The 139,853-nt window shown below is 37.6% G+C and overlaps 17 protein-coding genes, 1 non-coding gene and 1 pseudogene across 25 annotated transcripts; 11 read left to right on the top strand and 8 right to left on the bottom strand.

Moving 5' to 3' along the window:
• Positions 1-9,095: 9,095 nt before the first annotated feature.
• Positions 9,096-11,603, top strand: LOC103962734. Its single transcript, XR_007256251.1, has 8 exons — positions 9,096-9,284; positions 9,529-9,673; positions 10,057-10,179; positions 10,283-10,326; positions 10,474-10,598; positions 10,845-10,929; positions 11,125-11,181; positions 11,276-11,603. It is a non-coding gene; the product is annotated as an uncharacterized protein YwbO (transcript).
• Positions 11,604-11,804: 201 nt separating this feature from the next.
• On the top strand, positions 11,805-12,984 carry LOC103962771 (annotated as a pseudogene).
• Positions 12,985-13,296: 312 nt separating this feature from the next.
• Positions 13,297-16,730, bottom strand: LOC103962733 (E3 ubiquitin-protein ligase At3g02290). Its single transcript, XM_009375494.3, has 5 exons — positions 16,457-16,730; positions 15,238-15,602; positions 14,433-14,859; positions 13,911-14,020; positions 13,297-13,506 (listed from the first exon to the last, which is right to left on the bottom strand). The coding sequence occupies exons 2-5, from the start codon at positions 15,355-15,357 to the stop codon at positions 13,480-13,482; spliced, it is 684 nt and encodes a 227-aa protein (XP_009373769.1). The 5' UTR covers positions 15,358-15,602; positions 16,457-16,730; the 3' UTR covers positions 13,297-13,479.
• Positions 16,731-18,883: 2,153 nt separating this feature from the next.
• Positions 18,884-25,632, top strand: LOC103962731 (AUGMIN subunit 5). Its single transcript, XM_009375492.3, has 10 exons — positions 18,884-19,732; positions 20,089-20,631; positions 21,218-21,353; positions 21,705-21,863; positions 22,054-22,263; positions 22,460-22,645; positions 23,010-23,169; positions 24,032-24,227; positions 24,608-24,740; positions 24,996-25,632. Exons 1-10 carry the CDS (start codon positions 19,206-19,208, stop codon positions 25,122-25,124), a joined length of 2,379 nt encoding a protein of 792 aa, XP_009373767.2. The 5' UTR covers positions 18,884-19,205; the 3' UTR covers positions 25,125-25,632.
• Positions 25,633-29,229: 3,597 nt separating this feature from the next.
• Positions 29,230-31,297, top strand: LOC103962730 (formin-2). Its single transcript, XM_009375491.3, has 2 exons — positions 29,230-29,539; positions 30,122-31,297. The coding sequence occupies exons 1-2, from the start codon at positions 29,359-29,361 to the stop codon at positions 31,051-31,053; spliced, it is 1,113 nt and encodes a 370-aa protein (XP_009373766.2). The 5' UTR covers positions 29,230-29,358; the 3' UTR covers positions 31,054-31,297.
• Positions 31,298-34,331: 3,034 nt separating this feature from the next.
• Positions 34,332-36,693, bottom strand: LOC103962770 (transcription factor HHO5-like). Its single transcript, XM_048578759.1, has 4 exons — positions 36,153-36,693; positions 35,757-36,030; positions 35,546-35,622; positions 34,332-34,678 (listed from the first exon to the last, which is right to left on the bottom strand). Exons 2-4 carry the CDS (start codon positions 36,025-36,027, stop codon positions 34,478-34,480), a joined length of 549 nt encoding a protein of 182 aa, XP_048434716.1. The 5' UTR covers positions 36,028-36,030; positions 36,153-36,693; the 3' UTR covers positions 34,332-34,477.
• Positions 36,694-41,282: 4,589 nt separating this feature from the next.
• Positions 41,283-60,698, top strand: LOC103962729 (auxin transport protein BIG). The gene is given in 22 exon segments (XM_009375490.3): positions 41,283-41,632; positions 41,885-41,991; positions 42,990-43,103; positions 43,105-43,156; positions 43,250-44,907; positions 44,909-45,679; positions 45,681-46,632; positions 46,635-49,004; positions 49,007-49,308; positions 49,431-50,045; positions 50,171-50,351; positions 50,949-51,183; positions 51,274-51,836; positions 51,839-54,846; positions 54,848-55,818; positions 55,926-56,148; positions 56,480-56,881; positions 57,419-57,562; positions 57,649-58,668; positions 59,049-59,555; positions 59,660-60,208; positions 60,210-60,698. Coding segments are annotated over 22 exon segments (15,279 nt in total). The 5' UTR covers positions 41,283-41,373; the 3' UTR covers positions 60,486-60,698.
• A 311-nt stretch (positions 60,699-61,009) lies between these two features.
• On the bottom strand, positions 61,010-63,052 carry LOC103962728 (U3 small nucleolar ribonucleoprotein protein IMP3-like). The gene is made up of 5 exons (XM_048579364.1): positions 63,048-63,052; positions 62,637-62,933; positions 62,405-62,512; positions 61,725-61,799; positions 61,010-61,472 (listed from the first exon to the last, which is right to left on the bottom strand). Exons 1-5 carry the CDS (start codon positions 63,050-63,052, stop codon positions 61,241-61,243), a joined length of 717 nt encoding a protein of 238 aa, XP_048435321.1. The 3' UTR covers positions 61,010-61,240.
• A 3,875-nt stretch (positions 63,053-66,927) lies between these two features.
• On the top strand, positions 66,928-70,504 carry LOC103962727 (rhamnogalacturonan I rhamnosyltransferase 1-like). The gene is made up of 8 exons (XM_009375488.3): positions 66,928-67,875; positions 68,169-68,236; positions 68,351-68,436; positions 68,551-68,704; positions 68,798-69,087; positions 69,188-69,392; positions 69,475-69,632; positions 69,827-70,504. The coding sequence occupies exons 1-8, from the start codon at positions 67,572-67,574 to the stop codon at positions 70,071-70,073; spliced, it is 1,512 nt and encodes a 503-aa protein (XP_009373763.1). The 5' UTR covers positions 66,928-67,571; the 3' UTR covers positions 70,074-70,504.
• Positions 70,505-72,504: 2,000 nt separating this feature from the next.
• Positions 72,505-75,860, bottom strand: LOC103962726 (transcription factor BIM2). Of its 2 annotated transcripts, none has more exons than XM_048579041.1 (8): positions 75,648-75,860; positions 75,500-75,556; positions 75,238-75,322; positions 74,575-74,644; positions 74,376-74,471; positions 73,574-74,019; positions 73,060-73,189; positions 72,505-72,947 (listed from the first exon to the last, which is right to left on the bottom strand). In XM_048579041.1, exons 4-8 carry the CDS (start codon positions 74,635-74,637, stop codon positions 72,897-72,899), a joined length of 786 nt encoding a protein of 261 aa, XP_048434998.1. In that variant the 5' UTR covers positions 74,638-74,644; positions 75,238-75,322; positions 75,500-75,556; positions 75,648-75,860; the 3' UTR covers positions 72,505-72,896. The 2 variants fall into 2 exon arrangements, with proteins under 2 accessions (XP_048434998.1, XP_048434997.1); XM_048579040.1 differs by having other exon boundaries at positions 73,574-73,983; positions 75,238-75,334; positions 75,487-75,556.
• A 2,904-nt stretch (positions 75,861-78,764) lies between these two features.
• On the bottom strand, positions 78,765-83,630 carry LOC103962725 (O-fucosyltransferase 27). Its single transcript, XM_009375484.3, has 10 exons — positions 83,264-83,630; positions 82,746-82,830; positions 82,288-82,358; positions 82,111-82,199; positions 81,771-82,014; positions 81,540-81,652; positions 81,329-81,419; positions 81,086-81,214; positions 79,999-80,549; positions 78,765-79,605 (listed from the first exon to the last, which is right to left on the bottom strand). Exons 1-10 carry the CDS (start codon positions 83,462-83,464, stop codon positions 79,113-79,115), a joined length of 2,067 nt encoding a protein of 688 aa, XP_009373759.2. The 5' UTR covers positions 83,465-83,630; the 3' UTR covers positions 78,765-79,112.
• Positions 83,631-85,436: 1,806 nt separating this feature from the next.
• On the bottom strand, positions 85,437-86,124 carry LOC125474789. Its single transcript, XM_048578769.1, has one exon. The coding sequence runs from the start codon at positions 85,940-85,942 to the stop codon at positions 85,484-85,486; it is 459 nt and encodes a 152-aa protein (XP_048434726.1). The 5' UTR covers positions 85,943-86,124; the 3' UTR covers positions 85,437-85,483.
• A 4,475-nt stretch (positions 86,125-90,599) lies between these two features.
• Positions 90,600-93,985, top strand: LOC103962724 (phosphatidylinositol 4-kinase gamma 7). The gene is made up of 2 exons (XM_048579042.1): positions 90,600-90,984; positions 91,582-93,985. Exon 2 carries the CDS (start codon positions 91,826-91,828, stop codon positions 93,740-93,742), a length of 1,917 nt encoding a protein of 638 aa, XP_048434999.1. The 5' UTR covers positions 90,600-90,984; positions 91,582-91,825; the 3' UTR covers positions 93,743-93,985.
• A 6,846-nt stretch (positions 93,986-100,831) lies between these two features.
• Positions 100,832-102,221, top strand: LOC103962768 (GDSL esterase/lipase 7-like). Its single transcript, XM_048579365.1, has 4 exons — positions 100,832-101,065; positions 101,152-101,316; positions 101,550-101,798; positions 102,216-102,221. The coding sequence occupies exons 1-4, from the start codon at positions 100,832-100,834 to the stop codon at positions 102,219-102,221; spliced, it is 654 nt and encodes a 217-aa protein (XP_048435322.1).
• An 8,106-nt stretch (positions 102,222-110,327) lies between these two features.
• LOC103962723 (F-box/kelch-repeat protein At5g15710) lies at positions 110,328-112,585 on the bottom strand. Its single transcript, XM_009375481.3, is given in 3 exon segments — positions 110,328-111,172; positions 111,174-112,180; positions 112,432-112,585. Coding segments are annotated over 2 exon segments (1,317 nt in total). The 5' UTR covers positions 112,092-112,180; positions 112,432-112,585; the 3' UTR covers positions 110,328-110,773.
• Positions 112,586-120,164: 7,579 nt separating this feature from the next.
• LOC103962721 (alpha/beta hydrolase domain-containing protein 17C) lies at positions 120,165-123,274 on the top strand. Its single transcript, XM_009375480.3, has 6 exons — positions 120,165-120,732; positions 120,883-120,919; positions 121,286-121,522; positions 121,622-121,669; positions 122,299-122,744; positions 122,875-123,274. Exons 1-6 carry the CDS (start codon positions 120,431-120,433, stop codon positions 122,945-122,947), a joined length of 1,143 nt encoding a protein of 380 aa, XP_009373755.2. The 5' UTR covers positions 120,165-120,430; the 3' UTR covers positions 122,948-123,274.
• A 2,052-nt stretch (positions 123,275-125,326) lies between these two features.
• On the top strand, positions 125,327-132,840 carry LOC103962720 (DNA-directed RNA polymerase 2B, chloroplastic/mitochondrial). Its single transcript, XM_009375479.3, is given in 20 exon segments — positions 125,327-126,359; positions 126,757-126,966; positions 127,060-127,193; positions 127,277-127,346; positions 127,657-127,715; positions 128,117-128,234; positions 128,347-128,460; positions 128,764-128,895; positions 128,975-129,391; positions 130,052-130,102; positions 130,256-130,326; positions 130,487-130,520; positions 130,522-130,572; positions 130,804-130,956; positions 131,095-131,169; positions 131,256-131,345; positions 131,460-131,507; positions 131,807-131,921; positions 132,023-132,126; positions 132,257-132,840. Coding segments are annotated over 20 exon segments (3,075 nt in total). The 5' UTR covers positions 125,327-125,441; the 3' UTR covers positions 132,368-132,840.
• A 1,567-nt stretch (positions 132,841-134,407) lies between these two features.
• LOC103962718 lies at positions 134,408-136,595 on the top strand. Of its 7 annotated transcripts, XM_048579043.1 has the most exons (5): positions 134,408-134,597; positions 134,861-134,938; positions 135,136-135,195; positions 135,420-135,588; positions 135,782-136,595. In XM_048579043.1, exon 5 carries the CDS (start codon positions 135,985-135,987, stop codon positions 136,474-136,476), a length of 492 nt encoding a protein of 163 aa, XP_048435000.1. In that variant the 5' UTR covers positions 134,408-134,597; positions 134,861-134,938; positions 135,136-135,195; positions 135,420-135,588; positions 135,782-135,984; the 3' UTR covers positions 136,477-136,595. The 7 variants fall into 7 exon arrangements, with proteins under 7 accessions (XP_048435000.1, XP_048435003.1, XP_048435004.1 ...); XM_048579046.1 differs by lacking the exon at positions 135,420-135,588; XM_048579047.1 differs by lacking the exon at positions 135,420-135,588 and having other exon boundaries at positions 135,836-136,595.
• Positions 136,596-136,870: 275 nt separating this feature from the next.
• On the bottom strand, positions 136,871-137,452 carry LOC103962719 (biogenesis of lysosome-related organelles complex 1 subunit 2-like). Its single transcript, XM_009375478.3, has one exon. The coding sequence runs from the start codon at positions 137,421-137,423 to the stop codon at positions 137,055-137,057; it is 369 nt and encodes a 122-aa protein (XP_009373753.1). The 5' UTR covers positions 137,424-137,452; the 3' UTR covers positions 136,871-137,054.
• Positions 137,453-139,853: the final 2,401 nt, after the last annotated feature.

The raw sequence follows: 139,853 nt of genomic DNA on the forward strand, positions 1-139,853 counted from the left end.
CTCCCTTCACGGACAATAGCAAGAAAAGTACCGATCGTAACATTTTTACCCCTCCTTTTTTTCTTTTTCTTTTTCCATTGAATTTTTTTTCCTAAAACTATTTTTTATTGATTTTTAAAGTTGAAAATATGAGAATATCTTTAAATTTAGGTTTTAAATCATTCATTTCAATTGTTTAAATATTAATTATAATAGATTTAGCATGGGAAAATATATTTTGAAGAATATGAATATGATAGTTTGTAGTTATGGTAAGAGAAATAAAAAAAATAAAAAAATTGAAAAGAGGGAGATCAGTACCAAAATTAGCGACTGTGTTTCAGGTAAATTGCTAGTTAGCTAGCGATCGTACTTCTATATGATCGCTAGCTTACTAGCAACGTCCTTCAAGGACAATAGGAAGAGAAGTACCGATCGTAACATTTTTACCCCTCCTTTTTTTCTTTTTCTTTTTCCATTGAATATTTTTTCCTAAAACTATTTTTTATTGATTTTTAAAGTTGAAAATATGAGAATATCTTTAAATTTAGGTTTTAAATCATTCATTTCAATTGTTTAAATATTAATTATAATAGATTTAGCATGGAAAAATATATTTTGAAGAACATGAATATGATAGTTTGTAGTTATAGTAAGAGAAATAAAAAAAATAAAAAAATTTGAAAAGAGGGAGATCGGTATGAAATTAGCGACTTTATTTCAGCACAATTGCTAGTTACATAGCGATTATAATGCCAAATGATTGCTAGTTACATAGTTATTTACCCATAACTGTTTAAACTTTTACCCACATAATCGTTTACCCGTTGGGTATTTACATAAACGGGTATACCCATACCCATAACCGCATACCCATTTACCCATAACCGCGTACCCGTTTAGTTTTTTCTTTTACCCGTGTACCTATTTTTTTAACAACTTGAAAATTAAAAAGAAATTTGTTATAATTTTCTTTTTTGTAACTATTAAATACCGTTATAAGTACATTTAACATGTATTTTTATATTAATGGCTATATTATTTATGAATATATGTAATGTCTCCTAATTATTTGACAGTCAATCTATTACAGGAATCATGTATAGTTGTAGGTTAATTAATATTCTTGTATACATACATATATATATATATATATATATGTAAGTACACATCAGTTTGCTAATAGGCTAATTTGATAAATATTTGGATTTTTATTTAGAAACATATGTTCATCGATCCAAGCCATTTAATCGATTTCTAATTTTGGGGTCAAATATTTATTAAAAACTCAAGGCCAATTAAATGTATATATATTGGTACACATCATCTAATAATAACATGTTTCTAAATGCTCAAGGTAATCATTATCTTGAATTGGTCAAAACTCCAAAAGACTCTAAAACAAAATTGTCGATGTGACATCCCACATCGCCCAGGGAAGTGATCCTTATATGTATATTCTCATCCTTACCTAGCACGAGGCCTTTTGGGAGCTCACTGGCTTCGGGTTCCATGGGAACTCCGAAGTTAAGCGAGTAATGTGCGAGAGCATTCCCAGGATGGGTGACCCATTGAGAAGTTCTCGTCTAGAGTTCTCAGAAACAAAACCGTGAGGGCGTGGTCGGGGCTCAAAGCAGACAATATCGTGCTACGGTGGTGGAGCGGCCAGGGAAGTGATCCCCCCTGAGCGGGGATGTGACAATTCCCACATCGCCTAGGGGAGTGATCCTTATATGTATATTCTCATCCCTACCTAGCACGAGGCTTTTTGGGAGCTCACTGGCTTCGGGTTCCATGGGAACTCCGAAGTTAAGCGAGTAGTGCGCGAGAGCATTCTTGAGATGGGTGACCCATCGGGAAGTTCTCGTGTGAGTTCCCAGAAACAAAACCGTGAAGACGTGGTCGGGGCAATTTTGTTTTCAAATTATGGACACTTTAATTGCTCTACTTATTAGACCCTACCTATAACTATGCAATACATCAGACCTATATCAAAACATACGGATTAGGATCCTCTCCTGAGCAAAGGGTGAGGATCCTCCTGACCAAGCCCATCGGACCGTTGAAATTTTATCCAACGACTACAAATAGAAGGCCCCTCTAAAAGTTATAATAGTTGTAGTCGTTGGATAAAATTTCAACGGCCCGATGAGCTTGGTCAGGAGGATCCTCACTAGGGATGGGCAAATACCCATTAGTTATGGGTAACCGCGATTATCCGCCCATTTAAATTTGACGGTTACGGTTATGGGTAACCTTTTAGATAAATAAATGGTTATGGGTATAACCGTTTACCCGTGAAATTTAAATGGACAGTTATGGGTATTACCTGCGGTTATAAACGAGTACCCATTTAACCGTTTATTTAAATATATGTAAAACTAAAAAAATAAAATAATTAGTTTCTAACTAAGTTTGGTATCTCGAGATATATTTGGTTGTAAAGGGCCATATAATATATATATATATATATATATGCCTCACTTGAGAGAAAAATATAGTTAATAGAACGAGCTAATGTTTAATATATGTGATTGAATGTGCTAAAGCATTAGTGTTCAACTGTCACATCTCGGCCCGGGGCGGATTACTTCCCGAGCCCGCTCCACCACCGTAGCACGATATTGTCCGCTTTGGGCCCCAACCACGCCCCTCACGGTTTTGTTTCTGGGAATTCACACAAGAACTTCCCGATGGGTCACCTATCCTGGGAATGCTTTCGCGCACTACTCGCTTAACTTCGGAGTTCCCATGAAACCCGAAGCTAGTGAGCTCCCAAAAGACCTCGTGCTAGGTAGGAATGAGAATATACATATAAGGATCACTCATCTGGGCGATGTGGGATGTCACAATCCACCCCCTTAGGGGCCCAACGTCCTCGTCAGCACACTTGTGACCAGGGTTATGCTCTGATACCAATTGTCACATCCCGGCCAGGGGCGGATCACTTCCCTGCCTTGCTCCACCACCTTGATTTTTAGACGACAATCTTCAATGGAAATGTCAAAATTATTACAGTTGGATTATAATGGATGGTTGATATGGTAATTTGGAATCTTATGTCAAATTTTGTGTTTCTCTAACCAAATTAACAAATATTATTTTCTTATTAATATATAACTTTAAATAGTTGTATTTATTAAAAAAAATTGTTGAAAGAAATTTTTTTGTTGCAATGTTAGTGTAATAAGGGACACACCATTAAGCTAATAAAAAATAAATTTGACGCTGTTGTCAAATTTGACATCTAATCACAAAGACTTCAAATTCAATTAGTAAATAATACTTCGGTTGGAAGGGTTTTTTATGTCAAATACGCATGTGGCATTTCCACCTAGGATTATCATGTAACGTCTTGTGCCAATAAAACAAAAACATTTGAATAAAAAACTTACGCATATTTTTATTTTATGGCCACAAAATACCATGTACTCGTTTCGTATAAGTTCTCCAATGGAAAAGACTAGAGATGAGCAAATACGCATTAGTTATGGGTAACCGCAGTTATCCGCTCATTTAAATTTGACGGTTACGGTTATAGGTAACCGTTTAGATAAATAAACGGTTATGGGTATAACCGAATTTAAATGGACGATTATGGGTATTACCCGCGGTTATAAACGGGTATCCATTTAACCGTTTATTTTAATATATGTAAAACTAAAAAAAAATATATATATATATATATATATTTTTTTTTTCTAACTAGGTTTAGTATCCCGAGATATATTTGGTTATAAAGGGCCATAATATATATATATATATATACACGCCTCACTTGAGAGAAAAATATAGTTGATAGAACGGGCTAATATTTAATATATGTGATTGAATGTGCTAAAGCATTAGAGTGTTTGACTGTTTTGTTTTGGAATCTTTTGGAGTTTTGACTAATTCAAGATAATGATTACTTTGAGCATTTAGAAACATGTTATTATCAGATGATGTGTACTTATATATATTATTACAGTTATTAGAGATTGAAGTGAAATGGGAGCCATGTATTATTTTGTTTATTTTCTTCATTAGTATCAGATAAGAGATATGAATGTAGAGAGGGACAAATGAGGAAAACATGATTATTACTTTCTGTTTTTCATCTTTTTGTACTACCCATACGATACAAGCATACGTCTCTTTCAATGCATGTAAAAGGCTTACACACCAAAACAATAAAAACCAAACTTCTACTATTTAAGCAATATAATTTTGACTTCTATTCTTCCACTTTCTACCTTTAGCCATATGGGGTTGTTTTCTTTATGTGGACATTCACACCAATTTCACAATAGATATCATTACTTGAGTATTTATAGTCTCAACAACTACTTATGTTGGTGAGAAACAATTCAAGAATTAATTACAAAAAACAAAAGGGTACAACTTTGTATTACTTGTAGGGCAAGTAACCCCATTATTTTTCTTAAAAAGGCACAAGGTACGGAGAAATATCATCACATTAATTCCCAATTAAGCCTATCTTTTTTCTTTATGCAGCTCCACCCCTCTGTCTTTCCTTCAGTTAAATTTAGGCCACAACGCATTGTTAAACATGCTTCTGACACCGAGTTAAGGAACTGAATGCTTGTTTACTACAAAGTCGTTCACAATATTCATCAAGCAATCCAAGTAATCTATAAAACATGGTTTCAATTTCGATATTTTTTCAGCAATGATAGCATGAAACATTCACCATGAAGCATGAACTCTAATTTTACGTTTTTTTTTTTTTTTTTTTCAAATTATAGATTCAGCTTAAATTTATTGTTCTTATAAGCCACGCTAACCGAGTCACTAAATCGTTTGTGCTCCAAAACTCTAAGGTCCAAAACAAAGCCGTTTTGCATCACCTTTCTTACGGACCTAGGCTACCTGTAGTCGACCTGCAACCCAATTGGGCATATGCACCAAACCGTCCCACTTGTTTTTTTTTGTCTTTTGGGCCTTGTTTTATTTTTGGCTGGCATGAAATAATAAGTCCATAGGTTAGGCCTTGTTTTTCACTTTTCCTTCTTAGCCCAATAATTGGGTGTATAATCTGTTAACTCATTTACTTCTCCTTTGTTGCCCAACAACCTAACAACCGCTCTTTTGGGCCTACAAGCCACAACAGTCCCATTTTGTGGGTCATCACTCATTCTTTTCACACATAGGCCCCGAAGCTATTCTCGTTCACTACATATGTATATTATGTTTGTTTGCAAGTATCATGAACCTAGAGTTCGTACTTAAACTCGAATTTGAAGTTTTGAAAATAAGTGTCATAGAAATTCGAAATTTCATAAAACAATACACTTGTAAAAATCCGAAGTTCTTGTAGGTGATTTGTTAGGATTACATGTAGATGATGCTTTTAAAAATAACTGTAAAATTTAGTTTGTGCAAATTACTTTATTGTCCATAATTTTATTTTGTGATAGAAAACAAAAATGTTTTTTCACCCTCTTATAGTTGACAAAAAAAGTTTCATTAATATGTGGTTTAAATTAACTTCTTCCTTACAAATCTATTATGTGTAAATAAACTAACTTGAAATAGGTCCAATTTTATGGAAAGAGATCCTCTCTGGATCCCTTACACCAAATCCACCCAATTAATCAATTCAGGCCCTTGAAATTTGATCCAACGACTACAAATAGGGGGCCCCTTTAAAATTTATAATAACTTTAGCCTTTGGACTAAATTTCAAGGGTCCGAATTAAGTAATTGGGTAGATTTGGTGGAAGAGATCCAGAAAGGATCCATTTCCCAATTTTATGGCCTAACAATTAGATTAGTCCAATATTTAGTTATTTTTTTTATTTAGGTCCATGAATAGGACTCCATGTGTCAGTACTTTTTGTTGTTAGGTTGATACTTTGCATTGTGATTAATATTTTATTCTACTATATCTATTCAATGGAAAAAGAAAAAAAAAGAAAAAAAAATAGAAAATGATACGATCGGTACTTTGCTAGCTACTCTCTTTGAGTATAGTCGCTGAAATGATAGCGACTAATTTGGTTAAAAGTTGCTACCTTCATACCGATCCCTCCCTTTTCAATTTTTTTTCATTTCACTTTTTATTTTTTATTTTTTATTTTGTTAATGTTTCTTTTATTTCTCTTACCATAACAACACACTATTATATTCGTGTTTTTCAAAATATATTTTTTTCGTGCAAAATATATTATAATTCATTTTTAAATACTTGTAATCAATGATTTAAAACTTAAATTTAAAGATATTTTTCTATTTTCTCACTTTAAGAATCAATAAAAAATAGTTTCAAAACCTAATAATTAGTAGGATCACATCGAAATGTTTTGCAATATTTTCCTTACTCCAGCGCAAAATATTTCTTAAAGATAAAAATTTCAATTTTTTTTTTCACAAAAAACTGTGTGCTATATAAGCCAAAGTTAGAGTCATTATATTCGCACCACATATTTCCTAAAATTAATTTAGGACATTTCCAAAATTTCGGACACCTATAAATCTCTTGGGGGGCCTCGCTATTAGTTACATTATGTTTCTATTTTTTTTTTTTTCAACTCAGGTACCCTATTAGTCAGTATAAACCTAGATTTCAGTTGATCTGTTACAATCTAAACTACCTATCATATAAGTACTTTTACAGTCTAAACTACATGTCATATAAGTACTTGTACAAGCTAAACTACCTATCATATTATAATATTAGTCGGCATAAACTTAGATTTCAACTGATCTTTTATAATCTAAACTACCTATTATATAAGTACTTTTACAGTCTGAACTACCTGCCATACAAGTACTTGTACAAGCTAAACTACCTATCGTATTGTAACTACCTATCATGGTGGAATAAGTAATTTTACAAGATTCTAACAATAAGATGTAGTCTTCCATCTTGGTAATGTTAAAAGCCCTCGAAGCTAACACAATCAATGTCAAAAGCTCTTGAGCAATTACTTACGTAAGACAATCAATGTATAATGCTCTCGAATCATGTAACAAATACCAACAAAAATGAAGCTTACTGTTGTAAACGATTCAACAAAAACATGTAAAACTACTTGTAGTTCTCATAGCTTCATGCGAATTCAAATTCAAATTTAGATACTAATTTGCAGGAATCGTGAGGAAAATTCAAAACATGAGTCGGATAGAGTTTTTGATGAAGACGAGATTTGATGAGTAGCTTTTTTTTTTTAGTTACAACGATATATTGTAAACTAAAAAAGATGAGAGTTTTTTATGAAATGATGAGATTTTATGTGTAACTTAAAGTTCCATGTTAATTCTGGAAGAGTTATGATAAAACATTCAATGACAGTCGATGCAATTTTGTTTTCAAATTATGAACACTTTAATTGGTCTACTTATTAGACCCCACCTATGACTGTGCAATACATTAGACCCATATCAAAACATACGGATCATGATCCTCTCCTAAGCAAAGGGTGAGGATCCTCTTGACGAAGCCCATCGGGTTGTTGAAATTTTATCCAACGGCTACAAACATGGGGCCCCTCTAAAAGTTATAATAATTGTAGCCGTTGGATAAAATTTCAACGACCCGATGGGTTTGGTCAGGAGGATCCTCACTAGGGATGGGAAAATACCCATTGGTTATGGGTAACCGCGGTTATCCGTCCATTTAAATTTGATGGTTACGGTTATGGGTATAACCGTTTACCCGTGAAATTTAAATGAACGGTTATGAGTATTACCCGCAGTTATAAACGGGTACCCATTTAACCGTTTATTTTAATATATGTAAAACTAAAAAAAAAAAAAAAAAAATTAGTTTCTAACTAGGTTTAGTATTCTGAGATATACTTGATTATAAAGGGCCATATAATATAATATATGCCTCACTTGAGAGAAAAATATAGTTGATAGAATGAGCTAATGTTTAATATATGTGATTGAATGTGTTAAAGCATTAGTGTTAGACATTTTTGTTTTGGAGTCTTTTGGAGTTTTGACTAATTCAAGATAATGATTACCTTGAGCATTTAGAAACATGTTATTATTAGATGATGCGTACCTATATATATATATATATATTTAATTGGCCTCGAGTTTTCAATAAATATTTGACCCCAAAATTAGAAATCGATTAAATGGCTTGAATCGATGAACATATGTTTCTAAATAAAAATCCAAATATTTATCAAATTAGCTTATTAGCACACTGATGCGTACTTACATACATATATATATATATATGTATGTATGTATACAAGAATATTAATTAACCTACAACCATGCATGATTCTTGTAATAGATTGACCGTCAAATAATTGGGAGACATCGCATATATTCACAAATAATATTGCCGTTAATATAAAAATACATGTTAAATGTACTTATAACGGTATTTAATAGTTAGAAAAAAGAAAATTATGACAAATTTCTTTTTAATTTTCAAGTTGTTAAAAAAAATAGGTAGATGGGTAAAAATAAACGGGTACGCGATTATGGGGAAATGGGTATGTGGTTATGGATATGGGTAATGCAAAACGACAAAGAGATAGAGGAGATGTCAAAAGACACACGAGGCTTGACAGAAAAAATCATAGAAGAGCAGTGCTCAATTCTTCATTACCATAAAATTATAATTCCAATTGTCTTCCTTTAACATATCAAACTCTCTCCCTAATATACTAGTGTGCCAAAACATCTTCATCAATGCAGATACAACTCCCTAAGCCACGAAATCATATTAAATGACAATTGTTCCACCTAGCCACTCAATTTAAAACACAACTTACAATGCATCAAAATTACTACAAATATTAAATCACAGCCTAAGATACATGAATATCAAATTAATAATTAACGGAATGACCAAACACCAAAATACCAAAATCCCCGTTGAATGAACTCCTTATGCACTGCATCAATGGGTATATCCGTTTATGTAAATATCCTTATGCACTCCATCAATAGATATACCCGTTTATGTAAATACTCAACGGGTAAACTGTTACGTGAGTAAAAACTTAAATGGTTATGAGTAAATAATTACGATTATCCATCCACCATAACCGTTGCCCATCCCTAGAAAAAGACTTTCGAGGGTCAAAAAGTATTCCTATTATGCATTTACCTTTCTAACTTTTTGGTCAAATGTGCCACTCAAGATTAGCTCTCCTTGACTTTTACGGTGCGTGGCGTGGGTGCGGTTGGTGAAGCCTGAAGAAATGAGGCGGTGGAAGACGTTGATGAAAACGTCGGCAGGGCATCCATAAAGCCACGACGTGCGAGTGCGATTGACTTCTCCTTCTCCAAAGACGCAAGCTTTTGATAAAATTACAGTCTTTACAGACAGACAGGTAACGTAACTACTTCGCAACTTCGAATGAAGGCATCAAATCTTTTTAATTTATTAGATTCATTTGTTTCGTCAATCGTTGTATTTTAATTTGTATGAATATGTTGGTTGATGTTAAAACTATTAAAAAAAATGATATGAAATCTGAGTTAATCGGGTGACTTTTGATGTCAAAATTGCCGGCGGGAATTGTTCTTATGGTTACTGCCGTTAATTTTGTGTTGTTTGTGTTAATTTCGTGGTAGAAATAGAAACATGGCTGGTGTGTCGGCTGGGAAGAAGCTCATCCAAATTGACATCGTGTCGGATACGGTGTGCCCGTGGTGCTTTGTGGGCAAGAGAAATCTTGAAAAAGCTTTTGAGGCATCTCGTGATCGATTCGACTTTGAGGTTCTCTGCTTTTCCTTGTGTTGTTTGCTTTTGTTGTGTTGATGCTGTTGTTTTTTTCTTTCACCATATTGATGTTGTTGTTGTTGTTGTTGCTTTTGTTTAAAAGCTGTTTTTGACAACCAGAAGTGCTTCTAAATACGTTTGGTAGGAAAACATAAAAGTATTTCTAGATTGTAGGAGCGCTTTCTAGCAGACGCACTGGATACTTTTGATAAAAATTTTAATGTGTTTCTAGTAAAACCACTTATAGTGAAAGCGTTTATGAGCATAAGTGCATCCTGCAAAAGAAGTACCAAACGGACCCTAAGTGTATATAAGTTGTTGGCTTTGTGCTGTGCTGTGTTTCCATCCTAAAATATTGTCACTGTGTATGAACTTTTCAGGTTAGATGGCATCCATTCCAACTTAATCCCAATGCGCCTAAAGAAGGCGTTGATAAGAGAAGTTATTATGAGGAAAAATTTGGGACTAATAGGTCGAAACAAATGGAGGCTCGGATGGCAGAGGTATCGCTGCAATTCTATTCTATGAATCACCTGTACAAACAGAACACTGAAATACATGTTTAGTCAATCCAGTCACTCACTATGTCCCCTTTGACAATTGCAGATTTTCCGAAGCCACAGCCTGGAATATAACCTTACCGGGCTCACGTAAGTGTAAAGGATACTTCTTTTTTCGTTTTCCATTGTTTCACTGATTCCAAATTCGTAATAGAGGGAAAGCCAGGAAAAGGTTTTGTTAGAACTTGGATTGCAGTTTAGGTATTACGTTATTAACATTGTGTCGAAATTGCACAGGGGAAGTACTCTAGATAGCCACAGGCTTATCTATTTTGCTGGGCTTCAAGCGCATGATAAGCAACATGCTCTTGTGGGTGAACTATTCTTGGATACTTCACACAGGCAAAATACATCGGGGACAGGTAATTAAGCAAAGTTTCGGGCCAGTTTTTCATGACTTCACATCTGTATGCCTTAAAGGTTGTATTTAGCGATTACTTCTCTTGTATACTTTGTGATACGCGTTAAATGTTGTGAACCCCTTCCATTCTAAGATGAACAAGATAAGCAGTTTTTATGGGAGAACAAACAACGTGGAAGTAAATGCTGTTACATCCTTAAATCTGAATTTAAGAGGCACAATTCAAATATTTGCAATTTGGATACAGGGAATTTCTTCTGGAAAGTGCTCAAAAGGTTGGAGTAGAAGGGGCAGCAGAGTTTCTTGAAGACCCCAACAATGGCCTCAATGAGGTTTGTTTACTGATTCCTTCACGTTGCTATTATTTGCCAAGTTAACAAATGAGAACAGAATGTAGATTCAAAGATCGACTGATTCAACTTATAAGATTCTGGTTTTTTGTACCTGGAAAGTAAATCTGGCTAGAATTAGAAACAACCTTCTGTATTTTCGATATATCTGATGTTGCTCGTTATGATAAAATGAAGGTCAATGAAGAACTGGAGAAGTACGCAAGAAACATCAATGGAGTCCCACATTTTTTGGTGAGCGATGAAAACTCACATATATGAATATTGAACTTTTGTTGGATTAGCTTAATAGATCTTCTACTTATGAATCATTTGGTTCTTTTGGCAGTTTAACAATGGAAAGCTTGCGTTAAGTGGCGGCCAACCGCCTGAGGTGTTCTTGAGAGCTTTCGAAGCAGCCACAAAGTGATGCAACCTTACATATACGAGCATCCGCTCTCCATCTCCAATAAGAATCCAACCTCGGAAATATATTTACATATACGAGCCTTCGCTCTCCATGTCCAATAAGAATCCAACCTTGGAAATATATTTTCAATACATATGAGTAATTTGTATCATGTTTGAGCGTGAATCATGAACCTTTTTCTTCACATGATGTAATAATGCGACACCGGGTTTATATATGTCTATCCATGTGATACCAGGTTTTCTCTTGTTCCTTTGTTTTGTTCTTGGTTATAGATGAGATCGCCGTGTTTTCACGAATCACGTTTTAGTAAGATTAAAATGCCTGAATTCCGACGTTCTTTTGTTGTTAGAAAAATGATGACAAGTGCAAGTTTGAAACGTCCACATCTACTGATATAGGCAAACTTTAGAAGTAAACATTATTTTGGGCTTTTTTCTTCATACAAATGATATCGGGCAAAGAAATCAAACACAAGTGCTCGGGTAGAAGATTATATGTTTTGAACCGCTTGAGCTGCAAGCCACAGTGTGTGTCCGTGGCTAGAAGGAAAAAGCCTGTTGAAATTGATATGGTTGCAGACAGTGTGTGTCCGTGGTGCTTTGTGGCTAAAAGAAATCTGGACAAAGCTCCGGTGGCAGGTAACGATCGATCGATAGGAGTTCGAGCTCCGGTGGCGTCGGTATCAACTCGATCCTGATGCCCCTTAAATAGGCACTCACAAGAAAGAGTACTATGCGAAAAAGCTCGGCAAAGATGTGTCCGAAGTGTTCAATTCACGTACGTCAAATGTAAGAAGTTATGCACCGGAAATCTCAATGTATAAATATATTTGAAGGACACCCTCAAAGGGCATCCTATAAATTGTATTTCAGTGATCTGAATCGTCTAAAGCAAGTGCAGAGGAAATACTTTAGAGAGTCACAAGCTTATATATTTTGCTGGGCAACAAGATCATTATCATGATCTTGTGGATGAGATTTGTCTTGGATACTTCACAGAGGGGGAACACATTGGGGACAGGTAGAAGCTTAGTTTTGAGACAATTTCTTTATTCTTTACGACTTAGGAGGTAAAAGGTATTTGCAATTTGATTGCAGGGATTTTCTTCTGCAATGTGCTGAAAAAAATGATGCAGAAAGGCAGCAGAGTTTCTTGATGACCCTAGCAATGGGCTCAACGAGGTCAATTCTTCGAGAGATTCTATCATACGACCGGAGATATATCATTTCCTTCCTATATCTCTCGTCACAAAACCATTGCGTCTTGAGAGAGAAATAGGCGACTGTGATTTTCTGCTGACCTTGCTTGTTATGATAAAATGAAGGTAGAGGAAGAGCTCAAGAAGTACTTGGAGTAAAAGGAATCCCGTACTTTGTCGTGGGTGATGAAAACTTCACATCCCGTAAAAATTTATGACTCATTTGATAACCATTTCGGTAATTTACTTGGGGCAGATTATTGGAAAGGAAGAGTTGAGTGGTGCTCAGCCAACTGAGGTCTTTCTGGCTGCTTTCGAATCAGCCAAAAAATTATAAAACTTCACATCTCAAGGCATTCACTATGTAGCTCTAACAAGAATACGCAACCTTGGAAACATGTTTTAAATTAAATGCTGATCAATTTTCTTTTGTTCAACAATTTTGCATGTTGTATTAATGGTGTTAATGACAATCGTTAATCGAGCGATCTTGATTTACAATCTAATAACATATCAGATATTTCTGCATATAACTATCCCAATATGTATCCTTATTTATCCGGCTTTTAATTTTATCTGATACGAAAACATTCATCTGCATTAAGTATTTTGGAGCGCTAGTAACAATTCCCGATATATAATTAGGCTAATGTTGTTCAGTCTTTCTAATCTGATGTGAGATTTAAGACACCATTAAGGGAGAAAGAAGTGAAAAGTAAATCATAATTTAACCGAGCAATGCAAGCAAGAAAGAACTTATATGGAATGAATATTTACTTACAAGTTCTCAGAAATCAAGTTTATATGTACCATCAATTGACACTTTCGACATGTGGTATTCACAATGAAAATCACTTCCTTAGTGTTCTCTCTCTTCCAAAGTTGTTGGATTCATCAACGACGCAAACCTTTTCGATCGCGATTAAGTCGTTTCATCGAATACCATCACCTACAAAGCGAAACATATAAATCCACAGTCAAAATACAGGTTGCAGGAGAAAAGCAACTTGCTTTATAACTATTTGTCATATCAGATGAAAAGCTTAGAGAAATAACTTTAGGATGGACTTCCTAATTTTTTTAATTGACGGTATGAATATGCAGCGTATAATCGACAGTACAAAACCAAATTACTTGATCGAGCAGCTCGAGTCCATGTGTGTTGGTGAGGGAAAAGGATATTCGAGTACTTCAGGACCAAAAATAAATAGTTAAAACATGCATAGCAATACATCGGCGATGGTGGAATTTTCCTATAACGTAAGTAACACAAATACTTGACTGGAGTTGAAAACTAAAAGCCGTCGCTACCTACAGATTATCATCAATCATCATTATGAAAGAAAATGTTACCTTGCCACAAACAGGGCAGCTTTCACTTCTCTCCATCCATTCATATATACAACCAAGGTGAAAATGATGAGAGCATTTTGTTATTATTTTTGGGTTTTCGTGTGTGTATTCTGCATAAATGGCAACAGAAAAAACATGAGAATTTATATATCAGAAGTTATATACCATAAGGGTACACTTTCCAGAATCATAAACCAATCAACATTGCAACAAATATTGCAGATCCACTCAAGCGTTTTTAAGTCTCTTTCCAAGCTTCGTGCCAAATTATTGAAGTAGTGCGATTTCTAGGGGAGCAGAGCAAAGGCAACATGAAAATGTACCCTTTACAGATGTAATTGAGTTGATTCAATTTGGTAAGCAAACACGTGCAATTAACAGAGTCCAAATAGGACTGTGTCATTCATGTTTGTGTACTTTTAAGTGGAAATGACCATCAGATCCACAAAAAAGTCAACATGAAGAAACTCGGCTACTACAGATTGAGGGAAGAAGGACAAACACCAGTCAAAGAAAAATTACCTTCAAGACATGTTGGACAAACATCCTCGTCCTCTGAGGATGAATAGAAGTTCCCAATTCCAGTTGTAGCTTTGGCCGATGAGAACTTCATTGAGGACTTGGAACGATGTTCTTTTGACCCATCTTCACAAGCAGAGCCATTCCATTTTTCTCCCGTACTCAAACTTTCAGAATCTGCATCAGTATCACTTCTTAGAGGTTCAGCCTCCTCATGAGAGTGACTTGAGCCCTTCTCCCGCCTAGAAATCAACCCATCCCGCTGCAAGCGATTGTATCTGGGGTCAGCATCATAAGGCAAGGGCCTTGGAGGCGAACGATACATGTCAGACAAGGAGTTGTCAAGTGATGCTGAGGAGTTCATTGATGCAGCCCCCTGAATGGATGAGGGGATCGAATGCACTTCCTCTCTTCTGAATAGTGATGTATACTGCAAAATAAGGGAAGATAACAGGTTATACTTCCATCTTGAAGAAAGTTTTTATCATCAATATAAATATCTTAATAATCATCAATTTAAGTTTTTATAAGCTTCAAAACTTCTAACAGTGAGCAACTGCCTAATTGATAATCAAAAGTAAATTAGAAAAACGGCTTTTCATTTGTTCCAGCAAAATATTCACAGGGTTGCCAATGCAATAGCAGATAAGTGAGGGCACAAAAGCAGCACTGTCTCCAGCATAATTACAGATAAACAAAAATATTAATGTTGAATGTATTATGCATTCTAAACATATGGAACTCGGAAAACACATAAGGACAAAAAAGAAGAAGAATTAGTTCAGTAATGAGGATGACAAAGGCATACCACATTTAGAAAGTTCTGAAGAAAGCAACTAAGACAGGCACAGTCCCTATATGCAGAACTGTTCGGGTTCACATAATCTTCAAAATTCTCAGAATTCAAACAACAACAAACAGAACCCATTGTGCCAGCTTCAAAATAAGTCTCGGCAACAATTCTACACTCTCATCAACCAAAACCAATCAAGCTCCACTTGTGCATTAATCAACAGAGCGCTAGGAGCAATAACTGTACTTTGATAAGTACAAGAGAGGACACAAAGCTCGCAGAAGTCCCACTGCCTCTGCGGACTGGTACCCTCCCTCTTCTATTTAACAATGTCGGATGCCTTTTCTGGTTTTGGTATAACTTACGGTTATATTCTTCACCTGCGAAATAGAATACAGTAATGTTCAAGTTTCGAACAACAATATCGACAAGAGAAAACGCTACAACTGAAGAGAGCTATCTAAACAAATTCACTAGCCAAATTAACTAAAGCGCAAAACATAAACAATCCATGTTGATCAGTTTAGTGGTACAGAGAGTTCATACATTTAAAGTAAATCAATTATTTCGACGTCATGTTTCCTGCGAAAGATCGTAGCACCTAACCAAATGCAGCTATATAATCCCATGACTTGAAAAATAAGGAAACACAGAAAATTTCAGAAGGTACTTAAGATTATAAAGTCACACCAAAGAGATATATTTAGATACAAATCCCCCACATCTATTAAGAAAGCAACCATCTTTTTTGTTCCTCACCCTTCCTCTAGTATGGTGAAGAAGAAAGGCATATCAACCAAGAGAAAAATTCACAGAAAAGTGAAGGTCAAGTCAGTTAATCCAAAACATTTTAAAAACTAAAACACCATAATTTGGGAAAGGAAAACACGAAGCTATCCTAATTTTTCAAAAATAAAAGGATTAATAGGAAGATCAACCTGGAAAACACATAAACCAATGTAAATAGACAGACCCTTTTGCAAAAATCAAATCTTGGAACATCCAAAAGGTTCAAAAAACAAAACCCAATTGCAAAATTCAAATTTGCAGCAATCAGAATGTTCATGGAATAAAACCCATCACCAGAAAAAAAAAAAAGCAAATAAATAAAAAATCAAACTCCTTTTGCAGATACAATTCAATCCTGAAGCAATCAGAAGATTCAAAACACTGCAGAAAGCAAATAAATTTAAAAAAAAAATTACAAATACATAGATTTTCAAATTAAAAGTACCTGAGAGAGGTGGGAAGGAAGTGGAAGGAGAGAGATGGAGATTGATCTTGGTGGGTGGACAGAGACAGGTGCACCAAGGAATCGGAAAATTCAGTAGAATTAGGAATTGGATGATTGGATAAATATGAAAATTCGAAAATCGGGTGCTAAATTTGGGTAAGTGGGTTAAGAAATTGGGTTTTCGAATTTGTCAAAATTGTGTTGGATTTGTACTTGGATTTTGGATTTTCGGGTTATGGGAGCTATGAATGCGCGGAATTTTAAAGTCACCTCCTTTAATCTGTCCCCTTTAACTTTAATGATGATGTCCCATTCCCAAACCAAATGCAAAATAAATAATTCTCCTCCCAAAAAAATATTAAATAAATGGTTTAGTGATTTTATATACGTATTGGTAGAACCTTAATTATCATCGTCACTATCCACATTTATTTTTATTTCTTCTATGTTCTTATTAATTTCCAGCTAATCGAACTAAAAGATTTAAAAAATATTAATAATAACAAATTAACATGAATGTATAAGAAATAAAATTGAATGTGAATACTGAATAGCACTATCCTTGCTTATTTATCTTTTTTTATTTTTTTTATTTACCAATGGCATGTTTAACTTATCATTTACAAAAAAAAAAATTGATAAGATAAGAACATAGAGTATGTTTGGGTAAGGACACCAAATTACAAGGTCTTTAGGTCAAATGAAGAAAAAATTGATCACAAAAGGTTAGATAAGAGAATTTGGAACAAAATTAATCACAGAAATAGGAAAAATTTTGATAAAAATTTGTAAATGATTCATTTCAAGTAATCATTTTGAGATCCGTATATCATGCATTTTGTAATATTTTGTGGTCATTTATAACCACTCCTATCAAACTTTTTGTGATTTATTTCTTCATCACCATATATAAATCCCTGAGAATTTGAAAGTTCTTCACCCAAACATACCTAAGGAACTTAGAAATGACGAAGTACAAAAGGAAAATTAGATTAACTACTCTCCTTAGTTGTTCCAATTCTTCTTTTTTGAAGGCATTTGATTTCAGAAATTAAGGTAAGACTTAACTTTTTTTTTTTTATATTTCTTATATGCACTAAAACGTGAGAAGTCAAGAGTTAGAATCATTCTTTTCTCTCTTATACTCATTCTTTATAAGTATAGGATTGAAATTATTCTGATTCCTAATTTCTCACACATGAGACATGAAATCACAAAGTACGTATTTCCCACACTACCAATTGCAACCCAATACCTGAAAAATTAGGAAATAGGTTTGACCATAAAAAATAGTTGATCTCATTCTCATTCACTATATTCGTTATTTTTTATTTTCTAATTCATAAATTGCCCATTGCAAATAAGAAACATGCACTTTGCACTCGAGGTATTGAGTTCGACCTTCTTTTTTCAATATCATATGAAAAATATATAATAAAGAGATTGACAATTTGTTCCTCATCAAAGTGTCGGCACTGTATGCCCATTCTTCCTACAATTAGTATATTAGTATTGTATGCAACAACCCTTTTCAAAGTGGCATTATTGCTGGACATATTTATCTTGACAAACATCCCTTTTCAAAATGGCATTATTGCTGGACATAAGATGAAAAATAAAAATAATTGTGAAAATCAAATTTAACCTAAAACATCGATAGCGCAGTTCAAAACAAAAAGTGTGTATTAAAATGGTGGGGTTATTTACACACATTTTTTTTTTGTAAACACTACTCTCAATTTTAGGGGATGTATTCAATTAAGAATTTGAGAGATTTTAATGAATTTATAAATCCATGGATTTTTATGGAATTTAACTGATTTGTAGAGATTTCATGTAAAATTTTGATTCAATTCCCTTTAAATCTCATGGAAAGAGGTGAAATTTGTAGATGCTTAAAATACACTACAAAATCTCTCTAATTCCCTCTAATTCCTCAACTTTTCCAAATTTTTTAAATTCAAATTCTAATTGAATACACATGTTATAAACTTCTTTAAAATTCTAATTGAATACATCCGTATTTCTAAGGATTTTAATAAATTATCTTAAAATCCTGATTGAATACACATTGAATTTCAGAGAATCACTTAAAATTCTAATTGAATACCATTAGATTCATTAAAAAAATTAAAATCCCTTAAAATTCCAATTGAATACATATTTTTAGATTATCGGATAAAATAAATTAAAAAAATCAAATAAGGATTTAAATAAATTAAAAAATAACAGAAGATAACAGAGAATGGGCGAGAAGTAAGAAATTGCGTGAAAAGTAAAAATCACACATCACCATATGTCGTGTGAAGCATTAAATTGAATAATTAAATTAAAAAGGTTAAAAAATTGGGATGGCCACCGTACGCCTTGTCGTAAATTTTAATTTGAATCAAACAAAATTTACGCTACTTGTTTCGGTTGTTTAAATACATCAAATTACCGTTGAGCCTATAGCTCTTCGCCGGCGACGTCTCAGATCCACTTCTCCCTCTCCAACATTTTCCCCCAAATTCCAAACCCTAATTCTCAAAAACCATCGTGGAGACCTCCATTGCCCTCAAGCCGCTCCGTTTCGCACTCTCCCGACGCTCATAGCGGTGTCAGTGTGAGGCGTTTGAAGTAATTTAGCTCCAATTTCAGTTCACCACTGCACGAATTAGGGTTTTGAATGTTCGCTGCAGATGGGGATTTAGTTCTCGAAACGTTTGTTCTTTGTGGAGACGTGAGAGTCTAGGTTTTGTACGGAAGAATGCAGGGATCGGCGCAGAGCTCTGCGGCCCAGCCGGAGGCGATATTGCAATGGCTTCAGAAGGAAATGGGGTACCGGCCTTTGGGTCCGTACAATGCTGCTTCTAGCAAATCGCAGTTGCCCTCAATCGACTCGCTGAGGAAGATTTGCCGTGGGAATATGATACCCATTTGGAATTTCTTGATTACCCGCGTGAAGTCTGAGAATACGGTGAAGAATATTCGAAGGAATATAACGGTACATGGTGGTGGCGGCGGTGGAGGGGACGGTGGCGCATTGGCAAAGGCGGGGAAGGAGGAGATCACGAGAAGTAAAGGGGGTAGGAGAAAGGAGAAACTTGGGGAGGCTGCGAGTGCGGCAGAGACCAGGGAGGCCGCGCTGCAAGAGAGGGACTTGGCGGTAAAGGAGGTGGAGAAATTGAGGAACATTGTGAAGAGACAGAGGAAGGATTTGAAGGCCAGAATGTTGGAGGTTTCGAGGGCTGAGGCTGAACGGAAGAGGATGCTTGATGAACGCTCTAAAAAAAGGTTTGAGCTTTTTTTAAACATTTGCATACTCCAGTACATGATTTGGTTGGGTTGAAAACTTGTTTTGTAATGTTAAATTTATCGTGGTATGTCATTATCATCATATTTAAGAATGAAATGAGCTATGTAGATTATTTAGAGAGGAAACACGATGCTATTCCTCTTTGCAAGGTTTATTTGAGAATAGTCTTGTTGTTTGAAAATTTGTGTTTAGTTCATTGATCCACACAACAAAAAATAACCCCTTTTTTGGAAGGCCGTGTAAATTCAAATGATATTCACAGCCACAGGATAGTATTTCAAGTTATTCAATGCAGATTGCGGGCTATGTTGATATATCCTTGATCTTGATGCAGGCATAAGCAAGTAATGTTGGAGGCTTACTATCAACAGTGTGACGAAGCGGAAAAGATATTTGCAGAGTATCATAAACGTCTTCGTTATTATGTTAATCAAGCAAGGGATGCTCAAAGGTCAGGTGTTGATTCATCTCTTGAATTGGTTAACAGCTTTGGTTCAAACAGTGAAAAGGAAGCTGTTTATTCAACTCTTAAGGGCAGTAAAGCAGCAGATGATGTGCTTCTTATCGAAACCACTCGGGAAAGAAACATCCGAAAGGCCTGTGAATCTCTTGCAGCACATATGATTGAAAAAATTCGCAGTTCTTTTCCTGCATATGAAGGAAGTGGTATTCATTTGAATCCTCAGTTAGAAGCAGCCAAGTTAGGTTTTGATTTTGATGGGGAATTACCTGATGAGGTCAGAGCTGCAATAGTGAATGGGTTGAAGAATCCTCCTCAATTGCTTCAGGCAATTACTTCATACACGTCACGGTTGAAATCTCTAATTTCCAGAGAGATAGAGACAATTGATGTTAGAGCTGATGCAGAAACTTTAAGGTAAACACTTCCTTGTCAGTCCTGTTGGATATGAGGAGTTTATTCACTTTTCTCCTTGCCTTATCTTCTACAGACAAGGCTGTTCAACTACAAGATACCTTCTTTGTATTTTTTTAATAGTCACTGAGCCAAAGATTGGTGTTAATATGGTCTCCCTGCCCTCCCCCCTCTTTTTGTTAATACTTGCAGTGATAGGTCCATTATTTGTCATGTTTTTATAACATTTATCCTTAGTCTTTGCAAGGATATTCAATTAAAAGAAGTTTTCTTTAATCTGTTCTTTCAAATCAATCAACTTTCGTTCTTAAATTAAGTGTGGCGTAATTAACTGGTAAATTGGTTTTAAAGTAATCCTTGTGGATACAGTCTCATGCTTGCATATCTATACTATTATTGATTTGCAGGCTTGTGAGTAACTTAATTTGGGTCTTTTGAATCTCTATTTTTAGGTGTTTAAAAGTCTACAACATCCAGCTGCTTGATTTAAAAAATAATGTGTACCTTTTTCAAATTTGATCATTTCTGTGTCTGAATTCTCATTTCTTCTCCGTATTCTTGGCTAATGTCTCATGAATTCCTTAATCAGGTACAAGTATGAGAACAACCGAGTTATTGATGTTTCTTCTCCTGATGTGAGTTCACCATTACACTATCAACTTTATGGTAATGGAAAGATAGGAGTTGATGCACCTTCTAGAGGAACTCAACTTCTTGAAAGACAGGTTATATTCTTTTACTAGATGGTAGCCTTTACATTAATATTTAATTATATTTTCTTCTTTTCACTTGTATCATCCATCTTAACATTCTTATTTCCACAACATGGAGACATTGCTCCTACTCTTGCTTTAAATGCTTTCCCCAACCCACCTCACCGCCACCCCCCCCCCCCCCCAAACAACCCCCCCACAAAGAATAGTTGGCCTAATCCCTAATTTCATAAACAAGCATATTGTTTAAATGAAAGAATTGTTTGGTTCTATTTTACCCTTACATTTCTGCTTTTGTTTTGTTTTCTGAATTGTGCATTGTTTCAAGAGTTTAACTTGTTATTTGGAATATATTGTTCACAGAAAGCACATGTTCAACAATTTTTGGCTACTGAAGATGCACTGAACAAAGCTGCAGAAGCTAGGGGTCTGTGTCAAAAACTTATAAAACGCTTGCATGGCGATAGTGACGTAGCTTCTTCAGGAGCATCACAAAATGTGGGCAGTCTTAGGCAACTTGAGGTAAATCTTCCTTGCATATTAAATGTATTAATTTCCGATAGTTTGGGTGGAAATAGCACCATGGGTGACAGGTTTGAATAGTTTCAGTCTTTTGATCCTTTTGATAGTTCTATACTCTATACCAGCTTACTTTTAGTCTGCACTTTGTTATCATCTGTTGTTTTTACAGTCTTCCCTTTTCTTTGTGTAGCTGGAGGTTTGGGCCAAAGAAAGAGAAGTTGCTGGCTTGAGGGCTAGCTTGAATACGCTGATGTCTGAAATACAACGCTTAAATAAATTATGCGCAGAAAGGAAAGAAGCTGAAGATTCTTTGAAAAAGAAGTGGAAGAAGATTGAAGAATTTGACTCCCGCAGATCAGAACTTGAAATCATATATACTTCATTACTAAAAGTTAACATGGTAAGTATCTCAGCTTCGTTAGTGCCAATTTGCTAACCACTTCATATATCACCAATTGCATAGTTTTCATATGTTATTCGTATCATATGGTAGAATATTTCAATAGAGGCAGCTAGGATAATGCTTCTCTTATCTCTTTTTGTTCTCCGTCAGGAATATATTCTAATATTATTTTTGTCAACTTGGTACTTGGTAGGATGCTGCTGCGTTCTGGAATCAGCAGCCATTATCCGCGCGGGAGTATGCATCAAGCACTATTATTCCAGCATGCACAATAGTTATGGATCTTTCAAATAGTGCAAAAGATCTTATTGAAAGAGAAGTTTCTGCTTTTGACCAAAGTCCTGATAATAGCCTCTACATGCTTCCAGCAACTCCACAGGTTTGTTGAGTAAATTTGTGGCTTATCATTATTAAAGAATTGTTTTTCTTCTAAGTATAACTCTTTATTTTTAAATTGGCGAATGATTGTTTTATAGCTGAATCTGTCTGTTACTTATAGAAATGGTAAAAATCAATAAATCTGTTTCTTATGACCATTATCAGAATTATTAGGGACTAATCATAATCGGTCTGTAATCTCTGTATGATTTCAAATTTTATGACTTCTATAGTTTGTGTAATATTAGGAATATCTTGAACTTTTTCTATTGTTGTTTGGCTAGTAAATACAAATCTATCTTTTGTTGTCCACCTTGTATAATCTGTGTATGTAACGATGTAACCACTAATTACTTTTGTATCAGGCACTATTGGAGTCCATGGGTACAAATGGGTCTACTGGACCTGAAGCTGTTGCTGCTGCAGAAAAAAATGCTGCTATATTAACTGCAAAAGCAGGTGCTAGGGATCCATCAGCAATACCATCCATATGTCGCATATCTGCTGCCCTTCAATATCCTGGTGGTGAGTCTTCATTCATCTGCTACGATAGTATAGGAATGCCTAAGATTAGAGGCCACTGCATTCGTTTTAGGCTTGGTTTTGGAAGAAATACTTCCTCTCCATTTATCCAAGGCTTGGCAACAGAAGGTCTCTTTTGCCTTCTTTTTTGAGTTGAGTGTGTTATGGTGACAAATGGTTACGGTTGCGGAAACCGGAGAAAGAATCAGTTATTTTGAATCAAAATAGCGATGAGCCGAGTATCGCACTTACAAAGAAAAACAAAATGCATCAGCCTTTCAATAAATTGGTAAAACTCACTGGACGGTTAGATTTTATGCTGGTGAGTATGGAGTGCTGTTACATGATAGCCTGCAAGGATCTTGTTTTGAATAATCTTAAGCCCCAGTAGGCAGGACACTATGAATAAGTTATCTCTCACACCCTTTTTTTTTTTTTTTTGGGGGGGGGCGGGGTTGGGGGAGTGGTGGTGTGTGGAGTGGGGTTATGAAAATCTTATATCAGGAATCAGGATAAGAAATAATCTTCAGTTGCTATTCTTTCCTGAACCTAGGTACGAAGGAGTTTTGTTTGGAACATGAAATTAGAACTCTGATTAAATGGTGCTCTGTTGATTCCGTGCTCTCTCAATATCTACAGATGTCACTTGTACCTATAGTAAAATGAATATAATCATTTTGGCTTGTGAATTTGCTCCTTAAGCTTAAGGATGCCTAGCCTGAGTTTCACGAATGCTACCATATGCATGTTCTCGTGTGGTATTTTGTTTTATCTTATTGTTTGTGTGTCTGCTTGATAGGTGCTTTCGGTTCTTTTTATTTTTTAATATCGTATAAATACAAACTTACATTTACCGGGTAAACAGGTTTGGAGGGTTCAGATGCTGCCTTAGCATCAATCCTAGAGTCCCTAGAATTCTGTTTGAAACTTCGTGGTTCTGAGGCTAGTGTGTTGGAGGACTTGGCAAAGGCAATCAATTTGGTTCATACACGACAGGATCTTGTTGAAAGTGGTCATGTGTTGTTGAACCATGCCTATAGAGCTCAACAAGAATATGAAAGGTAAAACTTCACGTTGCCTTGTTTTTACAGGAATCTAGGTCATGTAATCTTCCAAATCCCAAAGTTTCAGTAAGCAGACCTCGGTCAAATAATATAAACTTGAATTCCATTTTAAGGATTGTGAAATGAGGAAAAATACCAGAAACTGCTTTCTTCTTTCTTTTGAGATGTACAGGATTCCCTGTGCTAGATGTTATGACTTTTTTTCATCCAGATTCTAAATACATTATAGATTGCTATTTGTTGTAATATTTTGCCAAAATTCAGGATGTATAACTCTGATTCTATGTTAAATTCGTTCTACATATTAATATGCATTGTAGATCTCTGACTCAATTTTCAGATTAACATGCACTTAATTCTTGTCGACTACTCTGCAGGACAACGAGTTATTGTTTAAATGTGGCTGCTGAGCAAGAGAAAACTGTCATGGAGAAATGGTTGCCCGAACTTAAGTCTGCAATTTTGAGTGCTCAGAAGTGCTTGGAAGATTGCAACTATGTTAGGGGGTTGGTGAGTGACCACCGTAAACTGAATCATCTGCCATTACATTGCCTGTTTACCTGCATGCATGTGACCGTGCACACATGTTACTGGAATTAATTTATCTTCTTTTACATTAGTCCCAAATTTGGGGTAAATAACGTAAAATGGAGCTTAAGTGGAGTTAGTCTGCATTTGTATGGTTGTATACAGAGTATCTTTCTACCATAGGAGTATGAGTTTATTTTGCCCTCTTTAATTGTCAACCGCAATATGTTTTTGCAGCTTGACGAATGGTGGGAGCAACCAGCAGCAACCGTTGTTGACTGGGTCCTAGTCGATGGGTTAAACGTTGCTGCTTGGCATAATCATGTGAAGCAGCTCCTTGCATTTTATGATCAGGAGCACTTGTGAATATAATTTGAGTACTCAGCAGGCAAGATTTTCTCAGGATCTTCCTGGTCTTCCCAGATCAAATTTGCCACTTCAAAGACCGTACAAAATACTTGCATAACTAACCTGCATCCCTGCCTGAGGCAATACGTGTACGGGGTACAGTTAGGAAGTGGAGGCATATACTTCGGATGTCATAGCACTTCTACATTTCGATTTGAGGAGAGAAAAGCAGCGGAGGAGGGTAGCCGGCGGGAGGAACAGGTCCTGACCTTAGTCGATTTGAAGTTTGTTATACCGGCAGACCAGAATTTTTCTCCTTTTTTTTTTTTTTTTCCTCCTTCTGGTTAAGTTTTGTATAGAAAGACAAGGATGTGTTGTATCATAAACTTTATAGCTTGGGTTTTTTTTTTTTTTTTTTTTGGGAGAGAAGAGTGATTTAAATTGTAGAGGTTTAATTTGCAGTATGAAATTGAATGTATGACTTGGTCCTCTATTGAATGAAGGGGAAGGCTTCCGCTTGGCATAATATCACTTCAGTCCAATTGTCTTCCTGTTTCAGAAATTGACAACTCCATATGATGAAACATCACATGTAGAACTAGTTACATTACTGTGCGGATGAAAATTGCTGCCATACACTATATGTTGGAATGCCAAATTGAATGCGGTTGTTTTTCAAGCACGAATACAACGATTGTGAAAGGGGTGGGCGACCTAGAGAGATGGCCGAAGCATGAATACAACGATTGTGAAATGGGTGAGCGACCTAGAGATATGGCTGTATCTCTTTGATGAATGTTGTATCGAGGTTTGGTTTAAAGAAACATATTCTATACTTTCATCTACTTGATTACTACTCCGATGCACTTAAAGCTACGAGTACTGTGTCTAATATTTTTCAGGTGATTTGTTATCAGCACTTTGAAATAACCCGTCTGTGCATCTTGTCGTTATTATTATGAATAGACAATGATAATTATAATAGAAAGTGTTAATAACAGCTTTCGTTTTTAATTCTTGGTAGGTCGAATCAAGTGGTATAGAATGAGAAAATGCCAGGTCAAAGTGTGACATATTGATGATGGTTCCAATAATAATAGACCACCCAGTGCAAAGATAAATAAAACATAATAATCAGTCTTATCTTATATGTTTCAAGTTTGACACCATTTGGAAATTGGAGACACTTATATACGAAAAAGTCCTTAAACCTCAGCCCACCTCATTCCCCCACAGGGCTTAAACTCGCCCGTGAGGAGAACACATGACATGTATTTTTGGACCCGTGAAGGACGGGGAATGCGACAGAACTATCTTTTTCTTTAACTTCAACATGCATTATCTTTTTCGTTACGAAAACAACACATTAATAGATAAATATTTACATTATTTATATTCTATTATATTGATAAAGTGAAAACTTCTATTTTCATTGTATGAATATTAAGAATTATTGTGTTATTATATTATTGTTTTCTATGTCGACTTGATCAATTTGTGAATCGACACGAACACGACTGAATTGCCACCGATTTTTCACTGTCTGAAAGAAAAACATTGTTATCACAAGATAGCAGTGGGGACGGAGAGGCTTGTGGTTTTCGTAGATATACCTGGGACCTTCAAAAACCGCCTTACATTGTCAAAAATTGTAGGACGGACAAAGAACGAAGCGGTGAAAGTTTGGGGGTTTGTTAGCAGCTCAATGCAATACTCTGCGAGACAATTTGTCAATTCCGGTGCAGGGTCCATTTAACAGTACTATGATGGAGTTTGTGCCTGGAATTCTTGCATGTCACAAAGTATATCATTTACATTTCGAGTGTGACACGTACGACTGTCGTTAGCACGTAATGAGTAATATATTTCTAAACGAGGATATATTTCTGGTGACACCGATGTTTTTCACCAAACTTCCAAGCAGTTATTGGAAAATGAGAATCGTGGAAGTAGCCCTAGGTTTCCTCACAAAGCAGGAAACTGAATTTAGGACAAAATAAACAGACTGTGGGAAGGAAAAGAACGTGTTGATGCAAGAGGAATCTGGGTGCAACACCAACACATGAGTGTACAGAGGAAACCCTAATTTGGATGTTATACACATCATCAGGTTAGTCGAAGTTTCTGCCCTTTTGCTATTGCTTTATCAATTGCTGGTGATAATTTAAAGCAAATTCAAATAATGATGCTAATGATTCAGTTTTTCTTATCGTTAAAGATGAATCCCAAAAAACAAAATAGTAATACACAGATGTCGTACAAACCAAGAGAAGAAAGAAAAGATGACAAACATGAACTTCTAAAAAATTGTCATGATAAGATCTTATGCCCTGCTCAAAGGATTTGGATCCTCTCCTGACCTAATGGAGAGGATCCTCCTGACCCATCATCGTGGGTCGTTGGATTTTTATCCAACGGCTACAAACAGGGAGGTCTCTTTAAAGTTATAATAATTGTAGCCGTTGGATAAAAATTCAACGGTTTACAATGATAGATCAGGAGGATCCTCTCCATTGGCTTAGGAGAGGATCCAAATCCTGCTCAAATACCATATTCTGACACCATGGAAAGTTGCCTTTTTACTTTTGGTGAGCTACAGTTTTTTATTTTATTTTTTCACATGTATTAATGATGTTACGTGAGACAACCGCTAATATATCTCTTTGTATCTACAATTCTTATTCAGTTTAAGAGTTAAAGTTAAAATATTTCTAGTTACTTATAAATCTCTCAACCACATCATATATATTGGTATGTTTCTAGCCAATACAGTAGAAGCTAATCATATAGATACAAAGAGAGATATCCTCGACTACACGGATTATATATAATCTCACAAGAATGTCATAAATATCGATTTATCTACCTGTTTCTAACCAAATGGTAGGCGCCCATGCATCATATGTTTCTGTGTGAAGATAAAACATGAATGGATACATGCAGCAACCTGCAGTTGTTGTTGATAGTGTACAGCTTTAGACTCATGAAATATGTGGCCACTCTACTTATCTCGTGAACCAACGGGGACCCAACTATTCTGTTTGGCATTCGTACACCACAAAGAAACAACCTCAATAAATATAAAATAAACAAAGCACCAGCAAAACAAAAATTAGGGGCATCTTTTCTTTTTACTTCCCCACCATCACAGATTCACAATTATTACCTTTTTTTCTTGTATGGTTCGGTGGTAGGAAACGAAACCTAGCTACATTTACTTCTTCTAGTTTGCAGTTCACTGTTTTTCCATGAGTGAAATAATGAAGCTCGATGGAACCCGGGCTATAAAATTCGAAAGTAGTGGTTTTTTTTTTTTTATCTTCCAATCACAGTTAATTTGTTGAGTTAATTTTGCGTACGTGTCATGCATTGTAATAAAGAGCCGAGTGTTAGAACCAATCAAATGTTACAGTTTATTTCGAATATAAATTTCACAAGGATACAATATATATATATATATATATATATATCTTACAATATAAACAATTAATAAAACTGAATTAATAAACCACAAAACACTGACTTGGTTAGGAAGATAGAGGCTTGCAGTAGCAATCTCCTAAGACAGAAATACGCCCCTACACCAGTGCAGTAGTTCAAATGGACGTCTATCTTGCAGGATACAACTATCTAACCCAAGTTCTTGCACACGAACTTGGATTCTTGGCGAATTGATTGAGCGTTTCTCTGTGAAATATGGAGGAAGGAAAATGAAATTGATTATCAGTTTCTGATTTTATTGCCATATATACAATGGCATAAATTGAACAAATACAACCGTTCATGCTTATCAGTTTTTTAAAAAATAAAAACCGAATGTAACTGTTCAATCAGTTTTATCCTTTTGGAAAAAACTAAATCCAAAAAATCAAAAACGTAACTCGTGTTTTTCGTCCATCTGAACCCAAGAGGTACAAGGCCCAAGGCCCATCTTTGACATTTAATATATACACCCCTAAGTCTAAGGCCCAAGGTCTATGGCTTTAGCCCAATTCAATTCAAACTATAAGTGAGTTCACTCACTTATAAAGGTGATGTTCAAAGAAGGTTTGGGCGATGTGAGACTCCAAGTCCCACATAAAACACAAATTCCAACACCGAGCATATCCTTTTCTATGCCTAATAAAGGGTATAATCCTACCGAATATTTATATTAATTAGTTATAAGCTCTCAGCGATTGATATAAAAGGCAGCCTATATCAACCTATTCTTAGAGTCCAGAACATCAGAACTTCTTAGAGGGGGGAATAGATGGGCTCTAAAAACATGTCTTGGTTTCTTACAGTTATCTTTCTGGTTGCTACTCTCACATTTCATACTCCTTCAGAGGCTAGCCAAGAGAAGAACCATCCTTCTGCAGTTGTTGTGGGCACTGTCTACTGTGACACATGTTTCCAAGAGGATTTCTCACATACCAGCCATTTCATTTCAGGTAATAAATTCATCTCAAATTTTCAAGAAGTTCTGAATCAAATTTCTTTTTATTTAGTAGTCCGGCTATGGAACAAACGTCAATTCAATGATTTCCATACGCCCGGCGCTTCTTTCCTTGTGCGTACTTTCATTTTTATTTTTGATCTTTGAATTTGAATTAATCAAAGAAAGAAATAAACAAAGGCGTACAAAAGGCGAAATGTAAAATCTGATAAAATGACTGAGAAATAGAATTGGCCAGAATAATTTCATTACTTCTGATTGTAAAACCTTTATACAGATATTTCCTCTGAGTCAACTATACAACTAAGAAAAGTAAATAACATAAATCAATTACAACAAAATCTCTCCTTGGCGGCAGGATTCTGCTTTCAATCACAAATTCTTTCCAACATTATTTATTATTTCTCTAAAAGAAAAGATGGAGGATATTTCATTAATTTGTATATGTCGATATCATTGTCGTCCAGTAAATATGTCATCAACAACGTGGCGATTTCTTTGTGAGTCAACAAAACGTACAGACATGTTGTGGATGCATTTTCGAAAATATCAATAACCTTACGAGGTTCTTGTGCAGGGGCTTCTGTTGGAGTGGAATGCAAAGATGGGAGTTCAACAGAACAAAGTTTCAAGGCACAAGTGAAAACAAATAGCCATGGACAATTCAAAGTCCTTCTGCCATTCTCGGTGAGCAAACATGTCAAGAAAATTGAAGGATGCTCAGTGAAACTAATCAGCAGCAGTGAACCCTACTGTGCTGTGGCCTCATCAGCTACCTCCTCTTCCTTACACCTCAAGGCAAGAAAGCAAGGGACTCATATATTCTCTGCTGGTTTCTTCACCTTCAAGCCTCTCAAACAACCCACCTTATGCAACCAGAAACCCAGCATTCAGAATTCCAAGAAATTAAATTCCCAGAAGTTCTCATTCCCTCATACTGATGAGCTGGAATTCCCATCACCCTCTCAAGTGAACCCCACAATGCCTGATCTACCTCCCGTCCCTAAGATCCCTATTGTTCCACCACTGCCACAACTCCCTCCTCTCCCTCCCATCCCAATCGGTGTCCCAGGACTCCCAGGACTTCCTGGAATTCCAGGTTCGCCCCCTGTTGCTGTAAAAACTTCATCTGTGTCCTCCAACTCCAAAACTTCAAAGAATGAGCAACTAGGTGATAATAAAGAAGTAGCGCATCCAGACACTATATTTCCACCTTTATTTCCACCAATTATCCCTAATCCACTTCAGCCCCCTCCACTTATCCCTAATCCACTTGAGCCCCCACCAGCTCCATTAATCCCTAATTTGCCCCCCCTTCCTGGTTCTCCACCAGCAGGTCCAGCACCATTGATTCCCAACCTGCCACCTATACCTGGTTTGACTCCATCGCCGTCATCACCACCACCAATCATCCCATTCCTCCCTCCACTCCCCGTCCCACTCCCACCTATGCCTCGGATCCCCGGAATTCCCCCAGCATCTTCTTCAAAACAAAGTACTTCACCTTGATTTAAAGTAATTAATATATTTTAACTATGAATCATGTATAATTAATTTTCCAAATAATGTGTTTTACATGGTGGTTTAAGGTTTTAATTATGTATAAAACACTGTATGGTTGGTTGTGCAATTATCAGAAGGATATATGTTCTATATGGTAGGGTTTTGTATCGTTGTATGTTTGTGCTTTTGTAAGGAGCATGTGGTGGACACAGAATTATTGTACTTGGAATAAGGCTATGGGTTCCTTTCATCTGACAGACTTTTATTTACTTTGTAAAGAATCCCTATTTATAATGTGATTTTGCATTACTATTTTTATAATACTATTCGACTCTTATATGTAACAAGAATTTAACTAAAAATCATAACCCCATACATATACAAAAATATCACAAATTTTGAGAGAAAAAAAATATCTTAAATATTGAATTGTATGCATTTCAAGTTTCAACTACTCTCCAAACGAAGAATAAAAATCGACCCATATGAGGTTGCCTGAGATTCTTCAAAACAAACTATGGATAAGGAAAACAAATGAAAGAAAGCTTTCAGCAAGCAAGAGTACGGTGCATAACTGCATATACATAGCAGTCGTTTCATTCATAAAATAAGGAAGCTTAAGGTATTGCCTGTGAAGTGATTAATTCGTAAAGTTCTTACATAGACAAATATGAGTACAGCCATACAATACGATTTGATTATTCTAAACAACCATTTTTATCTCCCACACACTTCTTGTTGATTTTTATCATTTGTTCTTCTTCAATTCATTTGATCCGACTGTCAAAAATTAAGAGAGCATGTGAGAAGTACAAGAGTTTGTAGATAGCATCACCCATTAGTTAATAACATATGATTAATTCGTGAAACATGTTATTTTTACCAAATATTTATATTATTATTTGTATTCTCTCTCTAATAGAGACGAATCTGCATGTATTGACAAGTTCTATTTCTATTAAATAAATGATAAGTGTAGGGTAGAAATTCAAAATTTCAAGAAAAGAGAGAATCATGGATTTAGAGATTAAAATATTATTATATCAATTATTATCGAATATTATATGGCCCCCCCTAGAGAAAACTGAAGTGAGTCGGTCATATTTTCTATATGGGCCCCTTAGAGAGAACCAGTTAAAAGACCAATGAAATGAGCCATTTCAGCAAATTAAAAGAAGGCAAATATCTGTCCGGAACGACGACGTCAGAATTAGGTCATCTTCTTCGGGCTCATAGCGAGTTAACTCGTTGCTTCTGCAATTCACAGTCATACAGGTTGACGTCGAGTACGACGAGCCGTATCACATACCTTTCTGTTTCATCCGAGTTCGATCGACTTCAACTCCTATTTCGACCAAGTAGGTGATAAAAGCTTAGGGTTTAGTGTTTAGGGTTTCGGAGAATAATTTTGTAACTAGGGTTTAGGGTTTTGGATTGCTTGCACAAAATCATTCTCCACTATGGTGAGAAAACTCACCATAATCTGAGCCACCTTCTATGATTTTAACTTAATCAGTACATTTTATTCTTATATTTTCGCAAATACTATTAACAATTTAACATTAAGTTTTAATTCTTGTATGAATTTTTTGTCGTTGGTCTGGTTTGTATGATGAAAATTAGCGTGCTCATACACAATTGTTAGTCCAACTTCAAGCAAATTTGTAGTCTGCAAGTCAGTTCTCTCTATCTGGAACCTTCCTTGCAAAGGAAGGAAATCTTAACGGATGATCATGCAACCCTTCCCAAAAGCTACGAATAAAGTCCTTAACGACGACGGTCCAACATTGAGACGCCGTCACCTATGCCCCTCAAGTCCTTGCACAACATGACGCCAAAAGACTCCGCATTACCTTAGTGGCCCTAGGGTTTTGTTTCGTGCAGAAAAAGCCATAGACCTTCTGACGAAATCAGGTATATCAAACTATGTGGATTTCACAAGCATTGAAGTAAACTCCATTTTTGACGACGATGTCGGGGAGTTGTGGAATTTTCCGGACTCTGGACTAGCAATATTTAAAGTCAGGAGGCTAACCCTTATGGAGAAGAATAAGTTGATGAGGTTCTTCAAGCTTGTTTGGCAGCACTTGGAAGCCTCTGATGGTGGTGGTGGTGACCAGGGGAGTAAAGAAAATAGTCGAAGTTCAAAAATTTCAGATGATGGATTTGGAGAGCCCCTTTGTTAACTTCCTAAACAGAATGCCATTGCCAAGATCAAATCGTAAGAATCACATGACAATTATTTTATTTTCGGTTTTGATCCTCTTAGTTTTCATCACAAGCTTTATATATGTTCCAAATTGCTTGGTATAATTGCTCTTAATTTTCTGGACACTTGTTTTTTTACAACAAATTCGGAGAGGGGATTCGAACTTGGGTGCATACGGTGTTAAACTATTAGCTTTTGATTGGTTATAATGATTGATTTCATGGAATGAAAATGAACAAAAATCTGAAAACCGGGGATGTCCGACTAGTCGATGAACTGATCTGATAGAGGCAGAGAGAGGAAAGCAAAGTACCCTGCTTTAGGCTGGGTGAATTGCTCGGGAGTTTTTTTTTTTTTTTTTTTTCCTCTCAAAGTCGGCGGGTGCCTTATTTTACTTGGCTATCAAGCTCACCGGTTCTCATTTCTGTAGAGGTTTATATACATATATTAATTTGTTATAATAATTAAGAAACTTACTTTAACAGATGGCGAAGTACACTGCTCTAACTCACTTCGCTAAACCCAGATTTGCAGACACTATTGTTTTTAGGAAACTTTACACACCAGTAGTTGAATCAGTATACAATACCTCTTAACACTCAACTGCTTGTGGACAACAAAAAGCACTCTTTGCTGCTGGTCACTTCATTTTTTGTCTTCCTTTCTTTAGATAGGACATCATTGTAATAGCCTTCACTTCTTTCCACTTATGAAATTTATGGGCAGCCTACAATAGCATTGACTGAATGCCGTTGCCAAGATTAATTATTCGATATAGTTTCTAATACGTCTCAAAAATAATATATTTTCGGTATACCGAGAACTTATGTCATCTTCTCGTGTAGAATTATTTTATATGCCATTGCCATGGTAAAAGATAGAGCCATGGTGGCTAGGGGAATATGTATTACCACCATGGCTCTACCTTTTACCATTTTTTTTTAAATGCAATTTCTAACATGGCACCTATATGAATTTGTAAAAAATAAAGATAAACGAATAAATAAACATGACATTCTCATCCTTTAACTACAAATCACGGTCTCATGCATAACAAAAGTATATAAATGTTGAAATGTTGAACTATTTGCATTTTAACTACTACATCACTTCCCAAATAAAGAGTACAATTGACCAAAATAGAGAACCTTCTTGGGCATGCCCATATTTGAGCACACCAACAAAATATAAATATGCCGGCAGATCATCTGTCACCACATATTACCGACTTGTCTTTGCTTTCTTGTTTGGAATGTCCCTGCTTCTACCGCCACCGTTTGAAGACCCTACTCCAACTCTTACTCCACCGTTGCTTGCATCGAGCTGCTGTTGTTGCTGCCAATAGTCCCTGTAGAAATGGGGTGCCCTTTGGCCACTTGTGGCAGAGGCCGGTTGGACTCCTCGGTTGTTAAGTCTGTACTTCTGCGAAACCCACAAAGAGGATGATATGTATTTTCCATCAGATTCAGCACCACATCAAGGAGATCAAAGTCTAGCAACAATAAACATAATATTTGAAGAAATTTTTATGAGCGACGTAATGTTACTAATCCACCTGATATAATATAGATAGACAACAAACTTCACATGATTTGGGGACCATAGGCGTAAATGGCCTAGTTTGGTTTTGTTTGCATTGGCATTGTTTCATCCGGCCAAGTTAAAGTTTTATCTGGGTCTCTTTTGTAATAACTCAAAGGTATTGGGTGCTGATGCAAATATTTTTGGCTTCCTATCATGTACGTGTAACGTACGTACAACCATAACCAATATGGATTTTTTTTTAGTTCTAACGAGTTTCTTGAGCTTATACACTTAGCAAAGGCTGCAAAGCTAACATAAATGATGAGAATTAGTCCCACATAACAAGATATATCATTTATTTATGGAAGATTTCATTCATAATATCACCAAAGCTTTTAATCATAAGTGGTTAAGTTAAAGGCAATATTGATGATGTTAATAGTGGGTCATATTGAGCCTAAAAGTTTATTAAGCTTCAATTCGTTATTCCTATCACGTATATAGCACTTCGAACAAATATCACATACCATTTTATCGCTTGTATTTCTATGCAATATATAGGAATTGGTTTATTAATAAATTGCACTAAAATTACTAAGAAAATGAGTTAAAGGAGAATGACAATTGGAATCCAACACTCTAGTGGTTAAGAACTACTGGTTATCTTACATCCAAAGTCTTGTGTTCGAAGCTCCATCTCCTAAATACGGCTTGCATTAAAAAACAAAAACAAGAGTATATTTGTATTCAAGGTTTCAAACCAACCTGCAGATGACTCTTGACTTGGTCGTGGGTTAGCCCATCGACCTGCATGACAGCTTGTATCTGCTTTGGAGTAGCCTCTGCTCAACAATAAGCACATAACAAACTACATATTAGCATCAAGCCAAAAACCTGCAGTCCTAGATATCATATCCCACCAAAAAAATGACTCAACTAATTCTATGAATATATTGACACAACTCATTTGCCTCACCTTGAGGACCTCCAAGTAAACTCATGGCCTCCAGAAACCTTGCTTGGAGCTCCAGCGTCCAGCTCCTCCTTTTGTTCTTCAGGTTTGGCAGCGCTAGTGGCAGTGGAAGCTGTTGCTGTGGCTGGGACTCCGGTTGTGCCTGTGGTTTTGACTCTAGCTCAAAATCGTCGGCCGCCATGTTCAAATCGCATGGGAACGGCGTAGGGCTTGTCGGCTCTTTGTTCACCATCATTCCCATCTGACTAGATGATTGGGAACATTGGAAAGTCATCACCTTTTACAAAATAATTAAAATGAGTTAAATTGTTAGATACATTGTAATCTATCAAAAAGCACACTACCAGATAAAAATGAAGTTATTGATGAACTTTTGCCTGTCTGTATCACCATGTTTACCTGCTTGTGATCAGTAGTATCTATGCCATATGGCTTAAGGTTGAACGGAGGAGATGAGCTCTTGTATTTTCTGAACGCACTCCGTCGTTCAGATTGATGATCGGAGAGTTCTAAAATCTCATTCTTGAGGACTTGTACAGCTATATGATCACAACAACAACAAAAATCAATAAAAAAATAAAAAAAAAATCAAGTAAACCCGTTAGAGGTAACTTTACTTATGTCAAACCTTTCAACTGATTCCTTAAAGGGAAATAGGGAAAAAATGAAATAAGGGCCGGCTGCATGTGTAAAATTCAGTACAAATTACAAGTAACACTCTCACAGTATGATGCACTGAGGCAAAAACAAATAAACAAATAAATCAAAACAAATCTATGAGAGGTAACTTTACATGTAAAAAACCGTACTTCAACTATTTAATTAAAAGAGAAATAGGGAAAATAAAATAAAGTAAGGGTCAGTCGGATGTGTAAATTTAAGGAAAACCAGATAACGCGCGCGCTCACCGTCCGGTAACAGGAGTACACAATGAAGCAAAAAAAATCAAAATCAAAACAAAATAACCACAGGAGAGGTAACTTCACATAGATCAAACCATTGAACTATTTTCTTAAAGAGAAAAAGGGTAAAAGATAAAAGAAGGGTCCGGTCGGATGTGGAATAAACAGTTAACATGCTTATCGTCCGATATCAGAAGCAGCCAATGAGGCAAAGAAAATCAATCAAATAAACCCATAAGAGGTAATCAATTTAACATATATCAAACCGTTCAACTATATTCTTAAAGATAAATAGGAAAAATAAATAAATTAGGGCCGCCCGGATGTGTAAATTTGGAAACAATAACGCGCTCACCGTCCGACAAGAGGAGCACAGAGTGAGGCATCTCAGTTCTAAACGCTTCTAATTTACGAAGCTCTTCTTGATGTTTTTGAAGGTGCTCATTTAAAACAGACAATTTTTGTGAAACATTTTCAATGTTTGCCAACTTAAGACTCAATGTAAGCTCAAGATGATTTGAAGAAGCCATTTTTTTTACTCTATATTTTAGAGGCCGATCTTGCTACCTAGGTATGTCTCTCTCTCTCTCTCACAAATATTGGTTGGTGGTGGAGACTAGAGGACAGAGAGAGTTGGTATATATAAAGAGAGTGAGAGTATAGGAAGGAGTGAAAAGTAAAGAAGAGATCCACAGAATTCAATTGATGCCATTTGCTTTAACAAAAAGTGCATTCGGAAATCCCAACGAGAGAATAGGTTTACTTAAATTGCAGATTCTCCCATACACTCTGTTAGATTTTGAAAACTAAATTCTGTCTTGTGGAATTAAAAAATAAATTAGAAGTACAAACTAGAAAGGAAAAAAAAGTAGGTTTTATGTATTCCAAACCAATTAATTGATAAATTCCAAACCAATTAATTGATAAATTCCAACCAATTAATTGATAAATTCCAACTAATTAATCTGTTTGTTTGTGTATGGAATGAGGAAGTGACTTGGTAAAAATTCTAATTTAGAAACGGTTGCCAACTTACACCATATATACATTTTTCTCCAAAAGAATATTCATGTCCATATATAAAAAAATATTTTCCTAATCACATGGTATTTCCAAAATAGGAGCAAGTTGGTGTAAATAAATTTGAAATTACTGTCATTGGTATTGAAACTCTGAAATAGTATTTGAACTATTCACCATTACTATAACGTCTTGAGTTCGATTCTCGACTTTAAGATGCACAAAATAATGGATGCATAATAAATGAATACGAAAGGAAACACTTTTTTCTTTCCACAATAATATTCATCCACGTTGAGTACCTCTTAGAATGCGTTGCTATGCGTGAGTTGTCATCCTTATCCGACTTGCACCTTTTTAAGAAGGCTCTTTAATGAAAAGGAGGGAAACTTCACATGATGCCAAACAAGAGCAACTCTCGTACTAGGTAAGATCAATGTGCGGTTGGGTGGAATTAAAATATAATGGATTTTACTTTGTTTGTGAGAGTTGTTCTATGGATGGTGTGGTTCGAGTGCCCTTACATAAGTTTTTTCTTATATAAATTAGCTTATTTTCTCTTTGTACTTTTCTTCTTTTCCCTCTTTAGTTATACTTTCATTTATTCAATTCAAAAATTTTGCTTTTTCGACAAATGATAATATCTACGCTAAGGAATGGGGAGTGTGCTAAGCCTTACAATGAGTTTGTCATAATAATATGGTTTGATTTCACCTTTGGCGATAATCAAACTTAAGACCTCTCTCACTTACAAGTGAAGAGGAATCACACTAGACCATAGTACTAAGTGACAATTCAAAAGTTAGAAGCAAAAAATTGTGAAGAGTGTACAGACAAAAAAGGGGAGTGCGAGATCACTACCCTTATCATAAGTGTATTTTGTTAGCCTAAAAAACTTAGTGAAAAGAGTAATGCTACACTTGTCACATTTTATATGGGACATAATTTGTGTAACGGGGTGAGGTCCACCAATACAAATGTGTGATAAAAATAATGTTTTTATAATAAAAAGCACTAATCAAAATCAACATGAATATAGTCAATAATCTTTTTTTTTTCTTCTGTCAATATGATTTAGGGAAATTCGAAACTATAAGAAAAGAAATGGCATTGAATCAAAGCGCTAATTTACTAATACATATCCAGCATTTAATATGAGAACCAAAATGTTCTAAATAACTGTTATAAATATGTACAAAACTCTATAAAAATTGAAAGCAAAACAATAATGTGTACTGTGTGAGCTTATAACTAAGCCGAATTTTAAAATAATGCATTATTAGATCAATTAAGCGTGACTCCAGGCCTACGGAGCGTCCATCGTGGATAGACAATGAATAACAAATGTGGAAGAGATTCTTTCCGGATCTATGCATTCGAAGCTCAGGAATCAAATAATCTGGACTTTTAAAATTTGATTCTACGGCAAAAAATTATTGTAGTTTTTAAAAGTTTTTACTAATTTCTTTGCTTTTAATCGTTAGATCAAAATTTAAAGGTCTGGATCATTTAATCCCTAGGCTCTAGATGTATAAATCCGGAGAGGACTCTTTCCTAACAAATGATACGTTGAATTCTACGTAATTGGTTATTCTTCTGTCAAATTACAAATTCCCCCTTCATTATAATATGGTAGTGTTATACAATACTTGCATACATATAAACAAAAACTATTCAAAAATTAAATAATACTTCTTAAAATATACATAACACAATTAAATAACAAATTTCAATAACAAGATTAGCTTTGTATTATGGGCTACAACTTATTTCATATGCTTTGCTCTCTTCGTTCATTTATGTATTCTCATTTGAACACGATATTCATTATTATTGCACACGCAAAGTGCAGCATTCACAAAGTTTAAAGAAAATTAAGAAGTATCAACAACTTTTAGCACAGTGCTACTTTCTTTATGTGTGAAATTCCAATTCCCTACTCAAAGATAAAGAAAACAAATGCCTTTACGACGAATTTCAGGCTCGTATTTTACACGATAAGTTATGGATTTGAAACCAAAATAATAATGTGTACTGTGTGAGCTTATAACTAAGCTGAATTTTAAAATAATGCATTATTAGATCAATTAAGCGTGACTCTAGGCCTGCGGGGCGTCCGCCGTGGATAGACAATGAATAACAAATGGGGAAGAGATTTTTTCCGGATCTATGCATCCAAAGCTCAGGGATCAAATAATCTGGACTTTTAAAATTTGATTATACGGCAAAAAATTATTGTAGTTTTTAGAAGTTTTTACTAATTTCTCTGCTTTTAGTCGTTAGATCAAATTTTAAGAGATCTGAATCATTTAATCCCTAGGCTCTAGATGTATAAATCCGGAGAGGACTCTTTCCTAACAAATGATACGTTGAATTCTAGGTAATTGGTTATTCTTCTGTCAAATTACAAATTCCCCCTTCATTATATTATGGTAGTGTTATACAATACTTGCATACATATAAACAAAAACTATTCAAAAATTAAATAATACTTCTTAAAATATACATAACACAATTTCATAACAAATTTCAAAAACAAGATTAGCTTTGTATTATGGGCTACAACTTATAGCTTTGCTCTCTTCGTTCATTTATGTATTCTCTTTGGAACACGATATTCATTATACTGCACACGCAAAGTGCACCATTCACAGAGTCTAAAGAAAATTAAGAAGTATAAACAACTTTTAGCACAGTGCTACTTTTTTTATGTGTGAAATTCCAATTCCCTACTCAAAGATAAAGAAAATAAATGTATCTGTGACGAATTTCAGGCTCATATTTTATACGGTAAATTATGAATTCGATTATTGGATCTAGTAAACACACATATGCAAAGGAAGATTCAAATACCTCTGTAAGTTTACTTAACTTAAAAAAAAAATGAATTAACATAACAAAGCCATCAGCCGACGTTTTTTGAAAAAAGAGAAATAATAAAACATCTCTAGGATCACTTTTGCTTGGGAATAAAGCAAAGCTTTTGTTCTTTTGTCGGAACCAGGATCCTCGTCGGATCCATTCCCTAGGGATCCTAGGCATCACGTAATCGTGTCCGTTTATCGTATATTGTGCGGTTAATTTTCGTTAGGTACTATTTATATTTGAATTTTAAATTTTAAATTTTAAATGATTTATAACCGTACGATATATGATGAAAGAACACGATTGCGAATGGATCCGACGAGGATCCTGGTTCCTTTTGTCGTTGTTTGTTCTAAATAGTAAAAAGCAAGTTAATTTTGTATACATATTATGTTTTCGTACCATATTTTCATACTATCTTAGTTGGTATTTGATGTAGATAGTCACATTATTTGAATTAATTAGATTTTTAAATTTAGTTCATTATTTAATAAACTAATAATTAAGAAAAACTAGTTAATAAATGATGATTGTAGTATACGACGAGTCTTTCTCCTTTATTTTCTTGGGTTTTGCAAATTTTTCAAATGACATGACTGTTCATATCATATGCATTGGTATAAAAATGTGGTATAAAAATATGATATGAATATAGTTTTTTACTAATTCGTCACTAGATTCCTCTACACCGCCTTATAAACATTATTATCTTTCCCCTAAAACCCATTTCATTTTCCTTACCTCTCTCTACTTCCGACCCCAAACACTCTTCCTCCTCCTTCCTCTCTCTCTCTCCGATGCACTGAACCTCGCACTCGATCGTCTCGCTCGCCATGGCCGAGACCATCACCAGACTCGCCGAATCTATCTACTCCGACGGCAAGCCCATCTCGTCCACTGATCTCCTGCAGAGGCTGCGCTCCTCCTCCGACTCGATCAGACCGGGACTCGAGAACCTTCTCCCGATTCTAAAACGTGGCGTTGAGGCCGCCGGAGACGGTAAGCTAGGGCTCCAATCATGGACCGATTCTCAAATTCAAGCCGTGTATTCGATTTCCTACGCCGTCGCTTCCTCCTCTCGATCTCTGTCCGGTACATGAGCTTCCTTTCATCTTCTTCTACGTGAAATTAGTTGCCTTTTGTTTGTTTTTTGAATATTGATGCTTTCTTGTTAATATAGAAGTAGACGATATCGAATTCGAAGTACTTAATTCTAAGTTGCAGCTAATTTTATATGTATTTGTAGTTTTTATTGCTTCTAAATCTTAAAGATTGCAATTTTGAAGCGTTAATGGAGTGTTGAGGTAAAAAATGTACTTAATTTGGTTGTGATTGCGTGTACAGTGGAGCAAGCGGATGCGGTAATCGTTGCTATTGTGCAACAGTCGTTGGAATTTGCTGTATGTTATTTGGAAAGATCAGAATTTAGCAGCGAAGATATTAGCATTCAGGTTAGTTAGTTCTACTTTCTATATCAAGTTCGGATGACTCGTTTAGTTTGAATGTTATTATTTTTGCGCACCTGCGTTAATCATTTGAAAGGCGACTGTTTTGTATATTTGTTTACGGTTATTGTTTTGAGGACCTATGAATTAGTCATGCACATTTTGCTATTATTCTCTAATATCAGATTGTATGATTGTTGGTTATGGAAAACACACTAATTGGTTTTCGTAGTTGTTAAATCAACTCTGATGGTGGGGATCAACCTTTTTAATAGCGCAGTATAATTATTGAATTCATTGTGTCTTTTCTGATTGGTTGGCGCATTTTATGAGTGTTGAGCTCCATGTTTTTTCTTTTAGGCACAGTACTAGTAATTGGATATTGCTTTTACCATCAACTGGAATTTGCAAGTAATTTCAGATGTGATGTATGCTGTTTTTTTATTTTATGCAAAGTTGCAAACAAATAAATGTATTACAGCGACAACACAATGAAAGACGGACAATATATATATAGTGAACTGCTTCTTGCGTGGGCACTCTGCCTCATTTTAAAAAAATTGTAAGATAAATTTTTTGGGTCCGTTTTCCATAAATATTAAGTATTCAAGTTAGGCACCTCCTTTACCTCTTGACACAGTCTATTCTAATTATCTTTCAACCACTCCAGTGTTGAGGCACTCTGTGGCTCTAATATTGTGCGCTTTGCTGTCATGTGCTTAGAGGCCTACAACTATCATGTCTAATAGATGAAAATCAATAACATTAACACTGACCGTGTCTTGTATGAATGGAGGAGAGAGAGGGAGTGACTTTTTTTATTTTTTTCTGGGTCCTCTATCCTGATCCTTGTGAATATATGTATGAGTTACTTTTTTGTTGTGTTGGTTTCTGTGTTTTCCATAAGTGTGGTCCCCAAGGTATTAGTGTTTATGCACTTTTGGGGAGGGAATGAATAATGGCTCAAATTTTTGTTTATAATTCAACCTTTGTTTGGTTTGCAGAATAGTATGGTGCAGCTTTTGGAGATGGCATTGATTAATAGAATGGATAAAACGCCTGATGTGCTGCAACCTTGTTCGGTAGATAGCCTGGTGGACTTGTTGCCATCTGTTACCCTGTAGTTCTTGTGGTAATGATCTTGACAACTACATTAAGTGTGGTCCTCAAGGTAATAGTTTGGCTCATAAGAATTGATATCTTCTACTGTTGTTCTCTCATGGTTTGCTTCATACTGATACTAGCTGTTTGTGTGTCTGAGAAGGTGTCAATTGCTCAAGGGCAGAGAAACCAGTGGATCGCCTGTTTATGTCTTTAGCTTCTGAGTGCATACAATCAGATAAGCAAACCACTGGGTTTGGTGGCCCTGCTTTCCACCAGGATTTCAACAAATTAGTTTTTCTATCCCAGCATTGGGCAGCTGTTCATGCAGGGTGCATTCAACGTTTGATTTTGCTCTGCAAGGAGCACATTGTGCTTCCAGATATGTTTGATGAGAAGATTGCTGGGCCATACATCTGTAAGAGGCTGTCTTTCAGTTTGAGGATTATAAAGCTACTTCGAAGTCTTACAAAGGACATCCCATATATTGAACATGATGTGTCATTGTTGCAAGCAGTTGCTTCTTTTGCTGATGCAGTGCCTGGGTTGTTTAGACCTTGCTTCGAGTTTGTAAATAGCCATATTGCAGTCGAAGGTAGTTTTGAGAGCCTCAATCTGTTGATATTGGAAGACTTTCTTGAACTTGTCCGGGTTACTTTCTGCAACAGCAGTGTTTTCTTGAATGTCCAAGTCTGTGTGGTAGCTTCCATACTAGACAATTTAGATGCTTCTGTATGGAGATATAACAAGACTGCTGCTAACCTGAAGCCCCCACTAGCTTATTTTCCTCGTGTTGTTGTCCACATATTGATGCTCATTCATGACCTTAAGAGGCAGACTAGTCGGGCTATCAATTGGAAGGAGTTAGATACAGAGCATACTGGAAGTAGCATCAATTTTCTTGATTCTCCTTCGTGCCTTGTTCATTCTGAGAAAATTCCTTTACTCCAAAGTTACACATTTGAACATCTGGTGCAAATAATATTCCCTTCCTCAAAGCAGTGGATGGACGATCTGATGCATCTTATATTTTTCCTTCATTCTGAGGGAGTAAAACTGAGACCAAAAGTGGAGAGATCATATTCTATTTGTGCAAAAACTACTTGCAGCTCCGAATTAGAAAATGTGGTTTGCCATGAAGATGAAGCCCTTTTTGGAGACCTTTTCTCTGAGAGTGGTCGTGGGTCTACAGACGGTTATGATCAGCCACCAGTGGTTGTTAATTCTAGCTCTAGCCAGAGTAATATGCCAATGGAAGCTGCTACGGAGCTGTTGAGGTTTCTTAAAGGGTTCGTCTTCTCTCCTGAATGGCATCCGTCTGTTTTTGAGGATGGCCGTGTGAAGCTTAGCAGAAGCCATATTGATATTTTTCTGTCCTTACTCTACAGCCAGGGATATCCTGAGGATAGGAGTCCTGAGTGCTCTTCCCTTTCACATGAAGAGAAAAAGATTGGGCATACCCATGAACTTTGTTTTGATTTGTTGCAAGACCTGATCTCACACCATGCATTACCTGATTCACTGGAAGAGTACTTTGTTGAGAAGATTTTGAATGTTGAGAATGAGAATGATATTTTTGTTTACAATAATCAGACCCTTACCCTGCTAGCGCACACCCTTTTCTGTAGGGTGGGTTTGTCTGGTAGCCGGTTGAGAACCCAAATTTTTAGGGGCTTTGTTGATTTTATTGTTGAGAAGACCAAAACTGTTTCTTTAAAATCCCCTACCTTGAAGGAACTTCTTGACGCCCTTCCATGTGCTTTTCATATTGAGATTCTTCTTATGGCATTTCACTTATCATCCGAAGAGGAAAAAACTATCACAGGCGAAATTAATATTTTCTGCTCTTAGAGCAGTTGGTGCTCCAACTTCGGGTTTTAACAGTACGCATTTGTCTTGCTGGGCTCTACTGGTTTCAAGGTTGATTTTAGTGCTTCGCCATATGATATTTTACCCACAGACTTGTCCTTCGTCCTTGCTTGTACCTCTGCGGTCCAAGTTGAGGGAGGCTCCGTACTCCAGTTCACAGCTTGGGGCGAACGATCATTTGTCATCATGGGTCTCAGTGGTATTTAAGAATGTAATGAGTGCATCATTTGAAGAAGAGTCTGACATCAGTCCCTTGATTCATCAACTGATTGATACATCTGCCTTCCCTGCTTCACAGTCTCTAGATCATGTGGATGTTGACTCCTTATGCTTGAACTGGTACGAGATCTGTTCAACCATTTGGTCAATTCTGGGATTGTGGAAAGGCAAACAGGCTGCAGCGGTGGAGGATCTTATTGTTGAAAGATACATTTTCATACTTTGTTGGGATTTTCCAACTCTCGGTACTTCAAAGGAACATCAGCTTCCTTCAAGTAGCAAGCCACAGACTTTTGACGTTTCTGACATGGAAAACTTCTTTTTCTTCAGCCATTCAATTCTAGGTCATCAGGCTACTGTTGATGTGAAAACTAATTCTCAAGTTGTAGTTCAGCTGCTTCAGCACTTATCTGAGCACACTGAGGAAGCAGGCTGGGGTTTCTTGAGAAACGCAAGATGTCTGTCTTTGGCACTCACCTTGCTTGATGTTGGGATCTCAAGGTATGGCAGTGAAGAATAAAGTCCCAGGAGTGGGTTCAAACTGGATAGAGAACATGTCCAAGGACAATGAGTATATTGCTGTTGCTGAAGGTCTGATTGCCTCTTTAATGAACGCTGATCAAGTTTCGATTTTGTTGAAGACATTTTCATCTTTGCTGAACAGTTATTTACTGGCTTATCAGAAAGCTTTTGTGGCTACCTTTGGTAATAGCCAGAAGGATGCTGATGGGTTTTCACCATTGTTGCTTTTTAAGCATTCAGGATTTGACAAATGCCTTCAGGATGAGCTAGGAAAGACTGGAACTTATTCGTTCCATCTGGAGTCTGTTATTGACCCCTTGGCTAAGTTTGACGCTATTATTGACCAAAGAGCTTCAGGAATTTTGTGTGGGGCCTCCTGGCAATGTATGCTGCATGGTTTCCCACTGAATCTTCAGACTTCCAGTGGTGTTCTCCTTTCTTGCATTCTTAACATTAGAGGGATCATTTCCATTCTGGTTGGTCTGCTTAAAATGAAAGATATGATAGGAAATGTCTGCTTGGAGAATGAAGTGCTTCATCAAATTCTTGATATGGCAGTGACAATCAAGTCTGATAGGATTTTTGAAAGCATTCATGGGAAATGTGAAACCATATATGATAGCTTGAGTGTAGGTTTGGGAGGATCAGACTGTGCCAATTTAATTCTATTAGAGCACCTAGAAGGATTTTTAAGGGATATCAATTCCAGAGGAGTAAGTGACGGCACTATCCATGAGTGCATAATTACCAAAGCTATTGATACAATGGATAGCCTAAGGAAAGACCCTGCAATGGTTGATTATTTTAAATTCTATCTTGGTATAGAAGATGTCCCCGAGCAGGTGAAGGAGCTATTTGGTGTGCAGCGTGGCAATCTACTGGTTCTAATTGACTCTTTACATAATTGTTACTCTGAAACAGTTAACATAAAGGTTCTTAACTTTTTGTTGATCTGTTAACTGGAGAGCAGTTTCCTGATCTTAAACAGAAGATCCAAAACAAGTTTCTTGGCATGGACTTGATTTTGCTTTCCAAATGGTTGGAGAAGAGGCTGTTAGGTTGTGTAACAGAAGCTTCAGGTGGAGTTAATAGTTCAAAAGGAAGTTCCATCTCTCTGAGAGAGTCAACTATGAACTTTATTTTATTCATTGTATCGTCACCTCCTAATTTGAATTCAACAGAACTGCAGAGTCATATTTTTGAAGCTGTTCTGGTTTCCCTTGGACCTGCATTTTTGCAATTTGATATTCATGTTGCCAAATCATTTTTCCAATTTGTTGTTCAACTGTCTAAGGGGGATGCTTCAGTGAGATTGCTTTTAAAGAAGACCATAATGCTGATGGAGAAGTTATCTGGCAATGATTGCCTGCTACCAGGTCTGAAGTTTCTTTTTGGCTTTTTTGGGAGTGTCTTAAGTGATTGTGAGTCTGGCAAGAATACCTTAGAAAGGTCGTCTGGGAAGTCTCTGCCTGTAAATGCTCTTGGTGGTGTGGGACCTATGGCTTCAAGGCCAGTAGGATCGAGGAAAAACTCCGAGGCATTGGTCCTTTCTTCTAATCAAGAAGATGGTTCCATCGCTCTTGAATGTGATGCAACTTCTGTAGACGAGGATGAGGATGATGGAACTTCTGATGGTGAGGTGGCCAGCCTGGACAAGGATGATGAAGAGGATACTAACAGTGAAAGGGCCCTTGCTTCTAAAGTTTGCACATTTACTTCTAGCGGTAGCAATTTCATGGAACAACATTGGTACTTCTGTTATACATGTGATCTGACAGTGTCAAAAGGCTGTTGCTCTGTGTGTGCAAAAGTTTGTCATCGCGGTCATCGTGTTGTTTATTCTCGCTCTAGTCGTTTCTTTTGTGACTGTGGAGCTGGGGGTGTTAGAGGAAGCAACTGTCAGTGCTTAAAGCCACGCAAGTTCACTGGAAGTAGTAGCGCTCCAGTCCATAGTGATAGTAATTTCCAGGCTCTATTACCCTTCACGGAGGATGGAGAGCAGCTACCCGAAAGTGATTCAGATTTTGATGAGGATACTAGTACTGAGGTAGAGAACTCATCCATCCCAAGAGAGCTTCAAGATGCGATCACACCATTGCTTGAAGAACTTGATGTTGAAGGTCAGGTGCTTGAACTTTGCTCTTCATTGTTCCCATACATAACTTGTAAAAGAGACTCGAACTTGTCAAAAGATAATAAAATCGCTCTTGGTAAAGACAAAGTGCTGTCTTTTGGTGTTGATCTCTTGCAATTGAAGAAGGCATATAAAAGTGGGTCCTTAGACCTGAAGGTAAAGGCCGACTATTCAAATGCCAAAGAACTTAAATCACATTTAGCTAGTGGGTCTCTTGTGAAATCCTTGCTCAGTGTCAGTATTCGAGGGCGACTTGCTGTTGGAGAAGGTGATAAAGTTGCTATATTTGATGTTGTGCAGTTGATTGGACAGGCCACCATTGCACCAGTGACAGCAGACAAGACCAATGTTAAGCCTCTCTCTAAGAATGTTGTTCGGTTTGAAATCGTGCATCTTACTTTCAATCCAGTGGTAGAGAATTATCTTGCAGTAGCAGGCTATGAAGATTGCCAGGTCCTCACTGTTAATCCTCGTGGTGAAGTGACTGATCGTCTTGCCATTGAACTGGCACTGCAAGGTGCATATATTAAACGTGTTGACTGGGTTCCAGGTTCTCAGGTTCAATTGATGGTCATTACCAACAGATTTGTCAAAATATATGATCTATCTCAGGACAACATCAGTCCTATACACTACTTTACACTGCCAGATGATATGATTGTGGATGCAACACTTGTTGTGGCTTCTCAGGGGAGGATGTTTCTTATTGTTCTCTCAGAACATGGAAGGCTGTTTAGGCTAGAATTGTCAGTGGAAGGTAATGTTGGGGCTACACCTTTGAAGGAAGTAATCCAGACACAGGATAAAGTAATAGACGCGAAGGGCTCATCGTTGTACTTTTCTTCAGCGTACAAATTACTTTTCCTATCTTATCAAGATGGCACTACCTTGGTAGGCCGGCTAAGCCCCAATGCCTCATCTCTAAGTGAGATATCTTCCATATATGAAGAGGAACAAGATGGTAAACAGCGGTCTGCGGGACTTCATCGTTGGAAGGAATTGCTGGCTGACAGTGGTTTATTTGTTTGCTTCTCAAGTATAAAATCAAACTCTGCCATTGCTGTATCTATGGGATCGCACGAGTTATTTGCACAGAACTTGCGACATGCAGTGGGTTCGACTTCACCTTTAGTTGGAGTAACTGCTTATAAGCCTTTATCCAAAGATAAGATTCACTTCTTGTTTTACACGATGATGGTAGCCTTCAGATATACTCACATACACCAATGGGAGTCGATGCCAGTGCTAGTGCAACAGCAGAGAAAGTAAAAAAATTGGGTTCTGGAATTCTCAGCAACAAGGCTTATGCCGGCATTAACCCAGAATTCCCACTTGATTTTTTCGAGAAAACAGTGTGCATAACAGCGGATGTGAAATTGGGTGGTGATGCCATCAGAAATGGTGATTCTGAACGGGCTAAGCAGAGCTTGGCATCTGAGGATGGCTTTCTAGAAAGTCCAAGCCCTGCAGGATGTAAGGTAATTGTTGCAAGGGTCTAGTGACCTGACACTCATGGCATGATTTAGAGTCTAATTTTTTTGGTTTTTATCTCCTTTCTTCTATAGTTTATGGTTCTAACATTACTGTTTTTTTCCCTCAGATATCTGTCTCCAATTCGAACCCCGATATCATCATGGTTGGGTTTCGTGTGCATGTGGGTAATACATCAGCAAACCATATACCTTCTGATATAACTATTTTCCATAGGGTGATTAAATTAGATGAGGGCATGCGTTCTTGGTATGATATACCATTTACAGTTGCTGAGTCACTCCTTGCTGACGAAGAATTTACAATCACTGTTGGACCCACATTTAATGGATCTGCTTTGCCTAGAATTGACTGTCTTGAAGTATACGGTAGAGCTAAAGATGAATTTGGCTGGAAAGAGAAAATGGATGCTGTACTTGATATGGAAGCTCGTGTGCTTGGTTGTAATTCGTTGCTTTCAGAATCTGGGAAAAAACGCCGGTCAATGCAGTCTGCTCCTATGCAGGAGCAGGTCATAGCTGATGGTCTTAATCTTCTATCCAGGATTTACTCCTGTAGATCTCGTGGTAGCTCCAAAGTTGAGGAATTTAGTCCGGAGCTGAGCAAACTCAGGTGCAAGCAGTTATTGGAAAAAATATATGAGAGTGATCGAGAGCCCTTGTTGCAGGCTGCTGCTTGCCATGTCTTGCAGGCTGTGTTCCCCAAAAAAGACACTTACTATCAAGTATGTGAATTAGCAATTAATAAAGTACCCACTGTCCGTAGATACATTAGCAATTTTATCAGTGTCCTTGTTTATGCATAAGTCATGAAGAAATGTGTTGTTTAATTATCAACTGACATCTTCAGGTTAAGGACACGATGCGGCTTCTTGGAGTGGTGAAATCAACCTCTGTACTCTCTTCAAGGCTTGGGGTTGGTGGTACTGCAGGGGCATGGATAATTGAAGAGTTTACAGCGCAGATGCGTGCAGTATCTAAGATTGCATTGCACCGTCGCCCAAATCTAGCAACTTTCTTGGAGATACATGGTAGTTTCACATTAACCAGTGCACTGAATTGCTTACATGTTTAAGAATTCAATCTTTTGTGTTGAATGTAGTATATGAACCTTAAGCAAGAACCAGATCTTCATACAAATGCATATGGCAGATGTCCAATCAATATAGTTAATTGTTTATGTAAGTTGCGTCTGATTCATGGTAGATTACTTTCCATAAGATTTAATCAAGTGCTTGTTGCATTACTTCCCTTGTAGTCTCTGGTAAAGTTGATATGATTCTTGTACATTAATTATATAGATGGTTTAATTACTTCTATGTTATTTCTCGTGTAAATCTATATTGGTCTACACTGTGTAGCTTTTTAATTTTCGGGCATTCTGATTGGCAGCACTTTTTAGTTCCATGTGACTAATATTTTCATTGTTTCCTACACAATTATGTTTTGCTAAACTGTTATGTTGGAATTTTCGTGGTGTTAGCTTTGTTAATTTTTGTACACCTAAACTTTAGGTGGTGTTACAAGTTTATGCATAAGTTTTGTTATCACAGTTACTGCATTCATCCTGCATCTGTGATATATTTCATGTGAAACTAACGGATCTGTGATTCCAATCCCTCATCCAGGTTCTGAAGTTATTGATGGGCTTTTTCAAGTTCTTTGGGGAATTTTGGACTTAGAGCAGCTTGACACACAAACAATGAACAACATTGTTGTATCTTCGGTAGATCTGATTTATTGTTATGCTGAATGCCTGGCTTTACATGGAAAGGGTACAGGGCTACACTCTGTTGGACCTGCTGCTGTATTATTCAAAAAGCTTCTCTTTTCGTCCAATGAGGCTGTTCAAACATCAACAAGGTAGTAAATTCTTAATACTTATTTGTTTAATATCTTCAACTTGTTTTTAGTTTGTTCTATTATTCGCTTAAACTACCATTTCTGTTTCAGCTTGGCTGTATCTTCAAGGTTGCTTCAGGTTCCATTTCCAAAGCAAACTATGTTGGCCACCGATGATGCTGTAGAAAATGTAGTATCTGCACCTGTGCATGCTGACACAACTGGTGGAAATGCCCAAGTCATGATTGAAGAAGATTCTATCACTTCATCCGTTCAATACTGCTGTGATGGTTGCACCACTGTTCCTATACTCAGAAGGCGATGGCATTGTACTATTTGTCCTGATTTTGATCTTTGTGAGGCATGCTATGAAGTACAGGATGCAGATCGTCTCCCTCCACTGCACTCCAGAGATCATCCTATGACAGCAATACCCATTGAAGTGGAATCATTAGGCGGAGATGGCAATGAGTTTCTCTTCACACCGGATGATGTAAGTGATTCAAGCGTATTGCCAGCATCTGCAGATGCCAGTACTCAGAATTCTGCCCCAACAATTCATGTCCTGGAACCCAACGAGTCTGGGGAGTTTTCTGGTTCAGTGAATGACTCTGTTTCAATGTCTGCTTCGACACGGGCTTTAAATTCTTTACTTCTCTCTGAGCTTCTTGAACAATTAAAGGGTGGATGCAATCGATGTCGGGGGTCCGGGCAATCCCTGTTATGCAGCTCTTCTACAGATTATCATCTGCTATTGGTGGACCTTTCACAGACACCTCAAAGCCTGAAAGCTTAAATCTGGAGAAATTGATTAGATGGTTTTTGGATGAGCTTAATCTGAACCAACCTTTTGTTGCCAAATCCCGCTCTTCATTTGGGGAAGTTGCAATACTTGTATTCATATTCTTTACCTTGATGCTACGAAACTGGCACCAGCCTGGCAGTGATAGTTCCATGCCAAAACCTAGTGGGACAACAGATACACATGATAAAAGCATCATCCAGATTTCACCCTCCATCTCGGTTGCTGCCTCATCTTCTTTGGATGATCAAGAGAAAAATGACTTTGCATCGCAGCTGCTCCAAGCATGCAATTCTCTTAGGCAACAGTCTGTTATCAGTTACCTGATGGATATACTGCAACAGTTGGTGCATGTTTTTAAGTCCCCTTCTGTTAATTATGAAAACGCAGGACCTGGTTCTGGATGCGGTGCTCTATTAACAGTTCGTAGGGATGTAGCAGCTGGCAATTTTTCTCCTTTCTTTTCAGACTCATATGCAAAAGCCCACCGTACAGATATATTTGTGGACTACCATAGGTTGCTGTTGGAGAATACCTTCCGGCTGGTATACACCTTGGTTAGACCTGAAAAGCAAGACAAGATGGGGGAGAAAGAGAAGGTTTCAAAGATCCCCTCTGGCAAGGATTTGAAGCTAGATGGATATCAAGATGTTCTCTGCAGTTACATTAACAATCCTCACACAACTTTTGTGAGAAGATATGCAAGGAGGCTTTTCCTCCATCTCTGTGGAAGCAAAACTCACTATTACACTGTGCGAGACTCCTGGCAATTCTCAAGTGAGATGAAAAAACTTTACAAACATGTAAACAAGTCGGGTGGGTTTCAAAATCATTTGTCATATGAGAGAAGTGTTACGATAGTTAAGTGCCTCTCAACAATGGCTGAAGTAGCTGCAGCACGACCTCGTAACTGGCAGAAGTACTGTTTGAAACATACAGATTTCCTACCATTCTTGATTAATGGAGTGTTCTATCTTGCAGAAGAGTCAGTTATTGAGATTTTGAAGCTGTTGAATCTTTCCTTTTACACGGGAAAGGATGTTGGTCATTTATTACAGAAAACTGAAGCTGTGGATTCAGGTATTAATTCAAACAAATCAGGGACACAATCTCAGGATCCCAAAAAGAAGAAGAAAGGTGAAGAAGGAACAGAATCTGGTTCAGAAAAGTCTTATGTGGATATGGAGTCTCTGATATATATCTTCACTGACAAGGGTGGAGATGTCTTGAAGCAATTCATTGATTGCTTTTTGCTTGAATGGAATTCTAGGTCTGTGCGTGCAGAGGCCAAGTGTGTTCTTTATGGTGTGTGGCATCATGCTAAGCCATCATTCAAGGAAACTATGGTGGTGACTCTCTTGGAGAAAGTAAAATGTCTACCAATGTATGGTCAAAATATTGTTGAGTATACTGAACTTATCACATGGTTGCTGGGTAAAGTTCCAGATGTCAGCTCAAAGCAACAGAGCAGTGAGCTTGTGGATCGATGCTTAACCCCTGATGTAGTCAAATGCATCTTTGAGACACTTCATTCACAAAATGAGCTTTTAGCTAATCATCCAAATTCCCGCATATACAACACTTTAAGTGGATTAGTCGAATTTGATGGGTACTATCTTGAGAGTGAGCCTTGTGTTGCCTGCAGCTCTCCAGAGGTGCCATACAGCAGGATGAAGCTTGAAAGTCTGAAATCTGAAACAAAGTTCACAGATAATCGCATCATAGTGAAATGCACTGGGAGTTACACCATCCAGACAGTGACCATGAATGTCAATGATGCGCGAAAGCCTAAATCAGTGAAAGTCTTGAACCTGTATTACAATAATCGACCAGTGGCTGACTTGTCAGAGTTGAAAAATAATTGGTCTCTGTGGAAACGTGCCAAGAGTTGCCATCTCACTTTCAATCAGACTGAACTGAAAGTGGACTTTCCCATTCCAATTACAGCTTGTAACTTCATGATTGAGCTGGATTCCTTCTACGAAAATCTCCAGGCTTTGTCTCTTGAACCATTGCAATGCCCACGTTGCAGTCGACCTGTCACTGATAAGCATGGTATTTGTGGCAATTGCCATGAGAATGCTTATCAGTGCAGGCAGTGCCGCAACATTAATTATGAAAATCTGGATTCCTTTCTATGCAACGAGTGTGGCTATAGTAAATATGGTAGATTTGAGTTCAATTTCATGGCAAAGCCAAGTTTTACTTTTGATGACATGGAGAATGATGAAGATATGAAGAGAGGGTTGGCTGCTATAGAAACTGAATCAGAAAATGCTCATAGGAGATATCAGCAACTTCTAGGATTCAAGAAGCCCCTGCTTAAGATTGTGTCGAGTGTCGGTGAGATTGAAATGGACTCGCAACAGAAGGATTCGGTGCAGCAAATGATGGTCGCCTTACCTGGGCCTACATGCAAGATTAATCGTAAAATAGCTCTTCTTGGTGTCCTGTATGGTGAGAAGTGCAAAGCAGCTTTTGATTCTGTCAGCAAGAGTGTCCAGACACTGCAAGGGTTACGCCGGGTTTTGATGAATTATTTGCACCAGAAACAGTCTGTTAACGGAGCGGCTGTTTCCAGATTTGTGGTTTCTAGGTCTCCAAATAATTGCTATGGCTGTGCTTCTACATTTGTGACGCAGTGTCTTGAAGTCTTACAGGTCCTATCAAAGCATCCAAACTCCAAGAGACAACTTGTTGCTGCTGGCATTTTAACGGAACTATTTGAAAATAACATTCATCAAGGTCCTAAAACAGCTCGTATCCAAGCTAGGGCCGTTCTTTGTGCATTCTCTGAGGGTGATATAAATGCAGTGACCGAGTTGAACAGCTTAATTGAGAAAAAGGTTATGTATTGCCTTGAACATCATCGCTCTATGGACTATTGCTCTGGCCACTCGTGAAGAGTTGTCATTGCTGTCAGAAGTATGTTCTCTCACTGATGAATTTTGGGAATCAAGATTGCGTGTTGTTTTTCAGCTGCTATTTTCTTCTATTAAATTGGGTGCTAAGCATCCTGCCATTTCTGAGCATGTCATTCTTCCTTGTCTGAGGATTATATCTCAGGCATGTACTCCTCCAAAACCTGATGTACCAGATAAAGAGCCTAATACGGGAAAAGCTACTACCGGTTCGCAGAGCAATGATGAAAGCAATTCAAATAAGTCTGGATCTTTGGGTGGACATGGTGGTGGTACCAAGTCAGCGGAACCACTAGATAAGAACTGGGATGCATCTCAAAAGACTCAGGACATTCAATTATTAAGCTATGCAGAATGGGAGAAGGGAGCATCATATCTTGATTTTGTTAGAAGGCAGTACAAAGTGTCGCAGTCTGTTAAAGGTGGTAGCCAGAAGACTCGAGCTCAGAGACAAGAATTCCTGGCTCTTAAATATGCACTCAGGTGGAAGAGGCATACTAGTAAGACAGCTAAGAATGACTTGTCAGCATTTGAGCTGGGGGCATGGGTTACAGAACTTGCTCTTAGTGCTTGTTCTCAATCTATAAGGTCAGAGATGTGCATGTTGATAAGTCTGCTCTGTGCTCAGAGTGCATCAAGACGATTTCGGTTATTGAACTTACTAGTGTCCTTGCTACCAGCAACTCTTTCTGCTGGTGAAAGTGCTGCGGAATATTTTGAGTCTCTGTTCAAGATGATAGATTCAGAAGATGCTCGCCTGTTTTTGACTGTGCGTGGATGTCTTGGTACAATTTGTAAACTAATTACTCAAGAAGTTGGCAATGTTGAATCTCTAGAAAGGAGCATGCGTATTGACATTTCTCAAGGATTCATACTTCACAAGCTTATAGAGCTGCTTGGTAAATTTTTGGAGGTTCCGAATATTCGATCCAGGTATGACTGGTTTCTTTACTAACTTCAAATTTTGTGCTTAACTGATTCCATTCTTTGAAAAAACTTTCATGCTTAAGCTTAACAAATTTTGTTCATCTTGATGTCAGATTCATGCAAGACAATTTGCTGTCGGAAGTTCTTGAGGCTCTTATTGTTATTCACAGCTTGATAGTGCAGAAGACAAAGTTAATCAGTGATTGCAATCGGCTCCTGAAAGACCTTTTAGATAGCCTTCTGCTTGAAAGCAGCGAAAATAAACGGCAGTTCATTAGAGCCTGCATCTGTGGTTTGCAAAACCACGTGGAGGAGAGAAAAGGACGAACTTGTCTGGTATGGTTGATAAACTTACTTTCGTGCATTCTCTGCTTTGTAAATGATGCTTCCAGACTGGTTTATCAAAATAACTCATCAAAATGCTAATATACTGATACCTAATTATACGTTTGTAGTACGGTAAAACTTTTGCTGTGTCTAGATAAAAGTCACTGTTTCTTGGGTTCTTTATAGTTTGTACAAGGCTCACCTTCTCATATGGTGCTTGTGTTCTTCACATAACTTTTTTTGTTTTTGTTTTTTTTTTTTTGTATGCGTATGCACGGGGTTCCTTTGTTTTGCTTTCACTGACTTAGGTCCCAGCACTAACATTCAACTATATGAACAGTTTATCCTGGAGCAGCTCTGCAATCTGATATGCCCATCAAAACCAGAGCCAGTGTATCTGCTGGTTCTAAACAAGGCACATACACAAGAAGAGTTCATTAGGGGATCTATGACAAAGAATCCCTATTCTAGTTCTGAGATTGGTCCTCTGATGCGTGATGTCAAGAACAAAATTTGCCATCAGTTGGATCTGCTAGGTCTTCTTGAAGATGACTATGGGATGGAATTGCTAGTTGCTGGGAACATTATCTCCCTTGATTTGAGCATAGCGCAAGTCTATGAGCAAGTCTGGAAGAAGTCAAGTCAGTCTTCCAATGCCATGGCCAATACGACATTGTTATCTCCCAATGCTGTTCCATCAGCTAGAGACTCTCCACCTATGATAGTGACCTTTCGGCTTCAGGTTTGTTATAGCTGTTCTCATCTAACTTTCCCATGTACAAGTCTGCGTACTGACAAGTATTTTCTTCTGAATGACAAAGGAGTAACCTTTTTCTCCATTTCCGTACCAATATATGATGTTTGGTCACACTTCCATCATTGCATAAATGAAGTTCAAACAAAACTGACATTTAAATTGCATAGAAAAGAAAATTTATTTCTCTATCAAATCACGTATAGTTTCTAACAGATCATGTAAATCATAGATTTGAGATGTTATGCTTCACCCAATCATTTTAAATTCATTTTGTAGCTCAATTTTGAATCCATCCATGAATTTTGCTAAAATCTAAAGATAGATACTCATTATAATCTTTCAGCCAACTTGATATTGAAATAATAATCTCATATTTCAAAAGCGTTCATCCAAATGCAACCTGACATAATTTATTCCTAATGGATGAATATTGACGTTTTCTATTATGTTTGGTCGTCTTACGACTCTTTACCTTGATATTCATTTGATCATATATATTCTCTTTTTGGATACAATTTTCAGGGCTTAGATGGTGAAGCAACTGAGCCTATGATTAAAGAATTGGAAGAAGATAGAGAGGAGTCGCAAGATCCAGAGGTTGAGTTTGCCATTGCAGGTGCTGTTCGTGAGTATGGTGGGCTGGAAATTATATTGAACATGATCCAGGTGTGTTTCATATTTCATTATTCCTTCTTTACTTTTGAAGTGAAACCTTTTGCTGCCTATTATTTGACTTATAATATGATTTACAGCATCTGCGTGATGATTTCAAGTCCAACCAAGAGCAGTTGGTGGCTGTTCTAAATCTCCTCATGCATTGCTGTAAAATAAGAGAGAACAGACGAGCTTTGCTGAGGTTAGGAGCTTTAGGTCTACTACTTGAAACTGCAAGACATGCCTTTTCTGTTGATGCCATGGAGCCAGCTGAAGGCATTCTTCTCATTGTTGAGAGTCTGACTCTGGAAGCTAATGAAAGTGATAACATTAGCATCACACAAAGTGCTCTTACTGTCACTAGTGAAGAGACCGGTGAGCAGGCCAAGAAAATAGTCCTCATGTTTCTGGAGAGATTATCTCATCCTTTGGGCCTTAAGAAATCAAACAAACAGCAGCGGAACAATGAGATGGTTGCAAGAATCTTGCCCTACTTGACATATGGTGAACCTGCTGCAATGGAAGCGCTTATCCAACACTTCAGCCCACCCTTGCAGGACTGGAGGGAATACGATCGGCTGCAAAGAGAACATGAAGATGACCCAAAAGATGAAAGCATCGCCCAGCAAGCTGCCAAGCAGAGGTTCACGTTGGAAAATTTTGTAAGGGTATCTGAGTCTCTTAAAACAAGTTCCTGCGGAGATAGACTGAAAGACATTATTCTTGAGAGGGGCATTACTGGCGTTGCAGTTAGACATCTGAGGGATAGTTTTTCAGCTGCGGGACAGGCTGGCTTTAAATCTAGTGCAGAATGGGCAATGGGCTTGACACTGCCATCTGTCCCACTGATATTGTCTATGCTAAGAGGCTTGTCGACAGGACATTTGGCCACTCAAAAGTGTATTGATGAGGGAGGGATTTTACCTTTACTTCATGCTTTGGAAGGGGTCCCGGGGGAAAACGAGATAGGCGCGAGGGCTGAAAACTTATTGGACACCCTTTCAAATAAGGAGGGAAAAGGAGATGGCTTTTTGGAGGAGAAGGTGCGGAGATTGAGACATGCCACCAGGGATGAAATGAGGCGTAGAGCTCTAAGGAGAAGAGAGGAATTGCTTCTGGTAATTCATTGAGCATTTTTTTTTTTTTATATATAGTTATTGAGAATTCTTTTTATAGTTTATTTTTGAATTATATGAAAGCAGGTGCCCAGTGAAGTAGATTGTTATCATGTTACAGAATTCGATATGGAAAATAAGGTTACCTAATAGTTATTCTCTACTTAAAACAGGAGTTCAGGTTTCCTTAGGGGGTCAGCGATTGAAAGCAATATAAATTTACTAGATTGTAAGAGACGATTCTCATGGTAGAATTAGGATAGAATTTAGTTCTTATTGCATTTATTTTCTTGTTTGACGTTCCTGTAATTAGTATTGAGAAAATGAGTATAACTAATTACTAGTGGTGAAACTGATGGTTCCTTTCTTATCCGTAAACTCAGGGTCTTGGAATGCGACAAGAGCTAGCTTCACATGGCGGTGAGCGTATTGTTGTTTCACGACCATTACTTGAAGGTTTAGAAGACGTGGAGGAAGAGGAGGAGGATGGCTTAGCATGCATGGTTTGCCGAGAGGGTTACAGTCTGAGGCCTACTGACCTACTTGGTGTTTACTCTTATAGCAAGCGAGTGAATTTAGGTGCAGGGACTTCTGGAAGCGCACGTGGGGAGTGTGTTTATACAACTGTTAGTTATTTCAACATTATTCATTTCCAGTGCCATCAGGAAGCCAAGAGAGCAGATGCTGCTCTGAAAAATCCAAAGAAGGAGTGGGAAGGAGCAACTCTCAGAAATAATGAATCTCTTTGCAATTCTTTGTTCCCTGTGAGAGGTCCGTCTGTTCCTTTAGCGCAGTATATTCGCCATGTTGACCAGTACTGGGACAACCTCAATGCTCTTGGACGTGCTGATGGAAGCCGCCTTCGGCTGTTGACTTATGACATTGTTCTGGTACCATATTTTCTTCACACTTTTCTTCTGTCTTGTTATTTAGCCTTTCCGTCGTGCATTATCTTGAATTTGGACCTTATAATTATGGATGTTCTGTTACGTAGATGCTAGCTCGTTTTGCTACCGGGGCATCATTTAGTGCAGAATGCAGAGGTGGTGGAAGGGAAAGCAACTCCAGATTTCTTCCTTTCATGATCCAAATGGCACGTCACCTTCTCGATCAGGGAAGCTCATCTCAGCGTCATACAATGGCCAAGTCTCTGACAGCATATTTGTCATCGTCTGCATCAGATTCTAGGACTTCTACTCCTGAGAAACAACCGTCTATGGGATCTGAAGAAACTGTCCAGTTTATGATGGTGAATTCACTTCTTTCAGAATCTCATGAATCCTGGTTGCAACACCGCCGTGCCTTCTTGCAGCGTGGAATATACCATGCCTACATGCAGCACACTCATGGTCGGTCAGCAGGTCGCACATCATCCAGTTCATCTCCTGTAGTCAATATAGACTCTGGTAATACAAGCCAAAGTCCTAGTGCAGAGATTGGGGGTGCCGATGAGCTTTTGTCCGTTATTCGACCAATGCTTGTCTACACTGGCTTGATTGAGCAGTTGCAACGTTTCTTCAAGGTCAAAAAACCAGCAAATGCAGGCACCGGCCCCAACAGAAGGTACATCGGGAGTATCTGAAGGGGATGACAGTGGAAGCTTGGAAGTTTGGGAGGTAGTGATGAAAGAGCGGCTTTTGAACGTAAAGGAGATGGTGGATTTCTCGAAGGAAATGCTATCATGGCTTGACGAGATGAGTTCCGCGAGCGATTTGCAGGAGGCATTTGACATAATCGGTGTTTTAGCGGATGTGCTGTCTGGTGGCATTACCAACTGTGAGGACTTTGTACGTGCAGCAATCGATGCGGGGCGAGGCTGAAAATTCGGTTAACTACCGGCGTCGAATGTGTTGTTGTTGTTGGCTGCGGGATTTTCTTTTAATTTAGGCAAATAGTAATACTTGTAAAATTACTTACCCCATTTCATGGGGTTCAGAATCTTCGGACTCCGTACATATCTGATATCTGTCTCTTCTGATTTTGTCGTACACGTATGGCTCCTTGGTAGTAAAATTAATTTTTCTCCTTAAAAATCTGCAGTTTACTGATTTTATTAAATTTATGTTTCTCCCTACAATTCTACAGGTCTGCAACAATTTTACCTCAAGTGCAAGTCTCTCTTCAAATTTCGAGTTTCGTGTGTGAAGTTGCTTTCTTGCAGATTCCAGTATCGACACTTACTTTTATTTTTCACACACCTCTCTGAATTTTCAACCGTTATAATTGATGAAGCTCGATGGCCAAAAATTACAAGTTCCAAGGGAAGGTAAAACTGTATGTGAATAGCACTATCCATACACAAATTTTCGGTTATACAGGGCTTGGCCATGAAAATGAGATGGGATTAGGAGAGACGCCGAACCCATTTCAATCAGAAATTCTCGAAAAATATGTATCTATTGAACACGAAGATAAAACGTTGCCAAAATTCAGACAAAAATGCCACATTGGACGCACAAAAGAACCCTCTCGCTGAGATGTTTAATACACGATGAACCTGGCAAATTACGAATTGGTTTCTCTTTTTCCGGCCACCTACAAAAAGGGGACGAAAGAACCTCTAAGTTCACACACCTTAGTTCATCGCATCATAATCGTCCAGCTTGTCATTGTACTGCAACACCTTTCTCCTAATCTTCGATGAATCAACCCACGTAATGAAATCTTCCATATTCCTTGTCACAAGGAATGCTGGGTCAGAAACAGTCTCCGGACCAACTCGAATGTGCCCTTGCTCGATGTACGTGACAGCTTCTTTCAGGTGCTCAGCAAACTTCAAACGAACCAAAACAGTTGCAAGCCTACGTCTGCAAACAGAGACATTGTCAGTAAAGTAACAGACGAGACGAGATGCATACACATATTCGGAAGTATTCTATTCCCTGTCTGTCCTCGTGGACGGTAAGCCACCATCACTCATGATAAACTCCAATAAACTAGTGCAATCACTAAGGCAGCACCTCTTCTATCTTTTGTTGCAAACTTTTCTGTCAATAGTTTTATAAGAATTCACCGAGGGTAAGGATTGAAATTCCTGTAAAAGAGTAAGTGAAGATTACCTGCAAAGGGATGACACCGATAAGCGCTCACATAATGCTAAGCTTTGCTTGGATGGTATAACACCGATATTATACCTGTCGTCAACATAAACCTTTTTTTAAGTATTAATCACAACTAAAAACCACAGAAATATTAGATCCCTTGCACTTAAGACGATGCTAGACCAAAAATCACCATATTCTTGTACAACACAATTGAAAACAAGCAAAAACTTATTGAGTTCGGATCATACAATACTCGAGTCATCTACAACCAGATCCTCATTAAATAGATCCCCATTAAATAGATCCCCAATACTTCTCTCTTTATGTAACACAATAAAGAACACACTTTGGGGTTAAGATTTCTAAATTTCGTTATCACCAATACATCCCGAACAATTCTCTTAAATTCTCACAATAATGACCACACTTGAGGAGTTAAAATTTCTAAATATCGATATCATCACTACTTTTTTTTTCTCGATAACCCATAGAGTAACACAAAATGCCATTTAGGACCCAATTGACCAAAATTTGATAACTTCATATGGGTTTCTTATGCAGCTTTGAAATATTAATGCTTTCAACTGACATATCAATTAAACTACATGAGCATCAAAAAAAAAAAAAAAAAATTACTGCAAATTCCTACAATACAACAATTTGAGAAGCACATGAAGAAACAAAGTATAACTCACAATTTTTCCAAGAGCATATCGGTCATTTCGATCCGATACGGATCGTTCGGGTTCAACTGCTTCAATATGTTCACCAGCTTGTGCACCATCCGGCACAAACCTGAGTACCTATTTTCCAATTTTTCAAAATTTTAATTGGAAAGGAACAAAACCCAGTTAATCGAAAGATTAATCGACTGATAAAACCTGAAAAGTGACATGAAATTAAGGGAAAAAAAAATTGTAATTTTACTTTTTGTATTCGTCGCGACCGGTGACATGGTAACGCTGCAGAACCTGAGTTTCTCTGTGACCTTCTTCTCTCTTCCATTCCAAGAAGTTCACTTTCTTCAGCAGCTTCTTCTCATGAAACTTGAGCTCTCTCTTGGTTGCTTTTCCGCAGAGGGGGATGAAAGAGCAAAAACCCCAGGTGGAGGGAAAAAGGGGTAGAAGTGTTGCAAAAGCCCTAGATTGGAACAAAACGTACCGTTTCGCTCTCCCGTTTGAATAACTCAAACCTTTTTTGATCGAAAGCCCTTGTGCATTTATGCTTATGATAAAAAGTTAAAATTAGAGAGTATTAACGAAATACTTCTAGTACTATTCACTTTTAACGTTAAGGCATTTTTACTCTTAAAAGTCACTTCTAGTACTTTTCACTTACAACATTTTTTTGTCATTTTCGTTAAAACTCAAAGTTTTCAAACATTTTTCATTAGTTTTGCTTAATTAGTCTTATTTATTGAATTTTTTTTAGCTTCAAGCTTAAGAAGTGCTTTTGGTACTCAATAAATGATAAAACTGCGTCCAAATGACTTAATTCACGAGAAAGTTTTTTTTTTTATAATATTTTTTTTTACTTCACTTGCAAAAGATCATGCGAAAACTTAACAATCACATAATTTACAGTTTCTAATTGATTTTCATAATTTTTTTTATTTAAAAACCATCATAAGGCTTACTTTTTACGTGACATTTCCAGCACAAGAAGTTTCTTTATGTTCGTACATGCCGCAAATGGCCCTTTATCACAGTGATGGAAATGTGTTAAGTTTTTACATAATGGTGTGGATTCAAACTCCGTCGGTGATTAATCTAACATTTAGTCTAACAAAATTTATTGTTTGACAAAAAAAAAAAAAAAAAAAAAAAAGAGAAGAAAAAGAAAAAAATTCGTACATTCCAAATTGAGGAGAAAAACAAAATCTTTATCAAATGAGTACATCGTAACTATAATATTTCGTATCAATAATGCTTCGTATCAATAATGCAATAATACAATGTTATATTATTGACATTGAACACAATGGTGCACTGGTACCATGGAAATTGCTCTTAAGAATAAGGGATGAGCAACTGAGCAGACTCAACTGAACTAAACATATATAAATATATAGGTGTTCAGTCCGTGGGTGATAATGCATCGGAGGAGGATTCTCTATCCTACTAATCTCTCTATCCTTTCATGCTCTCCTATTTGAACGGTCACGGTTAAACCACGTCAACATCTTATATTGATTTTTTTATAGAGATAATAAAACAAAAAGCAATGTCTAAGAGGAAGGGATGGAAGAGGATAAGAAAATGAAGGTCGAGAATCCTTTACAGTTACATGCTTAGTTTTACGGTGAAAGTTCATTGTTTGCCCAACACTCAGATGAGATGAGGCCAAAAGTGACTGATGAGTGTGGAACAACATTGCACAACCATCTCAACTACTACTTAAAGTTTATTTAGCATCACTTTTAAACTAATTGAAAGCGTTTCTGGTAAAAATATTTTTAGAATTAATCCTTAATAAAAATGCAATTGAATTCTCGAAAAACACTTCAAGTGCTTCTTGAAAGAAGCATCAGTTATATTATTTCTTCACTTCAAGTGTTTTTAAAACCTAAAAATATTTTTCCTAAAAATACCTTTCAAACGAACACTTAATATTTAAACACACTCTATACATGAGCTATATCAGTTAATCAACGTTGTGCGCCTTTTATTGCACCCGTGTTTAAATCGTCTTTCCCGTTGTTATAATAAGTTAGAATATCGCTTTCTCATAAATTATTGAATATTTGTTGCATTTTTCAGACCAATTGACATTGAAAAACCAAATTGGTCTGTCAAATGACTGATAGATATCACGGGGATTTGTCACAATTGCAAACGCCAAAACTTCTCTGTCTAAGCAAAACATGAGCACAAACAGTCACAGGACTCCCACTGACTTAAAAGAAATAAATAACAAGGCAATTGGCTACTTTCTTTGACGAAATTAACTTCTCTCCTCAATTGATGAGGCTGAGTTTATCCTCAAAGTACTTTGGGACTGATTCACGAAATTTCGTATTTTTATCAAAATTATTTATACACAAATTATTTTATAAAAGATTATTTCTTTAAAAATTATTAATATATAAAATTATTTGATCATCGAATTGTATAAAAATAAAATAAATAGACAAATTCGGCTAAAGTATTATGACCGTCAATCTATTTACTACAGTTGATTAACTAAACAACTTTAGTTTTAATTAGTCTTTTTTTTTCATAGATGATCTTTATATGAACTATTTCGATAATAACCACGAAGTTATGTGAATCGAACACAAAATGTTTTGAGAAGAAATTTCTTTTCAACTTTAAGGAGCCAAGTATTATTCTGTAATGTGGTTACGATTAAGCCACGTTAATATTTTATATTAATTTTTTATAAAAAAGTAATAGGAATATAAAATATTAACGTGACTTAACCGTGACCACACAAACAAAAAAGTATATTAAGAAGTATGAAAATAAGAGGGCAAACAATCCACCTTCTATTCGAATTACCCATTCCCAACAACCTTTTTAAGCCAAAAACCCAAAAACTGTCATATACAAAAACTTGTTCCCGTTTAATATCCATATATAATATATAATATATGTGGTGGCAGGGCAGTGGTCAGGCACTGCAACCACTAAATAAAGTTCTGCATATTGCCCCATCACTGTTTGCAGGTTGCAACCACTAAGTTAAACCTTCCTTTGCCCATCACTAATGTAATGCTGAGCAACAAAATACAACTCTAACCACTCAATTGAACTTTCTGGTTTTCTTTTTTATATTATAAATTTTTATTTCACACTTGTAAAAACTTACTAATGTTAGATTCGGTGATGCTATCCCATGCTATTTTTATTTTCACACACTCTTCTTAATTTTTACCTGTCGAATTGAAAAATTGAAACGAATCAAATGATAAAAATTAACAAAAGTGTGTAAAAGATAATAAAAAAAATGTGCAGATAGCATCACCCTATTAAAGTCTGTATACCTATTACATTACCACAAATACATGAGCAAACAAAAAGGTCCGAAATCAATAGACGACTGTACCTTTTAACTCACAATAATTGTCTTTGAATATGTTTCCATGAAGCTATATGGTATGTAGTTGAGTTTCCTTTAAGTCTTGTTTGGTATTGCTGTAAAACAATACTTTTGCTGTACTGTGAGAATAAATAGTTATAAAATAAAGTAGTATTTGAGTGTTTGATAAATTTTTATATAAAATTGTTGTGACCATGGTAAATGACTAAAATGAGTATGATGTTGGATGTGATATTAAACGAAGACGCCGAATAGAGTAAAGTAGGGTAAAAGTTTGTAATTTTGTAAAATATGCAGGATTATGCTTGTCATTTGAAAATTTTATTAAAGATCACCATTTTGAAAACAAAAAACACTGTTTTGAAAAGCATGAAAAGTTATGTTTATGCTTTTCTATGTTTTTTTTGCTGTAATTGACAGCAAACCAAACACATTCGATATCCCAAACTTTTTTATAAACTGCTTTTAAAATAATATAAGCAATCCCAAACTAGATAAATTTCCTACTTAGCAGTTGCTAATGTGTATGGAAAATCTCTTGTGAGTTAAATGTCAAAACCAATAAAATGAAAGAAAGAGCAAAAACGATACTCCTCAATGCAACCATTTTACGACAATGGAAACTACACCTACCTAACCCAACCAAATTACGGATGGATGTTTTTTGAGTGTCATTGAATGTATAAGCTCTGACATAAAGTTGGTTTTCTCTAAATTAACAAGGAATAAAAAAAAAAAGTTTTTATTTTTTAATATGATATAAATATATTTTTGACGCCAAAATATGAGAAATTTTAACTAAACCGCACACCAGACAATATATTATAATTTAGTATTGAACTCGTTATCCATAAGAGTTAATTATAAGAACTCTTATTCACAATTGAAAGATGTATACCACTAGAAACTATTTAATTTTGTTTTGACAAAAACAATAAAAAAACCAAATTACTTTGGTCGTACGGCAATACACCTACAAGTCTGCAAGTGAGTAGATTATCCATTAATTTTAGTGCAAAAAATGAAACAAAATAAGGTGACTTGTAACTATATTCTGGTTACAAAAACAAAATCCACTTCCCAATCAACTAAAATCTAAAAAAATAAAAATAAAAGATTGTAGTCTCAGTCTTTCAAATAAATCATAATTATGTAAATAAATACAACAAATAAATGAATACAATGGGGATAAAAAGCTGAGCAGAATTATATTTCCATTTAGTGTTCTACTTTTGCTTTGTCTGCTATGAACGCTTTCTCTCCAGCCTCGATTGTCGCCTTTTTTTCTGTTTCAGTTTCTCATTGAACCTTCTACGACTCTCTTTCCAACAGCCACATTCTTCAAATTTTCCGGCGGCCCTCGCCGGATTCTTGGCCGGAATATCGCTGGTAAAGCAAAGAACAACACGAAGTGAGTATTGGGTTCGTGGAGATTGATCATAAAGTTGCATTCTTTGAACTCTTTCGAGAATTTTACGGTTTTTCCTCTCTGGTTTTTGATTGGTGAAGCTTTTCAACAATGGCGGAAACTTCATAGCTGTACGAGGTGAAAAGGGTTTTTGGGGTGATTCGAAGTAAAAATCTGAGAGTTGGGTTTTGATTATTTTAGTGCCGGACTTCACCAGAAACACAGAAACAAGATAGTTTTAATCTTTTTTTTTTTTTTAAATTTTTTTTTTTAAATTTATATCGAGGTGTTTCGGATATGTCAATTACTATTGGATCTTCCATTGACATTTATCTGTGAAAGATTCTGTGTTGAATTGCAACAACTCTGGTGTGATCAGTTGAAAAATTGAACGAGTTTTTAAGACCGTTAAAATGTGCAAAGGTGAGGACTTTGAGAAGTGTGATTACAGAGAAACAATGAAGGTGGGATTTAAGCTGATGGGGAGAGTTGAAAGGTTGAAAAGCTCAGTGTTGAAGGTGAACTCATGGCTGCTGATCATCCGGGCGATCGTGACGGCGTTGGTGTGGGCGTCGGCGGTGCAGCTGGTTGGGATTTGGTTGATTAGGGGGCCTAGTTTGTTCAATGTTTGGCCCCCTTGCACCCACTTGGAATTGCCTGCTCATGCTGTAGAATTGGTTAATAAACTTCCAATGCCAATTGTTCTCCCACCAAAGAGTAAGTTTCTGATCTTGTTTAATGTAAATCTTGATCGCTTTTGTAATTAATATTTCCGCGCACACATGATCATTTATCCTTTGATTCATTCAATACAAAGATTAGAAGTAAACAGGTTGTGCAGGGCGAGAAAAAATGTGTGCAGAAATCTTTCCCCTTAGAGAGCTGATATGTTTGAATTGCCATTCTTTGATATCATGTTAATCAGCTGCTGTGCATGTTAATTTGCTTGGCTCAATAAAATTTGAGATTTTTCAATATTGTTTGTTAGTTCTGAATCGCTTTAATTCCAGGGGTTTACAAAAACAATGGCTATCTCATGGTTTCTTGCAATGGAGGACTGAATCAAATGCGAGCGGCAGTGAGTTCTAGCCACTTCCTCACAATTCTGGACATTCTTACCTTCAGTTTAGATGTTTTATTGGGGTTGTCTCCCGCCACCATGTTATTTTACTGACTACTTGATTTTACGCAGATCTGTGATATGGTTGCAGTTGCCAGATACTTGAATGTCACCCTTATAGTTCCTGAGCTGGATAAAAACTCCTTTTGGGCTGCGAGGTAGGTCAATTTGTTTTCGAGTAAAGATTATGAGGAATCGATATTCTCATTGTAAATTCCTTGATCTGAATAAGGAAAATTCTCAGTTCTAAGTGTGTCCCCTTGTGTTGGCAGTGAGTTTCAGGACATTTTCGATGTTGATCATTTCATTGCATCGTTGAGAGACGAGGTTCGGATATTGAGGAAATTGCCACCAAAGCTCAAGAAAAGACCTGCATACTCGTTGCCACCAGTTAGTTGGTCTAACATGTCCTACTACCTTCATCAGGTTGGTTCGAATCCAAGCATCATTCTCTTTCCTTTTCAGTTTATATGATCATTCTCAGCAGTTGAACTAACTTCTGGAAGTGTTTTCCAACAGATCCTGCCTCTGGTGCAGAAGTATAAAGTAGTACATTTGAATAAAACCGATGCTCGAGTAGCTAACAATGGGCTACCTCTGGAGTTCCAGAAGCTGCGCTGCAGGGTTAATTTCCATGCTCTGAGATTCACTTCCCAGATAGAGGAAGTTGGTAGAAAGCTTGTCGGAATTTTGAGAGAAAAAGGCCCTTTTCTGGCTCTTCATCTCCGATACGAAATGGATATGTTGGCATTCTCTGGCTGCAGTCATGGTTGCAGCAATGATGAGGTAGAAGAACTCACAAGAATGAGGTAACAGTCCTTTTTCATTTTGTTTCTTTTTGCTCATTGATATTTACTAGTTTTTTGCTTATAAACATCTTGTAATTATGGGATTATTACACGTTGTTAGATATGCTAATCCCTTGTGGAAGATAAAAGACATAAATTCCGAAACAAAGAGGCTAGAAGGTTTGTGCCCACTAACACCAGAGGAAACTGCTCTAGTATTGGTTGCACTTGGTATTGATCACAATGTCCAGATTTATATTGCCGCTGGAGAAATGTATGGTGGAAACAGAAGGATGGAAGGTTTAAAAGCTGCTTTTCCGAATTTGGTAAGTAGAAGGGAGAAGAAGCAACCTTTTCAACAATTATACATCATAGGACTGACATAACAGTTGAACTTTTGTGCAACAGGTCAGAAAAGAGACGCTGCTGGAGCCTTCGGATTTGAGGTTCTTCCCGAACCACTCTTCCCAAATGGCAGCATTGGACTATCTAGTCTCCCTAGAGAGTGATATATTTATTCCTACATACGATGGAAACATGGCTAAAGTTGTCGAAGGCCATCGCAGGTAAATGCATGTTCAATCTTTTGAATAACCTAGTGCTTTTTTCAAATCCCAATCTCCGTAGATTACAATAGTTCAGAACATCGTCAAACCTAGTGCTCTTCGGTTTTTAGGAAGATAAGATAAGATCTGTTGTTAATTTCAGATGATATTCTGATCCGAAATGTACGCTTCTCCTCGGATTTTTCTTGTTTCAGATTCTTAGGTTTCAAAAAGACAGTTTTATTGGACAGAAGGCTACTGATTGGATTAATAGAACAATTCAGCACTGGCTCATTGAGTTGGGATGAGTTCTCTTACATTGTGAAGGAAGCTCACGCCAAGCGAATGGGGAGCCCGAAGCAGCGAGTTTTGATCCCAGATAAACCCAAGGAGGAAGATTACTTCTACTCAAATCCACATGAATGTTTGCAACTGTTAGATGGACCCTTGAGAACCGCATGATCTTCGCATGCCAAAAATATGGGATTATTGTCTTCTAAATTATATGCATTTTGTGCCATTGAGAATTTTACAGGCAGTGGTTTACTTTATGATTGTGGTCTAAGTTAATACAGCAAGGGATAGGTTTAATTTACATAAAATTGGGTTGGGAGGTTGATCTTGGAGGCTCTGCTTTGGGAAGGACTTAGAACACTAGTTTGTAGTTTTCAGAGTGCATGTAAGTCTCTCTCCTGCGAGAGCTCTTGATCAAAAGCATTTGGGAAGATATATAGAATTTTCATTAATAAATCAAGTTTTATGGAGAGAACTCCAAATAAGATCATTGTAATTAAACAAGGGGGAATATAGTGTATTTTCCTCAAAATCTCTCTCCTATACTAGTGTAAGCATAATTTTTTTAACAAATATTCACCTATCTTTCTCTCTCTAAATTAATCCAGGGTTGATGGAATTGAGATTCTCTCCTAATCTTTGTTCGAAGTTCGCGGACCAAGAGATCCGGACCCCTCATTTAAAATCTTATAGCCTCAATTTGTCCATACTGCTAGCTCATCTCATAAACAAGAATCCAAATTTCTCTCCTCTTTTAACGACCCAAATTTTTGAGCACGTGAACTTTGTACCTGAAATCTGAAGAGGGTCTCAATTCGTGTTGATGAACTAATCAATGATCATACCATCTGAATGATGCTGGTTCCATGAGAAAATAATTAACAAAAACTTCAATTACTTTTGGGATAAAATATAAAAAAGTTAACTTGAAGAATTAGGCATGCCTAAACTAGTAAGATTGGTGGGGCCAAAAGTCTCAAATGATGACAGCAGCATGGCATCTGGAAAGCTGATGTTTAAGGTGTGGGGTTTGGGCAAATAATCCGCATCATTTCATGTCCTTAATTACTAATTAGTTAAGGAGTTGGCACCGAACCTTGTTTCCTCCTTCGTTGTTTAGTTTTTCGGTTATACATTTGGTTGTTTAGTTGCCATCAAATAAAATATATGCATTATTGTAGAAGTTAGAGTGCACCAACTCCATGCTTCTATCATATGAACAGATATGAAGAATTTTTCTGTAACGAAACATCATTGTAGTTGTATCTTAAGACAATTATAGAATAGTTAAAACGTTGCACTGTATGATTGGCTTACCATACAGCTAAAAACATGAGAGTGTATGATTAGCTTGAAATACTATCACAGAGCATCTCAGTGTAAGTTTTCTCTAAGCAAATGTTCTTTTTAACACATCATTTTGCGGGTTTTAGTCTGAACCGTCTTATATCATGAACCGAGATCTAAGATTGTTGGATGTTTAATCGTTAAATTTGTAACTAAGAATTCAACGGTTATGAATCTCAGTATATGGTATGATCCGGTCCATTCTAGAGTCTTCTTTTAATTTGGATTTAGAGAGAGTGAAGAATAAAGAAACTATGTTGGTTGAAATGAGTGATCCAAGAAAACTTGCTGTTGTTTTTCTACTTGTAGTCTTCCACTAACAAGGGAGTAATTTATGCACTTTAATTTAAACGTAGCTTTCAATGCAAACTGAGACAACAACTTCCAACGACAAAAAACGACTCAAACTTTAAAGTCGTTCAACTCATCAATGGATTTTGACCCATTTAAACTACAAGGACCCATTTGTCACATGAATCCACTCTTTGATTACTTCACATATTGATTAGGTTGCAGATTTAATTAACTAATTTTGAGTATTGGGGATTGGAGATAGAAAATTTCAAAAACATGTAGAATATTTATATGTATTTAATACATTTATTAGTTGACGGTTAAATATAATTTGTGTCAATATACATACAGTTGAGAATGTGATTTTATTAAATACATGTAAGTATTGTAGTCAAATAAAATAAAATTTCAATCAAGTTATACTTTTGTATGACTGAAAGGGGTTTTAGAGAGAATTATTTTGAGTTTCAAAAGCACTTGAAGTGCTTTCTGCTTGCAGCACTAATTATGTGCTTTTTGCAGGAAGCAATTCAAGTGTTTTTTCACGATTTATTTGTATTTTTACTAAGAATTGGTAAAAAAAATATTTCACCAAAAGCATTTCCAATCGTTTTAAAAACACTTCCAAATAAGTTCATAAGCATGTCAAATTTATTTAATTAATCTTTGTTTCCTGTGAAAATATTTTTGAAGTGGTTCCTTTGCATTTTTAATTTTCTATGCACACACACACAAGTGCTTTAGTTGTTTGAAAGCTCTCAAACGGGCTTTTGTTATAAGCAAGTACAACACAACTTTTATTAAAAACCCAGTGTTTTGATAGTCTTTTGAGTTTTTCTGTCAAACTCTCACAAAATGGCTTCCAGGCATGAGAATGGCTTTCGGTTTACCAAAAAGCACTTTCACCCTTTCTTAATCCGACCGAGATATGGTAAATGAGTGGCATCACACAAACAAATCAACGAAACATCAAGGATTAACGATAAAATTCATGTATGTAGAGAGTTCTTTAAAACGCAGACCAGAACAGAAACCCGCTCCTCGCTATATGCATGGAATCATCCATCTGAAACTTCAAGGTATCAACAAAAGAACATCTGACAATCTATCTATGAAATTCCATGCACAGGGGGGCACAAACCATATACAATTGACTGACCTGAACCTAGTTGTTCTGTTTACCATGTAATCTTTGAAACAAAATGTCACCCGCCCACGAGCACCCTCACCCCCAATAAAACCACGAAAACCAAAAATAAGCAGATTTAAGAAAAGCTAGAAACTATCTAGTCTAGCTTTCTCTTGTTCTGAACCGCTTATGCGCCAGTTCAAGTCCCCCATCACAGCTACTTACTTGAGCCGTGTCATCATTTGATTGTTCATGGATTGGTTCACATGTGCCTGTGCAAACAAATATAAAGTGAGGGAAAGATTGTAGACAGCTATCGGTAACAGATGTAGCAGCCAAAGTAACAATGGGGTTTAATACGATGGATGAAGATCCTAAACGAACCTTTGAACTAGACGCTACAGATGTCAGCCCACTGTCTGCTCGATTCACAACATCCATTTGAACAGAGATGCTGGCCAGGGACAAGTCCAGACCAGCAGATTGCAATGCCTGCGTCAGATTGTTCAAAACCCTGCGCAACACAAACCCAACTCAGAAACAGCGCAGTGATACATTTCCATAAGGAAATTTGTTATAACAATTTTGTTATACATCAATCAACTATATTTTCATGTCTCTAATGGCAACACTTTCAAATTTATAAAATATCTACCTAGAAGAAGCACTCTTGCCATAGAAAACGATCCGGGAAACTTACAAAGACAATATGCGCATAATTAATCAATAATGGCTATGCACCATGCATGTAGTTTATCAAAACCACTGTACCAAAAATAACAGCTCAGAAAACAAGCTTGACAATAAAACATGGCTGCTACTCCAAGAAAATAAGCATGTTAACAAAAACTTGGCAGCTGTACAATAAAGTTAACGAGAGATCTTCGTGGGAACTCACCCTTGAGAGTAAGCACTTGAGGTGCTACCAGATCCACTATGTTCATCCTGTTTGTTCAGTTTACCATCTGATACGGTTGAAGATGTTATACCCGCCCACGATGGGAATTGGGGTTGACAAGCCATGTTCTGAGCATCAGTAATAGATTCCTGCAAGGGCTGTGTGGGTACTCCACTCCCAACAGAGTCAAAGATGCTTTGTTGTTGCACATTAGGCACTGATTGAGTAGCTAGCCCAGCGATGTGATCCAGTGCTTTGTAAGCAACAGCAGAGCCCAAGTTAGATTCCACTGAGTTTTGAGAGTTTGGGAGCATTGCTGGTGAGACAACCACATTATTCTCATGATCCGAACCATCGTTCATAACTTGAGACTGATCTGCGAAATTTTCTCCAGACCTGTTATGACCTTTCTGTGGCAAACAAATAAATGGGAGGTCGGTAAGTCTCTGCAGGGCAAAATATATAGGGTCAGAGTTATCTCTGGTAAGATTTTGTTCTCCCAGTAACAGTAAAAGAGCCTCTCTGCCTGGATATGGGTGCATGTTGCAATTGTTGTGTGTGGTGTTGGTCTCATGCACCATATACATGTCATTATTTAAGGGTACAACAGATATCCAATGCACGTACTCATGCCCTCTAGCATCCAAAACAAGTACTTTCACTTTTTTCAGGCATCGAAGTAACACCAATAGAAATTGACAATGCAATACAAAGGTGATAAAGAGTTGAGTCCAACACCATAACACATGCAAGCAAACACTACTGCACACTAAGACACAGATATGAAGCATTAGAATTTTACCCATGGCACCAGTTTTGTTGGCTCTGGACTCCATCCTTGGTACGACCCCTCATACAAATTTACCTTCTCCTGTAAAAATTGTATATACTCTATAACCTGCAAATAGGTACAGTAATATTTCAACATGGTGCTGAACACATTCAACCAAAATAAAATGACAATGAGGATAAAATATTACGAACATGATTGGAATGCTTACCTCCAACAACAATGAAGCCTTATCTCTTTTCTGATCATTTTGGGGAATGATATCTCTCAACATCTGAAATCTGCCTCAGAAATACATATTGCCCAGGTGAGTGACGAGTTTATGCCCATGCTACTAGAACTAAAACACCCACATGGCATAAACAGCAGCAAAGAAAGATACAAAAGTATTTAAAGGACAAAACTTCCACACGACTAACAATCTAACCAAACATGAGAACAAGATGGGAGGGAAGACTGCAATTAAAATTCAACACAAATGAATAAGCATTTGGTACTCGATACTCAAATTTGCTAACTAGCATGAATAATTCGCAAATTCAGTTTCAGATAGCCAAATAGGCATGGAGATTGTTTGCCTAGAAGCTCCAACATTTTGAAGAATTTGGTAATCGTAAAGTTTCGATTTTTAAGAAAAAAAATTCACTTCACTTTAATTCAACACCTCATAATTTGAGTATAACATCAACAGAAATATACTCTCAACTTTTCCAGAAGATACATTGTGGCAATTCCCTCTACTTATTCGAATCAGAAATTTTTCGAGTTCAGGCAACACGGAAAATCGAATACTATAAACCATAATTGAAAAGGAACAATTAAAGGAGTGTTTGAATTAAAAAAAAGGGTAAAGCTTTGGGCTTGGAGAGCTTGCCTCTCATTAATCTTGCTCCTCCTACGCTGCTCGGTTTCGGAATGCTTGGAGCGGTTCTTCTCCCTGCCTTGCCCTTCTATCTTCACTGCAAATTCCCCTATCAACTCCTCGTTAGCTTCATCCACTCCCCAGTTACTATTATTTTTTAAATAAAATAAAAATTCTTCATTTTTTTCAAAAATAAAATAAAAACCAAGGCAGTCACTACTAGCCTAGCTCACAGAGAGAGAGAGAGAGAGAGAGAGAAACCTGCATGAGATACCTCATCTTCGTCTTCAAATTCATCGTGGTGGCCCTTCGAAGGTTTCGCCATTTCCGGCTGCCAAACAATAAATAAATTTCCCAAAATTACATAAATAAATAAATAAATGAACAAAAAACGAAGCCAATTTTACAGAGAGAGTGAGTACTGAGGAACTCGGAGGAGGGCGCGGTGAGAGAGTGAGAGGTGGCGGTGGCGATGGTGGAAATGCGGAGGTCCGGGACCAAGGTGGGCGCCCGAATTGGGTCCGACGGAGCTGGAAATAGCGGAAAAAGGGTCTGGTGTTGGTGGTGGAGCTTTTGTGCCGGTTTGTGGTGATGTGTTGTCGTTTTGGGGTTTTTGTTTCTGCGACAACGTTACAGTAAGACAACCCTGAAAATTTGGAGCCCTAGGTGGCGGCTCCTACTCTTTCCATTCCTAAATCATTAATTTTTTAAAATTGAGACCTTATTATTAATTAAATTATTAAATGTTTTAATCTTAATTATTCTCACAATTAATATTAATTTATTAATTAAATTCATTCTTATCGTGGCCGCCCTTATGTATACCGTGAGCCGCCCGCCATCGCGCCTAATTGGTCCTAATTTGTTTTATATTGCATGCGTGATAACGGGTAGAGATGAAATTTTTTGTCAAATTATCATATCAATCGTACCATATCAAAGTTGTGCCAAAATATTTGTACCATTGTTAATGGTACGATATTTGTACTGTACTATACATTTTTGATATGCTAATGGTATTAAAAACCATTATTAGTGGTATACAATGCCGTACCACTATTATTAATATTATATAATTTATTTATTCATTTATATATAATTACGTATTACTATTATTATATATGCACTTTATATATATATATATATATATTTTTTTTTTCTTTCTAGTCATTTATCCAATCATCTCATCCTCTAACTTTTATTTTCCCTATAAAAAAAACCTAAGCATTCTTGCGATGCGACTCTTTATCTTTTCACTCATCTTGCCACCGACTTCATCTTTGTTGCTCCAGTTTCAGTGACTCTCTCTCTCCAAAGTCCATCTCATCTTCTCCTTCATCAAATTGTGATGGCTTTCTCCATGGCTTCGTCTATCAAGTTAATTTTTGTACAATTTTAAAGAATGTAGAGATGAAATTTTGGAATCTTTGGACTATTTTTTTTAGGAATATTGGTTTGTATCAGCCGAACCTCACGGGTTTTCTTTTCATTTCATTTTTCATTTTGTTTTTTTTTCTATTTAATTAAGGTAAAGGCTTAATTAAAAAATTAATTTTGTTTTTCTAATTTACATGTCATTATAACATTGGAGTGGGGGACCATAATGTGCCACATCAGCATAGTAACAGATTTTTTAACGGAACTCAAACGAAAGGACGACATTCAATTGCACCAACTATTTTCAGAGACGACATTGATTGATTTTCAACTTCAGGGACCATCTTGATGGTGTAAGTCAATTTCAGGAACTATTTGTGATAAAAAAAAAAAAAACCATTTTTTTAATGATACAAGTGATGTTGGGAATGGAGGAGTGGAGAAATGACTATTCAAGTATAAAAATGAATGTTATTAACTAACCGAGCTTCAAGTACTTTACCATGTTTTCATATAACTAAAAGGTGATCATTTGAGATAATATTTTACATTAATCTTATTCTTCCTACATCAATAGTGCGACAGTTGATGCGGTTCATTACATATCTCACATAATTCCTCCAGCATTGGATCATAACAACGGGAAATAATTACCACACATTGTTTTTCTCTCATACACACTTTTGTTTAATCTTGTCCAGAAAAAAAAAAAAAAAGTGTGTTGTTATCCCTTCACATAACAATTAACTTCCAAAAGATCTCTTAGGCTTCAAGTGAGAGATTCATAGTACCCTTCTTCCTTGGCAATGTTTGTAACAAGTTGAGATTCATATGGTTGAGCCTTTGGCACGCCTCAAGTTCAAGTCCAAACTAGCCCATTCTTACTTTCTGGGCAGATGAGAAGTGCTTAGCAGCGGCCACATTCCACGCCTCCGGTCCATCCTCCCGCCTTCCGCTCCTCGAACGCATCGTCTCTCCACCAAAGCAACCGGACAACAACCCCAACAAGGACATGAACGAACTCGCCGTATTCTTACTCATGATTCTGATCTTAACTTGGTCTGAAAAGAGGCTTTCAAATTGGAGAAGTAGAAGGAAATGAATAATATTCAACAAGGAAGGCAAGGAGCTGATGAGATTGTTGTTTTTCCTGGTTTTGTTGCTGCTACTTGGACTTCTATCTTTGCTTTTATATAGCTTAGTATTCTTGGAGCTCAAGTTTTGACCCATGTCTCCCATATTTCTGAGCAATTTCTGGGAACCCACAGATTTTCTTGAGAGGCAAACAAAGATTAACCTACATGAGCTTTAAACCCACTTATGTATCTTTCTAAGGCCCCACGTCAACTTTGACCAAGAAAAAAAATTTGAGCAATGCGTGGAATTCATATCTGAACGAGGTGAAGAACTCCGGTACTGTGTTGCGACACGACACAAATATAACAACACACGATAGATAGACATGGTGATACCGTAAATTTAAAAAAAATAAGAAAATAGACATGGCGATTAAGATATAATAAATTTATATTTATTAAAAACAATACACATCCAATTAAATAAATCAACTTATTCACACCCAATCAAATTAATCAACCTCTACTTTTTTGCGATAGACAATTGTCAATAAAAATTTCAAAATACACCTTTAACCAAAATATGGACTGGAGTCCAACAGTTCTGATATTTACAAAACTGCCCCCAAACTTATAAACTTTAGGTTTTTCAAGTTGTGATATTACAGAACTGCCCTCATAATATTTTATATTTACAAAACTGGCCCCAAAATGTCTTTATATTTCCAAAACTGCCTCACAATCTTTTTTTAAATTTACCAAAAAGCTCATGCCGTGTCCAAGGGGCGTGTCGGCATGTCAGAGTGTCCGACATTCTTGGTACTTCGAGGTTTCAGAGTGTTCGTGCAACCTATCTTGTGTAAGAACATAAGACCTTATGTATTTTAATCTCCCCCGACTACACATTGATTTCACCTGGTTTGAAAGTTGTCCCGGTTCAGACGTCCCTGCACAAGTTTTTTCTCTCGAATGAGTAGAGTAGGTAGTGGTGAACACTTTCTGACAAAGATATGGAAAGAATTAATTCAAGTCTAACAAAGACATTTACCCTTCTGCTGTTGACAAACTTCGGTACTTGTATCAGTCTGAAGAAGAGTAAAAAATCTTATAGAAACTATAGAGATTTCCCGAAAGAGATAATCTAAAGCTAGAATTTCATACAGAACATATCAGCTTACATCAAAATTGGCTGTGGGGTTAAATAATGACTATAATTTACCTAAAAGAGGCGTAAACAATCCAATAGAGTTGAGTGACTGCTTCAAAGACGGCCAAATTAGTTCGGTCACTCGTGTTCTTGAACACCAGTTAGAAAACTTACATTTCCTGTTTGAAACTGGAGTTGGAGATGATTCCAAACTTGCTTGGATCATACTAATGAAGATATATTTTATGTACAGAACTGCAGACCATTGATGCGACTCAATCAGCCCGCTACCTTTCTCCACCCTCGAGCTCTTCTTGATCCTCCAACTGAGATTCTTCTTTGTTGCTTATGTCTCCGTTACCACCATCATGATCTCCGTTATTCTTCCGGAAGAACAACCCCGATGAGGTGGAGTCGTCTTCTTCTAGAGTTTCTTCATTTTCCTTGTCTTTTGATTTTGACTGCAATGTCAAGTCATTCTCCATCCAAGCAGGGCAATAGTGCACGACTCCAAGAGCAGAAAGAACTTGAGAATGACTAGGAGTTGAAGCATGAGGTGATGACGTGGCATTGATTGATTTTCCAGCAGGATCTTGCCTTAAGCAAGAACATTCCGGGACAGGATGAGAAATAAAAGACAGCGGTTTTGATCTTGCGGAAGCTTCTATTAATCCATCAACTAATCTCTTTCTCAAATGCTTGCGTACTGACACCAGCCAAGTATGGTTTGCGTGGTATAGGTGGTCATGAATTTCATCTAAAAGCTTGGCGACTTCTTTTCTGCATTCAGAAAAACACAAAATGAATTTTTGAGAAAACACAGACATTCGTCATCAAGGGAGCAACCGAATACAGCAATTTCTCAATATCTAGATACACATAGTACTTTTAGTTTGCGGTTAATGATCACAAAAAGCTGTGTATTGACCAAATTGTGCTCACTAGCCGCTCGTCGCGTCCATAAACACATCAAGCTTTGAAAGAAAAATGAAAAATAAACTACAATGCATTTAATCTAACAGCTCAAATGTTTCAAATCTCATATCCTGATCCCAATATGAGAAAATTTTACATGCATAGTTTATGTCATAAAATAACTACAAACAGTGAAAGACCTTCCATTTATTAATCATGCAAATGAGCAAACACGTATGTCCAGATAAAACTGCGTACCTGTCTGGTCTGTATGTCTTTGATTCAGCTGATTGATAGAGTCGGTGTCCCATTACCAAGCTCGCAAAATTTGGGTGTCCCTTACCATCAAAATCAAATCCAGGGATAAACACATCAGCTTCAACGCATATCACATAATCAATTGCTTCCCACAGAAGTTTATGAGCATTGGTCCTCAATTCAATAACTGTACTATCAGGCTCGTTATCACTCTCCGCTACCCAACCCCACCAACCTTCAATGTTATAGGATTTGGGCCTGGCCGGGGGTGGTGGAAGTGGGCGAGGACGAGGGCCTGCATTTTTCCATGCTTCAATTTTCATCTCTTCCTCAATCATTGGTGGACTCCTGGGATTGCGATCGACTAGGTTAGCTTCGCGACCATACATCCTACTAAGCTCCCAAGGCATGCTGAGGGAAGTCCTGTCAACGACATTTTCAAACATTGCACGAAGAGGGATCAACGTCCTTTGGCCACCAAAGATTTCTCCCCCCGAGACATATATTATTGTGTCCCACAAGTACCCATATGCACGAAGAATAATACCAATCTGTAGAAATTCAAGGAATATAGACAAAAGGTTCAATAAGACCATCTCAAAGGAGATGTCAAATCCTAAGTGGAATGTCATGTAATCAAATTTGAAGGTAAGAGCAAGCTCCAACAGATATGTCAATCTATGTGGATTGACATATGAGAAAAGGTGATGTCAATAATTTTTAATTATTTTATTGTGGGTCCCATTAATGCACCAATTATAGATCCTTGAAATTTATTTTAATTGATTTCTTTTTAAAATGGGTCCTACAAATATCATTTATAACAAAAAAAACCATATGGGTTGGCAGTAGAGAAAATTTGACATTACCACGTCAGCCATCAAATTAACATTTGACATTTATCTTTTGACATCTCCTTTGGAGATGCTCTAAGAAGTCATTTCTTATTAAAGGATGTAGACAATATTTTTGGCGAGTTAATTCAATGCTAAATAGACTTGCAGTATATATTACAACCAACTTTATAATATTTACTTCATCGCCATTATGAACGTTACTTTTGTTTTGTAGCCACATCGCATCTTACCTCTTCTGGCATTAGGGGGCATGAACCTTTAAGGCGTTGTTTTGCAGAATTCACCGAAAGCTTTCCCTTGACAATTCCACGTTTTATCATCCATTGTCTTTTGTGTTGAATGAGTTCCGTGTGTACATCCTTCGGAAGACAAACATATGAAAATCAAACGCTATGAAAGAGTTCCAAAAGAATAATATATGATGCAGTCCAGGGTCAAATGCTATGAGCCTATGAATGATTCAAAGCAAATACCTGGAAGAGTTCAGCACAACCATGATATGCCAAAGCCTCCCGGGTCATGCCAGGGTCAAATGCTATGAATGGCTGTCCAGGAGCCTTTAATCTAAAGAGGTAGAAAATATTATACGTGAAAAGCCATGCTGATGAGAAAAAATTAGATACCACACATTGAGAGAGAGAGAGAGAGAGAGAGAGAGAGAGTAAATGGATGCCGGTAGTTGACCTTTGTAAAATTTCGGTGGCAAGCTCCTGGACCTCCTGTCGGAACCTAAGGGCATGAAAAGCAACCCTACATCTCAGCCTCTGATACTCTTCAAGATCGGGTGGCAGGATAGCCTACATTACATCCAAAACAAGGTAGTAACAGATATATCATTAAACGAAGAAATATAATACTCACTTCCACGGACTCAAGTTATGAGTACAGTGCAATAGAGAGAGCAGACACTGTTACCTGCAAGCATCCACCGTCAGACACAACTAGTTCAACTACTAAATGCTTCTTCAAAATTGGAAGAACATTGTTCTTGTAGTAATATGGTGAAGCAGAGTAAGGCACTTTAAACACCGGAATGTTCTTGTTTCTCCTTTGCCCTTTAAGATTTTTGGGAAGCATCTTCACAACTTTGACGTCTTTTGACAAGGCTGCCATGAATTGGTCCTCATTGTAGAGATAGGCAAAACTTTTAAACTGAGAGCTACGTAAAACCATAAGACACAAACAGTAAGTACTGAATACATCAATTTAGGGCACGAACAAACAAAGCCGAGATTATAATGATTGTAAGGCAAACCTTATGCCCTTGCTGCTTGTGGTCGATTGGATCTCAGGAATCACTAACGTTGCATTAAGAAACCGAGAAACCACAACTACATCACATATCTGAAAAACCAATAAGATGCTGCAGCTGTAAACTTATAAGACAATTGAATACAATCGAGAACAGGCCATTAAACCATGACCCCCTTACCGAATTCCTAATCTCATGAAATCCGCCTTGTATCCTGACAAAGATAAACCCGCTGGTATCTGAATCGGGTTCTGTGACACACGAACACATTTCACTTTAGAATGATTCCATATTTGTTCACAATTCAAATAGATAAACAAACATCCTGAACACAAATTTCAAGGTTTCCATACACAAAATTTTAAACATAAAGCATATCCTTCTGGGCTAATCACGATTATAATAATACTGATCAAGTTAAACCAAGGACCCCACCGGTTGTGTTAAACCTACAATCCGACATAAAGTAAGATTTTAAACTTTCTTTTCCTTAAGAGAAAGAAGTGTTATCATCAACCTTTTTCGTAGCATTGATACTGCAGAGAAAGTCCTTAAACCGAAATAATGTCCAACATAAGCCTCCAGAAAGCATTAAACCAATATCGAAATCACTATAGCAAGATGAAAAGTAGGCTAACCGGCGTAATGTCCTCTGGGATTTGCATTCGGCTGCAAAGATTCGAGATGCCGAACCGGACCCCATAGCCTTCTATACATTGGACTCTGCACACCAAAGTAGTAGGATAGTAAAACTGATTTCAGAAAACCAACAAAATTGATACGAAAAAACATAATTGATATAAAAAACAAAAAAAAACGGATCCACACTAAATTCACACTCAAACCAAACCGATTTCAGAAAACCAACAAAACATTTTCTGTCTGAATTTCCCATAATATCGAAGACAAAAATCCCCAAAAAATCAATGTCACAAAAACAACAATGATTGCCACTTTCAGAGCAAGAACAATACTTTACCAGAAGAAAACAACAAAACAAACATAACCCAGAAACAGAAACACACTCAGGACTCAAACTCCACAAAAACATGAGAGAGAAAGAGAGAGTGAGAGGAGAGAGAGAGCAGTTAAGCAGAGCAGATGAACTTGAGAAGATGAGATCTTTGATGGGGGGGGGGGGTTAAGTGAAACGTACAGTCTTGGAAAAATTCAAGCTTTCACCAATGGCTCTTCTGGGGAAGATTGTGATGGAGGAGTGGAACTCTGAAGCAGCAGCCCCTTCTGTGAATCTGGCCAGCAGAAAGTGCACAAAGAGAGAGATTGCTGAAAGAAACAGACCAACCAGTCCAACCCATTTCATCTTTGACTTCAACACCATCTTCCCCTCCCCTTTCATTGAAACCCCACTTCAGGATCAGAACTCCAGCTGCAACCGCTTTTTGCAGAAGCACCGGGGAGAGAGAGAGAGAGAGAGAGAGAGAGAGAAGTGGTTTTGTTTGAGTGGAAGGAAAAGTCACAGAGAGGGAGCTAATGCGGCACGTGCGAGTGAGATGCACATACACACTACATGTGAGTGTTTGAGTTAAAAGGGACCAGGCATGGCATTTTAGTACATTAAATATTTGATGTTTTTAATAAATAGCTGTCCGATGGCATCCCACCTTCTGCTTCAGCGCGTGTAATCATCGCCAGACCCAATTGGGAAGAGGGCCAGAGGGCAAGAGGGCAACAGGGTGTAGGATAAGCTATGGCGAAGTGTCGGATATATCTGGTGATGGTGTATGATTGGAAAAGCAGGGTGGGATGGTGTTGGAGTTTAGTCACGTGAGGTAAAGAAAATAACATACATATAATGTGTTCATCGTTATATTATATTTTGCTCTAACAATATATTATTGTGTATGTTTTTCTCCATATAACAATGTATTATTAAACTAAAATGTCGCAGTGATATAAATTCATTATATGTAAGTTATTCTTGTTTGTAGGGTTTTTTTAGAAGTTTTGCTTGTGTGTGAGGGTGTGTGCGTGTGGTAGAATATAGATAAAAGGGTATTTGTGTGAAAAGGAAAGAAAGGAGCTTTTGGGTGGAAGGACGAGGTGGGCACAAGGAAAAGTTTAGTGGTCACCATAGATTTTTGCATCATTTTGAAATTTCAATGGGGAAGAAGAAACTGATAATGCAATGATGTGGATAAATGGTAGAGATTCTTCGATTGTATTTGTATCTTTCGTCACATAACGAGTGTATAGCTAATCAATTACACATCAAAACCGCTAAGTAGGAGTGGCATGAGGATGTGCAGGTAATGCCTAGGCGGGCCACCTTTTTATAAATATTTTATCTATGCTAATTTTTGGTAAGCTTTTGTTATGCACTTAAAACTTAAACTCCGTCTCTCTTTTTAGAGTAACTGACTTGAGTATCGGATATTTAGCCAACCCCTCCACTCACCTTGTGAGCACGTGTGTCGCTTTGGTTTTGATTAAAAGTGTTATTTGTTTTGTAGGTACAATTTCGTCAAATCTGAAAAATGGCGAAAATTTGTCACCACAATTATTGTAGATAAAAAGTTTACATATGGTACTAAAATATCATACTCAAATTTTTTTTTTTCAAAAAAGAAAAAAAAGTTTTATAAATACAAATTCAGTTGTGGAAATGGTACCTCTGAAAATGATTGATCTAGAAAAGTTTTGTCAAAGAAACGAAATAGGGAAAAAGACAATTGAACCGAAGACATTAATTAATCGATTAATAAAAGGGATTGTTCGAAGTTATGTCCTTTTCCAATAATTCTTTAAAAAAGAATTGTTCTTTTATTTAATTTCATTTCATTTTATCCCTTAAATCCAACGTACACATTTCCGACTTTATTATGTTTATTATGTTGAATTATTTCTTGGCTAAATTGGATTAATGGTTCCCGTGGTGAGAGGATAATCAGAAGATAGCTTCGTGGTGAAAAAAATCAGATTAAAACCCTCGTGGTAAACTCCATTAGAATTTAAGCTCAAAATTAACATTTTTCTCATCTGTCTGTTAACTCATTCAACTTTCGTAACCAAAAAAGAAAAAAACTCATTCATCCAAGGCTATGAATTCGTTGATCCATGCTTCGATTCCATTCAAAGATTTTTGTCCATTAATTAGTGAACTCCCTAAATATGCCCATTTGAGAAAAAAATGATTTCAAAAAAGATCTTTCAGTTGTCAGATTACAAAAGAATAATTTTCTGCTCGCAAAAAACAAAACGAAAATGAATATTACAATTATAAACAATAGGGGGACAAAATTGGCAATGAAAATCCAAAATACGTAGTGGTATTCATTTACAGGGAAATAGGTTTCTTCTGTTGGATGCGTCTATGGAGATTGAAGAAAAGATCTTTGAATGGGCATATTTAGGGAATTCACTGATTAATGGACAAAAGATCTTTGAATGGAATCGAAGCATGGATTACAGGTAAAGGTAATGAAGGAGGCTCCAGCCGTTCAAGGTAAGGCGAGCACAGGACCTGAACCTGCTCCCGCAGAAATCTGATGTATCCCATCACTTCGTGAAGCACCGATGCCGTGTCGGTCTGCAACACACCCAATTTTCCAAGTTCCCAGAAGAAGAAAAAATATTTTCGATGAATTTGCAAAAATATTGTCAAAAAATAATTAACTGGGTGGCTTGATTTGGGTTTTTGCAATTCCACCTTGCCGTAGGGTGAAACGAGCTGCTGCAGCGCTGTGATTCGTTCTCCGAGCTTCTCTTTGCTCTGTACATTTGCAGAAAACCAGAACCCATTTGGTAAAAACAGAGACGAATATTGTTCTGCTTTGAGAAATGGCAAAGAGAGAGTGCGAGAGAGAGAGAAGAGCATGCAGAGGGAGTTGTGGAGAGCGAGAGAGAGTAGCACGCAGTGACGCAGATGAGCTTACGGGGTTTTGTTTTTGTTGAAAGGTCGTACCTTTCCGTTGCCGGCCGACGTGCGATTCTCCAATTTCGTCTATTTAGCCAATCATTTTTTCTCAAATGGTAATGGAATCGAAGCATGGATCAACGAATTCAGTCTTGGATGAATGAGTTTTTTTCTCTTTTGGTTATGAAGGTTAAATAGGTTAACAGATAGACGAGGAAGATGTTAATTTTGAGAAATTCTAACGGAATTCTTCACGAGGGTTTAAATCCGAATTTTTTTACCACAAAAACTATCTTTCGATTACCCTCTCACCACGGGACCATTAATCAAATTTATCCTTATTTCTTCCATGGGGACTTGGAAATACTCATAACTCTGATACATCGACACTCAGTGAGAAGCTTATCAAGGCTTTGACTGCCTATTTGTCTTGATTTAGAATATGAGAAGAAGAGTTATTTTTCGAATGTCGTTATTGGTACTCTGAGGACCTATTTGGTATTCTATTTGAGTTTTAAAATTTTTAACTTAAAAACTATTTCTCAATTCACAACTCAAAAATTTGTTTGATGAGCTTGTTTTATGAAACGTGAACTTAAAAATAACTAAAAATCTGGCCTGAAATATGAGAACAACAAAAGTTTCTTTTTACTGTTTTTTTTTCTTCTTCTTTGTGACATCCGCAGGACCTTGGCGTTGAGGCTAGTGACACCAAACATCAATTGAGAGTAACTGGCGGTGATGAGAGATATCTTTCCGGCGATTAAGAGAAATGTTCCAACAATCGTGACATAGAGTCTTTCTGACAACAGAAATATTTTTTTCACACCATCCCCGACCCACCGTCTTCTCACTCTAATCACCCAATTTTCAATGGCAACATTTGAAATTAGCAACCCACCACCATATATGTGAACAAAACCCACCTAAAGATAACATGATTTCATAGTATGAAATGTGAAATTGAGAGTTACAAATCAAGTCGCCAAGATATTGGGTATTGGTGAGTATTTTCCGGGTCGTTTCTCGGATCCCGACCTGACCTTAGTATCCTCCCTCAACCACCACTGAACAGGCAAGTTTTTTAGTTATATAGCCTAAATCCATTAAGATTTGAAACAGTTTCTAGGTTCGATACCAAACAAGTTTTTGGGTTGTAAAAAAATTGTTATTGAGAGAAGTTCATCCAAGTGATTTTTAAGTAGTATAATTTTTTTTTAGTAGAATAACAAACAGCCTTAAAAGTTATCATTGTTACTTTTTATATTTAGAACGAAAAGTACCCTTTTAGGTCTAGAATGATCCATCACCAAGTTAGAGTTTCACACAAAAGACCTCAATAATGTTAAAAATGAACGTTATACATATAAGATGTATATATCATTTTGTTATATTTTTGGTGTGAGACTCTATTTTTCAAACAATATATGTGAGTGGGAGTGTTAAACTGTTAATTCCATTAATTAGAAAAATAAATCATCTTCTTCTTACCAGAATTAAAAAAGAGTACGAGCATCCCCAGTGAGGGCTCCATATGGGGCTGGAAATATAGCCCATTTTAGAGCTCCGATAAATCTTTGGGGCTTTATAAAAGAATCTCTCCTAATTAGGGGCTATATCTTTCGGGCTCTATACGAGGCTATATATATTTATTTATATAGTAATTTGATTAAGCGATGATTTTTTTTTTTTTTTTGTGTTAGCTTTTTTAAGTTGATTTTTTGACGTGCTATCTTAATTTATTTATTTTATTTTTTAATTTTTTTTATGAACCCTTCAACATAAAAAGTTCAAATTGTGACAAAGGTAGATTTCATCACTTATGAATCGTTCGTTGGATTATATTCCTTTATCTCAATCTCATTCGTTGAAAGAAACAAACCTCCACCTCGCCCTTTGAAATAATTTGATTTTCATGTATAACATAACAATTTACCTAGCACCAATTGGTAAATTAGTATCATACAATTTTGAAAAAAATTATTTGAAAATTTCACCGATCAATGCCTATGAACGTTATATCAATTTGAAAATTTAATTGACACACCCCTACCGAGATCAGGGCGTGCTGGCCGTCACGTGGAAGTGACGTAGCCAAGTGCACAGTGCGGAAGCTAATAAAGTAGTAATGTAAAAGTACAAATAAATAAAACTAGCATACATAAGGTCAAAGTAATAAGTGCTAGCGTACGTGAGACACAAATTCAGAGCAGAAAACCCTAAGCAGTCCAAATTAAAATAGCGTTACAACAGTGCACCCGAAGGTGAACATACGCTGGTGATCGTCTGTCAGAAATGCCGGGTAAACCCTCTGGGAAACCACCAAACCAACTGAACAGCTAGAACCTGGAGGGGCGCAAAACAAAAGCGTGAGTGGGCAAAAACAAAGCTTTTCGAAAACCATTTCAAAAACAAGATTCTAACCCTTCGCCGTAAAACCTGTATACTTCCCAGAAAATAAACATATGTACGTATATATAGATATGCCAATCATGCTCAAGAATATGCCATACCAAATCTCACGATGAAATGCAAGTGCTCAGGTGTGAATCACATCAATAACATATAACTGGCAACCGGAGTCACCTAAAGTGATCTGTACGGCTGGATCTAGAGCTCAAGTCTCAATATCAATAACTAAACCTGCCCACGAGTCGGAACCACCTAAAGTGGTCTGTACGACAGGCCTGGGTGTAATACATATAAACGCTCTAGTGCTACGATCACGTGAAGGCTGTGCGAATAATCGCGGGTCACCTATGAGTCGGAACCACCTAAAGTGGTCTGTACGACAAGACTGTGCACCTAACTTGGATCCAAGCTGAGCGTATGGTGCGGGAGGTGAACAACACGTGAAGGACTGTGCCCTACTCTGGGCGGGAGCACTAACACCGGGGGTGCATGTTATGAGCTCTCTAAGCATCTCTAATCACTATTGAATGCAAATATTAAATAACGCTTACCTGGCACTTACCTGTGCATCCACAGCACCAATATATATATATATATATATATATATATATATATATATATGAGCATAGAAAAGAATATATAATTAAACATATATGCGACTAATCATGCATAATAACCAACCATATAAAAGGAATGGCATAACTAATAAACATTTATTTAAATTTCTGGGAATTATAAGTATATAGGTATATACGGAAAACCAAAAGCACACTCACTGGTAAGTGGAAGGGTCGTAGCCCCCCTGCCTCGAGTGACCACACTCGTCCTCGGGATATGTCTCACCTATATGCGAAAATACTATAAAAACGTTAATTTTAAAGCACATAACCTTCCTTTCGTAATAACTTCTCATACATTGCTCAAATTGGACAATTGAATATACCAACGTGCTCTACACAACCTCAGGATCACACCCAAATTTTTAGAAAATTTTTCCACCGCCGCACGCGCCCCCACGCGGCGGCCAAGCGCAGGCACGTGCCTGGCACGCTGACGGCGTCAACTGACGCCGTTAGGAATATTCCGTCAATTTTGACAGATTCCGTTAACGGCGTCAGGAATATTCCGTCAGAATTGACGGAATATTCCGTCACCTTCTCCGGCGAGCCTCCGGCGCCGGAAAACTGGGAAATTTTTCAAACTTCGATATCTCGCTCGTTTTTCGTCCAAATTTCATGAAATTACCACCAAAATGAAGCTTAGACCTACTAGAATACAAATATACAACTTTTAGGGGACAAAAACCACAAAATCTCACCTGTCCAAACCACTCAACTCCGGCCAACTTCGAAACCAATGATCCCGACGTCCAATTTCTTCAAACGAACCACTCCGAGCCTCCTTGGGACCTCACCAAGCTATCTACAAGCTTCATTTCCCCTAAAACGTGAGAAATCACGTGTGCATGAATAGTACCCCAAATCGGCCATTGTGAAATCGACGTGAAAACGTTGTAGTTCTTACCTGAAAATGGTACGACTGGACTCCCACGAGCCTCACGAGTTCGAATGTGTACTTGGTTCCTTCGATCTGTGGAAGTTTGAAGGGTTTTGGTGTATGTCCGTACGTTTAGGGTGAGTGGGAAGGGGAAATGGGGCTCGGGGAAACACAGGGAAAGGGACAGGGACATGTGGGAAGTGTGGGAGTGTGTGTGTGGCTCCACACATGCCAACAAAACCCAAAGCAACCTCAACACAAAAAGAAAACGCACTAGGGGCAATTTCGTCTTTTCACGCGTACATTTTCGATATTTTCGGGACGGGCTGTCACATTAATTCTTATGAAATTTAAAACAATAATTAATTAGCCAAATTGCAAGAAAAATAAGTAAGAAAAAAGAATTAAAAATAATAAAAGAAGAGTATAAGTGTATTTGCAAGTGGAGGGAGAGTGATAGAATTTTGTTCACATGGGTTTCTACTTTTTTTGTGAGACCCATTGTTTTTTGGGGCTAGATGTAGCCTGATTTTATGTCACCTAAGAAAGAAAGTTGCTAGCTCCAGTGATGGATCTAGCCTTATTTTCTGACACATTAACGATGAAATTTCTCATTAAGGCTAGAAATGTGGTAGGTCCCCCATTGGCCATGCTCTAACAAATTGTTTAATTTCAGTTTCTAGATCTTTCTCGGAACCCACTGCCGTAAACACAACCGCCCCGCGGAAGCTATACGCCAACTCGCATCCTTCATTGCCATTGGACGTCAGGGCGCGTAGCCATCACATCCGAACCACGTGCTCCCACGTGGCGGAATCACCGCGCGCATAGTGTCACTGCCCGTAATTTAAAACGCGAGTTCAGTCACTGCGTTAAACCCCCTTTCTGGTTCTCGCGAGAGGGAATGATACGGAACTCCGAACGCGGGAGAGAGACAACGAACTGTCACAGATTCGAGGTCCGATTGATCGCGCCCGTCGATATTTTTCCGCATCCAATCTCCGCGGTCCGTCGGTCTCCGATTCCCTCTCGTCTCAGCGGCGGTGGATCTTCGGTAAGGCTTCGCGGTCCGGTTCCCAATCTCGCAGCGTCCGGTGAGTCTCATCGTTCGCTTTTTTTCTCCGTTCAGCATCAGGAGACACAATTATTTAGCAAATTTTTGCAATTTAAATATCGCGATCGGCATTTGATCTTGTGTTCGTGCTGGTACGGAAGATTCTGTGATCAATTTCTTATGAATTTCGTACTTACAAAATAATAATAATAATACACAATTGGAAAAAAAAAAAAAAGCACTTAATCTGTGTGTTTTTGTAATTTCCGTAGCTTTTTATACATTAGACAAGTTAAACGATTGCTGGAAATTTCTAAAATTACTGATTTTGGAGGAGAAATTAAAAAAAAGTACAAAAGAAAATGAGAATTTTTGGATAGGGGAATTGAATGGAGAAGAAATTGAAATTCGATTCTTGGTGTTGCATTTTTGGATTGAAAGTTCATGATGCAGATTGCTGTTGGGGATTTAATATTCGGAGAAATAGAGTTTCGTTGTTTTTCGCTTATATATAATGATTGAATTATTTCGAGAGAGTATTATGTATTTAAAGAAGGACTTAGAATTTGGTTTCTTTTGTGAAATTTTATTTATTCGTAAAATTGTTTTAACAAGTATGTTCTGTTGGAATGGCCAGCATTATCTCCAATGTAGAAAAATTTGCAAAAGTAGATGGCTTCTTCGATGTAGCGTTTTCCAATGTGAAAGTCGCAGTTGTCTTCTACTTGGTTTGATTATGATTATTTACGGTGCAAACATTCTCTGTAAATTGGTGCCGGCGTTTGAGTTTGGCATCTTCTTGAGAGAGAAGCTCTCTTCTGCTGCCGCTGCCTCTACTGCCGGCATTGGAACTTGCCGTTGCCACTTCTTTGCTTCCCTTCATGTCTCCTGAATTGCATAAACCTGTATATAACCAGATGGCAGTTGCAACCTTCAAAGGACCTCTTAATGGTGAGTACCATGGGGATAAGAGGTTTGAGAGAAAAAATTCTGGCAAGAGACGTGTATTTGTGCAGACTGAAGCCGGTTCTGTTTTGGGTATAGAGCTAGATAGGAGTGACAATGCTCACACGGTGAAGAGGAAATTACGGCTTGCACTAAACATCCCAACTGATGAGAGTTCATTGGTATGTGGTGACATGGTGTTGAAGAATGATCTCAGCATTGTTAGAAATGATTCTCCGCTTCTTCTCACCAAGAACCTTATGCACAGAAGCTCGTCTACCCCTTGTCTCTCACCTACTGGGAAGGATCTTCAGCAGAGGGATCAGAGTGGTCCAATTGAGGTACTGGGATACTCAGATCAGTTTGCCAAAACAAAAAAACTGGTTCGTGATATTATGAAGGCTATACGAAATGACATTGATCCCATTCCTGTTCGTAGCGGTCTTGGAGGTGCATATTACTTTAGAAATTGCGATGGTGAAAATATTGCCATTGTGAAACCGACGGATGAGGAACCGTATGCTCCAAACAACCCAAAAGGTTTTGTTGGGAAAGCTCTTGGACAACCAGGTCTCAAACGTTCTGTGCGGGTTGGTGAGACAGGTTTTAGAGAAGTTGCAGCATTCCTTCTTGATTACAACAATTTTGCTAACGTTCCTGCCACTGCTCTTGTGAAAATTACGCACTCAGTTTTTAATGTTAATGATGGAGTGAAGGGTAATATGCATCAAAATGGAAAGCAAGCAAGTAAGATTGCATCATTGCAACAATTCGTTCCTCATGATTTTGACGCCAGTGATCACGGGACTTCTAGCTTCCCTGTTGCTGCTGTGCACAGAATAGGTATCCTAGATATCCGGATTCTTAACACGGACAGGCATGCTGGGAACCTTCTTGTTAGGAAGTTTGATGGTCCTGGGAAGTTTGGTCAGGTGGAGCTTGTACCCATTGATCATGGCCTCTGTCTGCCCGAAAGCTTGGAGGATCCATACTTTGAGTGGATACACTGGCCTCAGGCATCAATTCCTTTCTCTGATGATGAGCTTGTATATATCGATAAACTTGACCCTTTCAAAGATTCTGATATGCTTAGGATGGAGCTGCCCATGATTCGAGAGGCATGCTTACGAGTCTTGGTTCTTTGCACGATTTTCCTCAAGGAAGCTGCAGCTTTTGGCCTCTGTCTTTCCGAGATTGGTGAGATGATGAGTAGGAAATTTTGTGGGCACGAGGAGGAGCCGAGTGAACTTGAGGTCATATGCATTGAAGCAAGGAAACAGTTAGAGGAGAAAATATATTGTGAGCCAAAAGCAATCAAGGAGGAGGTTCAATTTGATCTAGACTGTGGGGAGGAGTCAGATTTGAGTCCAATCACGGAAGTGAAAATGGAAACTGAGAGGAGGAATTTCCATTTTGGATCGAAAGGTGGAAATGGAAGGTATGCACTTTCCAAACTAGAGGAGAGTGTGGAGGAGGACATGGACAGGCTCGACGGTAATGAATTACCTTCGAGGTTGGATGAATGTGCGAGTGTGGTGCAGAATCGGATTCCAAATGTTTCGAAGCTGTCAGCATCATTGAGAAACATCAGCATTGGCGAGAAGAGTTGGCGACACCTAGGTTCAACGCAAAAGAACGGTTGTTGGGCTGGCACATCGTCTGGAAACAGGAGTGTGAATGAGCAGCTACCTGTGAGCAGCAGTTTCGTGAAGCTGGTGGATATGAACGAAGAGGAATGGATGCAGTTTCTTGAGAATTTCCAGAGATTGCTCCGTCCTGCTTTCGCTAATCGCAAATCAGGGAATGCAGGTCAGAGGCAGAAACAGAGGCTAGGGACTTCATGCCAGTTTTGAGGCAATGGTTTGTTAGATAAATAAACCGAGTACTTGTAAGATACGGTGCTTGGTGGTGGTGTATTTTTTTTATCTTCTTTTCAGAAGGTTTTTTTTGTGGGAAGAACTGCTTCCGGAGTCTGATTCACTCTTTGGGAATCAGCTAAAATGGAGGCGAGAATTGTCTTCTCATTTGCTTAAATCCTTGTACAACTTCGAAGCTGCGTTGACTTTGTGGAGAGTGAATAAATGTTGTTTCAAGCATATATATCTAAGTATATGAGAAAATTGTGAAGATGGCGTTGAAAGCAATAATGCCTATGCCTTAGGTGCGGGTTCAATCCTCACCAATCCTTTTGCCCAACATTTAATAATTTAACCTGCTAACGCTATTATTTGTTAAAAAAAATGTAGGAAAAACTCTACGAAGTTTAGGTGTGTAGTATGGAACGTCCAAAACCCCGCTGCTTCTCAATCTACACATCCCTCGCTCAGCAATGCTGTGCCGGCACCCTTTCTCAATCCTCAACTCTCGGCCGGTAGCGAACACACCACCAAATTTTCCTACATCTCTCATCTGTCTCTGCTGGAAACTAAATATTCTAATACTCGTTATTTATTCTTTTATTCATATTAATTTTTTTATTGGTCGGATATCCGAAATCCAGTGTTTCCGGCCAGATGTCTGAAGTTACATAGAGAAGCTTGGAGGGCAATCAGAAAAGTTTCGGGTTTATGGTTTAGGGTTTAGTCAAATGTACTTAGAGGTAAAAGGGTGTACTTTTCGGTGTTTCGAGTTACTCCGGGAGCGTTTCAACAAGGATTGTTTTTGAGTTTCAAGTTTTTGGCAAAGTTTAAGATTTTTGGTATCTTCATTAACGATTAGGATATTTCAGTTCCTGCTAGTGTTAGCGTTTGACACCTATGCGAAGGCCTTGTTTGGCATGAAGAAAACCAATGCATCTCTTCTCTTTTTCGGATTTGATGACGCTTGTCAATTTTCATATCGTTGTTTTTACTGCATTCGCGTCGCATCTTATGAACTTGCAAATTCACCTTGTTTATAATTTGGTTCTGTATGCACTGTTTGCAGTCTTTTTGTTATTGCGGTCCGTTTGGTTCAATTGTACAAGTGAAGAAAGCCAAGGGATACGAATGTGAGTGTAAAATGACATGATCTTTGGAGTGTCGATAACAGCTCTCTTTATTCATTTCCTTTTACTAAAAATCCGATGCAACTCTAGCCTCCAGAGTAGTAAACTAATAAATGGTAGAAGCCAGTGTTGAACTATAAGTATTTGAGCTGAAAAGATTTAGAATAAGTTTTGTTTAAATTGGTGTATCCACTTGTGCAGAATGAGGCAAAGTGTAAATGACTAGTTTTGTAAAAAGGCCATGAGTGCCATGTGTTGAGTGATCCATGAGATTAGAAAGATGTGTGTCTAGGATGAATTGTAGTGGTTATTGTGGTCCCAAGTTAAGGGCCTTCAATTAATGTAAAAGCAAGTTAGTGCTCTTTTTGGAGTGTGATGAAATATTCCTCTGCAAGAGTTTCTGCAGAGTGAAAAACAAGAAACCATTCGTTTTCTTTCGTCTTGGTTTATTTTGCTTTCTGTTCAGCTCCATCTACATCAAAACCTTCGTTGATTTAAGAAACACTAACATGGCCTCAGAGCCAGGTTGGGTCTAAAATCTGGGCGTAAATCTGTGAAGCTATTTTTTGAGCTCAATCGAAGCTCTCTTGAAGCTCGGTGAAGTTGTCGATTCAGATCAAAACATGTCTGGATCTGGAGGCTCGGAAGTGCGAACTCCAGTTTTCTCCGGTGAGAACTACGAGTTCTGGAGAATTAAAATGGCAACGATATTCAAATCTCTTGGGTTATGGAATCTGGTAGAGAAGGGGATTGCAACCTCCAATCCGAAGAAGAAGGAAGCTGGAGAAGCATCGGAGGAGGATGAAGGAATGGTAGCTGTTCTGATGAAAGACGCAAAGGCTTTGGGAATCATTCAGAATGCAGTCTCGGATCAGATCTTCCCACGAATCGCCAATGCCGAGTCAGCTAAGATGGCATGGGATTTGTTGTACGGGGAGTATCACGGTGGTGATCAGGTACGATCTGTGAAACTGCAGAATCTTAGGAGAGAGTTTGAATATGCTAGGATGAGAGATGATGAGTCTTTATCTAGCTATCTTACACGGCTGAATGAGTTAATTAATCAAATGAGAACATTTGGTGAATCTCTGTCGAATGAGAGACTTGTGCAGAAAGTGTTGATTAGTCTTAGTAAACCTTATGATTTTATCTGTTTGGTTATAGAAAACACAAAGTGTCTAGAGACTGTAGAGTTGCAGGAAGTAGTTGCAATCTTAAAGAGTCAAGAGCAACGGTTTGATCTGCATACTGTTGATACTACTGGGAAAGCATTCTCATCTTTCTCAGTGAGTCCAAAAGAGCAGAATAGGGGTGAAGGTCAACCTGGTTCATCTCAGTTTCAGAAAAATTGGAATAATAAGGGTAAGAAATGGGGTTCAAAACCTAAGTTTCAGCAGAAATTTCATGCTAATTCTGCACATAATGCACAGTCAATGGGGCAGATAGGTACCAAACCACAGTGCAGGGTATGTTCTAAGTTTCACTTTGGAGAGTGTAGGTATAAAGGGAAACCTAAATGCTATAACTGTGAAAGGTTTGGTCACTGGGCTAGAGAGTGCACAATAGGTAAATCAGTGCAAAAGGCAAATTGTGCTAATCAGGTAGAGGTGACAGGGAACCTGTTTTATGCAAATAGCACAATCACTGAATCAAAAGTGAATGGAGAATGGTATGTAGACAGTGGTTGTAGCAACCATATGACAGGGGATTCTAAGTTGTTGATAGACATGAAGACAAATGTAGTTGGCAAGGTTCAAATGCCCACAGGGGAACTCATGAATGTGGCAGGTTTTGGTACACTTGTGATAGACACTAGCAAAGGCAGAAAATATGTCAAAGAAGTAATGTACTTACCTGGGTTGAAAGAAAATCTGTTAAGTGTGGGGCAGATGGATGAACACGGTTACTATCTGTTATTTGGGGGAAAGATGTGTAGTATCTTTGATGGACCTTTATTGGATTGTCTTGTTCTCAAAGTTGAAATGAAAAAGAACAGGTGTTATCCTTTGACACTGATACCAAATGATCAGGTTGTACTGAGAGCAGGTATTTCTAAGTCTACTTGGATATGGCACAAGAGACTAGGCCATCTGCATTTTAGAGGTCTTCAACAGCTTAAGAATAAAGAAATGGTGCATGGTCTCCCAGTTTTAGAAGAAATGGATGAAGTCTGTGAAGGCTGTCAGTTTGGAAAACAGCATAGAGAGTGGTTTCCAAAGAATCAAGCATGGAGAGCTAGTAAACCTCTAGAACTGGTACATGTGGATCTGTGTGGTCCTATGCAGAATGATTCTCTTGCGGGTAACAAATATTTCATGCTTCTTGTAGATGACTGTACAAGAATGATGTGGGTTTATTTCCTGAAATACAAGTCAGATACATTGATCTGTTTTCGAAAGTTCAAGTCCATGGTGGAATTACAAAGTGGCTTTAAGATAAAATGTCTGAGAAGTGACAGAGGGGGTGAATTTACATCTTGTGAATTCAACAAGCTGTGTGAAGATGCAGGGATTCAAAGACAGTTATCTATGGCCTATACTCCACAACAGAATGGAGTGGTAGAGAGGAAAAACAGAGCTGTAGTTGAGATGGCAAAAGCTATGCTCCATGACAAAGGACTACCATACTACTTATGGGCAGAATCTGTACTCACAGCTGTCTATTTATTGAACAGGTGTCCTACAAGAGCTCTTGGAGAAGTAACTCCATTTGAAGCATTCAGTGGTCGAAAACCTGGAATTGCACATCTCAGAATCTTTGGTTGTCTGTGTTATGTACACACACCAAATGAGTTGAGACAGAAACTAGATGCAAAGAGTGTCAAAGGCATATTTGTAGGTTATGCAACCTGTGAAAAGGGGTACAGAGTGTATGATCCTCTTAGTAAAAAGCTTATACTCTCAAGGGATGTAGTGTTTGATGAAAATGCAGCCTGGGAATGGAAGACAGCTCCTGAGAACTATGTAACTGTGTTTAATTCTAGTGAGCTATCTGTGCTGCCTAAATGTATCTCATCAGAGACAACTTCAGAGGAAAATGATTATGCTTTGTCACCAAATCTGGCATTCTCTCATGAATCTGTAAGTGATGTGGACAGCAGCATAAGAAGGACTCAAGTTTTTGATCACACTCCATTGAAATGGAGGAATCTAGATGATGTTTTGGCACAATGCAACCTTTGTATTATGGAACCTGAAAAGTTTGAAGAGGCAGCCAAAGATGAAGCATGGATAAAGGCTATGAAAGATGAACTGTCAATGATTGAGAAGAATGCAACTTGGGATCTGGTGAACAGACCAAGTGATAAACCCATAATTGGGGTTAAGTGGGTGTTCAAGACCAAGCTTAATCTCGATGGGACAGTGCAAAAGCATAAGGCAAGGCTGGTAGCCAAAGGATATGCTCAGAAACCAGGTGTGGATTACAATGAAACGTTTGCACCTGTAGCTAGACTGGATACAATTCGGACTCTAATTGCTTTGGCAGCTCAGAAAAGTTGGAAATTATACTAACTAGATGTGAAATCTGCTTTTCTGAATGGAGTACTCGAAGAAGAAGTTTATGTAGAACAACCAGATGGTTTTGTGATCAAGGGGAGTGAAGACAAGGTGTACAAGCTTTATAAAGCTTTGTATGGTCTAAAACAGGCGCCAAGAGCCTGGTATAGTGAAATTGATACCTATTTTGCTCACTGTGGGTTTGTGAAAAGTCAGAGTGAAGTTACTCTTTACATCAAAGCAAGGGGAGGAGAAATTCTGATAGTTTCAATCTATGTGGATGACATAGTGTATACTGGGAATAGCACTGAGATGCTGAAGGAGTTCAAGGAAGACATGATGACAAAATATGAGATGACAGATTTGGGGCTTCTTCATCATTTCCTTGGTATGGGAGTGATTCAAACTCACACAAGCATATTTATCCATCAAAGGAAGTATGCTGTTTCTTTGTTAGATAAGTTTGGTTTGAGTGAGTGTAAATCTGTGTTTACACCACTGGTTTCATCAGAGAAGCTATGTAAAGATGATGGCAGTGGTTCAGCAAGTGAGGAACAGTATCGAAGAATTGTGGGAAGTCTGCTGTATCTCACAGCAACTCGACCAGATATAATGTATGCTGCTAGTCTTCTAGCTCGATTCATGCACTGCCCTACAAATAAACATCTTGGAACAGCCAAAAGAGTGCTTAGGTATATCAAGGGAACTTTAGACTATGGTTTAGAGTATGTAAAGGGAAAGAATGCAATGCTAATCGGATTCTGTGATAGTGATTGGGGTGGATCTGTTGATGATAGCAAGAGTACTTCTGGTTATGCATTTTCCTTTGGCAGTGGAGTGTTCTCGTGGGCCTCAGTGAAGCAGAATTGTGTAGCACTCTCTACAGCAGAAGCAGAGTACATCAGTGCCTCTGAAGCAACTGCTCAAGCCATTTGGCTTAGATTTGTTCTTGAAGATTTTGGTGAGATGCAAACTGAAGCGACTCCAGTACACTGTGATAATACAGCAGCAATTGCAATTACTAAAAATCCTGTTTTCCATCAGAAAACCAAGCACATTGACAGAAGGTATCATTTTATCAAGAATGCACTCCAGGAAGGGATAATCGATTTGGTGTACTGTCCAACAAATGAGCAGGTGGCAGACATATTCACTAAGGCTTTGTCTAAGGATCGGTTCAACTATCTTCGAGATATGCTTGGTGTGAAATCAGCTCAAAACTTAAAGGGGAGTGTTGAACTATAAGTATTTGAGCTGAAAAGATTTAGAATAAGTTTTGTTTAAATTGGTGTATCCACTTGTGCAGAATGAGGCAAAGTGTAAATGACTAGTTTTGTAAAAAGGCCATGAGTGCCATGTGTTGAGTGATCCATGAGATTAGAAAGATGTGTGTCTAGGATGAATTGTAGTGGTTATTGTGGTCCCAAGTTAAGGGCCTTCAATTAATGTAAAAGCAAGTTAGTGCTCTTTTTGGAGTGTGATGAAATATTCCTCTGCAAGAGTTTCTGCAGAGTGAAAAACAAGAAACCATTCGTTTTCTTTCGTCTTGGTTTATTTTGCTTTCTGTTCAGCTCCATCTACATCAAAACCTTCGTTGATTTAAGAAACACTAACAGCCAGTAGTATTCGATCACCAAGTAGAGTAATGCTACTGGATGGTGAGTGAGCTCTTCTGTTCTTATGCTTTCAGGCTGATGATGAGGATAAAATTAAGGAGGCGGCCAATCGGATTAATCAGTTGCCAGACGACATACTGTCGTTGATGTTTTCCTTGTTAATCAGTTGCAAGATCTGATTGTTAACAATAATCTTCGTTATCACTCATCATATTTGTCCCCATTCATCACGTCTTTTTTTATTTTATTTTATTTTTTCGAGCAAGGATTATCGTACTGTTTTAACTATTGATATAACTTTTATTCTTTTGATACATGCGAAATTCTACTTACCAATCTAAACTGCAGAAGAGAGACTCGAACTTGAGTGCATAGGAGACGGATCTTAGCTGAAGTTGCTATGTTCATGTCTGTGTATTTAATTTTGTTCTTCGTTTGGTTCATTTCTTTGATTGCTTAGTTCATTTTATCGGTTGATTGTATCATTTCACATTTCGAGTTTCCCCTTTTGAATCGACAATCAAACACTCAGCAAGCACAGTCCATGACCCAAAACCCTAACTTGCAGCATCAGTTAGTTTTTGGACTCAAAACAACGATCACGAATTTGCTTCAATTCACTTCACTTTCCGTGAGAGTTAAGCAAACCATCACATATCAGTTACCGTTACATGTCACCAAAACTGCAGTTCCCGCCTCACTAAAGCTCACACCAATTGGTCTTCCACGTGAACTGACCAATCACATCAATATATACATGTGTACACACACACACACACACACACACACGCACATACACACCTATAATATATCGGAGTTCTAGCAGCAAATTAAGCATCGCAAATGTTGCAGAATATGGGAATGGAATCAATGCCACTTATATTCTTGTTCACAGTTATTTTGTTGCATCTTCACTCACTGCAGATGCATAGTTTGCCAATTGCACCAGCGCTGTATGTGTTTGGGGATTCACTGTTTGACGGTGGTAACAATAATTTTTTGCCAACTATTTGTAAGGCAGACTATCTGCCTTATGGGGTGAATTTGTCAAGGGAGCCACTGGAATATTTACCAATGGCAGAACAGTAGCAAATTTTATAGATAATTTTTTTGGTTTATTTTCAGTTCATATCTTTTATTGGCTCTAACTCTTTGTACTGTAGTTTCTCTCCCTCCCTCTCTCTCTCTCTCTTCTTTTTTTAGCTGAGTTTCTTGGCCTACCATATCCTCCCCCATACATGAGCATACGTGGATTGGCGACAGCGCTTAAAGGCCTAAATTATGCATCTGGCTCTTGTGGCATTCTACCAGAAACTGGAAGCCAATGTGTAAGCTTAGGCATGAGTCAGTCAAGTTAATTAATTATTAGATGAAGTTGGTTTAGTTAACTGGTGCTCTTTAATTAACATCCATATTTTCATCATGTTTTGCTAATGAGATCATTAATTTTAGAACCATTCAAATCCAATTAATCGCAGCCAACATGCTTGGCAGGCAAGGAATTGCTGCTATGTATATACATATAGTATGAGTTTTCTTTCATCTTTTTCTACTTTTGCAGGGTAAATGCTTAAATCTGAAAGACCAGATAGATTTGTTTCAACGAACGGTGAAGTCAGACTTGCCAGGACAAATAAAAAATAACACCGATCTTTTGCAGCACTTGTCCAAATCTATATTTCTGTTTTCTGTTGGCAGCAATGATTTCATCGACAACTACCTTGAACCTGCAGTTTTCGATACAAGCAAACGCTACCCTCCTCAACAATTTGTACAAGTCTTGATGGATGCAATTGCTCACCATATGGAGGTAACAATATCTGATCTCTTTCTCTCTTGTCATTCAGTATCTAAGTAAAATAATGATTAGCGTTCATGGTGAAAATGTTGCAGACGCTATACAATTTAGGAGTCAGGAAAATCGTCATGTTTGAAATTGGTCCGCTTGGATGCATCCCGTCAATTGCAAAAACACATAATCACAGTGGAAACTGTGTGGAACATACAAATGAGAGCTAGCCTCAATTTTTAATGATGAGCTTCGCGCAACGCTTGCAAATTTAACCACCACTTTCCAAGGCTCTTTCTTTGCTCTTGGTCGAGCTAATAGGATTGGTTATGATGCAATTACAAATCCTATTAAATATGGTAAATTCAAAAACTATGTTGTCCTCTCCTTATTTAATTTATTCGATTTTGTTAATGATTTATATGTTTGACCGAACAGGGCTAATGGATGGAAGCAATCCATGCTGCACTACTTGGGCAAATGGGACTTCAGGGTGCATTCCATTTCTTACACCCTGTTCCGAACCAAATAATCACTTCTTTTGGGATGCTTATCATCTTACTGAATCTGCATATTCAGTTATAGCAACAAGCTGCTTCAATGGTTCAACCGTTTGTACGAATCATTGATTAATAAGATTATTTATCAACCTAGCTAGCTCAAGACTCTTGGTTTTATGGAATCATGGATAAACTATTGCACCTACATGTTGCATAAAGACTAATTATGATGTAGTTACATCATAGAACAAGTCTAACTGCAGATTATTAGCAGAGATGCTAGCTGTATGATCATGAAGGCACACTTAAAGCAGTACACGCCACAATTCTACACAGACTAGATAGCTATAGGGGCCTGATCACTGTATAATTAAACTGGTTTCGAGATTGAAGCAATCTCAATGCTGTGGCTCATGATTGTTTATGGGCGGTTTGCAGCGCCAATCTCTTCCCTTATAATCTTTATTCATCAGGCTTAATATCTCTCTTGTTGCCTTAAGAAGCCTTCTTGTTTCCTCTGTCAACTTATGATCATCAGTTTCATCATACTTAGTAGTCTCTTCCAAAGCAAAAGTACTGTCCTTACCTGCAATCAGATAACAAAAAATCTTAACATGAGCCTTGTATTATTCACCTTCTTCCTCAATATATCAACCCTCAAAGCAGTACGGTAAGTTTCATTTGCATCCAAATAAACACATATATTGCAATCTTCTTAAGCATCAAAGCAAGAAATTCCCTCCAATATGCATATATCTTTAATTTGGAATACTAATTAATACGTACAATGATACAAACAAACTAGCTAGCTACACATGATATATCTGTCATACGCATATTTTTACTACAGCACCCATCTGATAACAAGAAGACGGCGAGGGTACATAAACTGATCTAAGATTGAACTTGGGTTCTCAATGATTTTCTCAATTATTATAAGCAGTAGTAGTACTAGTATAACTTTTCTCATAATCAATCCAAGCTTAAAATTTTGCATGTAGATCTCCCTTTCCTACGAAGTCACAACTTCCATCAGAACTACTGTTGTACCTGAATTCGTTGATGTAGTAGAACTACGGGTATCTCCATTTGGCCCAACTGCACTTGCAGGCTCTAACTTCCTAAACACTTTGTGTGCCACCATTTTTCTTCCTCCAAGCCCTATCATCCTTGACCCAGCTATTGAAATTCCATGATCGAGTATTTTCTGCACATACACTTACATGGTTAGCTTACAAATGAATAATTGGTAATGGCACATGAAACAAGAGAAGTGCTTTGCAACCCTAAAGCGTGCAAATATTACGAGAATGTCATTTTGCGCACTTCACCATAAGAGTGCAAGAAGCTCTCTAAAGAGTGCAAATATATAGTATTGCCCTACGTACAAGGATCATGATATAACAAGTACCTGTTGATCAGATGGTCCATTTCCGGTCACTGAAATCTCTTTTTTACCTACAAAACATAAGTATACTTAAGAACCTCTCAGATACAAATCTACGGAAAATCCCTAATCAAATTAATGGACTAATAGGAGAAGATTAACCTATCTACCTTGATGAGGATGTGTAGTAAACTCGCCTAGGGCATGCATAACAAAAAGAAGCCCAACTACGAAGCTTGCAAGCTGTTGCATATCTTTGTGATTTCCTCCTTAATTAGTCGTTGATTAACAACAAAAGAAGGGAAACTAATTTGGAGAGACTAATGTGGGTATTATAGAGACCCGCGAGTCAAAGCTAGGGCTTCAGTACGTACCTCGCCAGCATAAAATATTAGTTCTCATGCGCACAGACAGGAACTTGGGAAGAACGCAAACCTAAATAATCTAATGTATAAAATATTGGAAGGAAAACAGCGTTTTCGGTTTTCAAAACTTTGAATGTGGTTTCACCGTCAGTCTCGGTCTCACGAGTAATTTAGTTGGAACCTGCAGAGGCTAGCAGGTTATTAAACGTATGATGATACATATTAAATAATTTAATGAAAGTAGGTAATATGAAATATGAAGCATGAAATAGGGTTTCTAATGTTTAAGCGTGTCTCTCCTGCCATGCACGCTCGAAGCTAGATGAGTCACGTACTAACATTAACCCATACAGGCTACAGGTGGTGTAGTACATACTGATCATTAAGTTCAGGACCACTCTGAGAGATGTCTCAACTAAGTATCCAAACACACAATTACCAAGTTTCTTTGTAAGTTTTAAGGCTAGGGCACGCTTACCTTGTACCAAGTTTTTCATGAGGATAATGTAAGGGAGACTAAATTTATAGGCAAAATTTGCAAACTAAATAATTTGTCACAAATAGGAATGAGTATGTTTATCAACATTTAACTAATAACTCAATCATTAACTTCTATGTCATTTAGTTTACAAAATTTTACCTACAAATTTAGTCTCCTTAACATTACCCTTCATGAAGAGAATCCCATGAATTGAATTATATAAAGGGAGAAAATACCACAAGAGTTACTTAGCAGTATTTTGAAGGCACAAACTTTATTCCACAGCACTATTTGTTATAGTTTCCTATGCTTGATAAAAAAACATAAATAAATAAAAAAAATATTCCTAGGTGGGCAAAATTGTGAGCCTAGCTAGCTAAACCCGTAAGTTTGAAAAAGACTGAGTACTACTCAATCTCAAGGCCGTGGCTGAAGATTGTGTACTGGCGGCTTGCGGCGGCCCATTTGATGGTGGTAATCTTTACGCATCATGTTTACTATCTCTCTTGTCGCCTTAAGAAGGCTTCTTGCTTCATTATCTGTCAACTTATGATCGTCTTTTTCATCATAATTTTTAGTCATTTGAGATTCGGTTGTTGGGTGCTTTGTCTTGAAATCTTGGGAGTGATTTGGTTTAAGATCTCTGGGAATTTTCAAACTACCGGCAGAAGTACTTTTCAATGTTGTTAGCTTCAGTATCTTCATATCATCCTGGTTCATGTGTAAACATATAACCAAGTTAGAATCAAATTAAAGTCAAAAGTTAAGCTATTGGAATAGGCTAGTTACAGGGTTTGAAACCCTCCAATGTTAAAAATTAAAAAAGCCAAAATTTGAAAGTAATTATGAAAGGTTGTGAGAGAGAGAGAGAGAGAGAGAGAGAGAGAGAGAGAGACCTGTTGGTTTAATTTGTTTTGACGTTTTCCACGGAAATTGCTTGAAGCTTTAGGATTATCCTTACCTGCAATTAGAGAACAAGTATGCAACATAAATCATGTATTATTTGCCACCTCATCTCAAAATTGGTTCCACAACCATTACAAAACAATATGGTAATCTCATAATTTTCCATCCATTACTCACATGCATTGCAAGGAGGCTTAAGCATCAAATTAAGCAAAGAAAATCCCCTCCAACACATATATATCTTCTTTGAATACTAATACATATATACAATCACACTAGCTAGCTAGCTAAATATAGCTACTACGTGACATAACTATCACACATATGTTTTCACTAGAGCATCTGACAACACGAGCCGGGAAGACAGATGATCTCAGAACTATCGAAATAATTTTCTCAATTGTGTTTGGGAGGATGGCGTGCAGGCCCGTGATAATCAGCACCAAAAGCTACAAAATCATGATGAGAGACTTTGGAGTACTGCTTAGAACTAGCAGTACTAGTATTACTTTTATCACGATCTCCAAGTTTACATTTTACATTTAGATCTTCCCTTCCTTCAAAGTTACAATTTCCATCAGAAGTACTACGGTTTGCACCTGGATTCTTGGAAGTGGTACTAGCCTCTTCATTCTGCTGCCCATCTGGTCTTACTGGCTCTAATTTCCTTAACACTCTCTGTGCCACCATTTTCCTTCCTCCAAGCCCTATCATCCTTGACCCAGCTATTGAAATTCCATCAACATTTGGTTCCTGCATATTTTATGTGGAGTAGCTTATAAATCATAAGTTTAAGTCATATTCCCCAGAAAGCTTCTTGCACTTCTGAAACACAGTTCAAATAACACCATGTATTATAGTGATGCTATTGAAGGAGTGCAAGAAGCTCTCTGAGGAGAGTTCAAGTTCAAAGTATGCTTTACCTTTTGATCAGGCAATACTGCACGTTTCCCAGTCATTGAAACATCTTCCTTACCTACAAATTAAACAAGAGTGTTAGAAGAGAAAAATACTCCAAATTTTTTTATGAGAAATCCCCAGCCGAATATATTGAAGAGAAAAAGCTATACATATCTAGTATATATCTACCTTTATGAGCATGTGCAGTGCTAAACTGGCCTAGGGCATGCATACCAAAAAGAAGCCCTACTACCAAGCTTGTAAGCTGTAGCATCATTGTGTTTATAGTTTCTTCTTAGCCTTAACTTTCTAGCAAAAGTGTAGTGATCTTAGATTGACAACAAGAAGAGAGGAAACTTGGAGAGACTGATGTGGGTTTTATAGAGAAAGTTCAAACCCAAGTACAAGCTAGGGTTTAGGCATGTACTTCACCTCCATAAAATATAATTCTCAAGGGTACAGACATGACTTGGAAGAACTCGAAACTAATTAATCTAATCTATAAAGCATTCGAAACCCTCATGTGCAACCAAAAAAAATATTCGAGAAAACAGTGAAAGGAAAACAACGTTTTCAATTTCCAAAACTTTAAATGTGGTTTCACAAGTTAATATTATACATAATCGGTAGTGGTTAACAGGCCATAAAACATACGATGGTTCATATAAAATGAAATTAATATGTAATAGGGTTTTTATCTTTTTTAGTTCATGTTTATACCGCCATGCATGCAACGAAGTAATTAAATTTAGGTAGGCTTAAAAAATGAGTCACTAGCAACCCCTTGTAGTATATGCTGATATGATCAGGGTAGAGAAAAACCTAAAGACAGTACTCATCCAAGTTAAATTGTAAATTGCAATAGCTTATTTGATGAAGGTCAAAATATCAGACATTATATTCAGCACTAGAAAAATTAAATGTAAACTAATTAAAATTATACTAGCTTGAGTAATGCTATTTATACCATGTTTTGTACCACATATTCATACCACCTTAGGTGACATTTGACGTGGACAACCACATCATTTGAATTAATCAGATTTTTAAATTTAGTTCATTATTTAATAAACTAGTAATTAAGAAAAACTAGTTAATTAAATAATGATGTGGATGTCCACATCAGATGTCACCTAAGGTATTATAAAAATATGGTGCAAAAATATGGTATGAATAACATTACTCTACTAGCTTTATTTGGCATTTTGCAAGGTAAGCATGTTGGTATTAGTGTGATCTTCATGGAAATCTTACTTTTGTAAGCTTCATTATATAAAACCAAGTTGAAAAGTAAAAAAAAGGATCAAGTTAATTAAATAGTCATCAGATACCAGCTGTTATTTTTCATTTAATTAATTACTAAACCAACCAACAGTAAAAATATGATTAGATAATTATAATCGGGTCAATATATCGTAGCTGCAGGGATCAGCTCAGTCAGAGATTCGGTCCTCACCTTTCAACATAAATTACAAACAAGTAGAAGCATGAGATTTTTAAACAAAGCTATCAAGACTTCTGCCAAAAGTTAATTTCTTTGTCTTTCTACAGCGGATAATATTCATTTTGTTCACAACACATCACATGCTTCAGCGTGATCAGATCAACTGAATCACTTCTTCCTCATCATTTGCTTAAAATTATATTTTGAAATTGACGAAATTAGATGTAAATCACACAACAGAAATAAATAAGAATGAAAAAACAAATAGTGTTAAGAGTTAAGAGGAAGGAGGTGGTGGAAGGCAAGCTGGCATAGTTCCCGAAGAGCCTGCAGAAACATTGACAAGTGATTTCGCATAGAATTGCTCAAAACACTTCCCCTTAAACAAATTAGGGTTTCTACTTCCTATATGTGGTGTGTTGCAATTTTAGAACACGAGGGCGTGACCTCCAACTCTACGATAGTGCTTTCATCTTGACAACAGTGCATTGCATACTGTGTGCTTTCCAAGTAAGTTGGTTCGAGACATATTGGCCGGCATCCCCATACAACAAATATTGCTTTATTAGCACCAGCTTCTCAAACTATAACTCTCGTAGAAAGTATTGGCTTACTTGAAAATCAAAATCTCAAATGGTACCATATTTAGAACTTACATCCTTTTTAATTAATTAAATGATCATATTGATAAAATGTCAATAACATTGGTAGATAACATTCCAATAGTATAACATTTTGACATGTTATCGGCACATTATCAATATTATCTATAAAATTTATCGTGTAACAAAGACTTTTAACAAAAACAAACATCTTGCTCAGAAAATATCATGCAAGTTTCTTGGCATGCTTTGAATGCATTCTGCACTGATAACTAATAAAACGTACTCGGAGCATCCCAGAAGTTTACAGGGAAAAAAATTCTGCAGCTAACTAATGGAAATGGACACATTGGCATGGAGAAAGTCGGCTCCTGTTACCAATATTGTCCGTCTCCAGAGTTGTTTAGGAAGATATTTTGATAGAGTTATCCGGATAGTGGCAGTCTATACCACAGAAAATTGCTGAGGAGCACAAACCAGAATGAACCTTTATGCTGGTTCCGAGCTACCACTTAAAGTTATAGACATAAATCAATACAAAATTGGATCAGAGACATGAATCTCATCTCATGCACAAGTCTTAATTTCTGTACCAGGTTAAGCTTTTGAGATTTAGGAAGTTGTATATGTCTTACCACAGTTACCATCAAAGCATGGGATTGTCAACACTAAAATCAGAAGCTGATTAATTGGTCTAAAAAAGGACACAGCACATGCATGCTGGTGTGCATATATCTATATATGTGGGCTAGCTAGGATTGGAGGACCTATTTTTTGACACATATTTTATGGGGTTCACATTGTAACTTTTTTCAATGATCTGAACTGTTTATATTTCAATTCATCATTAATAGATTATCTTTGCAAAATGTTAGACAAATCCAAAACTATTAAGGTATTCATTTATAGTGAAGAAGAAAAAAATTAATGAATACAGTTTTGATTAAAAAAAAAAAAACTAAAATAACTATCATTTGATTCGACGATCATATGGTTTCGAATTTGAATGATTTTTGGTGAATTTCATCTTTGAGAGAAGATCTAAAATATAGATGGTTGGATCATTGAAATCCATATATACACACACACGCACAAGGTAGAACTTGATGTAACTTTCACAATAATGTGATTATACATGCTTTTTTTTTTCTTTTTTCTTTTTTTTTTATTATTTATTATTTATTATTTTTTTGTTTGAGAAAGATACATGTTAAATTGTGAGCACTCAATGTCATGATGATGTGATTAAAAATGTTAGAATGTGAGCATTCAATCTGAAATCCATTGGAGGCACATAAACTTTTAAGCACTTTATGCAAAACTTTCATCTCTGATATGAGATACTATCAAAGTATTTTAAGCACTTTAAATAAGTATTCAAATTTTGTTGTGTGACAAGGGAGAGCATTTGACCTAACTTGTTGGTACAAGCTTTAATACGATGTTACTCAAAACACTTGACAATGCATGTTGAAGTTTATGCAAGCCTATCTTCGGTGTGGGATACTATCGACAAGAAACATGATCAATTTACAATATGCAAACTTGTGAAGGGATCCATTTGAGAACCCAAGAACAAAAATTCCTTTTTTTATTAATACAAGATCAAAGACTCCCTTAGATTGCAATCTTAACTTTTATCATTTGCTACTTGTTTCTAGAAGCAAAGGCCGATAATGAAGAGGTGAGAGATGGAGAGGTCCATGTTAATGGGGGAGGAACCAAAACCCAATGGGCTTTACCCATTTGAAAGCCAGAGATCAATTTTACTAGGTCGGCTTCTACTACCACTTGCATTCATTACATAACCAAAAGATACAGGTCACAACTCCAAAATTGTGAAATGAAGAAAAATATCATCATTTTTGCCTGGGAAATGGAACTGCTTAGAGAATACAGACCTATATCACCAACCAAAAGACAGATAAGGAATTTAACTGAAACGAGCAACTGAGCAAGGCACGGTAACACTTCAAAATATACAGGTTGGTTTGTTAATGGTTCCAAATGTTTACAAGAATTGGAAAAGTTGCCTTCTTACAGTTTTTACCCCGATCGACCATGTTCTTTCTCTACCAAGCCCAGCCTTTGTCTCAAAACTAAAGCCTTGCTCAATCACTAGACAATAGACATCACAAAGCCCTTGTATTAGGGTAATATCGCAAGAGCAGCAGATAATATCTCATTTACAAAACTGGTTTTTCTGGGATGCACTCACATTGCCAATCCATGAGGCTGTTCAACTCGAAAGATTAGCCAACAAGTCCAGTGTCAAATACCTTGAATCCATCGAGCATCATTTTTTTTAAGTAGCATAAGAATGGATCAAGAGAACAACGCCAACTGGAGATGGTATCCGCTAATAATTCTCTGACTAGTAATTGCGAAACCTGGAGAGCAAAATTTTCTGCTTAGTATACGGAAGCATCAAATCTTGGCTCATAGAAACAAACCTGGCTGTTGTATGACTGCAGAGCGCAGCCTGCGATCCATGACCACACCTTCTTATCAACATCGTAAAGAAGACCCTTCCCTTGGTTCCAAGATGTGAAGCAGATCAAGTTATCCTGTCCAGAGCACTCGAACCTCTCGGCTGATAACCTTAACAGAGATCGGAAATACTTCGGAGGCATCCTGCTAATCTCTACCCACACAAATTTAGCATGATCCAGTTCCCAAATTCTCATACTCTGAAGAGTACTATAAAGACCAATCCTTCCAACTAGAAACAGGCGCTTCTGGGTGCCAGCGACCAAATAACCATCCAATAGAGACCGCGGGAACTTAGCTGGAATGTGTTCCCAGTACCCCTGTGTCCAGTCGATACATCATCAGGCCAAGTGGAGAAAGGGTTTCCAAATATAATCTGGAGTCACAATATGCCATCTTTGAGGAGCAAAGATTAACTGCAGGCATTATCTGGTGAATTGACCACGTATTGAGCTTCGAATCATATACTTCAGTGGGCAGTGATTTGTCACCATAAATATCACTAGTAGCTATAACTTTAAACGACCGGTCCTTCCTATCAACAACCATTATCAGCTGCCTTTGCTGATTATAATGCATACTGGGCAATGTCCTCCAAGTTTGTGTAAGAGGGTTACAAACCAAGGCTCTAAAATTTAAGCCATCGAGCCCGGAAAAGCAAACTAAACCAGCAGAAGAACCAACCAACCAGAATGCCCACTGTGGCAAAAATGCGAACGGAATCCTATACCATGTTTTTAATGGCAAGCTGAAGACTGAGCATTGTGGGGTCTGAGAGTTCTTCCAAAATGTGAGAAGACAAGGCCCATGAGACGGTACTTGTGAGTGAAACTTAAGAAAGCTTCTATCTTGTAGAATTGTATTCCACCGTTTACATACACAGCGGAGCCTAAATATCATAAACGGCGGAATTCTAGCTAATATCTCATTCAACAAATCCTCGGGCAACATTGCCCATATATTATCCTCCATTTGAACATCAGGATGAACTGGTTTCCCAAATGTAGAAGCCGTTTCTTCATCTAGTCCTCGCGGCTTTGTCTTAACCACCTTTTGCCTCGAAGGGCTTGTATTCCTTGATCTTACACAACCCAACGGACTCGTGTTCCTCGACCCACCACCTCTAAGCGGCGACACTTGCTTTGGGCACCTATCATCTTCACTTGAAACCCCATTTCCCATAGATTTCGAACTCGTTACAGCAGACCTAGATTCAGAAGATTCCTCAGAACCATCCATGGTGATAAAACCCCAACTAACCAAAATTTTACTCCGGCGTTTCAAGCCTAGCACCCAATTCCTAACTCCTAAATCTTAACCCATGCTTCCTACCCCAAAAGACCAAAAATTTCAATGTCAATTAACTGTCATCACCAAATAACAAAACCCAGAATTCAAAAAGTATGGCCTTTAACAATCAAAGCATTAGACCAGCATTATAATTGAGATTAAACAAAAAAGCCCTAATCTTTACTCAGATCCAAAATTCATAATCTTGCAGATTGTAAGATGAGTCAAGCGAAAGATGGAAAGTTTTTGAGCAAAGATCAACTACCAGCACAAAATTCAAGCTTTTCACCTTGTGATTTGAGATGGGTGTCCTCCAGGATTCAGAAATCTTCCATAGCTTCTGCTTGGTGAAGGAAACAGCTTCTTGAAGGAGCACAGATGAGTTAGGGGAAAGGCCCTGGGTGTCCTAATTTCAAGGCTATTTCTTTTTACATTTGTGTTTGATTTACTTTGTCACTATTTGACAAAATGGACAAAGAAGAATCCATATAAATATTTCCGCATGATGTTGATGCCTATTGCCATTAGAGGGTGCCACGTTAGAAAAGAAGTTGTTTATTATTCTGCTTTAGTTGATAACATTGTTTGGCCGGTACCTATCAGACAAAATGGACGGCAATGATTGGTGGGTGGGTGTGATTGTGTACATAGCAGATAAGTAGTAAAACTTTGCCCTAAAAAATAAATTTACCCCTTTGGTCTTGGGCTATTAGATTATTGGGGTCCACTAAATTGCGGTACTTTTGTTACCATGGGCTCCACTCATGTTTCTGGTGGTTGTTGAAGATTTAGTCTACAAAATGCACCAAACGGATTCATTGTTGTTCACTACATGTACACCGTAAGTAAGCAGTGTGTGTCTTCTAATATGAAGTAGCTGAGAGGACATTGGCGATATTGTAAAACTATAGTTTTTGTATATAAATTAACATGGGGCATGTTGTAAGATCTCAAGAATTCCTACAACTTGGGATAAATTTTGCAGAATAGTTGTAAATTGTGAGTAGCTATCAGCTAGTGAGGAGCAAATCGGTTGACTAGTCATTTGTATCCTGCAAAAGTTTTTTTGAATGCTAATATAGGATCCCATTTTATGAAAAATCAAATGCAAAGAGGAAAACTTTACTGCAAGTCTTCCATATAATCTTATGAAAAAAATGCTGCATTTTCTTCAGTCCAACTCTTTATTGTTACCAATAGTTTTATGACCTTTGAGAATAATAGAAAACAATCCAACTTCATCTTCAGCAATAATTCATCAAGTTCCCTCAAACGGATTTGTTGTAGAGGATAAACGAGTGCCTTTTTGGACACTACTGTAGGATGCCTGATTTACTTGGGGTGTGGTGCAAGGGTAGCTGGGAAAAGAGTATTTGCTCTAATATTGACGAAACTCTAACGTCTCAAGGCGTTTTCTCCAACTCAAGATAAATCTTGCATGATAGTTGTAGATTGTGAGTAGTTTGTCAATTGATCCGTCATTTACATTCTCTAGTTGATTGTGATAATTTCAAAATATCTCAATATACCCTTTTGCACGAGAGCAACTTACATGTAACAGATTCACTGTCACTTGACGTCTCAATTTAACAATACATTGTCATGTGAAGAAAAACTTTCACTTGACAATGTATTATTAAATACAAGACACCATGTGATGGTAAACCCGTTTTATGTAAGTCTTCCTCCTTTTGCACAGATATGTGTGATCGCCGGCCAGATTGTATTTACTTGTCACCAAGAATCTTGTTATATGTGATCCAAGCTTCCCCACTCTCTATAAATATCGATATACCAGGCCCGCAAACCCTAGCAAAACAGACTTTCTCTCACTTTGTTAATCTTCTTCTATTTGTTTCCAAGCCTTTTTTCTGACTCAGTTATTTATAATTATTTAATTAAGTAGGTACAAGTTGACTTGCAATATATACATAAAAGTTGATCAGCAAGAGCTCCCAAGGGACATGGTATTCCATCAATTTCTCCCAAGGCTGCCGGCAAAGTCGCTAATGCGATTTAGGTGCGTATGCAAGCTTTGGTCCTCTCTTATCCGTAGCCCTTCCTTTGTCACTGCTCACATGAACTTCCATTGCCACAACTACAAGAAAGATACTGTCAAAACTCCTCTTCACATTACAAAGAAGTAACCACTGGCTCTTCTTCTGCTCAGGAATAAATCAGAAACGACATCCAACACCTGTTGCCCTACTTACGTACTCTCCGTACATATCTTACTCCGAATTTGCGGTACAATCGTAGAGTATCAACGGTTTGGTCTGTGCATTAAGTGATGAACATGTTTTTGTATTTAACCCTAGCATGAGAGAGTTTGCAGTGCTTTTTGATGCAGAAATCGACCACAAATTTCTCGCTGGGATCATGTCATTGTGGATTCAGTCCTTTTACGAAAGAGTAAGGTTCTCCGACTAGTAGGTAGTAGATTGTTCCAATAGTGGCAGGCTGAAAGTTTTCATGCTGAAAATGTTATTGGGTCACGGAGGCAGTTAAAATTAATCTTGCTCACCTTCCTTTCGACCGGAGGCATACATTGGATATACAATAAGGAAAATATTTTAGTGGTTTTCGACTTTGGGAACGAGAAATTTAGGGCGATCCCACTCCCTGATCGATGTTTTGACTCTCACTTAATCCATAAAGGCATAGCTGTGGTGGAAGGATGTTTGGTCGTCTTGGTCACAAGCGCGTTAAAAAGAAAATCGAATTGTTGTTACGGATTCTGAAGGACTACGAAAGTCATGATCATGAGTGGGTCGAAGAGACTATCTTACTGAAATATACAAAGTCCCATTATTATCCTGTATGTACAATCCACACAGGCCGAGATAGCGATCGTGTTACATCCATATTGCAGATATTGTAGGGAATTCAAGCATGCAGCCACCCGAATTGCATCTGCTATACAGGAAGAACAAACGGTGCAAAAACGTGGATTTAGTTTTTCCTGAATGTAAATGTACAAGCTCTACAGACGAAGGAAGAATATGAAACACAACATATAGTTTTGTGACGTTTGAGAAAAGCAGAACACAGAATATGCATGCAATCTTTTCGTTTTTGCTTTGCTCCTTTTTCTGGTGGTCTGCAAAGTTCAAATGCATTGCGACTTTAACTGCATCTCTTATTTTGACAAGTAGATCTCAAATATATATTAAAAATGAAAAAAATGGGGGACTCCAACTCGTTCAAGCAACTTGTGGTTGAGAATTTCACTGCTTATAATTAAGACATAAAACTCAGTACCCAAATAAATACTCAACGTGTATGGTCGACCTGAAATTAAGTAAGCGTACTGCCGAAAAATGATTCAAATATGGGCTATAGGCACTTGAATGGGAGGATAGAGATGACGGTGGTAATTATGAAAATATTTTCAATGAGTCTGGAACACAGAGAGGTACACCACAATTATACTATTAGTGGAAACCTTTTATTTTAAATGTTATTCTAATTGTACAATGGCATGTAGTGTTTCATCCTGTGTTCTGGACACACTTCAAAATATCCCGTAGTTTTTGGCTTTAGAAGATAGTGGGGAAGGCTTAATCTCCATACTTTGTATCTGTTCCATTATTATTGACAAATGGTGTACATGTTAGGTATGAAGGCTGGCCCATGAAAGCTATAACAACCTGAAATATAAATTAGGGTCGCAATAACTTGTGACTCACGAATCATGATCCTCAAACTGAAGGCTGCCCGTGAGTTTATTTGGTTTTGACTCACATTCATGAACCGTTAGCAAACCAACTTGTTGATTCACAACTCAAACTTTCCATACATCACTTTTACCAATGATTGTAACAGAATTTGAGATATATTTCAATAATAGCTATTGCTATATATAAATGAAACAAAAAATTGACATACTAACTGCTTTTCGACTATCAAAATAAGCATGACTATGATACATATCATTCAATCAATTTGACCTAGGTTTTGCGTTCAAATATGTTAAGAGTTTGTATTGTAGGTTAATGCTTATCCTCGTAAATTCTATATTCGATCTCTCCTCTCTTAACATCAATTATTTCAATGAAATTTGTAAGTGACAGATTGATCGAGTGACACTTATTCTCCAATTGATCTAGTGACATTTTAATCTCCAATTCGTACAAGGATGCATGAATAAATTTTATTTGATTTGTTTGTTTTGCTGGCAATAAGATAGTTTGAACAAACAAATAAGAATTTGAGCAATAGGTTATATAAAGTAAAGAGAATAACGATCTATTTCAAACTTCATAAATCTAGAAGATTTGGGCTCTAATAACAAAGCTCTAGAGAAGTTAGGGTTAGTTATTCTTAAACACGAGTCATACGTAAACGACTACCAATTACTAATATTTTTTAATAAAGTTAAAGGAGGAGGGGGAGAGCGTCAGGTAGTCGACAGTCGGCACTCTTAGGTTACGTCGAATCCTTATGAAAATGAATCCAGAACAAAATTGTGCTAAAGCTAGGGTGTCACCCGTAAGTGGTGCGCTGTGTGGCCCGAGCACAATGATAAGTGAGCAAGGGTCGCTATATCTCCATCGACACTCGGATGCAGTGTTAAATGAGCAAGGGGGTCATAGAAACTTCTTTTTGAATGACTCCACTCAAAGTTGTTTGAGAGCATATGCTCCTATCAACTTTACATAGGACACACAAAAGAAGTACTTTGATCCTATTAGATGGCGGAGGGTGAAGAAGCTAGGACAGAAGGGTAGAGTTCAAGAGAGTAGAATGCGTTTAGGAACGTGGAATATAGGAACCTTAACGGGAAAATCTATAGAAGTAATGGAAGTTATGGTGAGGAGAAAGATAAGTATTATGTGCCTACAAGAAACTAAGTGGGTTGGTCTTAAGGCAAAAGATCTAGAAAACTCAGGTTTTAAACTTTGGTATTCGGGCACAAATAGAACACGAAATGGTGTTGGCATCATCGTGGACAAGACCTTGACACAAGATGTTGTAGATGTTAAGAGGGTAGGAGATAGAATTATGGCAATCAAGATTGTAATAGGACAAGAAATCATCAATGTGATTAGTGCGTACGCACCTCAAGCAGGGTTGAATACGAGTTTGAAGGAGAAATTTTGGGAAGATCTTGGAGACTTAGTGCAAAGAATTGCTTAGACGAAGAATGTATTTATAGAAGGAGATTTAAATGGACACGTAGGCAAGGAAACAGGCAGCTATGGAGGTTTTCATGATGGCCATGGTTTTGGGGAAAGAAACGAGGATGGGGAAGCCATTTTGGATTTTGCAATGGCATATGATCTCTTCTTAGCCAATACCTTCTTTGAGAAGAGAGAAGAACATGTGATTACCTACAAGAGTGGGTCGTCAAAAACACAAATAAATTTTCTTCTAATAAGTAAAGGGGATCGTATAACTTGTAAGGATTGCAAAGTTATACCAGGAGAGAGCTTGGTTAATCAACATCGCTTGTTGGTGATGGGTGTACATATCAAAAGAGAGAGAAAAAAGAACAAGACTTGGAAGTGCCTAATGACTAGATGGTGGAATCTAAAAGGAGAAAAACAAGCCATTTTCAAAGAGAAAGTAATCACCCAATGCATGTGGGATAGAGAGGGGGAAGCTAGCCAAAGGTGGGATTCCATGGCTAGTTGTATCCAAAAAGTAGCAAAAGAGGTATTAGGAGAGTCTAAGGGCTTTTCTCCATACCAAAAAGAATCTTGGTGGTGGAATGAGGAGGTACAAACAAAGGTGAAGGTTAAGAAGGAATGTTGTAAAGCCTTATACAAGGATAGGACCGATGAAAATGGTGAATGTATAGAATAGCGAAGCAAGAGGCGAAGAAAGCTGTGAGAGAAGCGAAGCTAACGGCTTATGACAATATGTATAAGCGACTAGATACCAAAGAAGGAGAGTTGGATATCTATAAACTAGCTAGAGTAAGGGAAAAGAAGACAAGGGACCTAAACCAAGTGAGGTGCATCAAGGATGAGGATGGAAATGTTCTTGCTACAGAGAACACGGTTAAAGACAGATGGAGATGTTATTTTCATAATCTTTTCAATGAAGGACATGAAATGAGTACTTCTTTGGGGGAGTTGAGTAACTCAGAAGAGTGTAGAAACTACTCATTTTATCGCTGAATCATAAAGGAAAAAGTGGTTGTAGCTTTGAAAAAGATAAAGCATAGAAAAGCAGTGGGCCCAGATGATATAACCATCAAAGTGTGGAAAGTCTTGGGAGAGACGGGTATAACATGGCTCACAAACCTTTTCAATATGATTTTGAAAACGAAGAAGATGTCAAATGAGTGGTGAAGGAGCACTTTGGTGCCTATCTACAAGAATAAGGGCGATGTACAAAATTGCATAAACTATAGGGGTATTAAGCTAATGAGTCATACAATAAAGCTCTAAGAGAGAGTTATTGAGCATAGATTGAGGCAAGAGACACATGTTTCAGACAACCAATTCGGGTTCATGCTAGGGCGCTCAACCATGGAGACAATCTATCTCTTACGAAGATTGATGGAAAGATGTAGAGATAGGAAAAATGATTTACACATGGTCTTTGTAGATTTGGAAAAAGCATATGATATAGTCCCAAGAGACATTCTTTGGAGGATTTTAGAGAAGAAAAGAGTACGAGTAGCATATATCCAAGCTATAAAGGATATGTATGATGGAGCAAAGACTGTTGTAAGAACTCATGAAGGATAAACCGAAAGCTTTCCCATAACTGTAAGGTTACATCAAGGCTCATCCTTAATTCCTTACCTTTTTGCATTGGTAATGGATGAGTTAACGAGACATATTCAAGATGATATTCCTTGGTATATGCTTTTCGCAGATGATATAGTGTTGATAGATGAAACTCAGGAAAGGGTAAATGCGAAGCTTAACCTTTGGAGAGAAGTGTTAGAATCTAAAGGTCTTCGCCTAAGCCGATCAAAGACAGAATATATGGAGTGCAAGTTTAGTGCAAATGGAGGCCAAAGGTGAGGATCAGAGATCAAGAAGTACCAAAGAGCGACCGCTTTCGCTGCCTAAGATCTATCTTACAAAAGAACAAAGAATTAGATGGTGATCTCAACCATAGAATACAAGCTAGATGGATGAAGTGGAAGAGTGCATCCGGCATGTTATGTAACTGCCGTATGCCATTGAAGCTCAAGGGAAAATTTTATAGGACGGCAATAAGGCCGGTGATGCTGTATGGCACAGAATGTTGGGCAGTGAAGCATCAACATGTACATAAAATGGGTGTAGCGGAGATAAGAATGCTTCGTTCGATGTGTGGGCACACAAGAAATGATAAGATCAGGAATGAGGATATCCGAGGTAAAGTAGGAGTAGTGAAATTGAAGGAAAGATGAGAGAAAATTAGTTACGGTGGTTTGGACATGTGCAAAGAAGGCCTACTAACACTCTGGTTAGAAGATGCGACTACGAGATAGAAGTCCAGGGCCGAAGGGGTAAAGGAAGACCTAGGAAGACTTTGGAAGAAACTCTAAGAAAAGACTTGGAGTACTTAGATCTAACGGAGGACATGATAAAGAATCGAGCACAATGGCGTTTTAGGATTCATATAGCCGACCCCACTTAATAGAAAAAAACTTTGTTATTGTTGTTGTTGTACAGCTATACTCTCACAACATGTGTGGGAAAAAAACACACAAAATACAAAAGAACAGCTCTCGTCTATTGTCTTTGACGGACATGTCCATAGAAACCCATTTTCTGGCAATTACAGCAACATCAAAAAAAACAAAAAAACTATTTATCTTAATTTCTAAAACATAAAATGCGTTTTATAAAACATAAAAAAACAAAAATGAAAACAAAAAATAAAACAAAAACATTATGTTATGTTATGTTTGCCAATCTGGCAAAGCCATCTGGCCAACAGCGAAGGAAGACAGCTCCCAAGAAGGATCAGTGGACCACGGTGCCCAGAGTGGACACGTGGCGGCTCACTAAAGCCGCTTGCAGTTACTTTTCTCTCGTATCGCCATCACCGGACCACTACTCCCCCCTCCGCTCATTCTACAAACTTTTATCATTTCACACGTGCTGCCCTCCATTTCCACGCCGGAAAATCCTCCGCCCTCTCTCTAAGCTAAAAAAACCTTCCTTCCCCGGATCCCAAACCCTAGGATCTAATTTTCTCACTTTCTCGTCGGCCAAACACCAATTTTCCGACCCAAGAATTTAAATGAGCTTGAATCAAGCTCTTCACACTCTCCAGATTCAATTAAGTTAAATTTTGGGGTTTTTTTTTGTATATTTTTTATATTTGGGTTTTAGATGGGGGCAGTGACGTCATCAATGGCAGCCAAGTTCGCGTTTTTCCCGCCGAGCCCGCCATCGTACGGGGTGGAGAAGGAGGAGGATGGTGGGAAGCTGAAGATGACCGGGGTGGGGACGAGGGAAAACGTCGACGTCTTGAAGCTGAGGACCAAGAGAGGGAACGACATCGTGGCGGTGTACATAAGGAATCCGTCGGCGAAGCTTACTGTACTGCACTCGCATGGGAACGCGGCTGATCTGGGTCAGATGTACGAGTTGTTCAGTGAGCTGAGTCTTCACCTCCGAGTCAACTTGTTGGGGTCAGTAATTAATTATAGTAAATCTGTAAATTTCACTGTTTGATTTGTGACTACGTATCTGTGTTTCTATGTTTGCACAAAATATGATTTATGTGTGTGTTTCTAAGTTGTAAAGTTTTGAACTTTGTCGGATTTATTTGTGTTTTATAGGTATGATTATTCGGGGTACGGACAGTCCACTGGGAAGGTATGAGATTTCGGTTTCACTTTCGATTTTGTACTGGTTTGTTTGAAAGCCCTGGAACATAGCTCCAGTAGTAGGGTAGAGAAACTAGAAAATATTAATCTGATCGGTAAATGTTCTGCATAATTAATTTCAGTAGGGTTCTTTTCTTGCAAATTTCCGTCATGAGATAATGAAACTGGAATTTGGTTTTATTATGTGCGATGAACCCGTTTGTCGAGTTTTTCAGGCTACTTTAAGCTGTTAATTAGAAAGATTTCTTCTTTCCTAGAGACCAAATTGAGCATTGGATGAATGAAAGCAAGTCGTAGCTATAATTGGTTAGGAGAGTGTTCGAAATGAGATAAATATTTTCTCTCTTATGGACAGCCGAGTGAGCAAAACACTTATGCAGACATAGAAGCTGCATATAGATGCCTTGTGGAGAGGTACAGTGCGAAGGAGGAGGATATTATTTTATATGGGCAATCAGTTGGTAGTGGGCCCACTCTCGATTTAGCAACCCGGTTACCAAGATTGAGGGCAGTGGTTCTTCACAGTCCGATCATGTCTGGTCTTCGTGTCATGTATCCAGTGAAGCGAACGTATTGGTTTGACATTTATAAGGTACTTAATCTTTGTTAATTGCTCAGCTTTAGGCTCACATTTTGTCACAACGTTTGGGATTGCATCACGCTAATGAGAGTTCTCCTATTCGTGGTGCAGAACATTGACAAAATACCCTTGGTCAGTTGTCCTGTTCTGGTGATTCATGTGAGTGCCTTTTTTCTTTAAATTGTATGCTTCATTTTCCTAGACTCTTGTGAATCTAAATATGGAAACCTATATTGATTACCTAACAATTGGTTGCACTAGTCTTCAACATGTGCATTGATGCGCTAACACGTCGTGTCTTCATGTTCCAAATTTACCAGTCTTCACCATGACGGTTGTGATTTTTTTTTTTTTTTTGCATGTGTAATCTAAATAATTTCTTTAAGAATCTTTATCTGCTTGACATCTTCTTGACTGTATGCTTATTTATCTTCATCCTGTTGGATGACTTACAACGAGGGGAAGAAGTGTAGCTAATAGCTTTTGATTTTTTTAATGTGTATATAGTTATCAAACTCTTTGACCTGGAATTTATTGTTTTCCTCGTTTAACTAATCCAACTAATCTAGGTAAACAGTAAATAATGACAAAAAAGGTAAATAGCTAACAAATATCTTTGAAACCTCCCTTAAAAGCCCATGCGTTAACAACATCTATGCTGTATTGTATACCACAAATTTATGATGCAATCCTTGTCTTGTGGTATTATTAAATATGTGTGGTTTAGTTTTCAGCAAGCGTACTTATTTGCCAGGTTATGTTGTTCTGTGTTTTCCTATTGCCTGCAGGGGACGGCTGATGATGTTGTGGATTGGTCCCATGGCAAGCAGCTTTGGGATAATTGTAAGGAGAAGTATGAGCCATTATGGATAAAGGGAGGTAATCATTGTGACTTGGAGCTCTACCCACAGTACATAAAGCATGTCAAAAAGTTTGTATCGACCATAGAGAAATATCCACATCTGAGGAATAAATCAGGGCCAGTTACAGGTCAACCAGAAAATCCACGGAAAAGCACTGACATCAGGGAGAAATCTTGTTCCAGCACAGATCACAAAGAGAATTGTAGACCAAGTACCGATCATATAGAAAACCCCAGGTTAAGTACAGATCATAGAGAGAAGTCAAGGGCCAGCACTGATAAGAGAGAGAGAACAAGAAAGAGTATGGACCAACCTGAAAAAGCAAGTAATAGCGTGGATCAGCCAGAGAGAGCAAGAAATAGCATTGACCGGTAAGCAAGTTTTTGCTTTCAGTTTTCACCCATACATGCTTTATATTGCGAAATTCAATTGTTCACATCATAGCATCGACACATACAACTCGAGTTTTTCTGACAGGTTGAAATTTAACTTTGGTGGCAGCTTCGGAGAGATGTTCAGATCAGTTGGATTGTGCAATATTGATTGTTTTAAGCCCACAGCTACCAGTGCGTGAAGAGATGGGATCAGTTAACGAATGGAAATCTGTCTTCTGCCCCGTTTCTATTTATTTGATTGGTTAATTGGGTCGTTTGGGTGATACGAAAAATGTCCGTAGGATGAGAACCAGCTATGTAGAGAAATTCAAGTATTGTATACGTCACTAGTGCAAATCCAAGAAAGATGTACCGTCAAATGGTTATTTACACATGGGCGGGGTTTGGGTGATAGGATCTCATTGTTTCTCAATTCTTGGGGGAAGAAGTAGGAAATTTGTTAGACCAGGCAACTTTTGTATCTCACTTAATTCTCCAGCTTAATAAATCTAACCCCTCTCTCTCTCTCTCTCTCTCTCTCTCTCTCTCTCTCTCTCTGTGCGTGTGAATACTTTTTCAGTTATAATGTAGTATGAATCAAAAGTTCCCACAAGAACATTGTGTAGTGTTACTGTATGATCAACAAAGTATATTAGTTATCAAGATTTCATTCATGTTACCCCTCGCCACGGTGTTAGGGTTCGGAACCGTGAGAGCCAGCCCTGCGAGATTAGTGTTGCCACACCGGTCATGTTTGTCTCCATTCAAGTTATGTGACGAGTGTTTTCCCTTTAACCTGAATTTAAGATATGCCAAAAGCTTGTTTGAATGTGTTTTTACAATTAGTGAAAGTGTTTTTTATGAAAATATTTTTGGAAACAATCATTAGTAAAAATGCTTGTAAATCTTGTAAAAGCGCTTAAAGTCCTTTCTGTAAGAAGCACATAACAAGTGCTTTTGGAATTTAAAAACATTTTCTCTGAAAACGCTTTCAGTAATTTTAAAAGCATATCTAAACAAGCGATAAGAGTCTTCGGTCATGTGTTTCATCAATGCTTCGATTTCATAGTTGTGAATCTTGTATAGATGTGTTGTTGGCAGAATTCACTTAAAAAGTAACCTACGACGCAACATGTGCTATTCATTAGACCAAACCCAACTCTGAGCTAAATGCTATTTTTAGGTTTTATTCCCCCCCTTTCCCAACTCAACCCAACCCATACTAAATGTGTGGGCTAAAAGCTAAAAGTTAAAAGCCAAATTCTCTCGAGGATTTAGCCCAGAAAATGGTGTGGGCACCACTAGCGGGACCCCATTCACATGGGCATGTCTTCTAGGATTTATTGAATTCAACGGCTGAGATCAAATATAATCAAATATAATGGTAAATAAAAGATCTAACGGCTCAAATTTAAATCCAGCGGCTAAAATAAGTAAAAAAATTATTTAACTCAAAATTCAACCTAATTTAGTGATTTTTCAATATTTATCAGAATTTAAATATTTTTAGGTTAAAATGTTCATAAAATTAAATTATGATAGTGTACATAATTAAAAAAAAAACTTTAAAAGAAAAAATTAGCCTAAATTTATTCTTTAATAATCTTAGGCTAAGACCATCTCCAACCCTTGGTCTAAAACCTATAATTTTTAGCCCAGAAAATTTAGATTTTAGCCTAGAAATAACTTTTCTACTCCAACCCTTTTGGCCTAAAATTTTAGCCCTAGATTATTAAAGAATGAATTTAAACTATTTTTTTTTTTCTTAAAGTAACTTTTTTAAAAATAAAAAATTATGTAGATTATCCTAATTTAATTTTATGAACATTTTAACCTTAAAATATTTAGATTATGAAAAATGCTGAAAAAATCACTAACTGACACCATGAAAGTCTTTAAACACCATGAAAAAATATGAAACAAATGAAAGATTTTTTTTAATTACTTTAGCCGTTAGATTTAAATTTGGACCGTTATTTTTTTTTTTTTACCATTGAATTTCATCAAATTAGATCTTAACCGTTGGATTCAATGAATTTATAAATATAAAACTAAATAAAATATACATATATGGTGAGCCAGCCCCACTAATCCTGAGCTAAATTTGGCTTCCATTTGAGTTTTAGGTTTTAGGCCACATTTTAGCCTTGGGTTGGTTGAGTTTTGGGGGAAATGGAAGTGAAAATTTGAATTTTAGCCCAAGATTGAAGAGTCTTAGTGAAACGATCTGACCCAAAATTGAAATCCTGTTTATCATTAAGAAAATAAAAGGAAAAACTAGATGTTGATTACTGCTCACGTCATCACCAAACGTACAGAACGGATGCGCCATATTTATCATCAAATTACACAAATAGGCCTCCAAATAGTGAAAATAATAGAAACGCCCCAAACTCCCCGTCAGGCAGTAGGCACCAAGGCAAGCAAAAATCAAAAGCGTAAACTACCAACTACTGCCAGAGACAGGGTTTAAGAAAAGGGTTAAGGGCTTTAGGCTGCTGCTTGCTCACTGGTTTGCTTCTTCCTACCCTCTCTCTCTCTCTCTTTCTCTCTCTGTCTCTCTCTCTCTGTCTCTCTGTCTCTGATGAATTTGATTGCGTCTCCGAATCCCTTCTTCAAACCATTTCCTCTGATCCCACTCTCATCACTCTCACCAATTCATCTCCTCCAAACATATTTGATTTTTTTAATTTGATGTCCTGCATCCAAACCCCATTTCCCCCTGCAAATACCACCAAGAATTGCGCATTTCAAATCCCCATAGTTTTCCACAAGAGCCCATCAATGATATCCACTAGTTTGTGGAGAAACTTGGCTAAGCAGGCCATTTCCGGGAACCAGAGGTGTCGTCTCAGTTCACAGTCTATTTCTAGGGCTTATAGCCTTTTGAGGTTTTCCCGGGAATCTGTTTTCTCGGAAAAGTTCAAGCCTTTTGAGACGGGTTCTTGCTTAAAGGGTTTTCCGGAGGTGGGTTTTTGCGGGAAAGGTGAGATTTCTTCAGGTGAGAGTTATATGGGGAATCCAAGTTTGGGGTCTGTGAGGAATCCGATTGGGTTTAATGGGTTTTGCCCCAAAGGGTATGCAAGCATCGCGGAGGCGGTTTCTTCCACTGATGCCGAGGAAGATGTGTCTGTTGTTGATGAAGTTCAAGAGCTATTGCAGCAAATGAGTAAAGAGGGTAAGAGGCAGACGGATCATTGGCGGCGGATGCGGCAGAGGAGAGTGAGAGGAATGGGGCAGGCGAAGTACCTTGCGCTAAAGAGAAGACAGATAAAGATTGAGACTGAAGCGTGGGAACGGGCGGCGAAGGAGTATAGGGAGCTTATGATGGACATGTGCGAGCACAAGTTAGCTCCCAATTTGCCATACATGAAGTCTTTGTTTCTTGGTTGGTTTGAGCCTCTGCGCAATGCCATTGAACACGAGCAAGACCTGTGCCGGAAGGGGAAGAATAAGGCGGCCTATGCGCCTTATTTTGATCAGTTACCGGCTGATATGATGTCGGTTATTACAATGCATAAGCTGATGGGATTGTTGATGACTGGAGGCGAACATGGAACTTGCAGGGTGGTAGCAGCTGCTTGCACCATAGGTGAAGCCATTGAGCAGGAGGTGTGAACTTTTCATTACACATATTCATGGACGTTTTGATTCGGTTTCAGTTTTCTCTACCTGGTTATAGTCAATTCCATTCAGGAGTAGAATTGCAGTCATTTTATTGTTCTGTTTAGTTTCATTTTTCTTTGCTGGAATCCAGTCAACGGTGGTGCCATAGTGAAATTCCTATTTTTCCCCTTTTTTTTTCCCCGAACCATGTTAATTTGTGTGGAAAGTGACTCAGGGAATGATCTAAAATCTAAAACCTTAGTGCCTTGTTCTTATTTCTTGTTGTCCTCTGGATGAACTAAGTAAAACAGTATTCCTATGGCTTGGTTTTCTTACTCTAACCGTGCCGTGCTGTCCATCTCTCCTAGATGAGCACTGATATATCACTGCTTCAATGCATCAGGTTAGAATACACAATTTTTTGGAACAGACGAGAAAGAAAAAGGTCAACAAAGATGAGGAAAACCGAGAGTCTGATGATGTAATGAAGGAACAAGAGAAGCTGAATAAAAAGGTTACGAAATTGATGAAAAAGCAAAAACTGCGAGCAGTGAGACATATAGTGAGGAAATATGATGCTTCAAAACCCTGGAGCCTGGAAGCCAAGGCTAAGGTTTGCATGGTTTATGCTTTAACTGGTAGAACTTTATCAGTATTTTATTTACATGCATTCTAAAATGCCACATGTTTCCTACGTATTTCTCAGGTCGGCAGTCGTCTGATTGAACTGTTGATTCAAACGGCTTTTATACAACCTCCGGCTGATCAGTCAGCAGATTCTCCACCGGATATACGACCTGCATTTGTACACACACTTATGACTGTCACAAAAGATCCAAGGTATTTACTAGTCTGTACTATTGATAACTGTACACCTCCCCTCCTGACTAATTTTATGTTAATGTGGACTTTTCTTTGAACAGGAATACCACCAGCAGAAGATTTGGTGTTATTCAATGCAACCCTCTTGTTCTCAAAGGCCTTGAGAAAACAGTAAGTAACTTCGATCCTTTTTCCTTTCTGTTATTCTTGAAACAATTGGAGATGTCTGTTGGCTCTTGGAAATATTTTTATGTATTTATACTTTTAGGATCTAGGAATGTTGTCAATAAAATAGTTTGATAGGATCTGGAATGTTGTATAGTATTGTCCATTTGTCCCTAGCAGGTGATGGAATGTTGGCTAAGCTAATTATGTATAAGTTTTCTAATTTTCCTGGCAAAGGACACCTCTTAAGAAGCTTGCAGGAATTTATATTCTTCTTTAGTCCAAGATTTATCAATAACTTTTACTGTTTATGCAGGCAAGCCACATGGTGATTCCTTATATGCCAATGTTGGTACCACCAGTCAACTGGATAGGGTATGATAATTACAGCTATGTGTTACCAGTTTTGCCCAATTTTAAAGTCGTTCTTTTGTTAATTTTTTTATTTGAAGTTCACATAAGATCAGATTGAAGTCTGTAATTCATAAAATCAGTAATGGATGGAATGAAATGTGTAGAAGCTATTCTAATATATTGCATTCTTGGGGGGTCTGAGCTGGAAATGGAGAATAGGGTTTGATATAGGAATTGAATAGGACAACTCCTCCATTTAATTCTATCTTCAAAGGTGGCATGATGCTTTCATAGTGCATCAAACATTGAATTAACATAGAATTCAACTTCTTCATAGTCCTTCATGTGATAGAATTTCAGATTACTTTTGGGTTAACCTGTTTTTATTTCCGTTTTGCGGTTTTATAAATTTGTCTTTTCAGTTATGATAGAGGAGGTTACTTTTTTCTACCATCCTATGTCATGCGCACTCATGGAGCTAAACAGCAGCGTGAAGCAATTAAGAAGACCCCAAGGCAGCAACTGGAACCAGTTTTTAAGGTTTGTATACATACAAGCGTTGTATGACTTTTTTCATCATGAAAATTTTATGGAACTAAACCAACATGAGGATGTGGTGCCTTATGTGTTGAATTTGTCTTTTCCTGACCAGGCCCTGGACACACTTGGAAATACCAGATGGAGGGTTAATAAGAGGGTACTTAATGTTGTAGATAGAATATGGGCTAGTGGAGGCCGTCTCGCTGATTTGGTGGACCGTGATAATGTGAGTTTATTAGTCACACACACACACACACAAAAGGAAGAAAAAAGAGTCAAGATTCTTGGCACATATGTTCTTTTGCCATGCTTTGGCGAAAGCCAAAGACAAGATCAACTTTAACTAATTTGGGGAAATTCAAATTTCAACTGAACTTAACAACTGAACCAAATGGTTGGTTTAATCAGTTTTTAAGTTTTTTTTTCTCATGCCATATATTTCAAAAATATTGTTATCAATCTTGTGAGCCAATTTTGATTTGTTGAAATTGATCTGAAGCTGCTTTTTCCTTTATTTTTTTGCATTCAGGTTCCATTACCAGAGGAACCAGATACTGATGATGAAACACTGCTTAAGAAATGGAAATGGAAGGTGAAGTCTGCGAAGAAAGAGAACATGGAGAGGCATTCACAGCGTTGTGACTTGGAGCTTAAACTAACTGTAAGATTTATTTCACTCCTCTGAGTCGGTAACCATAATGTACTTAGAATTCATGAAACTCATTTTTACCGAGGAGCAGGTAGCACGGAAGATGAAGGATGAAGAAGGTTTTTATTATCCACACAATCTTGACTTTCGGGGCCGTGCATATCCTATGCACCCATACTTAAATCATCTTGGTTCAGATCTATCCCGGGGTATTTTGGAGTTTGCAGAGGGACGCCCCCTTGGAAAGTCAGGCTTACGTTGGCTAAAGATACACTTGGCAAATCTGTATGGGAGCAGTGTGGACAAATTATCTCGCGAGGGTCGAATAGCATTTATAGAGAGTCATTTAGATGATATATTTGATTCTGTGGACAGACCACTAGAAGGAAGACGCTGGTGGTTGAAGGCTGAAGATCCATTTCAGTGCTTGGCTGTGTGCATTAACCTTGCAGAAGCTTTGAGAAGCTCTTCTCCAGAGACTTTTATTTCACATATTCCCGTACATCAGGTACATTTACATTGTCATGGCATCAGATCTTCGGTTCATGAAAATTGTGTTGTATTTACCTTCAAGCTAGGAGAAGTAAGTGGACAAGGGGACTACCAGAAGTAATCAATTAGTTCTGGATGTTTAAATTATGCGGTTTCGGACATTTATGAAGGACATTATGTATTCTATGTCTTCTTATGTTAGAGTTATAACAGAATTAAATTGGAAAAATACCCAGAAAAGAGAAAAGGTAAGTGTGAGCCCTGTCCCTTGTGTAAGCGGAGCTATCAGAGGTCTGCCATAGAGTTCAAATTTGGTTGAGGCATAGATCTTTTCTGCGCTTGAATGCTAACACACGCATATATATCTTTTTGGCTTCCCTTTTGTTGGGTGGGGGTAGGGGAATCTTGGGGGATTTGTTTCTTGGACTCGTAACCTCCTTCAGGTTTATGTTGAAACAACCTAAGAAGTAAGTTTTGATGGCTTTGTTTCCTACGGTATCCTATAGAGAACTTAGCAGGTGATTTCTATGTTTTGCAAATGAGGGACTGTTGTCTTAAGCTGGTTAATAGCTCCTTTCAGATATGAGTTGTGTCTACCTTATCATTACTCATCTGCAGTGATATAATCTGGAATATAATATTTTACATTTCTTGATTTTTAATTGATTTTCTCTAGGATGGCTCTTGCAATGGTTTACAACACTATGCTGCCCTTGGAAGAGACAAGGTACTTTCTTACTCTCAATTTACTTTAGAGAAGGTCATACGTGAACGCCCCCACCCAACTTCACTCCCTCACTCCCATGTCTACTTATGGTATATTGGGAAATTGTATGCGTTAGTTTGGAGTCTTTTTTCTCATTGGAAATTTTCCATTCAGTTGGGAGCAGCTGCCGTCAATCTTGTTGCAGGAGAGAAGCCTGCAGATGTATACTCAGGAATAGCTGCTAGGTAAGTTGTTTATGACTAGGGCAGAGGTATCACATGATGAGTATAGTAGTAGAACCTCTTCACTCTACGCATGAGTATTACTTTTCTCAATTTACGTGTAAGCTGTCAACATGTCATGATTAAGTAATTTATTCATGAAAAAGTGTCATTCTCGGTGCAGGGTACTGGAAATCATGCGAAGGGATGCACAGGAAGGATCCTGCAGTTTTTCCAGAGGCATTGCTTGCGAAAGTATTAGTAGATCAGGTTGATTTTACAACTCTTCAGTACAGTCTTTTGATGCTTATCTTATTAAAACAAAGTGGATATCGTAACATTAGATTTAAAATCATTCAATTTCATCAAAACGTGTGGTTTAATAATATATCAGAAAATGTGGCTGCTATCTGATTACTGTATGTAAACTGGCGTTTTCTTTTGGCTACCTGATTATTTTATGCTACTAAGAGTTAAACCCCGATGGCTGTACATATGCAGGTGGATAGAAAATTGGTGAAGCAGACAGTGATGACATCAGTATATGGTGTCACTTACATCGGTGCTCGGGATCAAATCAAGAGGAGGTTGAAGGAACGCAGTGCCATTTCAGATGACGTAGAGCTTTTTAGTTGTGCTTGTTATGCTGCAAAGGTACCAGAAAGTTCATGTTGTGAGGGTGTCAATTTTTGTCTTCACATAATTTGTAACAATATTTTCATATGCTTGCGCTTATGTGCATCAGTATTCATGAGAATTTTATAATGAAACGATTCTCGACATCATATGCAGATCACCTTAACTGCTCTAGGTGAGATGTTTGAAGCTGCACGAAGTATCATGAGCTGGCTTGGTGAATGTGCAAAGGTTTGTACCAGATTCCTCTTTTCTTTTGTTTCTTTCTCACTCACGATGTTTTCCTGATGTTTTGAAATTTTTATCTTGATTTTCAGATAATTGCATCTGAAAATGAGCCAGTACGATGGACAACTCCGCTTGGACTTCCAGTTGTGCAACCTTACCGTAAATTCAGCAGGCATCTTGTGAGTATTAAAAATTTCACCGAGTCAACAAGGGTCATCAATATTTTTTATTGTATTCATAATTACTTAAAAGGTTAAATCAAGTTTAATAGCTTCTGGTTGAATTTGTTGCAGATTAAAACTTCCCTTCAAGTTTTGACGTTACAGCAAGAAACAGAAAAGGTACTGTAGCTATAGTCATTTAAAGGATGCTATAAGAAAATTTAGATCAATAGTTTTCCCGCCATCCTTTGAAGTATGGAAGGTAACTAGGATCTATCTATTATTTTATCTAAGAAAGGAGAGGGAAAAAAGCCGTGCCATCTACGAGCATGGTTGGTTTATTTTCAACATGTTTAATTAGCCACATGGTTATGGTCAGAAAGGTCTAAAAAAATTGAGAATCACCGACATGGACATCGTTTCAAAGATTGGAAGTCTCGGAGCCTCAGATCTCGAACTGAATATTTTGTCTATTATAGGTCATGGTCAAGAGGCAGCGGACAGCGTTCCCACCAAATTTTGTTCATTCCCTGGATAGTTCTCATATGATGATGACTGCGGTTGCCTGTAAAAGGGCAGGCTTAAACTTTGCAGGTCAGTTCTTGTGTGCTCCATTTCAATGACCCTGCTCTCTCTAACACACGCACACACAATGTACACTCTTATAATGGCTGTGTAATAACATATGATTACAGGAGTTCATGACTCGTACTGGACACACGCTTGTGATGTGGATGAAATGAACAGAATACTTCGTCAAAAGTTTGTCGAACTATATGAGACTCCAATACTAGAGAATGTACAGTAGTCTTCTATTCTGAAGTTCTCTTCCTTCTAGTTAATTTGAAAAGAATCGTGAAGCATTACAAGTGCATTGTTTAAAGATGTAAACAGTTGTTGATCTAACCACTTATCTGTTTTGTTTCCAGTTGTTGGAGAGCTTTCAGCAGTCCTTTCCCACATTAACTTTCCCTCCCTTGCCTGAGCGGGGTGACTTTGACTTGAGGGACGTGTTAGAGTCGCCTTATTTCTTCAACTGATATATGGGAGAGTCATCTTCATTTTCAACTACCTTCGCCTCAATTAGCGATCTGCCTATGGTGCTCCCTCTGCTTCTATCTACGGCACCAAGAAAATGGAAGCAGGCTGAATGAGAACCTTGATAGAGACTGAGACACATTATACCTGTATAGCTTGAGGAAGTCCCGATGCCAGTGTAAGATATTCAGCATGAACTCTTGAGTTTACAACGCCATTGTGCTGCAGAAGCTAATCCGAGGCTGATACATAATCGCACAAGCTTCTGTACGAAGCTGAGAAACAAATATGTTAGTACAGTTAGCTGAGAATTCATACCTTAGCTATCCGTCACCTCGCTCGTGTGAAGTATGTAGAGCTTTGTGGCTGATTCGAGCGGTATCTAGTCTAAAGAATGCCAGAGGACCATATCATGTTGCAGGTTGGTGGTGAAGATGGTTTTGTGTTAATTCATTCAAACCGAAGGTCAAAAATTGAGAACGATGCGTGAGAAGTAAAAATAGGTGTGTGGATAGCATTACCCTTAATTCTATTCTTGTAAATTTGAGCGGTAAATTTGGTTTGTAAATATTTGGGGAACAATTCCTTTACAGATAACCAAAATACAAATTAACATCTCATTATAAAAAAATGCAAGTTTATATAAGCTGTAATCACAAACATAACTAAAGGAAGGAACCGTTTCTCTAAAACATCGAGAATTTAGATGAAATGAGTTTACTGATATTATGCCGTCATGACTTACTAATACAAAGTCATTAGAAAGACTTTTCACAAGCCCTTGTATTAATGGCTCGGCAAGCCACAAAACGCATCTGGGTTCATGACCGTTAGATTTTTAGCTAAGAATTTAGGGGGTGTTTGTTTGCCCTCACTAAGTTGGACTGGACTGGACTGGACTAGTTATTAGTCCAATACTGTGTTTGTTCCATACTGGGACTAACATTAATGAGACTAAAGGGGACTAGCATGGACAAAACCCTTCACTAAGAGGTCTTAGCGAGACCCCCCAATAACCATGGAACTAGCTAAGACTATCCTCTCTTTCTCGTCCTCGTCATGCTCAATGACAACTCCCGACAAACTCCTTGTCATCTTCGGTCACCTAGATCAATCATTAACTTTCCGACTCCCTTTCAAATCCATTTCACAACCAACTTTCATATAAAATATACCAAATTGAAGCTGGGAATGATAAGATTACGATTTTACCTGAATAGAGGCCAAAATGTGGTCGAATGTGGCCGGAAAATGGCCTGGAAGTCTCGGCCTGTTTGGGCTTCTTCAAATCCATGACAGATTCGAGCATTCAAAGCTAAGATCTCGGTCTAGGGATGGTGATGAAGTTTTTGGTGGTGCTAACTTCATCCAATTTAACGAGGGTTGGCCGGAAAACACATCGGGAAACCTGCAACTCGTCGGGAAAATTAGAGCCGTGAGGTTCCATTCGAACAACACATAGCTAGAGAAGGAGGGAGGACAGAGAAATAGACACTGGAATCAATAAGGAGTTTGACCAGGAATGAGAAAGAGACATGAATTGAGAGGTCTAAGAGGAAAAAAAGAGGGAGAGGGTGGGACGATGAGAGAAGAGGAAAAGAGTGGGACGGAATGGTAGGAAAAGATGAAGAAAAAAATAAGATCATAATAAAATATTAATAATTTATATATTAAATAATATAATATTAGAATTTGTTATTATCCAGCTTCTTAGTCCAATACTGCACCAAATGCTCCACTAAGTTAGTCCAGTTTAGTCTAGTCTAAGTCAGTCCAGCTTAGTCCTTGAAGCTAATCCAGTCCGAGATAGTCCGGCGCAACAAACGCCCCCTTAATGACTAATAATCCAATAGTCAAGGATCTCAGTCCATCCTACGGGCAGGTCTAATGTAGATCAGGAACAAACACCACACCATGAAAATTCAAAAATACCCTTGCTTTCCGGTAATTTAGTGGGGGTGGAACAGACATTACACATTTAACACTATTCACGAATTAGCCCCAAGGTCCGTTGTCTTATCTGAAAATATTTGCTGATCCGTTTCAGTCGTTGCCACCTACAGCGACAGTCACACCTACCGCTCTACTGACCATCATCCCCTTCTTCCTTTTCCTTCTTCAAACCTCAACAGAAACCCAGTTCAGTAGCCCCAAAACGCACCGTTTCGGGCCTCAAAAACACTCAAGGAAGAAATAAGCTGCAGTTCTCTGTATGTAGAAGGTTTCTAATTGGTAAAGCTACTGCCTTTTTTAATTTTGACTTTTCTGGGTAATTGCAAATGTGCCATTTTTCTCTCATTTTTGTATTTTTGTATTTTTTTTTTTTTGAAACCATCGTTTCTGAAATCAGAAGCTTCAGAAATAAACACTACAGAATCCATATTTATTTATTTATTTTTGGGTTTTAGAAATAGAAAACGCTAAAATTTGGTAAATAATATCCCAAAACTTCAAAAGTTTCAGATTTTGTTAACCTGGTGTGTTATATGTTTCAGCTCTAGGGTTACAGTGGTGGGTTGTAACTTTATGGAGATAAGTTAAAGTCCAAGAGCTTTTACTGCACGTTTTGATGGGTAAGAAATTTTTTACAGGTTGCTAGCTCTCTTAAGTTGTTCATAACTTATTTATCATAGTATGGTCTGGATTTACATCTGCATCAAGCAAAAATAACAATGTAGAATGTTTCCTTTGGCAAATAATCTTTGTTTTTCGGGCACGATTTCCAGTGATATGCATTAGCTTCTGTACTTAGTTTTTATGGTTAATGCAGATGCGAAGTTCTGAATGTTGTTCATCGCCCTCTTATCGACTTAAGATTGCGTTTTTAGAGGTTTGTGGTGACGGGAATGGATTATTTTTATATGATTTGTGCTGATTTCTTTTAGCAAATAGCTTTACAATAACCCTAGCTTCAGTAGTTCTTTTAACAATCTTATATGGTTAAGCCAATTTATTCCTTACCAAAAGTAAATGCATAAAGCCTGATATACTTGAAGGGGTGTTGGGGTAGAAATCAAGGGAGTTTCTATGTGATTATATTCTATATGCATTCAGGCGCACGTGTGCGAGCATGCTTGGACTAACAAGAGTACTGCTTTAATTTCCATTCTCGTTCTCTCTTGTGAATTTTTTGGTTCATGACAACTATGTTGACTTGAGGTGGTGGCTTGCCCAAATGGAAGGACTGATGGGCATAAGGGGAGTGATTTTTGTGAGTTATAATGTAAGTTTTCTCGTGTGATTTGTGTTGGAAAATGATGGAAAGTCTTGAGGTGTCTGAGCTTCCGTGGGTCAATTTGACACGCTTTAGCTCCTCTTCGATTGATTTTTGACTGAAGTTTCAATACGCTTTTCTTGATTTGTAGTTTATTGTGTGAATTTATGATTATATATTTGTAATCTTGAATGTGAAACAGATAACTGCATCTGGAAATCAGCCAATATGGTGGACAACTCACTTGGAGTTCCAGGTTTTTCAGGAACTGCTCATCAATCGTTGGACTTTGCTTGTACATGCTAGTCAGTTCCCAGCTCCAACCGGCTCTCCAGCTCATTTGTGTGTTCACATATTTTTAGGAAGGCTCTACTTTCCTGTTTCAGAGTGTTTACGACTCTGACAATGGCCCCAAGACCAAGAGGACGACCCAGGAAACGCAATACTCGAATGTGTGCTGCGATTGATGCTATGAAACCCATGGGTTTTTCGGAGAATTTAGTTTGTGATACAGTGAAAGAACTACTGGAAGTTTATGGGGAAGATGGTGATACAACCGGATGGCCCTTTATCGAAGAAGGTGCTTACTCCCTCCTGATAGAAACAATTCTTGAGAAACAAGGCGGTGCTGAAAACAAGGATGCTTCTCTTCTGGATGATGCAGGAAGTGGAAATGGCGATGAAGTGTCATCAGCTAAGCCCTCAATCACTGTTTTTTGCCCGGATAGTGTTGCACCGCGGAGGCTTAGACCTTTGTACGGCTGGATTTGCAGGGTTGATGATGATGATAATAAGCTACCTGTGGAACTAGCACCGGTTCCGTCATTGGCGTTTGTCGCCGCTTTATTGCGCAGATGGGAGAAGAAGGTGCAAGTCAAGGTGGAATGCGAGGCCTGAAGATATGTGAATTCCATTACTCTCGTTTATTGAAGATTTGCCTTGTGAATTTTAGGGTTTAAAAGAGCATTTGATGATCCAAAAGCGCTTTTAATTATTTGAAAGAACTTTCAAAAGCACTTTCAAACATGCCAGAGGGACCCAAATAGCCAAGGATTTGATCGGACCAATTTTGCGCGAACCTTTTCTTTGAAGCTAGAAAGTACAACAGTAATTTAGATATATCTGGTGTGGCAAATTACCAATACACAAGAATAATCCGGAATCAAAATCCAACTCCCGTACTCAGTAAACACGAAAATAATCCGTGCTTACTAAACACATGAATAATTCATAATTAATATCCAACTTCATAATTAATAAACACGAAAATAATCCGTGCTTGGTCAAAATGTAAAAATAAAATCGATATCCAACTCTTTATTTTGATTCCGATTACGAATTAATAACGAACATGGAAGTTTTATACAAGGAAAAAAACAAGCAGGGAACTTTTTATTTGTACAAAAAAGTAGACATTGCCACAGAAGTTAAACAAAACAAACGATAAATCCCGATTTCCACAAACGCGTTGCAATTCAGGAAGCCGATGGATTCTGATAAACAGATTCAACTTTGGACTCCAACATCGACGCGTATCTATCGAGCACCGAAACAACCGCCTCGAACTCCGTCACCTGCTGCTCGATGACGTCGATCTGCTTCACGTACTCGTCGAAGCTGCCGCTCTTGGCCTTGAGCTGCTCCACGAACACGCTCAGCCCCGCCGCCACGTCGCCGAAGCCCTTGTACTCTTCGGCCACTCGCATGTTCATCTTTTCGAGAAGATCGAGGTGGTTGGTCGATCCCTGGAGCTCTGATTTAACCACGGCGGAGACGCTGCCGAAGAGATCGTTGATGGACTCGGCGAGCGCGTCTTTTTGCTCTTCCTTCGCAGCAGCAGCCATTGGAACTTTGGAACTTTGGGTTCGGTTCGGACCCGCTGTTTTGACCCGAGGCCAATAACGAGCTGCTTTATGTACAGAGCTTTAACTTTTGTTATTACGGCCATCTAAAGAGGATCCTCTCCGATACTTTTCACAACTCCAGCACGTAATTTGAACTTTTAAAATTTGATCAAATAGTTATAAATAAGAATTCATTTTAAAAGTTATGATAACTTTAATTGTTAGATTAAATTCTAAATACCCAAATTGTGTGCGTTAGTGAACTTAGTGAAAAGAATACGGAGAAAATCATTTCCATTTACATGATCATAATATCGTGTGACCGTTTTTGTAGGAAACATTTTTGGTCACTACTATTTTTATTTACCTCTCTTATTACGTTATTGATAGAAAATAAACTATCATATGAGGCCGTGATAGACGAGTTTTCCTTTTATGACTCAGTTCTTTTGTACGTAAAGAATAAAAGATCCCAAGCCAGTGAAATAGAATAAAGATGTTTGAATTTGTGCTTGCAGAACCAAAACTGTAAGGGAGTGTTTGTTTGACCGGATTAGAGAGGACTGGGCTAGACTAAACTAATTGCTAGTGTAATCTCATGTTTGATTTGCACAAGGATTAGGTTTAATGGGATTAGGGGGGACTTGCTCGGATTAATGGCTTCGCTAGGAGTTCTTAGCAAAGAACCCCAAATTCGGCTGGACTCGTAAGACCTTTTGCGAGAGAGAACCTCGCTCATCCTGCGAGAGAGAGTCGTCGCACATCACTAGTAAGACCTTTGCATTAATTTGAGTAACTAGAGGTCCAAGAACTAGGAATCCATTCATTCTGCTTTTGAGTTTTCTTCGTTGGGAGTAACTAATTATTTTGATCCTAATTTTTTAAATTATTAGATTGGAGCCACAGGCTTAAATCTTGATGCTTTTTTTTTTTTCAGGGTTTTAATTCCCTTGGAACCCATTCCAATTACATTTATTTGTGTGGGAGCAAAGTGGGTTTGTAACTGTTTGAAGTAAGTTGCTTAATTAACATGTGGCTACTTAATTATCATGTAGCTCCATGCATCAAATCATTTGTATTTTTGTATGTATACTTTGTGGCGTGCAATTTAACTTTCTTTGCTACCTGGAGGAGGGAGGAGCTTATAGGAGGTTAAATGGGTTCTTGTTATGGGGTTACGCAGTTATAGCTTCCTTTGTGCCTTCACATCACATGTTATGGTTGTATGCCGTAAGGAATTTAATTGTTGAAGTATGTTTTTATCTTAATCAGGATAAGGCTATTTTACAAATATGAGCATCTTGAGATGAGATTAGGTTGCACTTATCTATACTGGACCAAACATGTCAATAACGTTGATAAAAAGTACAAAGCCAATTAGCATTAGATTCATCTGGTGGAAAGGAGAATATGTTGGTAGTGTTGGAACATCTGACCACTGGACTGCAATGCGGAATGTTATGGCTCAGGAAATGTATAATTAGTGGAGAGCAATTAGGAACCAGCAATCAAACTAGCTATATGTGTTAATGATAACATTTTATTTCAGTTTTCCTATTTTAGTTTTCCTTTTTATCATGCATATGTTGGACATTAGCAAAATGATTGGATTGTTCATCATTGATTGTAATTCAATTCATTGATTGGATAGTATGCAAATTGATTGGATATTATGCAAATTGATTCTTTGTATTGTACTTTAGTACATTCAAATATTTTTTGTTTAGGTATGGATAACAACAATAATTTGAATGCTACTCAAGAGCCAAAAGGAAGGAGGCGTAAATGGGAAGCATCTGAGGAAGAATCATTACTATATGTTCTTGAGGATTTTGTTGCTCGGAGGCAATGGTGTGACACAAGTGCTTTCAAACAAGGTACTTTGATTAAAGTAGCGAAAGCTGTCAATGTATTATGTCCCAATTCAAATATAAAGGCAATGCGTCAATGTGGTACCTTTTGACATGGGATGTATTTTGTTAATCGTACAATCTTAGGTTATGGCTTCTAACTTAGCCTTGCATTGTGAAATATTTTGGCTAATGTTAACTAGGATTTTGTAAATTATGGGGATCTACTAAGAAGCAGGATTTTGTAAATTAAGCCAACTTGTAATTTTGTGTATGCCAAGCAAGAGCAGTTTCTCAAGCACTAATCCTCACATTGTTTCCAACTCGAATTCGTATCCACCAGTGCCCATGATGTGTTAGGAGTTCTCACGTTGGCAACTTTGATGAAACCTTCGCCATTTCTGCATGCCTCGTGCTTCCTCACACAACCACTTGATGCATTTTTCATGTTCCACTCAACTTCCAACAAGGGTTGAAACCCTGGGAGGCATTTGCACTCGAACTCGCTCAAGCCGTAAGTTCCTAAGGGGTCACATATGCTAAATGCTCCACACGAGCCATAAAACTCGCATTTGCTCAA

This window comes from the organism of the source record quoted next, unplaced genomic scaffold (genome assembly GCF_019419815.1).
Source record: "Pyrus x bretschneideri cultivar Hongxiangsu unplaced genomic scaffold, Pyrus_bretschneideri_v1 Contig13, whole genome shotgun sequence".
Classification (NCBI taxonomy): Eukaryota; Viridiplantae; Streptophyta; class Magnoliopsida; order Rosales; family Rosaceae; genus Pyrus; species Pyrus x bretschneideri.

What these genes read in the sequence shown, in the direction of transcription:
- LOC103962733 (XM_009375494.3), bottom strand. Translation starts at nt 15,357, where the DNA reads ATGGGTTCTGTTTGTTGTTGTTTGAATTCTGAGAATTTTGAAGATTAT. An exon ending in TTCAGAACTTTCTAAATGTG is followed by an intron (nt 14,860 to 15,237) that starts GTATGCCTTTGT and finishes CTTATTTTGCAG; the next exon opens with TATACATCACTATTCAGAAG. An exon ending in GCTGCCCTGTTTGTGGCAAG is followed by an intron (nt 13,507 to 13,910) that starts GTAACATTTTCT and finishes TTCGCTTTGTAG; the next exon opens with GTGATGGTATTCGATGAAAC.
- LOC103962731 (XM_009375492.3), top strand. Translation starts at nt 19,206, where the DNA reads ATGCAGGGATCGGCGCAGAGCTCTGCGGCCCAGCCGGAGGCGATATTG. An exon ending in GCAGTCTTAGGCAACTTGAG is followed by an intron (nt 21,864 to 22,053) that starts GTAAATCTTCCT and finishes TTCTTTGTGTAG; the next exon opens with CTGGAGGTTTGGGCCAAAGA. An exon ending in TGCCCTTCAATATCCTGGTG is followed by an intron (nt 23,170 to 24,031) that starts GTGAGTCTTCAT and finishes CCGGGTAAACAG; the next exon opens with GTTTGGAGGGTTCAGATGCT.
- LOC103962730 (XM_009375491.3), top strand. Translation starts at nt 29,359, where the DNA reads ATGGGCTCTAAAAACATGTCTTGGTTTCTTACAGTTATCTTTCTGGTT. An exon ending in TACCAGCCATTTCATTTCAG is followed by an intron (nt 29,540 to 30,121) that starts GTAATAAATTCA and finishes GTTCTTGTGCAG; the next exon opens with GGGCTTCTGTTGGAGTGGAA.
- LOC103962770 (XM_048578759.1), bottom strand. Translation starts at nt 36,027, where the DNA reads ATGACTTTCCAATGTTCCCAATCATCTAGTCAGATGGGAATGATGGTG. An exon ending in TTTACTTGGAGGTCCTCAAG is followed by an intron (nt 35,623 to 35,756) that starts GTGAGGCAAATG and finishes ATTGTTGAGCAG; the next exon opens with AGGCTACTCCAAAGCAGATA. An exon ending in AAGTCAAGAGTCATCTGCAG is followed by an intron (nt 34,679 to 35,545) that starts GTTGGTTTGAAA and finishes TGGGTTTCGCAG; the next exon opens with AAGTACAGACTTAACAACCG.
- LOC103962728 (XM_048579364.1), bottom strand. An exon ending in GATATGCTCTTGGAAAAATT is followed by an intron (nt 61,800 to 62,404) that starts GTGAGTTATACT and finishes TGTTGACGACAG; the next exon opens with GTATAATATCGGTGTTATAC. An exon ending in TCGGTGTCATCCCTTTGCAG is followed by an intron (nt 61,473 to 61,724) that starts GTAATCTTCACT and finishes CTCTGTTTGCAG; the next exon opens with ACGTAGGCTTGCAACTGTTT.
- LOC103962727 (XM_009375488.3), top strand. Translation starts at nt 67,572, where the DNA reads ATGTGCAAAGGTGAGGACTTTGAGAAGTGTGATTACAGAGAAACAATG. An exon ending in TGAATCAAATGCGAGCGGCA is followed by an intron (nt 68,237 to 68,350) that starts GTGAGTTCTAGC and finishes GATTTTACGCAG; the next exon opens with ATCTGTGATATGGTTGCAGT. An exon ending in TGTCCTACTACCTTCATCAG is followed by an intron (nt 68,705 to 68,797) that starts GTTGGTTCGAAT and finishes GTTTTCCAACAG; the next exon opens with ATCCTGCCTCTGGTGCAGAA.
- LOC103962726 (XM_048579040.1), bottom strand. Translation starts at nt 75,550, where the DNA reads ATGGCGAAACCTTCGAAGGGCCACCACGATGAATTTGAAGACGAAGAT. An exon ending in AGGAGCAAGATTAATGAGAG is followed by an intron (nt 74,645 to 75,237) that starts GCAAGCTCTCCA and finishes TTTCTGAGGCAG; the next exon opens with ATTTCAGATGTTGAGAGATA. An exon ending in CTGTAGCGTCTAGTTCAAAG is followed by an intron (nt 72,948 to 73,059) that starts GTTCGTTTAGGA and finishes TTGTTTGCACAG; the next exon opens with GCACATGTGAACCAATCCAT.
- LOC103962725 (XM_009375484.3), bottom strand. Translation starts at nt 83,464, where the DNA reads ATGAAAGGGGAGGGGAAGATGGTGTTGAAGTCAAAGATGAAATGGGTT. An exon ending in TTCATGAGATTAGGAATTCG is followed by an intron (nt 82,200 to 82,287) that starts GTAAGGGGGTCA and finishes TTGGTTTTTCAG; the next exon opens with ATATGTGATGTAGTTGTGGT. An exon ending in AAGACATACAGACCAGACAG is followed by an intron (nt 79,606 to 79,998) that starts GTACGCAGTTTT and finishes TTCTGAATGCAG; the next exon opens with AAAAGAAGTCGCCAAGCTTT.
- LOC125474789 (XM_048578769.1), bottom strand. Translation starts at nt 85,942, where the DNA reads ATGCTCTTCTCTCTCTCTCGCACTCTCTCTTTGCCATTTCTCAAAGCA.
- LOC103962724 (XM_048579042.1), top strand. Translation starts at nt 91,826, where the DNA reads ATGTCTCCTGAATTGCATAAACCTGTATATAACCAGATGGCAGTTGCA.
- LOC103962768 (XM_048579365.1), top strand. Translation starts at nt 100,832, where the DNA reads ATGTTGCAGAATATGGGAATGGAATCAATGCCACTTATATTCTTGTTC. An exon ending in CACTGGAATATTTACCAATG is followed by an intron (nt 101,066 to 101,151) that starts GCAGAACAGTAG and finishes TTTGTACTGTAG; the next exon opens with TTTCTCTCCCTCCCTCTCTC. An exon ending in CAGAAACTGGAAGCCAATGT is followed by an intron (nt 101,317 to 101,549) that starts GTAAGCTTAGGC and finishes CTACTTTTGCAG; the next exon opens with GGTAAATGCTTAAATCTGAA.
- LOC103962721 (XM_009375480.3), top strand. Translation starts at nt 120,431, where the DNA reads ATGGGGGCAGTGACGTCATCAATGGCAGCCAAGTTCGCGTTTTTCCCG. An exon ending in CTCCGAGTCAACTTGTTGGG is followed by an intron (nt 120,733 to 120,882) that starts GTCAGTAATTAA and finishes TGTGTTTTATAG; the next exon opens with GTATGATTATTCGGGGTACG. An exon ending in GTCCTGTTCTGGTGATTCAT is followed by an intron (nt 121,670 to 122,298) that starts GTGAGTGCCTTT and finishes TATTGCCTGCAG; the next exon opens with GGGACGGCTGATGATGTTGT.
- LOC103962718 (XM_048579043.1), top strand. Translation starts at nt 135,985, where the DNA reads ATGGCCCCAAGACCAAGAGGACGACCCAGGAAACGCAATACTCGAATG.
- LOC103962719 (XM_009375478.3), bottom strand. Translation starts at nt 137,423, where the DNA reads ATGGCTGCTGCTGCGAAGGAAGAGCAAAAAGACGCGCTCGCCGAGTCC.